The sequence below is a fragment of the Neovison vison genome, chromosome 3, assembly GCF_020171115.1.
Source record: "Neovison vison isolate M4711 chromosome 3, ASM_NN_V1, whole genome shotgun sequence".
Classification (NCBI taxonomy): Eukaryota; Metazoa; Chordata; class Mammalia; order Carnivora; family Mustelidae; genus Neogale; species Neogale vison.
Genome location: NC_058093.1, coordinates 58,452,553 through 58,574,448, shown reverse-complemented (window position 1 = coordinate 58,574,448; position 121,896 = coordinate 58,452,553). Strand labels below are relative to the sequence as shown.

The window sequence follows — 121,896 nt, the reverse complement described above, 5'->3', positions numbered from 1 at the left end:
CCCCTCCCCCGACCCCAAGAGGCTCCCAGGGGTGGGCGCTGGGCGCACTAGCGCCGGGTGGCTCTGGCCCGCGGCGCGCTTAGGCCGGGCCCAGAGGAGGACGCCCGCGGCAAGCTGCGCGGGGGCTCCCGACCAGCGAGGGACGCGATAGCGGTGGCTGAGTTCCACTCGCCAGCGGCGGGAAGGACGCGCGGGAAAGCGAGGGAGCAGGAAGCGGGTGGTGGCGGCGGCGGCGGCGGGCCCGCTGGAAAGGAGGGAGCGCCGCAGGCGGGAGGAGGGAGCGCGGAGGAGGGAGGCCGGGGGGAAGGAGGGAGCGCGGCAGGCAGGCGGAGGGAGGGCTGATTAGCATGCAGCAGCGCTCGCGCGCCCGGCTCCATTGTTTTAACACCTCCCCTCTCCTCCGCGCCAATCTGTCACCGTTCAGCAGGCGAACGCTGCTGCCTCAAATGCTGCTCTTCTCAAATGAGACGGATAATTAGTTGCCCCGCACGAATGCCGCACTCTTCTCACCCCTGATTGCTATCACCTTCTTGCTCCTGGCAGTTTTGACACCTCGTAATCAGCCTGCTGCTTTTCTCTTTTCTTCCCGACTTCTGCTTCCCTCCCCACCCCACCCCCCCCAGTTTATTTATTTATTTATTTACTTATTTACTTCTTTATTTATTATTATTTTAAATGCAAGCCTAGTTCCTATTTGGACGAGGCCTCCGCGAGTTAACCGAACGCGTATACATGCGCGCGTATATGCGTATATGTAAAATAGGGTGTACGCGCGGGAGTCGGGGGCGGCCTGGCAGTTTTGCGGGAAACACTGCTTCCACGCGGAGAGAATTCTCTTCTCTTGAAGATATTTTTGGGAAGGGAGGAGTTGGGGAGCGGGGCGGGAGGGGAGAGTTGGGGAGACCTCAATTAATGCTTTAAAGATCTCTTCGAAATTAACAAACTGGGGAGTCTCGGAATCTGCTGTCAGAAGCGTGTTCTCCCCGCTCTCCTCTAACAAGCACTGACAGTCTAATTACTGTAGCTACAAGCAGCTGTCGAGGCAGCAGCCCGGGAGAGAAGGCGCCACAGGCGGAGCGGCCCCTGCGCCCGGCCCAACCGCCCAAACCAGCCCGACTCCGGGGAGGATGGAGAGAAGGGCGAGGCCCCGCACCCGAGAGCCCCGCGAGCAGAAGGCGGGCTTGGGAGCCAGCGGACACGTTTATCGTTTCATATTTATAAAGTCTTTACCTTGAAGGTTAAAAGATGTGGGAAAAAAAAAAAAAAAAAAAAGGAGGGGACGTGAGGGAGTGGGAAGAACATCTCCTGAGCTTCCATCCACCCCTTTTCTACCTCCCCGAGCTCTCCCTCCCTCGGTGTTGGTAAAATAACCACGCAACCCGGGCTGAGGGGGCGGGGTGAGCCAGGCTGGAGTGTAAGAAAGCAGATGTCCCCGCTGGCAGCAGCCTCAGCCTCCGGGGAAAGCTGCACCGGGGGGGGGGGCCCTCCCGAGGACATTCACCTCCCACTTCTCAGGCATCCCGCTCACAACTGCCTCGTCTCGGCGGGGGTGGTTTTTTCAGACTCAGCGTTTCGCGTGTGCAGCTTTTTTACCTGGGAGCTGTTCTTACCCGGCCACGCTGAGCAGATGCCAAGATGCAGCCCCTGCACGACTCAGTAATGAGAGACAGAGGGAGCGACCTGACGGGTGTCCACTCCACCTCTTAAGCCGCAGCCAGCGCCGCCTCTGCAGTGCGGGACTGGAGGCTGCTCTCGGGGCTGCATTTCCTGTGGCCCAAGAGGGCCTTTGTCCCTCGGAAGTTGGAGCCCTGGAGTCCAAAAGGAAACAAGTTTCCCGCTCTTACTAACAGTGCTGGAGGTGGGAAAGAGTGGACTGGAGAAGAGACCCTCATAACACTTTGAGTCACTTTTTGGGCTATAATTTCCTCTGGTTGTCAGCAGGCTAGTAGATGGCAACTGTGTGAGGGGCTCTTTCTCTTCTAGAAAAGAAGAAAAAAGAATCCCCGTCCATGAGATAGGTACAGTGGTGTATTCTGGCTGGTATAGGCTGAAAAGTTTTTATTTTGAATTTTGTGTGTGTGGTGGTGCTGGGTGGGTGGGAGGTAGGGTGGAGACTTGGATAATTGTCTAGGTATTTCCATTCAGCCCCAGTGGCAATGGAGGAAAGAAGTACATATCTCAGAACCCTTCACAGTGAATGCCTAATCATCGCTATGTCACCTTGGTGAGGAAGACGTCAACATGATGTGCTTGGCAACCTGAGAAGTTGAGGCACCATTCTCATTCTTCCTCTTCCGAGATAAGGCTCTTTACTGAGGCACAGGGGCCTCTCAAATTCCCCTATCCTAAAACCCTCCAATTTTTAAATACATTTACTCCAAAGAAGACTTAAATTCGTGTTTTGAGAGTTGCAAATCAATGTTCACTTTCTAAAATGGAAGCCATGCCTCAAACATTCTTAAAAATTGGAGGGCAAGGGGAAACCTAAAAAACAAGCACCACCGGGTCAAAAAATGAAAGACAAATCTCATATTAAACAAAATTCTGCAGCCCTCTGATTTGGTATCCTCTCTCTCAAATGTCTTCCAGTGGTCATCAGTCAGGCTGCTGACAATGAATAACCAATTTCTGAACAACAATGTAAATATTTCTAATATAAACCACTGTATATGGATAGTCCTTACAGAGCTTTAGATTTGCTCCCAGGTAATACAAAGTTTCTTTAGCAAGTTTGGTTTGAAAAATAATTTTTAAATTCAAAGTGATCTCCTACTCATAATTAAATATCACCAGATCTGATATCATCACCCTTTTATTATTAGAAAACATTAATGTTATGAACTTCCCCAAAATGTGATTTATTCCTTTATTTTTTTCACTCAGGAACAAAGAATACATTTAATGATCACAACACAAGTAATTTTTTAAATATTTAACTCATTTCATCATGTAGCTATAAACACAGTAAAATTTAAACTATGTATATTATTAACAAAACAATCTAAAGTGTTTAAATCTACCAGTGATTTTATCACTTGGCAACACATGTCTTAGGTTTGGTATTTACTTAGACATTTATGTTGTCTGCTGTTCTGTATTATAGGTTTATTTTTTTAAAAAATCACCTATAGCATAAATAATCTAATTTTTAAGTGAAAAACCCTATAAACATTTGACATCACCAAATTCAACAGATCAAACTAGAAATCCAAGCAATAAGCTTAGATATTTGAAACAAACATAAATTAAGGTAAGAAACACTGTAAACATGAATACAATGAATTAGTTTCGTACAGAATGATCTTTTAAAAGATGATAAAAGAAAAGTTACAATGCAAGTTTAGGGAAAAACTCAAATAGCTGTGACCCAGCTATTTTTCAATAAACAATCTTGACCCAGCTATTTTTCAATAAACAATCTTGAACTAAGTTTGCAATCAATTATTTATAGTATTACAAACCCAAAATCATCACACAGAACTTGATGATCACCTAGAATCATCACACAGAGCTGTTTTCAACTGCAACTTAAGTCTCCCCATTAAAATGTGAATTAAGATGCCGGAGGAAATCCCCCCTGGATGTAATGGACGGTGGGAAAACCGCTTGACAGAATTCACACACTCGAGGTATATGCAGTTCTGAGCCTGTGCCACTTAGTACCGATGATAAGTCACTGTCTTGATTAGGAAAGGGCTTCCAAATGGGCTGCAGGAAACAAAAACATCTTCTGTTATTTGTATTTAAAATCAACTTACAATGAATGTCAAATTTAATTTTTTTGTGTAGGTATGTGCATAAACACAAAATTCCCCTATAGGAAAACAAATTACCTTTCCATGGCATTAGCATGAAGACATGACTCAATCCTCTTTTCATTAAAGGCACAGCTAAACTTTGATTAGAAGTCACTTAATATACATGAATGCACTTTATCTTCACATATTTAAAAATTTTTCAGTTTTACTACCAGCAAATTTTAATACCCATTATCAAACAGCAGTAGTTTTGAAACAACAGTCAACAATTAAAGACTCTTTAAAAATTAAATTCTATCTTTTCTATTTTCCAACAGAAATCTTAAGTTATAGGTCTCTTACTAATACTTAGTACACTAGACATGAACTTATACATGTATTTTGATTAAGAGCCATTCAAATTTCACTATTTATAAGCAAATAAACAATGAATAAAACATATAGGAATACGTATAGTTTTGGTTTTCAAATTTTAAAGTACTAAACAAATTCTACTGATGAGTTGTTTTCTGAAACCTCAAATATTTAATCACTCAACAAAATCTAACATGGGATGCATCCTTTTGACTTATTCTGCTCTTGTTATATAGTGCATCGCTTTGCCTTCTTTACTCTTTCTTGTGACGGAACACAGTGAAACTTGTCAATAGCTGCCCAACTGAAGTATGGAAAATCACAATTCAACAGAACTATCTCCACTATAAGCAAGACATAAATACTCTGAAAATACTGCAGTTATTCTTTCTAAAAAAGAATCTAGTAGGGCAAGAAAAAAACAGCATTATTGAGCATTATTGAGTAGGTGCTCAATAAATGTTTGTTGACTAGAGTATCTTATTTTCCTGAAATATTACTCTGGCATACCTTGACATAGGTAAATTACCTTGACACATCTAATTTCTGGTATTTTGAGGAGAATCACCTCAAAAAGTTAATTTTAAGAGATCCCTTTGGGCTCCTATTACTAATATGTTTTTAAAGTGACAGCCTAGTCCAACACCTGATACAGTGTTAATTCTCATTCCCTTAACCAATCTCTTTCATTCTAGTTAACCAATCATTTACAATAAACAGTGTATTACTAATTGAAGCATTTGAGTTTCACGACATCACTGTCTTCTTATAAACATTTTACTGGACAGCTGCGTACAGTTGGTGTAAATATACAAAGTCTGTCTAGGCACCGAGATACATTCAAATATTAGAGCAGAGGCTTATAACAACATTGACTCAATTCCCTTTTTAAGAAGTGACAATTTTATCACAAAAAATAGTAATATTAAAAATATTTATTTTAAAATTTAAAATAATTTTCTTTAGAAAATATGTTTAAAAGCAGCAGTAATAACTGTGAGTATGTAAGCAAAAATAAGTTAGATTTAATCATATTTAAATTTTACTGCTTGCAGTTTAAAGAAAAAGTACAAGTGATTAATATGCATCACTTTAATGGGAAACTGATGACATAAATAAAAAATTGTTCCATTAAAGATAATTCTTACTAAGATTTATACAATAGTAAGAAAAAAGCTTAGAAGCAATTTAGCTTCTAAATTTGGTAAGCCAATCTTCTACTGCCCATGTTTAAAGCCCATGTTTATCCTTCTCTATTAGGAGTTACTGGTTCAGATTTGATCCTTTCACAGAATTCAGTTGGGACCCACTCACTGACTCAGCAAAAGTAGGAAGAAAAGAAAATTACACAGAGCAAAAATAAGCAGATATATTTGAGGCTATGTTATGATAGCTGAATGTATAAAAAAGTAGTGGTGATTGATATAAAATAAAAATCTGAAATACGCAACCCAAATTTTTCACTTTTCTTCATCATTACTAACAATTCAAGAATTTTGTATTTATCATACTAGCTTTATTAATACAAATAAAATGGCCAAGTGTTTTTAAAAATTAAGAAATACTCTCAATCCTAAACTGCAACATGGCCTTCAAAACAAACTAATTTCTTTGCCTTTTCTGCCAAAATATCAATTATCTAACCTTATGCCCCATGTCTTGTGACAGCTCAACACCAATTCTCCTGCATTTTTTAAGCTGAATACTTTTCCATCAAGTTGTAATCACATACCAGCTGTTTCCCTTGCTGTAGCATAGAAAGCAAATGCACAATGCAGGGTGCCATCTACTGAAACATGAATGCACAGACTAACTAGTAAAAGAACAAGCAAGAGATATAATGGGGAAAAAAGTAACAAGCATTAGAACTGATGTACTTCACAGCTCCACAGGAATTCTACTTGTAATAAAAGAAATTGTTTAATTTGTTTCATTTAGTAGTAACTATAATTGAGACTATGATGTGAAATAGGCACAATGTAGAACATTGTGAGTTTATAATTAAAGCTTACTGTCAGAGATGCCTAGTTTTCCTCACTACTAAAATACCACAGAGCTTGACTACTGCCTCTTTTGTATGCTGATTTAAAAGTCTGTAACCTATACCAGTACTTAGAAAGCCAAAGGGTATTCATCAAATTGTTGGATTTTTAAAAATAAATATCTAAAGGCAAAGAGAAATTAAACAAATGTGTGCAAATTATACAGAGATTTGCACCCTTCTGTATTTTCACAAGCTTCTGCTTATTTTAACAATTATATATTTTTCATTTGCTTTCAGGCACTAATTTTCACTTTTTTTTTTTTTTTTTAAACTAAGTGCATCATTCTGTGATAGAACCTGGATAAATGGGAGGGTAGTAGTAGACTGGGGGGCTGTGAGTAGTCTGTGAGCTTTAGAAACATTGAAGTGTTTGATTAAAATCACACATATATAGAGACTATTTAAAAAATATATTAGGCTGCATGTTCATTGCCAGATTAGAAACCAAAACCAAACCCTACAGTTCTACGTACTGTATGACAGAAAATGTAATGGAAATATTAGATAAAGACAGTTCACTTATTCTGATAAACAGGAATACACGATACAATTATTTACTTATGAAAAACATGCATCCTTGTAAAGAGGGAAATGACACACACAAACTTTTTAATAAAAAAATACCATTTGTTTCACAGTATGAAATTTAACAAAGAATCCTATTTTAACACTGATGCTGAGTAAAAAGCTTTGAATAAGGGACTAAGAAAGCAACACACACTAGGTATGGATAAAGCTGACATATATTTTAAAATGTGCCCTACATTTTAAGGTACTTTATAATAGAGCTTTACCATATTCAGCTTCTAATTTCATGTCATTTATTACAGGACCTGTTTTTTTTTTAATTTTTATTTTTTATTTTTTTTATTAGAACCCTTAACTGTAGCTAGTCATTAGTTTAAGAAAGATGACTGATAACCTTAAAAAGATGCATTTCTGTGCATGTATGGCAAAATGTGTGTTCACACATAATATATTTGTTAATGCAAAATGGTTACCTGCTGTGGTCCTCGGATAGCTTTTCCCGGGGAATCAAGTGAAGCAAAAGGTGCATCAGATGGGTCCTGAAGTGGTAATGTATTTACATATAATGCATTATGGTTTCCAGGTGGCAAACACGGAGCTCTATCCAGAGTTGTCCTGATACACGTGTTTACAAGATTGGAGGGTTTTGTTTTGTCAGTTGTTTTAAGGTTTTGTATAGCTGATGCTATGGGGTCAATTCCCTGAATTTCAAATAAAGTTTCTTCTGTTTTAACAAAGTTTCCCGGGTTGTCTCTGAACTCCATATTAAATTTATCCTGGCACACTGCCCCAGATGTGACAGGACCAAGGATATTGGGTCTTTCTGGAGTACTATGTAAAAAAGTAGAGTCATTGTCCGTAGGTGGAAACTTGACATTGAATTTAGAAAGTGATTCGAAAGAGCTATCTTCCTCATCTCGGCCCAGTCCTCTTGGTGTGACAGATGTGACGCATGGTGCACCTCTATTTATATCATCTTTAGCCTGAGGCTTAAACAGCGCTTCTTGTTTATCTGTTTTATCCGTACACTGTATAGGGAGAGAGCACTGTGCTTCTGCAGGGAAAAGAACACAAAAGGAAAACAGTTGCATTCCAATCATTCTTAAAAATCTGAACGTTCAATTAGCTTTGGACAGAGGAGCATTATTTTTTCTATTGGTTTTTACAGCAACTGAAGACAACTGGGATTTTTTACAATTGCTACCAGCTTCCACAGGCATATTAGCAGTCTCCAATGGGTGAACTGGAATGCAGTTTATTAGTCACAGTTAAACTACTTTGTCTTTCCCTAGGTCTTTTGCTATAAGCTTTGCATCTTTTTCACAGTTATCCTGCTCTATGCTTAAAAAAACATTTGCTTGTAGTGTATACATTTAAACATTTTGTCAGTAATGGAAGCTGCAACTGTGAGCCTGCTCAGACAAATAAGTTGTTAAAAAGGAAAATCCTTACTAGGCATATGTAACATTAGACAGGTTAAGAATTTACGCGGATTAGCCATTTATTACCCCTAATATCACTGTGTGACACAGTGTTTCACCAATCAATTTAGCCATTGTGTGTTCTCTCAATAATCCTTATGTGAGGAAGTAGCAGTGGTGGGGGTAGGGGAAAAAGAGCAGAGGCAAAAGAAGGATGAAATTTTGGGATGCATGTTCAGAAAACTGTGTGTGAATACATAATTCTCTCATTTTATATACAGACCTCTGAAGCTAGTAGGTAGGTATCAGGTAGGATACCATGGCCTCTGCAGCTCATTTAACAAGAAGCTGCTTCTTGAACAAATTCAGCTCTCTAGAACAAATCCAGCTCTCTAGGACATAGGCAAGAGCTAGAAAGTAAGTAAATAGAGCTTCTGAGGAGTCAGAATTAGAGCCAAAAGGCCCACAGATACATGCATTTTGCTCTTATTCTCTTTTTAGATTTATTCTAACAAGCTTGGTGATATTTCCCTAGCTCAGAGCTGGTTAGAAGCAGCAAATTAAAAGGTAGGGATAGGAGTTGTTGAAGACAGATATAGCTATCAACAAGAGCTAAAAGCATAAGAGGAGACAAGAAAAACAAAAAGGCAGATATAACAACTCAGAAAACACTATACTCTGGTGTAGGGCCAGTAAGAGCTACATTTCTCGATGCAAAAAAACAATGATCAAAGCACTCTCCATGTTGGTGATCCTGAGACATCAGAAAAAGCTAAACTGTGCTCCATAATTTTACCCAAGAAGACAGTTAAGGCTGGAGATTGGTAATGTGTGATTTTCATTAAATGGACAAAAGGTAGAAATTAAAAAAAAAAAAATCACTTTAAAAAGGCAGTCACTAGAGAAGTTGGACCCTCACAAAAGGAAGCTTTCCCAAGGACACTGACTGAAACAGCGCGCCCCCAGCACAATTCTGTTCAGGTTAGTAGGCACTTAACAAATGTCAGTTCCTTTCCCTAGGTCCTTGCAGTCTCATGCCACCTTTCCATCTTTTGCCACAGCACATTCCAACACGAGGTATTTTCTGCTTGGTCATGATAGCAGTGCAGTGCAACAAACTTCTTTGGTTTATCTTCTTATATAGTTACTACCTCTCTTTAGTACATACCATCTTATTCGTTTACAACAGCCTCTGAACTGCTTCTTTGCCTCTAAATTTAGCTCATATCCAATTCATTCTCTACATTGCTCCCTATTTTTTTTTTTTTTTGAAATATAAATCTGGTCATTAGGAAGGTCATTACCTTCCTAATAAAATCTTTTCATGACTCTCCAAAGCCGCATCCCTCAGAAAAGTCATATAGAACTGTTCATGACCAGCCCCTGGTCGGCTCTCCATGCTCTTACCTTTCACCAAACTCTAATGGTGTGGAACTTTGTACAGTTCTCCAAAACAGCCATGCTTTCCTGCCTTTGGGCCTGTGTACACACTGTGCAGACTGACTGAAGTGTCCTCTCCAACTACTTTTTACCTAACTCTTCTTTGTCTCTCATTTCTTGGTTGTAGACATTAATTTCTCTCACAGCTCTCTCTGGCTCCCCAAGACTGTTTTAGGCATGATTCTTGGGTGGCCCTGAGGGTTAAACACCTTGCATTATGTTTCCAAGTATACTGTTCTTTCTCCCATTAAAGTAGGTTTCTTAAGATCTTCAGCTATATTTTGTCTCCCACTTAACCCCATTACCCTGTCCACAAATGTATTCTAAATGAATTTGTATTCTGTTCCCAACAGAGCATAGTATAACAGTTTACATTCACCAGATAATCTGTCTGTGACTGGGAGTGGTACAGTAACTGAGACCAAGCTCAACTGTGTGGCAGGATTTCTTTGTCCTTGGAGGTGTCTTAAAGTCCATTAACTAGAGTTATTTTTCTTGATAGTAGACATAACAGTAGCAGGAAATTCTAGGAAATAGTACTTTCTTTGTAGGTAACATTTGCTAATTGCAAAAAACAAATCAGGAGGGGTGCCTGGGTGGCTCAGTGGGTTAAAGCCTCTGCCTTCCGCTCAGGTCATGATCCCAGGGTTCTGGGATCGAGCCCCGCGTCGTGCTCTCTGCTCCGCAGGGAGCCTGCTTTCTCCCCTCTCTCTCTCTGCCTACTTGTGATTTCTCTCTGTCAAATAAATAAAATCTTTAAAAAACAAAAACAAACAAACAAAAAAAAACAAATCAGGAAAATCAAATGTTGAGGTAACCAAATTCCCTAACAGTGAGGAGGAAATACTTATCAAAATGATGTTCACAAGAACAGGAAGGATGATGAAGAATCTGCTGCTGATGATAATGACAACTATTAAAATTAATAGCACTTCTATGTGCCATGCACTGTTATAATCATTGTATATGCCCTAATTCATTTCATACTCAAAATAATCACACGGTAGGCACTATAGTATCCCCACTTTACATGTGAAGAAACTGAGACATGAAGAGATTACTTTTAAGGCTTCACAGCTAATGAGTGAGTGGTAGATCTGGCACTGGAACCCAGGCAACCTAATTCTAGAGCCTGTGGTCTGAACCACTAAGCTAAGTCCAACATGTTGCTTTCTGTATGTACAGAAGAGCCTCCAAAATGATAGAAATGTATTCTGAATTTCTCTTCCAGTAGCTGACCTATCCCCTTTGTGAATAAAACCTGGAAAACTCAAAACAGCTAAAATAAAGCAGGTATTTTCTTTTTGTATAGCTAGCAGGCATACTTCAGCCACATTAAAGTAATTTTCTGACCTAATCTGTTTCAGCAATGAGTTACTTAAAAAAAAAAAAAAAAAAAAAAAAAATTAAATGAGGTACAGAAAAGTACTTGTCATCCTGACACTGAGAAACATGATCAGGGGGAGCAAATTGCTTTCCTATTTTGTTTATTTCAAGAATACTTACTTTCGCAAGGAAAGAAAAAAACCAAAATGAGAAACATTTTTAGATTTCCAAATTTTAAGTACAGGCTGTCCATTTAGACTACTTCTTGGTTTAATTACCAAGAATTAAAATACTGACAAAAGAAAAAGATCTGATGGTTGTTTGTAACCTGTAATCCTATATTTTACTCTCACGATCTCTCCTGAAATAGGACCCTCCTTATGGACCAAATAATACTTTTTATGAAGCCACATTTGCTTAAACATACATTTATCTTTATCCCTTCACAAGATTATTGCTGTAAGTGAATGAGAAGAAAAATGGAAAAGGAACTGTACAATTCTACTAACTCAGCAATTTTCATGAATCATATGTTTATTTATCTAGAAGTGAAATTTTCACAAAAAATAACATGGGGACAATAATGCTAATTTCCAGCTGTATTATGCAAATCACATTTGAAGTGGTTTCTTTAAATTTTTATTCAATGTAATGTTCATCCTTATAAAGTCTGAATAGTCATCTTTTCCCAAAATATTTCTTTCTTTCCCTTTTTGACCTACTACTACCAGAATACTACTTAATATTTTGGTCTTTGTTTGGACCCAGCAAAACTTCCTGGAGTCTGTGGGACACAGATCTAGAATATTTCAAGAATAATGTTGTATTTATTATTTGTGACATGTTTAATATAAAACATAAAAATAACATTAGGAAGCAGTTTTAGTGGGGAAGAAATTGAAGTTAAACACTCAGTGTCCTAGTTGACAGATATATACTCAGATTTAGACCTGTGCAATTTAAAAATGGTCAAAGTATTAAGCCATTGATAATGGGGTAGGTTCTCTGTGTAACAATGAATATATCACCATTACAATGTTTTGAAAAGATGCTGATGTTAAAAAAACAATGTTTATGAATTCTATGTACTGCATCTCTATAGCTAGTATATTTTAAATAAAAATAATTCTTCTTACCTTGAGTCTACACAAAAGATCAATTTTTCATGAAAACGACAAAGATTCAGGTGAAAGAATTAGAGTTCTTTTAGGGGAGGTAGAAGGGAAAGGGGAACAAATAAATGATGTCGGTCTACACAGACTGTTTTGCTTCTCTACCACATTGTGTACCTTTTCTGAAAATAAAGTGGTAGTAGTATGCAAAAAGTAAATTTACACTATAAAATGATTTTTAAATAGCCCAGATATAAGAGCTGTTAGAAATGGAAAGTGATCTTTAATTAAAGGGGTAACAGCACTGCTGCAACATCTTTCAGAGTGAAAACTGTAAATCACATCTCCTGGGAATGGTACGGAGAATATCTCAAATCACAAAGGTAAAGGAGAATTTATCATTTTAAATGATCAGTTTACCTTCCTTTTGTTTACAGAAGTGCTTGGTAGCCAGATTCAATCCCTGACATTTTGCTATTCATATGAACGACTGAAGCAAACACCAGGCTGGGGTTTTAGGAAAGGGTAAAGGCTTTAAAACACACACTGTAACACATGTGTAACACAGATGTTCCTTTTAAGTTATATTTTATACTAAATTTGTACTTCATATCTCCAACAGAACTGGCCTCATGAAATGTGAAATGTTTATTTCTGAAACCGAATTATAAAAATCCATAGTGTTCAATCAACTTTCAAGCAGAAGTTAAAAACAAACCTGATGTTATAATTTTACTTAGCTTATATATGGTAGTTCACGGTTGCTTACTAACCTATGAATTAATGTTTAATTAAACCCCCAAATAGCAACTGAAAACCTTGAGAAAGACTTTCTATATTTGTTTTGTACTTCTTCCAAGGTGGGACTTCTCATTCAGATGATTAGTAATTACATCACTCAATTCATTCTATAAAGTCCCACACACAATAAAGAAAAAAAAGCCAATCTTTAGATAATGTAATACAATACAAAACTTAGACAGCACTTACCCATTATAAGTGGTGGGAGGTGCAAATTGCAGATCCTTAGCACTTAATAAGCATTTAGAAATATTTTCACAATCAAAAAGAAATAAATTTAAATCAATCAAATTACTACTACTGTGTGTTAAATCAAACCTTACCAGTTGCAGGGGCAGGTACATTAAGTTTGCTTAAGTGGTCTTTTTGTGCTTTTGCTAGCATGCATAATCTATGAAATTCTTCTTTTAGATCCTGGAAAGTCTTCTCTATAGAAGCCCTAAAAATAAATATTTTAAAATATAAAGCTTTACCTTCAAATATTTTAAAATCATTATTAAACTTAAATAGCATCATTTTATATACCACAAAATATTTAATGAAAGGTTAAAGTTTAAAAAAATTATTTTAACATCCTAGAAAATGTCCCAAAGAATTACTTTAATAATTACTTTAATGTTTCTCCAACCAGGAACAAAGGCACAAAGTAAGCAACAAATTAAAAGTTCTAATACCAAAAAAAAAAAAAAAAGTTCTGATATATACATGTAGCACAGACTAGCATATCTACTTGTTCATAAATCACACTTTTGCTGGTTGTCTCATTCTCACATTAGAAATTTCAATGTATTGATTTTTGTTCTCAGTAAGCATTTTAAATAGAAGAAAATTAAATGTTCCTCATTTTACATTAAATCTGTCCATATAAAATAATGTGGCTTAATACTTTAGTAAATATTAGAGCTTTAATTTAGTTTTTAAATCCATCTCTGCTATTCACTGTATGACTTATATATGTCATTTTAACCTGGAGGAGCCTTGGGTTGGTCTCTTCTAGTTCTAAAGGGCTGTTATTTTGTTATAATTTCAAAGTTTAAAAATATGTAAATAAAAATATATTTCAAAATTCATGATATTTAGAGTTGGCAAAAAAAAGATATAGAACTACCTTTCATGGAATAAAGGAATGCCAAGACTCCTTGGTGAAGTTTCTTTTCTAGGAGAAGAAACCTCTTGTCTTCTTACCTTAAAGATACAAAATAATCACCACTTTAAATTGCTTCTAAACTCAAATGAGAATGGGTTAACAGAAAATACAATGGAAAATTCACCTTCCTCATGGAAAAGTATATTTAGGTAGCTTATAGGTATATATAATTTTTTTTTCTTTAAATGAGATCAGGAAAAAGGAAAATTAAGGTAGAAAAATAGGATGGAGACAAGAAGTATTTCTGGTAACTTCTGTAATTACTATTTCCAGTACTGACAATTCAAGAACTTTCAAATTCAAGTACTGATTGAAATTGTTACTTTGATTATCAAGCACCTGGCATGACCAGCAACTAGGGAAAAAACCTGTAGTATGTGCAATTACTTCTTTCCCATTATTGGCCTAGATGTTTAAATCAATGTTTTTGTATTTTGTTACATATTCTTTGCTGAGGAATGCAGCTATATTTAGAGGTAGAAAGAAAACCAAGCTACAGCACCTTAGTATTTAACAAGCATATTAAAGCTAGCACAACGATGTATTTAAGCTACTTTCTGAAGCTAAGTTCTTGCCTTTCACTCCCACCCTGTGGCTTATTCTGGTATTACATTTATTCTGACACTTAAAAGTCAACATTAAAGAACATGTAATAAATCCACTGCATGGTTTGGATTTTTTTAAAAAATCGTTAATCATACCTAGAAAACTTTGTGTATCTTCTAAAGACACAAACACAAATTCAAAGATTTGAAGATGTCTTTATAAATTATAAGTCTACCAAAACTTTATAGGTCTTATTTAAGTTCAAACTAAAACCATGGACATTTGTATTTAGCGACATTTGTATTTGGTCACTGTAGCCATTATTAAAATTGATGATTTTATCTCACTGTTTCTTATCATCTGAGTATAAATCCTTTTAATTTTGCTTTAAGTTCTTTCAGTTTCTTAGGAGTTTCATTTATTAAGAAAAAGCCTTGATTCTAATTTTTTAAAAAAATTAATATCTTCTCCAATTTATTTCAGTTTTTAAAATTTTTAAAATGATTTATTTATTTTTTTGACAGACAGAGATCACAAGTAGGCAGAGAGGCAGGCAGAGAGAGAGGCCGAAGCAGGCTCCCTGCTGAGCAGAGAACCCGATGCAGGGCTCGATCCCAGGACCCAGAACCCTGAGACCATGACGGGAGTCGAAGGCAGAGGCTTTAACCCACTCAGCCACCCAGGCGTCCCCAATTTACTTCAGTTTATTGCTTTACTATTCTAGTTTTTTCTTAACAGTGTTTGCTTAACATTTCTAAAATACAGTATTCCTTTAATTAGTAAAATAAAATCTCGGCAACCCAAACAGTTAGTGATTTTATATACTTCATGTTGTCACACTAAGGTAAAATAAATACCATTTGCTGCTGCACACTTTCTGTCTGGAAAACATTTAGGCCATGTCTTCTTCTGGATTAAAAGCACTTTACTGAGCTTGCAAAGCAGTCACAGTAGAAGACATTTTTACAGTTTGCTTTTAAAAGCAGTATACAAGGTTTTTCATTACTGTTATGTACAGTTAAACACTCAACGGATTTTAGTGTGGACTAGGAAAAAAGGCAACATTTTAAGACAGCCAACCATTCAGGATGACACAAGTATGAAAGCAAACTATATTATATATGTTATATATATACTTTATTAAGGGGTGCCTGGCTGACTCACACAGCAGAGCGTGTGACTCTTGATCTTGAGGGTCATGAGTTCAAGCTCCATATTGGGTATAGAGCATACTTAAAAAAAAGAAAAGATATTACATTAAATTATATTATATAAATATATAAGATATAAACTATATTTAATATAAACATATTAAATATATTAAAAGATATTATATATAAAACATTATTTGTATATAATTATATAATAAGTTATATATATTATATATTAAATAAATTATATCATATTAAATTATCTATATTATACTATATAGTAAATCATATTATAAATATATTATATATTAAATTTAATACATTAAATTATAATATATTAAATTATATTTAATTATATTAAATTTGTATCAGCAAAATTAGAGAAAAGGTAATATTAAGAGGACAGAAACACTTGACAACTTTATGTTAAATCAAAATAAAATATGATTAAATGAAATGACTAGTCTCCTTAAAAAATTTACTATTAGAAATTCTCATACATTATTTTATTAGGAGCCAGAAAGGACCAAAAAGAAGTATAGTTGACCTCTGAACTATGTGGAGTTAGAACTGTCAACCCCCATATATAAAATCAATGTGTAATTTAAAAAAAGATTTTATTTATTTATTTGACAGAGAGAGAGAGAGAGAGGGAGATAATCTCACAAGTAGGCAGAGCAGTAGGCAGAGAGAGAGGGGGAAGAGCCCAATGCGAGGCTGATCCCAGGTCCTGAGATCTTGACCTGAGGCGAAGGCAGAGCTTAATCCTCTGAGCCACCCAGTCGCCTGTCCATGTGTAATTTTTGACTCCCCCAAAACTTAATTACCAATAGCCTACTATTGACTAGAAGCCTTACACATACCAGAAACAGATATTTTGTATGTTATACACTGTATTCTTGTAACAAAGCTAGAGAAAATGTTATTACAAAAATCAGGAGGAAGAGAAAATACATTTACAGTATTGTATTTGTTAAAAAAGAATCCACATAGAAGCAGACCCACTCAGCTCAAACCTGCGGTGTTCAAGCTGTGCTATGTAATTTTAACCTTTAAATGAAGATATTTACAGAAAGTCATAAAGACTATTTCATTTTCCAAAGGACTCATTTGGGGATCAGTACCTGGAATGATTGCTTCTGATGTTAAAGGAATCTTAAAAACAAACGGGGTGAAAGTGGAGATGAGATGAAGGTGAAGGAAGAGGAAGGAAAAGAATGATAGACTTTTTATGGTTTGGCAAATAACCTGTGTCAACCTACTACTCTGACATTTAGATTTTTTAAAAAAGATTTTATTTATGTATTTATTTGAGAGAAAGTGCAGGTACATGCACGAGTAGGGGTAGGAGCTGGAGGGGAGCAGCAGGGACAGGAAGAAGCAGACTCCCCGCTGAGCAGGGAGCCCTTTACAGGGCTCAATCCCAGGACCCTGGGTCATGACTTGAGCTGAAGGCAGCCGCTTAACAGGCTGAGCCACCCAGGTGGCCCTCTGACATTTAAATTTGATAACTGGTGTGGGTTAATGGTAGGGGGTAAAGGGAGGACTCTCTTACTGAGAAATTTCCATGAATTACGTAAATTTAAGGTCTTCAACTTTTTTGGGATTAGGAACAAGGCCCCTGCATACTATTATTATTATTGTTGTTGAAGAAAAACATTACAATTGTACTAAGCAATACACTGCATCTTCTGTCATTTATAGCAAATAAAACTTTTGATATAGTCTGAATGAAAATTTCTGGTCTCCAGCATCCCCCCCAAAAATTTCAAAAGGAATATTTTAATATGTTCAGCAAATGACAAAAATGGTGAGCAGTTCTGACATTGGGAAGCAGGGTTTATCTAGAATGGGTATAATGCATCAGTGCTATTTTCTACTGTAGCTATTTGACACAACTTTCTGAAAACAATCATTTATTTTTCAAAAGATGTAGAATTAGTGTTGTCAATGACAACTCCAACATTATCCCCAGAAACTCAAGACTTGCTTTTCAATGCTAAATTACTTTACTTAATAAAGACCATGCAGTTCGTGGAGCATCCCAGAGAGTAAGTAAACATTAAAAGAGATAACTTCTTTTCTTTCTATTCTCAAATATTATCCAAGCGGACCCTGCACTGCAGGAAGCTGAAGCTACTGCAACTTCAAATAAGAAAGCAAGGGAACTTTGAACATTATATTTTAGGAGACTTTAAACGTTAAATCATTCAACAAATGAGTTTATTTTGAGGTACTAAAACTTAAAATACTTAACATTATAAAATGTTCCAAGTACTAGTTTGGAAATGCCGAACTTGTGGAATGAATACTGAAATAAGAGCTTTACACGTCGTACTTTTCATTTACACTTCCACTATGGCGCTGGATAAGTCATTCAACTAAATCATTAAGATAAACCCATTTAAAACAGTTGAAAGATGTTGTGAAATGATTCCTTAAATTGCCTCTTATGTGAATTGGGAGAATTTTGTTTTAGTGTAAATCAATTTAAGTTTCTCATAGATGGGTATCATATAAAAAAATATATGTTCCAGGGCCAGTTGAATATGCAATGGTATTTAAGGAGGGAAAAGAAAAAGTGGCTAATATTTTTGTTAGTCCCAAACCAGATTTATTCTTCATGCAAAGATAATGGAAAACTTTGTGTGTGTGTGAGTGTGTGTGTGTGTGTGTGTGTGTGTATGTTGGGAGTCCAGGATCTGTTAGGTAGGGGGCGCCTGGGTGGCTCAGTGGGTTGGGCCGCTGCCTTCGGCTCAGGTCATGATCTCAGGGTCCTGGGATCGAGTCCCGCATCGGGCTCTCTGCTCAGCGGGGAGCCTGCTTCCTCCTCTCTCTCTCTGCCTGCCTCTCTGCCTACTTGTGATCTCTCTCTGTCAAATAAATAAATAAATAAATCTTTAAAAAAAAAAAATCTTAAAAGAAAGAAATGTAGGTTTCCACCAATGCTTGCCTTTTTTTAATATTTAGCACTAAAAGTGAAAGCCTTTTATAAACCAATTTGAAAAATAAAGAAAACTTACAATTACCAAAATATGGATTCAACCTAAGTGTCCACAATCAGATGAATACATATAGAAAATGTACTATGTGTATATATATATATGTATATGTGTGTATATATATATATATATATATATATATAACACACACACATACACAATGGAATACTGTACAGTTGATCCTTGAACAACATTGGTTTGAACTGTGCAGGTCCACTTCTATGCAGATTTCTTTCAGTATACCCAGTATACTTCTGTAAATGTATTTTCCTTATGATTTTCTTAATATTTTATTTTCTATAGCTTATTTTACTCCAAGAATACAGTATATAATACATATATAAAATATGTTAGTCGACCATGTTATCAGTAAGGCTTCTGGTCAACAGTAGGCTACTAGTAGTTATGTTTTTGGGAAGTCAAAAATTATATGTAGATTTTCAACTATGCGAAGGGTCAGTATCCCTAAATTACACACACACACAATGAATATATCAACCTTAAAAAAAAAAAAGGAAATCATGTCATTTAAGACAACATGGATGTGGAGGACATGATCCTAATGAAGCAGGCACAGAAAGACAAATATTGAATGATCTCACTTATATGTGAACTATAAAGAAGCCAAAATCATAGAATTACAGAGTAGAAGAGTAGAATGGTAGTTGCCAGGGTTCGGGGTGGTAGTGGTGGTGGGGGAAATGGTGGAGGGATGTCGGTCAAAGAGTACAAAGTTTCAGTTATGCAGGATGAGTAAGTTCTGAAGATGTATGAAGTCATGTATAGCACAGTGGTTGTAGTTAATACTACCCCACTGTATGTATCATTGTATGACTCTTGATTTTGGCTGAGGTCATGATCTCAGGGTCATGAGATTGAGAATCACCAGGAAGTGTGCTTGAAATTCTCTTTCTCTCTGCCTCTCCCAGCCCTTCTCTCTCTCTCAAATAAATAATAAATTTTTAAAAAGTATATAATATTGTAAACTGAAAATATATACATTTTCTATTTGATAATTATAACTCCATAAAGCAGGGGGAAATGCAATAAAATTTAAGTTCAAAATTATGTTTTTTCTTAAAAATTTTAAGCAACTGAGGTTAGGAAATAAAACTTTGTTATGAAACTTTTAAAGATAATACTACATTCATTAATACAACGTATCACTCCTATATGAATTTAAACTTTAAAAGGCTAACAATAAATAAAGCGGTAAGTCTGCAATGACACATTTTGAACTACAACAATGACTATCATTCTATTTCAGTGTTCATACCAAAGATTCCCTCTAAAATTTAGTTGATGCAAAAGGAATATTTATTTTTAGATGGCTGAGGAAACTGAGTGTAGCCAATACTCGATTTTGTTTCTGAATGAGGCTTGGTAAAATTATGATTTTATTTACTTACTTCTAAAGATTTTATTTGAGAGAGCAAGAGAGAGCAAGAGTGTGGGGGAGGGGCAATGAGAGAAGGAGAAGCCAACTTGCCACTCAGCAGGGAGTCCCATTCAGGACTCCATCCTAGGACCCCGAGATTATGACCTGAGCCCAAGGCAGACGCTTAACCGATTAAGCCACTCAGGCGCCCCTAAAATTATACTTTTAAAACAGAAAAGAAAGCTATGCTCTTACTTAGAATAATGTAATTCAAGAAATAAACCAGGATAAGATAGGATGGATTAGTAAAGAAAATATAAACTGTGCTTGATAAGTCTTCTACAGAAAAATGAGAAATGGGAGCCTGGCTGGCTCAGCCAGGGAGAGAGCTCTGCCTTCCGCTCAAGTCATGATCCCAGGGTCCTGGCATCAATCCTTGCATTCAGCCTCCCTACTCAGCAGGGTGTCTGCCTCTCCCTCTTTCTCTGCCCCTCCCTCCTGCTCCTGCATGTCCTCCACCCTCTTCTTTCCAGAAATAAAATAAAAAGAAAGAAAAAAGAAAAAGGAGAGGGGTGCCTGGGTTGCTCTGGGTTAAGTCTCTGCCTTCAGCTCAGGTAATGATCCCAGGGTCCTGGGATGGAGCCCCGCATCAGGCTCTCTGCTCAGCAGGGAGCCTGCTTCCTCCTTTCTCTCTGCCTGCCTCTCTGCCTACTTGTGATCTCTCTGTCAAATAAATAAATAAAATCTTAAAAAAAAAAAAAGGAGAAATAAATGAGCAGTAGAAAAACAATCTGAAAACAAGAATTCACTTATCACTTAGATTACTGAAACGAAGAATGAAATGTTAAAGGAGAAGCTGAGGTTGAGTATTTTTTAACAGTTTTAGATATATTGAGACAAAGATGTTAGGGTAAAGTCAAGCACTGAATATGGCTAAAACAGGGAGAAAGTGAGAAAAGGGCTGAGACAAGGAAGAGATTAAGGTGGAAAGAATGACCTGGGTGGCTCAGTGGGTTAAAGCCTCTGCCTTCGGCTCAGGTCATGATCCCAGGGTCCTGGGATCGAGCCCCACATCGGGCTCTCTGCTCAGCGGGGAGCCTGCTTCCTCCTCTCTCTCTCTCTGCCTGCCTCTCTGTTTACTTGTGATCTCTGCCTGTCAAATAAATAAATAAAATCTTTAAAAAAAAAAAAAAAAAAGAATGACCAAAAAATTACAAAAAAGAGACTTGATGGGAATATAAAGGCATAGTAAAAAAAGTTTGAGGACAAAGGGCAAATAAAAAAATATAAGAAAACTATATTTATAAGAATTCGTGGCTGTATGAAATCCATGGTTCTCTCACCCTCATTAATATTACTGAAAATCTAGCAAAGCAAGAGGAATACAAATCCTACAAGTCTTGTCTGTTTGGCATGACACAGTGTGCCAGGCAAACTTACTGCCAGTGCAGGAACAATTTCAAGGCAAAATGGGACCCATTCCAGGGTTCTGAAGGAAGCAGCAAGAAAATAAACAATATAAGGATAAAATTAAATATCCCAATTACTTCCAAGTTCTTCACAGGATTCTGGTTTATCAGTGCTACAATAAAACATTCTTTAAAAAAAAAAAAGTTAAAATCCTTTACCAGTACTGTCACAATGACTATAATTTCAATTCTATTAATTTGAAGCTTAAGAGAGATTAATACTTTTCTACAGTCTGTCTTTTGTTGTTGTTGTTGTTTTTTTAAAGTATTTATTTATTTATTTGACAGAGAGAGATATCACCAGTAGACGAAGAGGCAGGCAGAGAGAGAGATAGAGGGAAGCAGGCTCCCTGCTGAGGCGAGAGCCCGACGCGGGACTCGATCCCAGGACCCCGAGATCATGACCTGAGCCGAAGGCAGCGGCTTAACCCACTGAGCCACCCAGGCGCCCCTACAGTCTGTCTTTTGAAACTTAACTGTGCATTAGGTTCCTTTTGCACATCTTTCTGAATTTATTTTCTTAAGAAGAAATATCAAATTGTGAGAATGGCTCTTTATGCAAAATAGAAAATGAATACCTTAAATGACCAATTTATAAAAGTTGGTCCTACCCTTCTCCAAACACTAGATTTAAAATGAACTGACTTGGAAAAATCATCTTCAAATATTAACCACAAATTTTATGTTATACCATTACCAGGTTGAACTGAAAATATCTTTATGAAAATAGCTGTTATTTAAGCAATTTGCATTTATTATTTAACTTAACTCACATAATCTTGTGAATTAGATACTTTGATTTTAAAGTTTGCCATAGTAAATAAGGCTCTGAAGAGGTCCAATAATTTGCCTACAGTCCAGTAGATGGAGTAGCTGCAAGTGGAACCCCAGATACATCAGTCTAGGCTCTTAACTTCTCAAGTATAGGACTTAGCTGCCAAGGCAGCTCAGTAGTAGTTAGCACGGTGAGGTGGATACAGAACGGTAACATTTACACATCACACCAGTACAAACTAATTTTAAGATTCTAAAACCTGTCATACAACAAATACATTTCTCACTGAGAAGCAGTGATAAGCCAAGTTTTGATGTTTAAATTTTGCCTGGGAAAAAACCTTTGGTATGTCCTTTTTTTGTGTGCTCAAGAATGTCCAAGTAGAAATTTACATTTGAAAATAAACTAGATAGATTTACTCGAGTTCTGCCAAACCAGTTCACTTGCTGTTAGAAATAATCTGGTAGTAGTTTCTTAACTGAAATTTCATTGTTTATTTCTCAAACTTACTATTAGAAGTTAACTATAACAATGGAGAGTATCTTATCATTAATTCTATCTTCTCAAAACCTCAATTATCTTCCTACCCCCCTCCCCGAACAATATCCTAATAGAGGACTGGGCATAGTTACGGTTTTAAATCATAGCTGATTCAAATCCCTTGTCTAACAATTTCACTATGTAGATCCACTTAGGGTTGATGTGTTCCGTTGAAATTGGGCAGAACTGACTCTCTATGTATTGAATAACTTTGGGCTGTACTCTGAACATTGTGAATATGTTGTGGCAACATTATGCTACATGGTGCCAAGGGTGGTAATGTTTTTGCAGGCAATTAACCTGATGAAGGACAATTCAGATACCACTTCTGTCTTAGAAGCCTTAGCTGCAAACTGCTTCCTATTTGCCCCTGCACATCCATGACCTCAGGGTACAGCCAGAGACTTGGCCTGAGTCCTTTCTTCTCTGGCTCTCTCCTCTCTGGGGCTCCTTCACTCTCTCTGGTGACCCTGCTTATTCTGAGCTCATTCTCCTTCCTGTTTCTTCCAGGCAGAATGATGGTGGGGCTTTCTATTGCAATTTCAGCCACTGCAACTATGACCACCCTCAGGACAGAACTACAGAAAATCAGTAATTTACTCTGAGGTGACTACTTGCTCCACATTTGACTCCTTTCTAAAATACGCAAAGTTCAGTGTCCAGTTCCTCGGGGAGTTATTCCTGTGTATGTTGCCACAGTTAATACTATTTGTAGAGAGCTGGTTAGGTACTCATTCTTCATACAGAAGCTCCAACTCCCAAACTCAAGGGTATTTTTTGCTTTTTTAAAAAATTCCTTCATTTTTCTGAGCTTTCACCATAATTTTCCAATCTTAATCACCAATCCATTGGCTTTTCCTAAAGCTATCATTCTGTTCACTGCCGATTTGACAGTATTCACACTACTGACCATACCCTCCTCCTTGAAACATTTTTTTTGGGCTACCAGTATAACTATTTAGGTTTCTTCTTAAGCTTTGATATTTGCATTGCCCCCTGACCAAGGCCATACAGGTGGGCATTCTCTAGGGTTCAGACATGGGTACATGTTCTTCTCTCATTATATACTTTTCTACCATTCATTGTCACATCAAATTTACTGAGTTTTCGTTTTCTACAGTCTATATTTGCAGGCCTCCCTTCTCTATCTTTTTTTAATTTAAAAAATTTTTTTTAAAGATTTTATTTATTTATTTGACAGACAGAGATCACAAGTAGGCAGAGAGGCAGGCAGAGAGAGAGGGGAGGAAGCAGGCTCCCTGCTGAGCAGAAAGCCCAATGCGGGGCTTGATCCCAGGACCCTGGGATCATGACCTGAGTCGAAGGCAGAGGCTTTAACCCACTGAGCCACCCAGGCACCCCTTCCTTCTCTCTTTATAATCACTCATCTCTTTTGATCCAATACCTTTTCACTTGTGTTGTCTACTGTAGACCAAGTTTTAAAACATAACCTAATTACTTTTCCTCAAATATGGTTCATACTTCTAACCTTCATTTTCCTTTTTAAATACAAGGATGTTCTCCTTAGCATCAGAATATCTTATGGTAAGATAAAACCTTAAAGAAAGTGAGATTACACTTTCCTGGAATAGTAAAATTCAAAACAAAACTGTAGGTCTGACAAAGGGCAATAAAATGCCAAGATGTATTATCTTCTTCATGTCAAAAAGAAATAGAAAAAAAGTAGGAAGGAGCGAGTTTTAGATTCAGCTTTAGGAAAAAAGTTACCACTTTGTCCTGAAGACGAGAGGAGGAGAGAGTGTTTCATCAGCTGTAGCAAGAAGGAAAGCAAGAGTTACTGCAGCTATCTGGCCATCCAGCAGAAGTAAATTCCAGATGACACACTGTAGGAGTAAGGACAAGTGAGTGAGCCCCTGCAACATTAAGTGGATGCAATGTAGAGGGAGATATACTGTTCCTAATGTTAAATAGTACAGACAATTAGGGGTAGAAATAATGTGCATAAACCCATCTGATAGGGAATTACTAAGATGAAAATTAAGTTGCAATACAAAAATCACAACACCACTACAGGTAAACAAAATGAGAGAGAGAAAACAAAAGATATCCATCTTGGGTAGAAAAAAATCTTTCAGTAAAAAACTTAGGTTTGTAACATGGCAGGACTGCCTAAGTATAACATATTAGGTACAAATGAAAAATTAGGTGAGCATTCCATGCCTCTCCCCGACCAAATTCTGTAAAATATCTTTAAGGACACTACAAGCCCATTAAGAGCTTGTTAAAATACAATACTGAGAAAAATGCTAGCTGGAAATTCTGTGGTTAATGAAGCTAAATGGTTGTCTTACTGTTGATTTCAGATCCCATAATATTCTTATGCCTTTAAAAATTGTCAGAAAGAATACACAGTATGTAGCATTTTATAGGTCTGGAGCTCTGTGGATACCCCAGGAAATGTATCAGACACCACACTATCTTTAACAGATTAGAATAAGAATTCAGGTTGTTCTAGACTTAATACAATAGGTATAGAGAAATAACCAGGAGCAATATATAGGTACTATGATTTCAAGTCTAAGGATATAGCTCTCTAGGCTCAGATCTAGTTTGTGGTGACATGGCTGAACACACCAAGAGGGTTGGAATCACTGGTAAATACAGGTCCTGTTCTGGTGCCCCACCTTGGGAAAATGGTGAAGATTGAAAAAAACCAGCATGCCAAGTATGCTCCTTCTACGGCAAAACTAATGTGAAAAGATGAACTTTGGGGATCTGGCCTTGTGGTTCCTGTAGGAAAATGGTGGTGCCTGGACCTACAACACCACTTCTGCTATCACCGTAAAGTCTGCAGACTGAAATAGTTGAAAGACCAGTAGGAGCTCCACCATTTGAAACAGTGCTAGCCCATAATAAATGGGTTAATTTATGTAACAACAACATAAAGGATAAAGATGTAGAACAATTATTTAATAAATGTGAAAAGGACTGAGGAACAAGCAATACAACTTCTTTGCATAAATAAGGATTCCTCAGGAGATGTTAAAGTATTCTTACAGCATGACATTATTTCAATAGAAAGAAAAGTAAATGGGGCGCCTGGGTGGCTCAGTGGGTTAAAGCCTCTGTCTTCGGCTCAGGTCATGATCCCAGGGTCCTGGATCAGGCGCTCTGCTCAGCAGGGAGCCTGCTTCCTCCTCTCTCTCTGCCTGCTTCTCTGCCTACTTGTGATCTCTGTCAAATGAACAAATAAAATCTTCTTTTAAAAAAACAAAAAGGAGAAGTAACTTACTGAGAAAAAGCCATATTTTTCTAACAGAAAATTATAATCTGGTAAAAGCTGGTTCCCAAAATATGGCTTAGTATCCCTGAGATCTTTTCAGGGTCCTGAGATCTTTTCAGGGGATCTAATTTTGGGAGAGAAATCTACATAGAACCTGAGTGTCCCTGCACATTTTTGCTGCATATGCCAAGAATACAAGGCTCTGTTATTTACATGGGATAGTTCTCGGGATTGTGTTTGCAGGGGGTAAACCTGAAAGATAATGTCTCCCTTGGACAAGGAACAGGCTGTTGACTGTTTGCTATAAAATGATAAATCTCCCGGGCGCCTGGGTGGCTCAGTGGGTTAAACCGCTGCCTTCGGCTCAGGTCATGATCTCAGGGTCCTGGGATCGAGTCCCACATCGGGCTCTCTGCTCAGCGGGAAGCCTGCTTCCTCCTCTCTCTCTCTCTCTGCCTGCCTCTCTGCCTACTTGTGATCTCTCTGTCAAATAAATAAATAAATAAAATCTTTAAAAAAAAAAAAAAAAAAGATAAATCTCCCAACCTCAGGGTTTCTCACCTTTGATGCAACTCGTGCGTATGCAGGCATCCATCTTGGTCTCACTGCATTACCCTTCCCCATCCCCAGGAGGGACCAAAGCAAATAATAATGCTCTTGCTTGTTGTGCTGTGTATAATAAAAATCTTTTTCTCTGATTCAGGAGTCTCGTTTCTTAGAGCACCCCTGAAGCAGTAACCGGCTAACTTATCAGCTAGTAAGTAGGGGAAGATCAAATCCCTGACCCTGAAATCCATGGAGTCAACTCTTATTACAACACTATTAGATGTTATTTGCCTTTTTTACTTTGTTGGCCTTTATACTAACGACGCTCAAACAACAGTGAGTGAAACTGCAGGCACCTGAGTATGATCGAGGCCATGGAACTAAACTGGAGTCACTGTACTCTTCAATGCCACACATTCAGTAAAAAAAAGGATCCCTGGGGGGGGGGTCCGAAGCTTTCTTCTTGATTCGACAGTAAAAATTATTAATTTTACTAAATTTTGATCCCGAGTTATTGGCTTTTAAATACTGTGTGAGATAAAACAGGAAATACAGACAAATTCTGTTCATACCAAAGTACAAAGGTTGTCTTGGGGACTAGCACTGGTTCAACTGTTTGAGTTGCAAGCTGAACTAGTCACTTTTTTAATGGAATGCCATTTTCACTTGAAAAAAATGACTGACATGTAAGCTATGGTTATTCAGACATTCTCAAAAGCAAATGAAGTTAGCCTCTCACTTTCAAAATAACAACTGACAAGATTTGTTGTCCATGAAAAAAATTTAAGTTTTCAGGTGAAAATTAAAAGCTTGGGGAATGTATACCTGTTACAGTAAGCTTGACAACGGCCCAATCCTTAAAATATTTTTATGATGACATCAGTACGATATTAAATATGATTTTTAAGCATTATATCATAGTCAATATTTGTAAGATCTGCATAGCTCAGTGAACCAATATTCTCCAAATAACCAATTCATGATGCTACAAAATCACATAGGTTAAAGATCTAAAGTACAAACAGACCACTGGCTTTTAAAGCAGTAGAAAAGTTCACTGATTTCAGCTTTTATATTGCAATTAACAATTAACAGACTACTACTTACTGAATTTTGGTATGGTATCAAAAGAGAATAGCCACAGGGGCGCCTGGGTGGCTCAGTGGTTTAAGCCTCTGCCTTCAGCTCTGGTCATGATCTCAGGGTCCTGGGATCAAGCCCCACGTCGGGCTCTCTGCTCAGCAGGGAGCCTGCTTCCCCCTTCTCTCTCTCTGCCTGCCTCTCTGCCTACTTGTGATCTCTATCAAATAAATAAATAAAAAATCTATTAAAAATCATTAAAAAAAATAGCCACAATTTCTAAAAAGGTTATTAAAATATTCTTCCCTTTCCCAATTACATATCTGTATGAAACTAGATTCCATATAATTCAACCAAAAAACAACACAACAGATAACAGATCAAATGTAAAGGCATTTCATAACGCTGAAAAACAAATGTTTTCAAAACAAATTTTGAGATTTTTAGGACGACACATTATAATGTAAGAGAAAACTAGACTGTATGGGGAGGCTAGTACTAACTTACTAAGGCTGACAGAACAGACTTTCATGATTGGGTCAAGAAAAATCACGGCTGAGCGGAGTATATGAACTCTGTTTTGTGGTGTCTAGAGAAGAGCAGAAAAAAGAAAAATGGGAAATGTGAGGAAAGGGTTTAAAAGGGGGAAGGGGGAAGGAAGCAGAGAAAAGCCGTCACTAGAAATAATCAAATTTGCTTAAAAGCCCGGGAAGAAAATTTAAAAAGTGATAAGCCATTTCTCAGAGGCCCAGAACAGGAAAGGGCTAAGCTGGATTAACAATTCAGATTTGGAGGGGTACCTGGGTGGCCCAGTCAAATAAGCATCCAACTCTTGATTTTGGCTTGGGTCATGATCTCAGGGTTATGGGATCAAGCTCCACATTCAGGGGGAGTCTGCTTGAGATTCTCTCTTGCCCTCTCCCTCTGCCCCTCCCTGCTGTGCACTCTCTCTAAAATAATAAATGAATAAATCTTAAAAAACATTCAGATTTGGAAACAATAAAAATTTCTGCCACAGAAATTTCAAAGTAAATATTAAAATGCTTTGGATATCAACATATTTTTTTCTTGTTTCTTAAGTTTCTGATATATTTATTATACTTGAGAAAAAACTCTGAACTTTAATGAACGAACTGGCTGAGGATAGTTTTTCTTCCTTCTAATTATTATTCTACCAGAGGGTCTGCAAACAAAGACCAGTCTCCAAAGAAAAGTAATACAGAAGTGTTACACATTAAAAGAAGGTACATTCAATCCAGTCTCTAGTAACAAAACTAGGGGGACTAGGAAATTAGCTCTCACCGAGAAGGCAGAGTAGGGTGCTCACACACATTTTCTCTGATCCTACGTAAGCCCCACCTTAGGCTGCCATGTGCCATTGTATAGATGGTATAATCACTACTTCTATCTAATAAAAGATGATGAAAAGAGAGAACTGATCATCAAAAGAATACAGGAACTCTTTTTTTTAACCAAGGTGAGTAATATGACATAAATGAATTTATTTCAAGCTCCTCTCTTAGAAAAGGTACTCTGTTCAGGTGATGTAAGCCAAATTTGACTTTGCCACAGAAATCATTTGATAATTACTACATATCGTGACTAATGGTCTGATTTATAACTTTTAGTCAAATGATGAAAAACGTATGACAATCTATTTTTTAAATAAACATGTAGATTTATTTTAAATCAGTTCAGTACACGATACAGACTGGTCTTGCAGTTTTTAATGGACTAAAATAGAAATTTCTAAATATAGCAGTGTCTGCCTGAGCAACAAATACACGTAAGGTAAAACAGGTATTGTTGTTTTTAAGTAGGCTCCACACGTAGTGTGGGGTCCAACACGGGGGGTGAACTCATGACCCTGAGATCAAGACCTGAGCTGAGATGAACAGTCAGATGCTTATGCCCCAAAATAAGGTATTTCAACAGAACAATATCTATATGAAGAGAAATCTGAAAAGGTTTCTATATACCTTTTAGCTAAAAAAAAAAAAAGAAATCAAACAACCCAACCAAATTATTAATGGCTGCAGATATTAACCTGCTAAAAGAAGGGGGGAAATGCTGTGAGTTCCATTTTAAGAGCTCTTCTTGCAATACCTAACTGGTTTCATGTTATGGTTTTGTTGTTAGAGCGGTATTTAAAAATTATAGATGGGAGGCTTTATCAGCTGCATTTTCACAAAAATTGCTGTATGTACTGACATTAACATCTATCAAGGTATTCATAATCACAATGGTCTATTATAAAGCTTTTATAATGCATATAAAACCAGGTACTTGGACAATATATCGCCACTTGACAAATATAGTTTAAGAGACTTGCAACAGAAAAGAGAAACTATAGGTGGCCTAAACTCAGAGAGATCCTAAGTGGGCACTGCATCTGAAATCCGGTGTATATAACAAATGAACAGTTCAAGGATGGGGATACTGTCCAAGATGTAGACTTGTGAAGGTAGGATTTTATAAGTTACAGAAGTCCAGAGTGTAAAACAGGGTTAAAGTTCATAACCTGCCTACTGAAACTGTCATACACACAACTAGAGTAAGATAGCAAATGCCTCTCACTGAAGTACCATCTATAGAATAAAGTATCAAAGTGGTGGGGAGCATTCTGTCTTCTGTAGTCATGATTATGTCATTTTAAAAAGGTTATAGTAAATGAAATGCTCTTTCAAAACCCCCAGTTTTAGCTAACTTAGTTAATTATGTCTATATGTATATACATATGTATCTATGTATGTAATTTGGCACCCAAATGGGGCTTGAACTCATGACCCCCAAATCAAGGGTCACATGCTCTACTGACTGAATCAGCCCGGCACCCCAGCTTTCAGTTTACATAATGTTCTTCAAAGTGGCCTGTAATAATTTTGATTCTTGCCTAGAAATTCTTTTTCCATTAAAATCTTGCAGAAAATCTACATATCTCCATATATTACCAAAAATACACATTTAAGAATATGTTTTCTTTTCTCTACTTGAATTAAATGTTGAGTCCCTGCAAGCCTACCTTCAGCTCACCAGGAATTTTTATTTTTAAATTAAGGTCCTAAATGTTTTATCTGTACCATAAAATTATAATGTTTCCTTTTATCATATAATTAAGACTTCACATTGTCTTATAATGTTTGCTATTGCTTAGCGTCTCCAAATTCTTGTTTCTCCAACTAGGTTATATAGTTCCTTAAAGGAGGTGGATCTTGTCTTCCTCTTTTTCTGGCATTCCTGTCTGTGCTAGCAAGACTAGGCAAATAGGAGGAGTTCAAACACTTCTTGCCTAAGTGACTGACAAGTGAATTTTTAGACATCATCTTTCTTCAAACATGACAGAGCCTCTGTATATACTAGAATTGCCAGGTACAGTGCATGCGATTTCCTTACTGTTAGCACTGATGGCAACTCCACAGCTCCATCACTGTTTCACTCTTCAAGACCCACAAAATCTTTGTGCTCCTCAAAGCTACCATATCCACTGGCCTAATCATAATGACAGGTAACATCAGAAATGTGCCAACTAACTGGCATCTTTCAGTAACAACTGCATTCTCTATTTTTATACTTTGGCTTCAAGCATGTAAGTCAGATGAAAAAAGACATGTATAAAGAATAAACTAGATATATATGCAGAAAATCAAAAGTAAAGCAAAAATCAGCTCTTTGGACACATAAACACATGAGCTCTATTTAAATAATTAGTTAGAAGTTCAAATAAACTCACACTATACTTTGTATCCTGGATCCTCAACTCTGAAATGACTTTACAACAATCAGTAATGTCACTTTTTTTTTTTTTTTTTAACTAAATCAAGACTTTAAGCCAGATGGCAGAGACAGTATCTTTGTTCTTCCAGTGGCTTGCAATGTCAGGTACACATGCAGTCCAGTAAATGAATGAGTGAAGAGAATTTACCAGTATTACTGAATTCTTCTATGTATTCTATATTATTACTCTCTACATATTTTCTTGCATCCAAATACTCTAATCCAGACTTTTGTGTAACTTCCACAAAAATAAAAAATAGGATCAAAAGATGAGAGCAAACAATTTTTGTTAAACTCTGGGTAGCTAGAATAGTATTTAGTTTGGCAACTGAAGTGCTTTCCAGAAGCAGAATTACAGAAATCTCGTATTTCCAAGATCTTAAAAGTGACCCAGTGTATTACAATCCTGGCTTTTAAAAAAAGTAAATTAAACAATACCAATTTATATTTACATTAAGAAAGACAATTTGTTATTTAAATAACTGCTCTCATGACATGTTACTATGTTTGACAATAGTGTTCTACAAATAACAGACAGTAGTTTTGTGAAGAATAGTATGTATATTTTTGTGTTATTTGATTTCCTACATATTCTCAAGAAATTTTTAAAATATTTTACTTATTTATTTGACAGACAGAGCTTACAAGCAGGCAGAGAGGCAGGCAGAGAGAGGGGGGAAAGCAGGCTCCCTGCAGAGCAGAGCCCAATGCAGGGCTCGATCCCAGGACCCTGGGATCATGACCTGAGCTGAAGAAAGAGGCTTTAACATACTGAGCCACCCAGGTGCCCCCATATTTTCAATTTTTAAAATTGGCTACGAGAAAAGAGTAACAACAGGCAACAGTTTCTTGGTTCTTTAAAACACCGCTCAGCTATTCTCTGGAAAGTCTACATTCATGTTTAGAATTTTTGAAATTGTTATTAAGAGGAGAAGCTATGGTATTTTTTTTTCTTCTGAGATTAACAGTGATAGGATTCAGGAAGTTGAATTTACTATTAAATTCTGCCAAGGTCCTCTACTTTTTTTCACTAGTTTTTATCTTATCAATTAAATATTACACCCCACACCCGCGCTCTTTGGTACCCTTTTCTGTATACCACAATCTACAATCCCATGATACTTTTAAAATACATCTACAAAATTTCTGGTATTCTTCCTTTCAAGAAGAGGAGCTTATTTCCTTGCCTCTGGAGTATCTCTTAGCTTATTTCTACTGAGCAGAATAAAGTGGAAGTAAAGGTATGTGATTATTAGAGACTAAGTCATAGAAAGCACTGAGGTTTCCTTCTTGCACTCTTGGATCTCTTACTTTTTTACTTTGAAGAAGTTATTGGCCAGGTTGTGAGGAAAGATCCACAGGGAGAAGTCTCCTGCCAACAGTCATGTCAGTGAGCCATCTTGGAAGTGCGTCCTTCAACGACACCAACCCTTTAGATGATTGAACCCCTTGCCTGTGTCCTGACTTTAATCACATGAGATCTTGAACTAGAACCATCTAGCTAAGTGACTCTCAAATTTCTGACCCACAGGCCGTTGAGATAATAATATTTGTTGTTTTAAGCTGGTTAAGTTTGGGGGTAAAATTTGGGGTCCTTTATTGTACGATGGATGATGCAATGACCCTTCACCAAAATAATGTCTCATCAATAAAGACCGTGCAAACTATGGTGGTGTACAAGAAGTGCAACTCAGGGGAACCTGGGTGGCTCAGCTGGATAAGTGTTCAACTCCTGGTGCTGCTTAGGGTTGTGATCTCAGGATGTAGGACTGAGCCCAGTGTCAGGCTCTGCACTGGGCATGGAGCCTGCTTGGGGTTCTCTCTCACCCTCTGCTCCCCTCCCCCAACCCCACCAATAAAAAAAAAAAAAGAAGTGAAACTCAGGTTTTCGTTAAATGGAGTACTCTTCTCCTAACGCTCTGAACATATAAACAGAGTACTAAGGGTCATTCAATTATACAGGCTCTGCTGTCTTGACTTTTTTTCTTTTTTTAAAGATTTATTTTTAGAAAGAGCACGCATGTGTATGTGCATGGCTGGGCACTGGTGGGGTGGAGAGATGATTTCAAGCATACTTCCCACTGAGGATGGAGCCCTATGCAGAGCTTGATCTCACAACCCTGAGATCATGACCTGAGCCAAAATCAAGAGCCGGACGCCTAACTGACTGAACCACCCAGGCACTCCTTGACTTCTTTATGTCCTTTGAGAAGTCAAAGGACCCTTGCATGCTCTGTGTAGGAACACCATGAACAGAGGTTAAACTATAAATTTCATGTTTCCCAAATAAAATTTTCTAAAAGAGCTTCTTTCTCCTCAATATACCCCTTTCCTCCATTCTTTGTCTCATTTGCCAAGGCACTCAAAATTGGTATTCACCATAATGTCAAAGGGTCTTTCCCCTGTGAAATATCCTAACCAAATCCTGAACAAAATATATAGTTTAAAGAAAACAAATCCTCAAACCACTCACAAAACTGAAGGAAATGACTGTGGGTGATTAGTAACTTTGTGTTATTGGTTCAAAGCATATCTATTAACTTAGTAATTCATTACAGAGGCTAGGCCAACTGATTGGGAATGTGATTTCTGGAAATCATTCAGTTTTTAAGAAGACCAATACTATAAAAGTATACTGAAAATAGAAAAAAATGAATTATACCTTTATCTTAGCCATTTCTGCATCATGCCTTGCAGTTTTTTTTTTTTTTTTAATATTTTGTTTAATTATGAGAAAGAGAGAGAGAGCGAGCACAGGCAGGCAGAATGGCAGGCAGTGGTAGAGGGAGAAGCAGGCTCCCTGCCAAGGAAGGAGCCTGATGTGGGGCTCGATCCTAGGACGCTGGGATCATGACCTGAGCCGAAGGCAGCCACTTACCCAAATGAGCCACCCAGGCGTCCCAGTCTTGCAGTCTTTATATGGAGAGGAATACTTTTATAAAATCACAACTGATAACCAATATATTTCCTCATTTTGGAAAAACCCTGATGTATCCCAAATTGAAGTTCTTTAGGAACGGATTTCCCTTGTATTAACTAAAAGTAAATTTAATTATAACTCAGTATGTATAGATCAATATATATGCCAGTTGGAAAGATTTTAATTTCAATTACCTAATTAGGCAGTATTTTTCTAAATGAAGCATAACTTTACAATATACAGCCAGCTCTCAAATATTCAATAAATCCAATTTATTCATTCTTTTAGAATATATTTACTCTTCTTTTTAATTTGTTATATATTTAGTGCTCATGAGCAGTTTGGCTCCGGATATATAAAGATTAAGAAAGCTGAAACACAAGACAGTTAATTTTTATTTTTATTAAATGGTTACCATATAAGAAGACTGAGTTGATGAGTTATTCAAAGTATTAAATATGTGGCTGTCAGATAAATGTTTCTCTCACTAGTAAAGATCATTATGAGAACTCACTGAACTCAGATTTATTTCTTACTTGGAACTTTATTTTTTTTTCCTTCTATTGTCTGTCTACAAATTAAAGTTACAATTGATGCAATATTATTTCTTTAGAAATAAGTCATGTCTGATATAATTTCTGTTACTTATATTTAACGTTAGCCCAGGTGTCTAGACATATATTTTACAAACAAAAGATATCTTATAAAAATAAAGCAAATGTATTTTAAAAAAGAATTCTGTTGAAGTCAATGCTTACTGACTGAAAAATAAACTCTAAAGCTTTCATAAGCAATGACAAATTAACCAAATAGAAAATAAATGAAATTATTAACATATCTAAGAGCCTTTTATATCATCCATTTGTTCTAAGCAAGACTAATCTTTTCAAAAATACCTTCTCTATATTTTGAACTAGAGATGCTAGATAATAATCTTCAAAGAAATGTTATAATTGGAATATAGGAATTTTGAATAAAGATTAATGGTAAATGGTAAATAATATTTAGAAGTCCCTGAAACAGGAAAGTAGAATGATAGTTTACTTAAGCACTAAATTTGTAAGTTGCCATTGTACAGTAGTTCAATTATTTTGTAATATACTATAATAGACCCAATCATAAAACTGCATTTCAAAAGTCAGAATCACTGTTTCTGAATCTTATTTTTGCAAAATAAACCTAAACATATTCCAGTGCCAGGGTTTCTTGTGTTTATCAGCATTTTCAGATAAATGGAAAGTGCAAAGGGGAGGGGGAGAGATGAATGATCCAAATAAAAAAACAAGAATGATTTAAAAAAAAAAAAAGAAACAGGAAATACTTTAGAGAACTTCCCATTCTAAAATTTTTATACAGAGAAATGTATCTAGATTAGATTTCTCATATTTGATGTTAAATGAAAACAAGTTAAGATAGTCTTAGTTATGGGCCTGGTAATTGAATAATCTTGGCACACAAAGCTAAAATCTTCTACCTTACCTAGAAGAAAAGAAATAAACAGAGCATTCTTGACTTACTTGGTCTTGCAGATGTTAAGAATCCTCATTTACTGGGAGGTCTTATTTTATTCAAAAGTGGTTTCATGCTACTAAAACCTAACTCATTAAAAAAATTCCTTTTTAAACATAACATTTCAATGATTCATAAAAAGAGGGAGAAAAATGCATCTGTATATCTACTACCTTGATTTAACAAGTGTTAACATTTTGCTTCAGCTCTTTTCTCAAAAAAAAAAAAAAAAGTTGTAGATAAAACTGAAGCCCACTTTATTCCCTTCCAGAATCACACTCTTCTTTCTCCAATTGTAGAGGTGATCATTTTTCTAAAAAAGTGGTGTAACTTTCCTGTCCATGTTTTTACACTTTGACTACATACTTATGTTTTTATAAATGTCATTTTGTATTTCAAAAAATTTACATAAATTATTCCCATTTTATCATTTTATAATTTCTACTTTTTATTCAGCACTGTTTCTGAAATCTAGGCATACTAATATATATTTAGTTAATTTTAATTTTTCTAAAGTGTTTCTCGTAAAGGTGTTATTCTGCTACTGATGGATGTTTAAGCTGTGTTTCTAAGTAATGTAGCTTGAACATCTTCTATATGTCTCCTTGCAGGTACAGAATGTTCCTTTTTATATTGTTTCAATGAAGCTTGGACGTCCTTCTATATATCTCCTTGCAGATATAGAATGTTCCTTTTATACTGTTTCTTTTTGCTTAAACTGGTTAGGTGGATATTTTAAAAAAATTAAGCATAAGCAATTGAAGAAAAAAACCAGAGTGTTGTTTCTAATCCAGAATCATCTATGCCTTACTATCTACCTTTAGTTAAATGTTTTATTTGTTAAATGCCTGTGATACAGAAAAGAAAGTACCAGGAAACATGAAACAAACCTAAGCCTTTATTTTACTTGGAAATAGTGCTTCTATTTAGAAACATGTAAGTCATTTGTTTGTGTATAAACAGAATTTCTGTTTAAATTCCAATTGTGGGGGTGCCTGGGTGGCTCAGTGGGTTAAGCTGCTGCCTTCGGCTCAGGTCATGATCTCAGGGTCCTGGGATCGAGCCCCACATCAGGCTCTCTGCTCAGCAGGGAGCCTGCTTCCCTCTCTCTCTGTCTGCCTTTCTGCCTGCTTGTGATCTCTCTGTCAAATAAATAAAATCTTAAAAAAATAAATAAATAAAAATAAATTCTAATTGTGGATCTACCTCAGGAAAATAAAACAAGATGCATTATGTATTGGCATCTGAATGTTGCTTTTCGCAGAAGTAATGTTAGGTTTGGAAAGATCTTGTCCACCTTCTCCCCTGTTTCTGCCCACCCAAATTTGACAGAATACTGACTGAATAATTCAGGAAGTCTGTGGAACCTGATTTCTCATTTCTTATATCCTTTAGGGAATAAACCAGCAGTGCAGTCTACCTTTGATTCTTTTTCTCTTGGTATTCCTGATTTTACTTTATCATGTGGCTGCTCAAGAGTCAAATTATTCTTCCTTGCTTCACTGTCTTCAAGCAGGGGAACATTGCCAAAACTGTTATCTGCAAGACAAAAACCTCTTGGATATAAGTAGAGAACCCCTGTTTTTGGTAGCACCTGGAAAAATAAAAACAAACCAGAAACCCTAATTTTAAAGAGATTTTAAACTATGAGCTTCAAAAATCTTTAGAAAATTACTTTGACAATTTAAATATTCCCATTTAGATTTTTTTCATTCCCACTAAATACACAGAACTCCCACTCCCAAAATAAGCGGTGTTAAAAAATACGTAGAATTTAGTTTTTCTAATTCTAAATATGTAGAATTTAGTTTTCTAAACTAAAACTAGATTTAGTTTTCTAAATCTAAATCTTTGCAACTTAGTATCAACAATAGCAATTAAACTTTTAATAGGCCATATTTCCAGGTGTGTATCCCTTGTTTAAGATAATTATTTGCATAACTACCCCATACTTATTCTAGGAAAATTAGAATGGGCAGACATGGCAAAAATAAATAAATAAAAGCTGCCCACCACTTTTATGACCTGTGAATTATTCCTATTAACATTTTGTTCTATATTTTATCCCAGTTTTCCTTTTTCTATACATATAAATTCAAATAAGAATTTTTTGCACACATAAAATTATATATATATTTTTATCCTGCTTTGTTCATTCTTCTATATATTATGAATATGCCTTATTAGTAAGTTAACATCTATTATCATCACTTTTTCATGGCTACATAGCTGTTAGTTATGTGACTAATTTAATTGTTGACCACTTCTTTATTTCTACTTTTCCATTATTAGAAATTTTATTGTTATAAGCATCCTTATATACATGTCTTTGAGTTCTTGAACAAGTATTTTCTATGACATATTTTTAGGACTTGAATTTTTCATTTAAAAGGCACAATCAGGGCTCCTGGGTAGCTTAGTCGTTAAGTGTCTGCCTTTGGCTCAGGTCATGATCCCAAGGTCTGAGATCAAGCCCCATGTTGGGCTCCCTGCTCCATGGGAAGCCTGCTTCTCCCTCTCCCACGCCCCCTGCTTGTGTTCCTGTGCTCTCTGTCAAATAAATTAAAAAAACAAAACAAAACTTAAAAAAGGGTACAGATATCTAAGAAAGTTTTTCCTATTTACTGGTCTTCTAGAAGTTTCATCAACTTACAGTTCTATAATATATTATAGGTGAATGTTCATTTCCCCATAACCTGCAAGTATCCATTTCTTAAATAAAAATATGTAACCGCACCAAAGTTATTAAAATATCAGAATTACTGAGAAACAATGGAGAAATAAAAAAGTAAAACTTGATTTCCACTTTTCTTTTCAAGAGGTTAAAAAAATACATAAAAAATTAAATGAACATACCTTGACTGGAATTCACAAGAAATAACTGTGATTTTAGCTTGTCAATAATAGTTTGTTGAAGTGACAGCTGTTCCTGTTGCTCACGTATTCTCTGCTCATAGTTCTCAGTCTGCTGACATAAAAACCAGTTAGCCTGATATTTACTGACAGATATGTACATACATTTACTGTCCATTAATAATTAATTACATATAGATATGAGTTGCCCTACTGCCATTCCCAGGTATTGAGCACATTATCTGTGAACTAAAAACTGGTTCCAACAGGGTATTAATAGTCATTATAAACATCACTAATTTAAAACCCTTAAAACACTGTAAAATTTTAAAAATCATCTTAATTAAAGAAATTTCGGTTAATAGTTCAATGTATGGTTTCTTGGTTCTTCGGTTACAATAAAAATTGTAATTTAGAATTCAGTCCCTGATGACAACAACAAAAAAGTATAAATGACAAAATGAATGCTATATTATTCTAAAAATACCTATTAACTTAAAAAATGTTAAGGTTTCATTGCTTTTAAATAAACAGTTTTGAATTTGTATGTAGAGTTTAAAACCACAAAGGAAGTAGCATAACTGAGACCCTATGAAAATCAAAGGAGTAAGTACAAATTATGAAATTATATTGATCAGAAACTTCTTTTCTCAGATTAAGTTTTAAGTTAAGAGAATATGTGGTTAATCCTTATTGGATATCTTAAATATCATAGTTTCCCTTATATTTTTAACCCTTTTGTCTTGCTGTATTATTGCAGTGGTTGTGAGAATTAAGCAATGAAAGAAGATAGCAGTTTGCACTGGAGAATAACAGATGTTAACAAACCTTTGAGCAAATATTAAAATGTTGTATTACAATTACCAAATTAGTACAAAGTCTTAAAAATATATTACCAACCAATAATAGAGAATTCTTTATCAATTTTTATCATTTGTGCAACAATGACTAAACTATAAATTCCCTGGATGTAAAATAGGGTCCTAACAATCTCAGAATGTTCTTCAGTAGATACTAAATATTTGATTTTGAGGGGCACCTGAGTGGCTCAGTTGGCTAGGTATCTGCCTTTAGCACAGGTCATGATCCCAGGGTCCTGGGATGGAGGCCTGCATTGGGCTACCTGCTCAGCTCAGCAGGGAGCCCATTTCTCCATCTCCCTCTGCTGTTCTCCTTGCTGTGCTCTCTCTCTTAATAAATAAAATCTTAAAAAAATATTTGATTTTGAATTCAATTTTTATCAAAGTTCAAAATTAGTGAAATTATTATTTTCAGAGACCAATAAGCTTAAAAGTTCTTTATAAATTACACAGCTGTTCCTAGTTTCCCAAAATAAATTAGCTTACGAAATTAAAGCAAAATACCACATTTTCCCAAATAAAGGGTGAAATTTTATAGTAATACACTTCAAACAAGAATAACTGACAGAGCTGCTAAGTAACTCAAGTGGTTTGTTTCTTTGCATGTTGCCCGAGAGTAGTGTTATATAACTTGATACCCCCCCACAGAACTCTGCAAAGTAACTTATACATAGTACATCCTTGTACTATGTATATAGTACATGCTTGATGGAAAAAAAGAAGGAAATAAAGAATCCAAGTTAGAAAGAAAAAGAAGTCTAATTTTATTTTTATAAATAGAAGAATGTATGTTGTGTGTCCATCTGGGCCATATGACCTGTGGTTATGAGTCTCAGAACAAAACCTTAAATACCAGGGCCATGCCTCTTACAACAAGACATCTTATTCCTATATAACTTTATAATCAAAACCCTAGAGTGAGTAGGTTGACTGAAAGGATTTAAAGGTCTATAGCAAATTCTGTAATAGCTTAAATTTACCTGGGCTACACAGAACTACCAGGCTGAGGAATCAGCAAACATGCTGATATTACTTCTTCAGAATCTACTTCTGCGTTTTTACAACTTTCTCCAAAGAACTCAAAGATCTTCATAAACACTGACCAATAATTGCCCATTCTTTAACTACATTTCGATAGGTAAAAATATTTTACCATCCAAACACTAAGTAACCAGTACAGAAAACTTAGCAATCACAGATAGGCCCAGAATAAGTGTGTAAGTTACTCAAACCTCAGCTCATTCTCCTTCTACTATGTGTTTTTTCTCCCACCTTCATGGAAAACCAAAGGACTTGTAATTTCTTTTGGAACCAACTCAAAAGGCTCTACCAGGTAATATTCATCTTTTAGTCTCCGGCTTAGAAACATATTTTAGCACACCTACATATAAAATAGTGTAGTAAATGAATAACGGTGAAAATGTATTCACTGGCTGAGAAAAAAGTTGAAGTTTTGAACTATGTCTTAAACTACTTAATAAAGTACTTTATAAACTCCAGCAAACTCTGTAATAACTTAAACACTGATATTCTGGAAGTTCAGTAGGGGGGAAAGAATAGCAATGGTCTTTGTTTTCTAACGGCTTTTTACACATACTTACATTATAGCAATTATAGTATTCTAGTCTAATTATATTTCTGATTTTGCTTTAGACTATGACCTCTTCAAGGGTAGAGGCTATTTTCTTCTGGTACCTCTAGAATACAGCACAGTGGCTGGCAAATGAGATGCTCAGTAAAATACTAGTGGAATAAATAGACTTTAAGTTGTTAATTAAGTTGTTAAGTATCAGAGAAATAGACATGACTTCAGAAGTTACCTGAAAGAATGGAGAAAAAGCTTTGCTTATATTTTATAAAGTAAACAGGAGAAATGGAGACAGGTCAGTAGGTGAATAAGACGAAAGGAAATTAAGTTTGAAAAATGGGCACAAAAGACAGACAATATCGAAAGTTTTTTAATTTTTTGGTTTTCTTTTTGGAAAAAAGGGAAGCTTACACCATTAGCAAAAAAGTACCAATTCAAGAAAAGAAAATACAGGGGTGCCTGGGTGGCTCAGCGGGTTAAAGCCTCTGCCTTCGGCCCAGGTCATGATCCCAGGACCCTGGGATCGAGCCCCGCATCGGGCTCTCTGCTCAGTGCAGAGCCTGCTTCTCTCTCTCTCTTTCTGCCTGCCTCTCTGCCTACTTGTGTTCTCTGTCAAATAAATAAATAAAGTCTTTAAAAAAAAAAAAAAGAACAGAAAATACATATTTAGAAAATAGTATAAAGATTTTGACCACAAGGTTATGAGAGGGAAAGTTCAAAAGAAGATGTTGTATCAAATTGGGAAAGAGCAGAATTAAATTTGTTTATATATATATATATATATATATATGTTATATATATAAACTGAAACAGTAAGGTTTTTTCTTTTTATTAAATGCTTCAGATCTGAATAAACTTACAACTTGAAAGGTCCTTTTTAAAGGTCAGATAATCGTATTGTCACAGTATTTTTAAAAAAACAATACAATTACAAACCAAGTAGATTGCAGCCCTATCAAAGACCTCACAAAACAGAAAAATCACTAACAACCACATTGAAAATGTACAACAGCAATGTCTTGTCAACACTTCTGTACAGAGCACAGACATGACAGCTAAAACAGACAGAAGAGAAGATGCTTTTGACAGCCAGTGTGTGTGAATGATTCTTTGAGTCAGATGGCAGCAACAAGTTACCAACTAGGAGATCTGCATGACAACTAACCATCCATCTGTATCAAACACCATCTGGCCAAGATGACTCTGGCTTCTGTGTATTTGACATGCCTTCCAATTCCAAAGACTAGCAAAACAAGTGGTCTACCAGCATCTAAAGAGGTAAACAGGTACTTTGGTACTTGTGCCATAATGTACTCTGCAGTCTTTCTTAGTGTTCAAAAGCAAAACTTAAACAGTGCTGATCAATACAGTACTCATTTTAAATTTATTAAAAATGGTTGTCCATACATGTCCTTCCCTGGTCATAAACAAAATAAAGCTTATCTTTAGAACTGTCCCTTTATCCAGGGAAAATTTCAATTCATCTTCAAAACTAAGGCAGCATATTCTCTATAATTTTGGATATACAGCTGCTCAAGTTTTCATGGGTTTCATAAATATTAAAAGAGTTCTATAAATTGAATTTTTTTTTCCCACTGCTGACACTGAAAACTGTCATTTTTTTTGTATTTCTCAAAGCACTTATTTCCTAGATGGAGGAACAAAAGTTCAAGTGCCCTTCAACATCAATGATACTTACAAAAGGTCAAACATCATCTCTTTTCATCCTCAAGAACTAATCTCAATATTCTCAAAAATACCATTGTTTTCCTATTTTCTTCAGGTATAAAGACAACAGGAATTAAACAAATTGAATTGGTTAAAAAAAGAATCTTAATTTAAAACCTTTCAGACTGTTCCAAGATTAACAAAGAGAACAAAAGCTTTATAGAAGGCTATCATAAATGCTCTCAAACAAGGAAACTCCACAGTTCATGAAGTAAGACAATTAAATAACAACTGTCCCAATATGCAACACTTCAATCACAAACTGCCTTATCTTGAAACTCTGGGTAAACTAAATATCGACTTCAATTTTAAGTCAAAAAAAAAAAAGAGAGAGATTGTATAGGATTAACAACTCAGAGATCCTGGTTTACACAGCTTATTCTTCAACCATTCTCTGCTATAGTTTATTATAACCTAGTTATATTCCCCCCACCCCAGGGTCCCCAGTCCCATAAAAAATTACCTAGACTGCAATTTGACAGATCAGATAATCAATCTGATTATCTACTATTTAATGACAGTGCTGCCACCAATTTCTCAGCATGCCAAATGATAAAGAATGAAAAACGTATTTTTATTTTATGATCTTGTGTTCTGGTTCTGATTAATTTACTTAGTTTCTCTGAGCTTTGGCTTCTTTTTTTCTGAAATGAAAATGGTATTTGCCTGAAGAACTGAAGAAAATGTTGTGTATAAATTATCTGGTACATAATAAGCTTTTTGCAAATGTTAGTTCCTTTCCTTTAATAATGAGCAAGATATCTATATAATATCTGTTAGCATAGTATGCAGTGTATGCATCCATTAACTAAAGCTTTGATTACCACTGAACATGGATAATATGTCATATTATATATAATATAATATAAATCTAGATATATATAATATATACATTTTATATATATATATATAATATTATAACCTCCCGATGCTCTAAGCCAGTTTTCTCAGTCTTTCTTCTAGTTCATTGTAACGTAGGACTCTGAAGTTTTTTTCTGAGAAAGCAGTGTGATACCTCCATTGAATCAAAAACATTTTGTCAAGCAAAAAAACCAAGAACCCCGGCTGTCCCCGGTTGTTCAAAGTTTACAAAGAGAAAAAAAATAGTAAAAAATGATTAAGGAACAATTAACGGCTGTTAAAAACTACAAAAGCAGCACATTTGTTGAGAAAATGCGAAACAACAACAAAATGACTACCATCACTTCCACAGCAAAACCCCACATATGTACAAGGTAAAAGAGTCTCCTCCTTAACTGTGACTTCCATTCCTTCTCAGAGTTAATTATTGACACTTTGGTATGTACCCTCTCAGAACTTCTGTGCACATATATATGTATCTTACTTTTCAAAAACTGAACTATTTCGTAACCAAAATTTTCAACAATACATTATCATCATATGGTCATTTCACTGAACATTTACTATGCACCAAAATCAGTGTTCTATTTTATTTTAGTTCTTTAAATCTGAGTAGATTATCTCCCACATTTCATAGGTGAGAAAAAGAAACATAAAGAGGTACAAAGTAACTTGCCCAATGTTTCTCAGTAGGCAGTGGAGCTGGGATTTGAATTTAGGTTTGCCTGACCACCAAAGCCCAAGTCCCTCAATAACCACTATGGCATATGGTGTAAGTATATCCAGTTCTACCAAGATTCTCTTTTTGCTAAATACTCTTTCCTTCATCTCATCTTAAGTGGCAGGTTATATACCAGACTCTCAAATTTCTCCTTCTAACCCAGACCTCTTCTCTGAGGTTTCTAGGTATCTCATCTAGATCTATGTGGCCAAGTGTTGTTGGGAAAGCATTTCAACTTTTACATATTCAGAACTGACGATCTCCTCTCCCCAACTTCTCTTTCTCCCTGCCACCCTAGTTCCCTGCAAAATCAAGTCCTTCGCACTTCCTCTCTGTATATGGCACCATTATTTATCTACCCACATATCTATGATCTATCGAGAAAGCTGGAACAATCCTTCACATCTACTTGTTCTATAGTCAATCCATTACCAAGTATCAATTTTAATCGTGTATCTCTTTCAAATCTACCCACTTTTTTTTTTATCTCCAATGTCGCTATCACCATGCAAGAACTAACTTGCTTTAATTAACTACTTCAATAACCTCACTACATGCCTTAAATGTATCAACCAATCCATTCTCTGAACTGTAGCCATTGTGTTTTGCAAAATGCATAGGTAATCATCACACCCATTCAGTCCTCCCATCCTTCCCCCATAAATATCTTTAACCGTTTTCTACTGCTTTCAAAATACAGAACCAAAAATCCTTAATATAGCCTCTAAAAACCCTACACAGTCTTGCCTAATTCTTCTCATTACACATTTCCCTTATAGTTTAAATTCTTCTAGGCCAATGGGTCTTTATAACACACGTCCTTATACCTGCAAAGGACCCCAACCCTGCCCTTTCAAAAATCAGTTCATAAAGACTATCTTCTCTGACCTCCTAGATTAGGTTAAGTCCCTAACAGATGTTCTAATAGCAGTTCACTTTTCTTCCTAATACTTCAGAGTTTGATAATTTACATTTATGAGATTTCTTGACTAGTCTCGGTTTTACTAGATATACCACCATTCCATGAAGCAGGGAGCATGTATGCTTATCATTATGGACTCAGTACTTAGAACAGTCCCTGATATAATACACTGAGTAACTGCTCAGAATATCTTTGAATGAACATCGTAATTTAAACATTCCCTATTATTAAAGGATCTTCTTGAATTTGTATCTTAGCATACCTGTGTAAAAGTTTTGACAGGACATATTTCTGGAAATAAAAACCTGGAACAAAGGACACAAATACTTTAAATTTTGATAGGAAGAAAATAAGTCTATGGCAAAGTACTGACAATGTACAATAGAAGAAATAAAACTTCAGTCAGAAATGGCCAGAAGCATCTTTATTCTGATACCAGTAGCTTCTGTAGAAAAAAACAAGCAACAACTACTCCATTCCCATGGACACTTTATACAGAAATTTTGGGGACCAAAGAAAGGAAAAAAGAAGAGTGGTAAACAATGAAGCCACTCACATCTTAAGTGAAAGTAAAGGCATTATTAAATAAAATAGTATCTATAATAAAGGAATTTTATGCCTTCATACAATCCTAGAAAACATGTTCTACAAGTTTTTTTAGAGGTAACATAACCCTGCCACTTTACATTTCAGATGGGTCAAGACTTTGGATAAAGCAATCTGACAAAACAATCCTTAATGGCTTAACATTTGTTGTCACACAAATGTTTAGATCTGGGACACCTGGGTGGCTCAGTTGGTTAAGCGACTACCTTTGGCTCAGGCCATGATCACAGGGTCCTGGGATTGAGCCCTGCATTAGGCTCTCTGCTGAGCGGGAGAGTCTACTTCTTCCCTCCCCTCTGCTCCTTACCCCAGTTTATACTCTATATCAAATAAATAAATAAAATCTTTATCTGTAACTTATGACAAAAAATACATGGTGAAATTTAGTCTTGTTCGAGGATTTCATCTTAGACTCATTGGTTAGTCAGTAAGGCTCTTGGTAAATGAGATGGCTCTAAATATTCTGTATCATTCACTTTTCTCAGCAGTACAAAAAAAGGGAATTTTCTTTGTAAGCACCTGAACTATCTTATAATTAAGAGATTTCTACCTCTGTATACAAGACATTGCTGAATTTTCACTTTTAAATAAGAACTGGCAAGAAGAGGCAAGTATGTTATATTCCACATTTCCTTCTAAAAATTTTTTTCAAAAAAGATTTTATTTTGGGGCGCCTGGGTGGCTCAGTGGGTTAAAGCCTCTGCCTTTGGCTCAGGTCATGATCCCAGGGTGCTGGGATTGAGCCCCGCATCGGGCTCTCTGCTCAGCAAGGAGCCTGCTTCCTCCTCTCTCTCTGTCTGCTTCTCTGTGATCTCCGTCTGTCAAATAAATAAATAAAATCTTAAAAAAAAAAAAAAAGATTTTATTTTGAGAAAAAGAAAGTGCATAAGTGGAGGGAGGAACAGAGGGAGGGGGAGAGAGAGAATCGCCAGCAAACTCCATACTGAGTGCAGAGCCTAATGCAGGGCTTGATCCCAGGACCCTGAGATCATGACCTGAGCAAAATCAAGAGTCAACTGCTTAACCAACTAAGCCACCCAGGTATCCCTGTTGGCACCCCATTTTCTTTTTACATAATGCAAAGATCTTGGGAAAAGCAGGAGATTAGCTGTAGGAAGTTTTCTGACACTTAATTCATTTATGAATATGGTAATCTAATTTTAAATGGCAACCAGTTTTAAAATTTCAAAATGTTTTATTTATTTTATTACTGATCTTTCTCATAAAAAGATGGCCAAAGAAACAAGAGAGGATACTTAACTCTTTATTAAATGTATTTGGTTTCTTCCACAGAACAGTGGCAGAAATGGATGAGAAGCAACCTGGTATAAGTAAGAAAACTGATTAAATATTTTAAGCCCACATTATGGACTCCTGTGATATTTGATATTCTCCAGCAACTTTAGCCTCGTCAGTCAAAAGATGTGGCAAAGATTGCTAATTATTCTTCCATATATATTTTTGTTTTTTCTTGGAACACAAGCAGGGGAAATGGGACAGGGAGAAGCAGGCTTCCTGCTGAGCAGGGAGCCCAATGGGGGTTGAATCTCAGAACCCTGGGATCATGACCTGAGCCAAAGGCAAATGCTCAATGACTGAGCCACCTAGGTGCCCTATTTTTGTTTTTTCTTTCAGTAATACAGACTTTTACCTGGACACATGGTCATCCAATTGAGAATATATTTACAGCCATATGACCATATGTCTAAGTTCTGTTCACAGGATGTGAACAGAAGTGACCTATACAAATTTTGAACTGCATATTTAAAAGAAAGCTATCTGCTCTTCCATGCTTCTCTCTATTCTCACTGGCAGGGAAATGTTAACAAAGTAGAATGGCCACTGCAATCCCAGAGAGGGAAACCACAGTTTAAGGATGGTAGAGCTACCTTATCCCTCGCTACTCACCTTTGGACTGCTGCATGAGAGGATAAACGTCTGTCTTATCTAAGCACAGTATTTCTTGGTCTCTTGTTAACAGCTTATTCTGTACAGTAACTAATTCAAGGACCAAGCCAACTCTACCATAGCATTATATAAGAGTTTCTTCTCTTATTCTGTAAGCATTTAAAAGCTGTTCATGTCAGGGGCTACTGTGATTAAAATATCCCTCTACTTTGGAGCAATCAGAAGTCCTCTTAGCATGGGTAACATATGAATGCTTATACTAGGCAACATATAGAATAAGCGATATCAGATTATAAACCTATTAAGTTCATGCTCTATGTTTTATTTATCTTTGAATCCCTAGCATTTATTATATACCTGGGACATCATAAGTTATAGGATGAATGAAAGAAAAATTAGTAACAAGCATTATACTCAAGCCTCCTTTCCTAAGAGGTGTATAAATCACAAAGTAAGAATTCATCCAAGAAAAGAGGAACCTGAAATAGGTTATTCACAGTAATGGGAAGAACAGTTTGAATACCTGGAATGGGCTGTGATTTAGCTAGATTACTAAAATAAATCTGGATTCTGATAAACCTAGTTTCAGTATACATTCTGCCATGTTGACTGAAAAAAATTAGCTTATTTCCGAGTCTCAGTTTCTTCATTTGAAAATGGGCTATATCTACTTGCCAGGCTAGGAGGATTTAAACACGAAGTATGTGAAACTTGTAAAATATATTCATTCAGTGAATGATAATTTTCCTTTCTGTTTTATGATGTAATATAAATTTAAGGATTGAATGAGGAGGAGGATGCAACTGGATCAGCATTATCTGGGGTTACATGACATTTCAATATGGAGTAGAATAAAGGCTATCCTGGAAGGAAAAGGTAGGAACAGTTATGTTCTTAAATGAGAGATTCTAATACAATTTAATGGCACGGTAGGAAGAGTGTCTAGGTACAACAGTGGAAAATTTGGTATTGAACTAAAAAAGAAAAACTACTTAGGGTCCAGGGAAAGTAAATATACTTGATGATCAATAACAGGATGCTAATAATAGAATGAGGAACCATTCTTTGAAATTTAAGTGAGGTAATTAAGGATAAATAAAAGGCAGTATAATTCTCCAGAGCAGTTTGTAAAACTCATTACTCCTCTGAAATGATAGATGAGGAAAAATTAGTGAAGGTCTGGGGATTCCGTTTAATAGCCTTCCAAGTAACAATGTTATATATATATATACGGGTATAGAGCTCAGAGGGCAGATCTGGACTGGAGTAGGGAGATAAATTTAGGAATCATTGTCATAGGTATCTGAAATTACAGAAAAAGATGAGACAGTTCCTATAATAACATAAAATAAGAAGTGAAGAAAGTCTTGAAAAACTAAATGTTCTGGCCCAGTGGTAGGGAACAAATCTAAAAAGGAGATGCAAGGGGCGCCTGGGTGGCTCAGTGGATTAAAGCCTCTGCCTTCAGCTTGGGTCATGGTCTCAGGGTCCCGGATGGAGCCCCGCATTGGGCTCTCTGCTAGACAGGGAGCCAGCTTCCTCCTCTCTCTCTGCCTGCCTCTCTGTCTACTTGTGATCTCTGTCAAATAAATAAATAAAATCTTAAAAAAAAAAAAAAGGGAGATTAAGGAAGTAGGACTCAAGAAATGAGAAAAATCAAACATGCTATCTGGAATGTTAAAAAAATGTTTTAGGGAAGAGGTAGTACAAGAGATATGGTCCGTCATTAAATGGAATGAGGTAGCCCTACTATGTATGAATCTGAAAGACTACTGAAGATTTTTTTTTTTTTTAAAGATTTTATTTATTTATTTGACAGAGAGAGATTACAAGTAGGCAGAGAGGCAGGCAGAGAGAGAGAGGAGGAAGCAGGCTCCCTGCTGAGCAGAGAGCCCGATGTGGGACTCGATCCCAGGACCCTGAGATCATGACCTGAGCCGAAGGCAGCTGCTTAACCCACTGAGCCACCCAGGCGCCCCAAGACTACTGAAGATTTTAGGCAAATAAGTTATAGATACGTATTTACGGTCAGCCAGATTTTTTCAAATCACAGTTCTACTAGCTAGTACTTATTAGATACACGGTTGTGAGCAAGTTATTTCACCTCTCTGCACTTCCTTTTCCTCATCTGAAAAATGAAAATAATACTTCCTCATAAGATTTGTATAATGATTAAATCAGATGACCGTATAAAGCACTTTGGTAAACATAAACTTTGATAAATCTTAGTGATGATGAATGTGAAGATAAAGACATTTTCAAAAAATAAATTTATTTGAGAGGAGAAGAGAGAGAGCACGTGCACCCTTGTACATTCCTGCACGGTGGGGCGGAGCAGAGGGAGAGAGAAAGTCTTAAGCAGACTCCCTGCTAAGTGAGGAGCCCAATGTGGGGCTTAAGATCTCATGATCCTAAGATCATGACCTGAGCTGAAACTGTCAGACCTTTAACTGACTGTGCCACCCAAGTGCCGCAAAGATAAAAGACATTTTTTGAAAAATTTTAATCTTTTTCAGATTAGCACCATCCTATTTTTCAAAAAATATGATTCACAAATTACTAATAATGCTTACTCCTGGTAAGTAAGGGAACAATGACTTTATACTCCGTATATCTTGAATTACTTGTATTTTTTTCAATATGCATGTGCTGCTTTTGTAATTTAAGTCAGTACTATTTTAAAAATCACTTACGTGCCCTTATCTGAATTGTTTCTCTCATTAATTTGTAATACTTGTATGCCTTTGCTTGACAGAGGCTCTTAAGTGGATGTAGCACATTGACTTCTTAAACAGGAGTCTTAAACTGAGTTCTTGAATTGTACTTTTTCATAGAAATACTGAGAGAACTGGCTTGGAGAATGAACAACTAAGTTGTAAAAGGCTGGTGAGTTTCTACAAACAGATGAACAGCAATAAAATAGCTAGTAAGAGAATCCAGGCTACACCCATTCTTTTTTTTTTTTTTTTTTTTTGGTACCAAAAAAAATTTTTTTTTAAAGTTGTGGCAAAATACATACATAAAATTTGCCATTTTAACCAATCTTAAGTGTCCACAGTATTATGTATGTGGCATTAAGTATATCACAATGTTGTGTAATCATCACCACAAACTATCTCCAGAACTTTTTCCTCTTCCTCAACTGAAACTCTGTACCTTTTAAACACTAACTCTCTGTTCCCTTCCCTCAGCCTCTAGAAACCACCCTACTACTTTCTGGCTCTATGATCTGACTACTCTAGGTACCTCTTATAAGTAGAATCATACATCTATATGTCATTTTGTGACTGTCTTATTTCATTTAGCATAATATCTTTAAGGTTCATCCATGCTGTACTATGTGTCAGAATTTCCTTCTTTTAAAGGCTAACTAAATTCCCCTATATGTATATACTGCATTTTTTTTATCCATTTACCTATTAATAGACATGTGGAATGCTTCCATCTTCTGACTATTATAAATGAGCTTGCTATGAACATGGTTATAAAATATTTCTTCAAGTCCCTGCTTTTATTTCTTTGGGGAATATACCCAGAAGTGGAATTGCTGAGTCATATGGTAATTCTATGTTTATTTTTTTGAGGAAATACCATACATTTCCCACAGTGGCAATACCATTTTACAGTTCCATCAGCAATGTACAAGAATTCAAACTTCTCCTTATCTTTGCCAATACAATGGGTATGAACTTGCATCTCACTGTGGTTTTGATTTGCATTTCCCCAATGGCTAATAATGCTGAGGATCACTTCACATATTTACTTAACAGGTCATTTGTACAACTTCTTTGGAGAATGTTCATTTCCACCCTTTGCCTATTTTTTATTCTGGTTTTGTTGTTGCTGTTGAGCTGTAAGAGTTTCTTTATATATTCTAGGTATCTATCCCTTATCAGATATATAATTTGCAAATATTTTCTCACATTCCTTGGCTGCCTTAATTTTGATGATGTCCAGTTATCTAATTTTTCTTTTGTTGCCTAATCTTTTGTTTTCATATATAAGAAATCACCGCTAAATCCAATGTCTAGAAACTTTCTCTCTATGATTTCTTTGAAGAGTTTTATAATATTAGCTCTTACATTAGGTTCTGGTTTGAGTTAATTTTTGTATATGGTGAAAGGAAAATCCAATCCATGAGCAAATAATTTTCTACAATTTGTTGATGTCTTTCTTTTTTCAGCAGTGTTTTGCAATTTTCAGTGTATAAGTCTGTTACCTACTTGGCTAAGTTTATTAAGTATATCAATATATTAAGTATATTAATTATACTATATAAAGTATATTATTTATTTTGATGATACTGCAAATGGAATTTTCTTAATTTCTTTTTCAGATTGTTTAATGTTAATGTATAGAAAATCCTACTAATTTTTGTGTGTTGATTTTGTATCCTACAATTCTGCTGAATTTATTCATTCTAACAGGTTTTGATGGAATCTTTAAGAGGTTTTCTACATAGACATCATTTTATTTATTTATTTATTTATTTAAAGATTTTTTTTATTTATTTGACAGAGAGAAATCACAAGCAGGCAGAGAGGCAGGCAGAGAGAGAGAGAGAGAGGGAAGCAGGCTCCCTGCTGAGCAGAGAGCCCGATGCGGGACTCGATCCCAGGACTCCGAGATCATGACCCCAGCCGAAGGTAGACATCATTTTATATGTAACTTTCCAATCTGGATACTGTCTTTCTTGCCTAATTGCTCTGGGTAGGAATGTTGAAATATTTCCTTCTATTCCTGATTTGTTGAGTGTTTTTAAAAGGTTTTAAAAGGGTCTGAATTTTGTCAACTGCTTCTTCTGTATCAATTAAAATGATCATGTGGTTCCCCTTCCTTCATTCTGTTAAAGTGGTGTACTCCACTGACTAGTTTTTTATGCCAAAACATTTTTGCATTACAGGAATAAATCTCACTTGGTCAAGGTGTATAATCCTTTTAATATGCTGTTGAATTTCCTATCATTTTCCCTATCATTTTGATGAGGATTTTTGCATTGATATTCATAAAAAATAATTGGTCTGCAGTTTTCTTGCAATGTCTGTGTATGGGTTTGGTATGAAGGTCATGACGACCTCAAAGAGTACATTAAGAAATGTTCCATCTTGTTCAATTTTTTGGAAGAGTATGAGAAAGACTACTGGTACTTCCTCTTTGAATGTTTGGCAGAATTTACCATGAAGCCACTGGGTACTAGGCGTTCTTTGTTCAGAACTTTTAAATGACTGCCTGCCGATCAGTTCCCCTGAGTTATCTTACATTTGAATTCAAAATTTCCACATCACGGCACCTGGGTGGCTCAGCTGTTAAGCGTCTGCCTCTGGCTCAAGTCATGATCCCAGGGTTCTCAGAGTCTGAGCCCTGCATCGAGCTTCCTGCTCCACAGGGAGCCTGCTTCACCCTCTCCCACTCCCCTGCTTGTGCTCCCTCTCTTGCTATGTCTCTCTCTGTCAAGTGAATAAATAAAATTTAAAAAAATAAATAAATAGAAGTCTCTTAAAAAAAAAAAAAAAGACTTTCTCTGCCTTTCCCTCTGCCCATCACTCCCAAAATAAATAAGTAAAGTCTTAAAAAAAATTTACAGTGTGTATAAAAGTAATGGAAGACAATGGTATTGGAAGAGAGATAGATACATAGAGATCAGTAAAACAGAATAAAGAATTCAGAAACAGACTCACCCTTAAAAAAAAATTTTCCAAATCAAATCAAGTAATAATTTCCTTTACCAAAATCACCACTCAGAGCCTTTGCTCTAATTTTCATACTATAAGTTTGAGAGCTTGTCTGTATCATTTACTACTAAAGATTTTAGCTTGTTTTACTTTAAAGTTCAATTTCATTTCTGGGAGTAGTTAGATTCGAACAAATTAGTGATTTACACTTGGCATATCTGATTCTATAATTCAAAAAACAATAAATGTTTCATAAAATAAAATCCCAAGAAATATCAAAAGGATATAGGTCTTTCTGGAATAACATTTTAGAAAAAAGTTAATTTTAAAAAACATAATGAATGAGATCAAAGTACAAAACTTTCTGTCACAACTCCTACTTCATTATACTATAGAGAATGTAATGGCTAATAAATCTGAATTTCAAAATGACTGGTATACTGCTTTAAAGTGGGGATGATTACATTCTTCTGAGGATACAGATGACTCTGCAGTCCCCTCATATGAAGTAGTCTACATCAAACCACAGGGTTTGGGCAATGGATGGTATAGAAAGTGGGAGAACAAAAAGATAAGCACTATCTTGCCTCATCATTGCTACTTCTGAACCAGTAGTCCTTTAAATTCAAGCAAAAGGCCATCCACAAGGAATTCACTTACACCAGCCTTTCCTCAGAACTGTTTATCCTACAACATACCAGCATTCTATCACATTCAAAAAGTATGGCTCTTCCCTTTTTTAAAAAAAAAAGCTATTTTATTTACTTATTTGAAAGTACTCACACAAGCGTGCACAAGCAGGGAGGAGGGTCAGAGGGAGAGGTAAAAGTAGACTCTCTGCTGAGCAGGGAGCCGGATGGGCTTGATCCCAGGACTCAGATCATGACCCCAGCCCAAGGCAAATGGCTTAACCATCTGAGCTACGCAGGTGCCCCTTGGCTCTTCCTTTCACACAGTCTCTCCAAATACTCCTAATCTTATCACCACTTTAGATGAAGTGCTCTAATCTGAGTTTCTTGAATTTCTCAATCCCACTCTGGCTATCCACTTTCATGACAACATTATGAATTTCCTAAACATCAATTCAAAAACTCATTAGTGGGGCGCCTGGGTGGCTCAGTGGATTAAGCCGCTGCCTTCGGCTCAGGTCATGATCTCAGTGTCCTGGGATCGAGCCCCGCATCGGGCTCTTTGCTTGGCGGGAGCCTGCTTCTCTCTCTCTCTCTCTCTCTCTGCCTGACTCACCGCCTGCTTGTGATCTCTCTCTCTCTCTGTCAAATAAATAAATAAAATCTTTTAAAAAAAAAAACTCATTAGTAATAGTCTATTACTAATAGACCTCTCACATTATTCTACTCCTTCTGTATCTCTTCTCTCTCTTCATGGAGACCTCAGACATAAACCCTCTTTTTGTTCTTAGCCTATTAGACTCCTAGATTAACTTCTTTCTGATGTTAGTTTGTATTTCAAAGCACACAATTTCAATTGCTTTTGTACCCACTTTCTAGCCACCTAACCATGCTTCTATTCTTAACTCTGCAATCTCCTAATCCTAGATTTGGCTGTCTGCTCATTCTACTTCTATACCAAGAAAACTGCTGAAAAAAATGACCAACAAACATGGATTGATACCACCAAAAATTCATGGTAAATGTTGGATGCAACACTTTTCTTCTGTCATTTGTTAACTGAAATTGTTTCAATTCTTTACTACCACAGAATATCCTAAAATCACTTCACTCAGATGACCCCACCTTGTATCTCATAGAAAATATAAATATAAAGAGTCTCTTACATTACAACCCTTCTTTTTTTTATTGAATAAATTTGACATAAATAAATAAATTTGACATAAAATAAATTTTAACATTGTATACATTTAAGGTATACAGTGGGTACTTTGATAGATTTACATATTGTAATGATTGCCTCTGTAGCAAAATTTATCACATTATATAATTACAGCACAATATTATTGTCTATATTTATTATACTGTGCATTAGATGTCTATGGCTGATTCACAACTTGTTATAAGTTTATACCCTTAAATACCATCAGACTTATCCCCACCTCCTAACACCTGGTAATCACCATTTTACTGTTTTTAATAGGTTTGGCTTCTTTAGATTCCACATATAAATGACAGGTGATAATCCTGCTAATTTCCACCATTTCTAATCTGTAAACCTATCTTTGTGTACATCTATATTTTTTTTCTTGTTCCTTCCAGTTCTCAGAGGAATAGGCATTTCTCCTCTTGTTTCATAGTCAATTCTTTAACCTAGTTTTGACTCTCCAATAACCAACTGGTTGGCCTTATTTTCTTCCTTTCACACTCTTACCCTATAAATACTCCTTTGCCCTATACACTCAAACCTGGAAATGCTATTTTTTTGAAGGCTGTAATAAAGGCTTCTGGATCCGTATTGCAACCATCCATTGGACAATTTCATCTGCATGTTCCACAGGTAACTAAACCTGGTAACTAAAACCCAATTATGCATTTTATTTCCCCATCTATAAATCTCTATCTTCTTCTCTACTGATTCTTTCAGTCATCAGCACCACCATCAATCTAGTTTTCTATTCTAGTTACCTGGGTAACATCCTAGAATCTATGTTATCACACTCAGAAGTGGCCTGCATTCAGGTGTGGCACCTGGTTTCCATTCTATTTCCTAAATAATCTTAGATCTCATGTTAACTGCTTGAAATAAGTGCCATTTATTTTTTTTACACTGATGTATATAATATATATACAGCTGACACTTGAACAGCCTTGGTCCACTTATATGTGGATATCTTTCTAATAAATACAGTACATTACTATATATAAATGTACTTTTCTTCCTTATAATTTTCTTAGTAAAATTTTCTTTTCTGTAGCTTAACTTTATTTTAAGAATATGGTATATAATACATATAACATACAAAATATGTGTTAATGAATTGTTTATGTATTGGTAAGGCTTCCGGTCAACAATAGACTATTAGTAGTTATGTTTTTAGAGAATCAAAAGTTACATGCAGTTCTCTATGTTGGGGGTCAGCACCCCAACCCCCGTGCGTTGTTCAAGGGCTAACTAACATATATATTAATAGATATTTATATATAATTATACATGTTTTATATATATATAAGTATATATATATTTACATATGTCCCAATGCCAGGAAGACTTTTTTAAAGCATATATATTAATCCTTCAGTAAATTTGGACTGAATAAGAACACAGTATGAACTACTTAGTCATATTACTCATGATAGGGCCCTAATCTACCTTCACAGCTGCTTTTCCTGTACTGCTCTACTGTTCTTGTTGGAGCCATAGAATCACCTTATTGTACATGGAATGTCCCATGTATTCCCTTACTTTTGTGTTTTTATTATATATACTGATCCCCCTGCTTTCAGGACTCTTCTTCCTCATCTACCCAACTCCTAATTCTTAGCACAAGCATTGGACTTAAGAGTGAGCTTATGACCTGATTCTCCCAGACTGATTTAGGTACCTCTTCCTTGTGTTTATCTGTTATTCCCCCACAGATCTCCACTCTAACACTAGTATACTGTGGTCATAACTATGAACCTTCCTTTTTATCTTCTTATTGGAACTTATCCTTATTAAGGAAAGTTCCTTAAGGGTGTAAACTATATTTTGTTTCAGCATCCTCAAAACCTCATCAAAGGCCCAGTATACAGCATGCACACATTGATTTTTCTTAAATAAATCAGCATAGTTGGAGTTTAGTATATAAGAAAGAGAGTATACATGTTTTCTTTTATTCCTGAGTACTTGACAAATACTTAAAAAACAAAAAACAAAAAACAAAACCCTTTAACCTCCTTTGGATAATTGCTGATGTGAGCAAAGGCTTCTCCCATGGCAGTTAAAAGGTTAAATCACAAGTTTCTGGTTGCTAACCAGTGAAGGCAGAGGAGCAGTTAGAGAAATTTCTGTTTCTGTTTCAACCTAAGAATATCTCAGTACTCCTCTTCCCTAACTCTGTTTCTTAACTTTCCTATAACAAGTATAAGATTGTTGAAGTTTCTTACCAAACCTAATGGGAAAATAAGAATAAAAGTTGGAATTTTTTATGTTGTTTTTAAAAAAGTGATTATGCCTTATACCTGAGCTAGAAAGGCAAAGAAATCCAAATTCTAAACTTCAAAAATTTTGGAAAACTCCCTGTTACTGTTATGCCCATTTCTCTTACGTACCATTAAGGAAGACCTAGTCCATAAGTCTACCCATATAACTGGAAGTAATCTTTTGTAAATGAACAGAAAAATCACAAATAATAATGATTTTTGAGAAATAAAAGGAAGTATATATAACATCTAGTTTTACAGGTGTGTCAAGTAGAAAGGATGAAGAGAATTGTGCAGTTCCTATATTTATAGAAGAAACTAAGAATTGCATGGCCAGCGTATTTCTTAGACTTCAGAATTTTAAGGCTAATAAAATTGTTTCTTAAAAGAGGTAACCAATTTAAGGTCTCCACTTTCAACTGCCTGGTGAAACTATTGCAAGGTTGGCCCTTCGCTGGCATCTGGAAACTTGACTTGTTTTAAAGCTGATAAAAGTGATAAAGTTGACTGCTGTGCCAGCTTAATTAGACTGTACCATGAGATTTATGGTGAAGACCTACTTTCCTTCTGAGAATCTGAAATTTTGGCTGATACAGGATATCTGAGAGTCTGAAATTTTGGTTGACACAGACTATCTATGTGACCAGCTCTTAATAAAACCCCCAAATTCTTGAGTCTCAAATGGAGTTCCCTATGTAGAAGGACTATATATGTGTGACTAAGTTTTTGAAGCTGGAGGTAGGGTACACTCTGTGTGACCCCTCACAGGAGGGAAAGAGCATAGGAGGCCTGCATGCGGATCCCTCTAGAGTCTGCCTGATGTTGTACATTAATGATCTGGCTCTGTGTCTTATCATGTCACTGTAATACATCTTAGCTATGAGTGTTACTGTATACTAAGTCCTATGAGTCCCTCTAGCCAACACAGGATATGTTTTATGGTATTGGGGGACCCCCAAAACACTCCTAAATAGTGGCGTTAAACAAGCAAACAAAAACACTTTCATTATCATCTCACAATAGTGTTTGTTAATAAAATTCTGCCCTACAATCTGATCGTATGGAAGTATAGTATGAGAATAAAGAACAGAATTTTAGCATTACAAGAAGTTCACTACATTATTTTTCTCATTTTGCTGCAGATCAGTGATGACCTAATCATGGATCAGTAACAGACATCTGCCTGGGAACTACTAAACTACATTTATGCATAAATAACTTTCTTCTAATTAACCCTCTTTTGAAACTGAAAATTAAAAAATTTTCAGGCACTGGGTGTGGTAAAAAAATAATGAATACTGTTTTTCTGAAAATAAATAAATTGGAAAAAAAATTATTGGAGGATGGAGGAAAATTAAAAAATTATTGGAGGATAATGCTCTTTATGAACTCTTTCCTTGGGTCACAATTTAAAAAAAAAACAACAAATAAGAATCTTAAATTCCATCAATATATATCTCTGTGTTTTAGTTATTATAGTTCAAGAAAGTTTCTAATAAATACAGTATTTTCCACTTGCAAAAGATTCTCAAATTTCCATTTACCAAGACAAATAAGAACCTTCAAAATCAAAACCATATACCTTTTGTTGTAGTTCTTTCACTGCAGAATCTCTATCCATACATGCCTGTCGAAAGGCTTCGTAAGCTTTATTGAGTTGCTCACCAATATTTTTATCCATTCCTCTCTGTTCTGTAGCATCACTATAAAGGATGGAGTAAATGACAGGTCTGGAAAATAATAAGAACAATTTAGTTAGCTATTAAATTATACAAATCTCATTTCTAAAATGCATCTTATAGACAGCTCGATACAGTTAATCATGAAGATTATAGCCCCAAGTACTATAAAAGTTTATAAAGGCAAGTAAGTCTCATCTAAAATCCTGATTAGAAATCTTTTTTAAAAAATATTTTTATTTATTTATATGACAGACAGGAGATCACAAGTAGACAGAGAGGCAGGCAGAGAGAGACAGAGAAGCAGGCTCCCTGCTGAGCAGAGAGCCCGATGCAGGGCTCGATCCCAGGACCCTGGGATCATGACCTGAGACGAAGGCAGAGGCTTTAACCCACTGAGCCACTCAGGCACCCCTGATTAGAAATCTTAAGAAACATTAACTTCTTCAATTTTTAATATTCTTTACTGATGTTCAAGATGCAAGTGGGGTTTCAGTTCAAGACGCTACTTTGAAAATAGTAATCTAAAAATGCAACCTTAAAATGGAGAAATATGAAAGGCCATTTGTTATTAATATTTTATTATAGAAATGCACAACAGGATTAGCAATGTGGGAAGGGATTTCTTTTTACTAAACGGACAGTTATTTCCACTTACAAGGTGAATTCTTGCTACACTGAAATTAGAGCGAAATTAAATAGATAATAAATGTTTGTGGATGGAGTTCACACTGTTGTTATCGCAGAGCAATTAAAATGTGTGAAAATGCTCTTATTTTAGCACAAAATCTAGGGAGAGTTGCTGTTGGATTGTATATTAAAAAAGAAAAATCACATCCCTTCAGTCCTACCCACACTCCCTATTAGTTTTCCAAACTCCCTGCTGTTTCTGAACTACAGGTGCTTTACAGAGTGGAGGTAATTTGATTTTATCATCTCAATTTGCATAACATTTCTAACCACATTCCTTGGCTCTGAGCAGAGGGCCATCTAAGGATTCTGATTTTTCCTGTCCAGCTGTAAAAACCACACCACAGGACCTTTCTCTTAATCTTCCGAAAGCCCCAGAATAGATAAAGTTCTCTATCAGTCATGTGGGGTTTGGGGGAACCAAATTATTTCACTTCTTTATGATTGGAAATCCTTCATAATCACAGTCTCTAATCTTTCATCTGTCCTTTCATTTTGGGTACACAATGCTTTTTAAAAAACTGTAGTGTTTTACATTAAAATACAATTCATGTGACATAAAATTCACTATATTAAAGTGTACATTTCTGTACCTTTTTGTATATTCACTATGCTGTAAATCATCATTACCTAATTCCATACTTGTGTATGCACACAAATAGTATAACTTTCTATCATTCAAAGGATTTAAGGCAGCTTATAAAAATATAAGCAAGATTAAAAATAGGTATACAAGCAGGCAAAGAAATTAAGGACAGGCAGCTATCAGGACAGTAATACAGTATAAAATGCTAATGCAGAAATGAGAGGTTTAAGTAACTATGTGGCTAACTTACCTATCACTGTCTTAAAAAGCTGCACAAAATGACAACTGTCAACATAAAACACACCTATATTTTAAAATCAGAGACAAGTAAGACCTTGAGTTGGAAACCCATCTAACTTCTTCTTTTGTTCTATCACTGAATCACTCTGTGACCTTGATACAGGGCCACTAAATCTTTCTGACCCCCAGTTTCTTTCTCTCCAATACAAAAAAGATGTTTGGACTTGATTTCGAAGAAACTTCTTTGTTCAACAGTTCTTGAGTCTGAGAGTCTAAAAAATGCATGTCTGTTCCATCAAAAAGGTGCATTCTTGTTTTTAAAAATGTAAATGCAGTACTAAAAATAGCTGCATCATATGCAAGTAAATAATGTGGATGCTTCACTTCAAGTCCTTGAATTAGATCACACAAATGTCACTAAGAAGAGTTACTGAATAAATTCCACATGGATGCATCCTATTTCCTGAAATAAGAATGTAAGCTGGAGAGATATGATTCAGGTCAATACAACTAAATAAATGATACATTTAACTTCTATCTCACATCCAATAAGAAGAGAATCGGGTGTTAGATCAGTGACACTGACCAGAGAAAAAGGAAACAGTCGCTGGGACCCAACTAATTAAATTGGACAGATTTCAAATATTAACACTCTGAACTTTAAAGCCACTTGTTCCCTCTATTTTTTTTTAAGGATTTGTTAAGTGTAAAATTAATTTCATAATTTAAGAGGCAGTCACATTTCAATTACATTTTGGTATGCCTGCTGCAAAACTTGCCAGGCTCCAGGGAAATGGTTTTATTTATAGTAAACATGCTCAAACCCAAATCTCATTGCCTAAACCCAGGAGATCCAAGCTAAGGCAACCTCTGCCTTGGAAACACTCTTCTAAGTACATTTTCAGGAAAGCCTCCCATGGTAGTATCTTTATTCTCTGCTGGCTTCCTTCCACCACTGGAGAAGATTAAGTCACTGATACCCCAGAAGGTATCTGGGCAAGCAGAATGCAAAGCACTCCCACCTACCCAGGGCAATCCCCCTGAAGCCAGGATAATCCCTACCCACCCACATCTGACCCTCTCGCAGTAGTTCCTCCCCCATCACCCCACCCCAGTGTGTTTCCTGTGAGAAGGAAAATGAAGGACAAGTTCCTGTTCTGCCTCCTCCCAGGGTCTACAGTGTGTGTGCCCAACCCAGGAGGAAGCACCAAAAAAAAAAAAAAAAAAAAAAAAAAAAAAAAAAAAAAAAAAAATCCCTGGGCAGCAGGCTGCTTCCTCTTTCATTAGTTCTTTGGTTCAGTAATTAAACTGTTCTAAGGTAGGAGAGTAGCCTATGCAAGGGAGATAACTTTATCTTCCCTTTGTAAAGTTTCCCAGCTCCAACAAAGGTTTGCCAACTGCTAGGACCAAACTTAGATGTTAATAAAACAGATCCCATTACTATTCAAATCAATTAGCAAAAATAAAGTTTATGTTTACTTGTTACATGTAAGGCACTTTTGTGGGGTATGGCAAGGAGCTTCAGAGAGTACCACCTCAGAGTTATGTTCCTTTTACAAAGTTCTTTCACCAATTCTTTGTTTTTAAATTCACATCCCATTTGACTGATAAGGGCTCAGGGGCATTAAATGACTTGCCTAGAGCTACAAAGCAATAAGCAAGGGAACTGGGACTATCGCTTTGAAATTCTTCTTTCAAAAACAGTTTATTAAAGACAACTGCAGGGACGCCTGAGTGGCTCAGTTGTTAAGTGTTTGCCTTTGGCTCTGGTCATGATCATAGAATCCTGGGATCGAGCCTGCTTCTTCCCCTCCCACTGTCGCCCCCACCCCCTCATTGTGTTCTCTCTCTTGCTGTCAAATAAATAAATCTTGAAATAAAATAAAATAAAGGCAACTGCAAAGTATTCTCCCAGGATGCCACAGTGGATATGTTCATTTGATAAAACACTGCCAAGTACAAACAAAGCCTGTACTGGGCACCACTGACAATGAGAACGAAACTAATACGAAACCTATCCTCACAAAAGCACCATTAGCTATAATTTAAAATACACACACACACACACACACACACACATCCTGAGGTATCCAAAGGCTACAGAATTGGGAAAGTGGTCACATCTATTTTTGAGGTTTAGGAAAGGCTTTGAGAAGTAGGTAACATTTGCACTAAATTTTGAATTATGGATAGGAATGATTTCACCCATTCCTTTTATTTATCAAATAGCAGTCATCCTTTCTACAGCAGGTTCCCAATGGCTACAAAGATGTTTTTAGTGTTAGATAATATCCATTCTTCATGAAAAAAAGGCTAGGATAATAAGCATTTCTTTATGCATTGTTCAGCTTGATTCTTCTTCTTTCTTTTTTTAAATATTTACTTGAGAGAGACCAAGAGCATGCACATGGATGGGGGTGGGCACAGAGAGAGAATCTCAAGCAGACTCTGTGCCTCAGTGAGAAGCCCCCACATGGGGCTTGATCTCAGAATCCCAAGATCATGACCTAAGCCACCAACCTGAGCAGAAATCAAGAGTCAGGCACTTCACCAACTGAGCCACCCAGGCTCCACTTCATTTTTCTGATCACGCTACTCTTAAACCTAAGACAATTCTTCAGCGTAACAGTGATGGTTATTTACAGAAATGACTGATTACGCTAGTGCTCTTCCCATGATACTTGAAAAGCAGCAACAGTGAGAATGAAATAAAGGATAAATCTTTTACCTTCAATAGACCTCAATTTCCCTTTCTTTTAAAATGAAGGGGCTAAATGATATAATCTCCCTCAACTTTATGATTATATAGCATTTCCAAACAAGTACAGAGGACTGAAGCTATTTCTTGGGAAATACAGCAATATACTTTTCCTCATAGGATACCAGCTTTAAAAGTAGTAGTCATTTTGTTCAACTGTACTATAAACTAGGCCTTGGTTACAAACCAGCTGATACGGCATTTAATTTCAAGATGGTGAGAAGCATGGAGTAAAAGTTACATAGGGTGTCCTGGAATTAATTAAAGAGATGATATGACTCTGTGAAAATGTGTGATATAAAAATATGTGCAATAACACTGTGAAGATGACTCTATTTATTTAATAACATTTATGTATGTCTTCCTAACACAATTACATAGAATGAACAAAGTAAGGGCTTTGGACTCAGATCCCATATCTGCAATTTTCTAGCCATTTACTTGGCTTCTCTGAGTATTCGTTTTCTTTTGATAAACAGTTTACAATGTTATTATGAAGATTAAATGAAACCATATATGAAGTATATATGTTATCGGTTCCTCAGTTCTTATCCTCTTCTCTTCTGTTATTTCTAACTTTTAACTGTTATCATCAGATGACTATATTCTGGTCATTGGCAAGTAACTTCAACTTCCAAGAGGAGCTCATCACTTTTTTCCCTTCCCCAAATGGATGGGATGCTGTGGTGAGTCACCTGAAACACCATAGTGAGGACAACATTTCAGGGATGGTGGAAGGACAAGGGGATGAGGAGACAAGAATGATACCTGGGTCCTTGACACGATGGTGCTGCCAGATCAGCTTTGGACATCTTACACTTTATAGTATGTGAAAGAAATAAAATTTGTCTAATTTAAGCCACTGTCTTTGAGAATCTCTTAAGAGAGGAGCTGAGTTGTTTACTAATCAGTACACCAGTCAACACTGGTTTAGTTCTGAATGCATTGTACGTGCCCCTTTTTTCCATGGGAAAGAGAAAGTCATACTCTTTGCCTTTTTCTCTAATCAGAACTTATAATTTAGTAAGGCAGACAAGCAAGAAAATGATTAACCATACTAGCAGGCCAATTACAAATGTGTAAAAAGGTATGATCATATCTTTTGTTTTTTTTAAGACTTTATTTATTTATTTGACAGAGAGAGAGAGAGAGATCATAAGCAGGCAGAGAGGCATGAAGAGAGAAGGGGAAGCAGGCTCACTGCTGAGCAGAGAGCCCGACGTGGGGCTTGATCCCAGGACCCTGAGATCATGACCTAAGCAGAAGGCAGAGGCTTATCCCACTGAGCCACCCAGGCGCCCCGGTATGATCATATCTTAATACGGATCTGGGAAGCACAGGTAGAAGCATTTGTAGAAATTTGTCCAATGGTTCACTGAAGATTTACTGCATATAAGTTTTATCTCAAAAGAAAAAAGAAAAAAAAAACCTGTTAAATAAAAGGTATAAGCAGGATAACAGCTCAACAGGAAGAACAATTAAAATGAGGAATTGTGGAAGGCTTCACAGAAGATCTTACACTTAAACTAGGCCCTGAAACATGAGGATTTCTTTCTTTCTTTCTTTCTTTTTGTTTTTTTTTTTAAGGATTTATTTATTTGAGAGCGAGAAAGAGGGAGAAAGAATGAGAGGGAAGGGGTCAGAGGGAGAAGCAGACTCCCCGCTGAGCAGGGAGCCTGATTTGGGACTCGATCCCCCGACTCCAGGATCATGACCTGAGCCAAAGGCAGTTGCTTAACCAACTGAGCCACTGAGGCACCCAACATGAGGATTTCAAGAAGCAGAGAATGAGAGGGAATAAAGAATATTCACTCTGAAAGAGCAAAGGAATTGAGAAGTCACTAGTACAGCGCATTTAGGGACTGGAGGTATTCTATTTATGGAAGTCTAACACGTGAATATAAAATGGAGAGTGAGGGTGTTAAGACAGAATGGTCAGGTCCTCCATGTGTGCTTGAACGGAACTACAAAAGCCCTAGTGGCACCATTCAGGCGGACCATAACTGGAATGGAACCCCCTAGAGTTACAGAGTATATACTAAGTGCATAAACAATATGCAGCAGAGTCAGTTTGGCCAGATTGTAATGGACCCTGACTGTTACTCTATTAAATTTATAGAGTTTAACCTGTCACTAAGAAGTAATGCAGGATTTTCAGGGTGCCTGGGTGGCTCCCAGTTAAGCATCTCACTCTTTACTTTTACTCAGGTCATGATCTCAGGGTCCAGGGACTGAGCTCACTACTGGGCTTGCACTCAGTAGGGTCTGCTTCAGGATTCTCCCTCTCTGTCTGCCCCTCCCTCCGCTTATGTGAACGCATCTCTTTCCTTCTAAAGTAAATAAACGAATCTTTAAAAAAAGGGGGGGGATGAGGGATTTTTAAGCAGGAGATAAACATGTTTCAGAAAGGTAAACTGGATACCCACTGTAGAACAGAAACTAATGAGGGAGACAAAGTAAGGATATCCATAAGAAACTACTGCTGTAGGTGGGTCAAAGACAGGCTTAAACAAGAACAGGGGAAGTGAAAGATGAATACATTCAAGAGACATTTTTAAGTCAGAACAAACAGGATTTGTTGGCCAAGTGGATCTAGACGGGAAGGCAGCATTCAGGTCCCTGCAATTCTGAATCAGCTGGCCTGGAATGGAGTCCTGGAATCTTCCTTTTAATAAATAACCCAGGTGACTTTGTTGAAGATGGTTCACCGGCCATATTTTTCAGAATACTAGGCAGACAGTGATGATAGTCAGATAGAAAAACAGGAAGAAAAATGTTTTGGGAAAAAAAGATATAGAATACAATTTTGGATAGAAGTGCTGAAACAGACATAATTAACAGTAGGCAGGAAAATGTACCAACTGAGTAATAACCAAATCTAGAGGAACAAATAAATATTAAGCATGGCTTCCCTCCTGTTTATATTCTTATTCCTAAAAACCTGTTTTGAATGTCCTCTGATGCTGGTAAGTCCTGGGACAGTCAACCAAGTCCAAATCTTTTTACAAAAAACAACATTTTTGAAAAGAAAAGTGGAGAAAGAAGCAATGCTCATTACTGCATCACTTCATGTCACAAGATGTACACTCTTTTCCTTTCAGATAGTAAGCAAAAGAGAGGATGGGCCACTTATTATCTGGACAATGTCTGAAGGTAAATAATAAACTAGCGAATGCATAAAATGAACCTTTTAGCAGAAGTCTGTTATCTTATGGAAAGACACTGTTAGGCAAAAAACTAGGAACATTATCTAATGCTGTGTTCTGCAAATGCTTACATGCTGCTAAATAACAGGAAAAATAACTCCTGGTAAAGTGTCTGAATGCGTGATCTTTTTGAAATCTCCCTTCTACTCTGCCAAATTTATGACAAGTAGGATTACTAATTATCTTTCACAGGAGTAGGATAGTTTGTACCCTTTTTTGGTCTTAACCAAAAGAGACTGAAAAAAAATATTTTCAGTAATCTTAAAAAAGTCCCCCTAAACAGAACACAATAATGTATGAGATGTCACAGGCTGCGAAAGATTCATAAAAGGAAAAGTTGCTTTTGATGAAGTAGTTAAATCACGAGTTAGGGCACCTGGGTGGCTCAGTTGGTTAAGCACCTGCCTTCAGTTGAGATCATGATCCCGGGACCCAAGCATTGAGGCCCAAGTCAGGCTCCCCACTGAGCAGCGAGCCTGCTTCTTCCTCTCCCTCTGCCACTCCATTCTGCTAATACACTCTCTGCTTCTGTGCTGTCTCTCATGTTCTCTCTTTCAAATAAAAAATAGAATCTTAAAAAATAAAAAATCACGAGTTAATGATTAGGGACCCCTCCAGCATCTCTGAGTCATTTACTTTCTCAGAACAAAACCAAACCACTATGAAAGGAAAGAGCTCTTCTATGAAGATATACAACTTCAGGAGACAGATAGGTAACCTTTTCATAATAAGGCCTATTTTCTCTTAAATCACCATTTATATTGCTGAGCGGTCATTTAGTTTTGAGAATATTACCAATGATAAATGGGAATAGGCAAAAGCTTACATAATTATAAAGCTGTACTCTGTGCTCTTAACCATTGGCACGGGACTCCCCGGCTCTTCATACCCCCGCTTTTAATTTCCCTGAGGACACCTCGAGGCTGTTGGGCAAATGTTTGCAAGTCACAACTTGCTTTATTAGAAGTAATTGTGAGAACTCCAATGAGAAAATAAATAAGGTTTCAGAGATTTCCAAATCTCTATTTCCAGTCATTCCCAAGATGTTTAGGGTGTGATTTTAAATATTTAGTATGATAAAAGTTTAAAACCAGATATAATTCCATTAAACACAATCTTACTCCAGTTGTTGAATACCCCTAAAGCCAGGACTCCCAAATCCCTGGGTACCCTGACAAACCAATCTCTCAAACCTGCATCTGTGCCCAAATTGACTGAATTTCCACTCTTTTCAAAGCCAGTTTTTCTTAAATGTGAATATGCAGACCTTAGTAAATCTTTAGCACCTACTGTGCTATCCTACTGTGGGGAATCAAGAGTTTATTAAAAATTTTCACTTTTTTCACTCTTCACTTCTTTTTGTATCTGGAAAAAAATAAGAAGATGCTATAAAATAAAGACCCCAAACTTAAATTTTAACTGAGACCACATCCTGTATAAAATATATTAATTTATTCTTTATTAAGACAACTTGAACATTAGAAATCAAATTAAAAAGCCTAGTCAGCTGAAGATAAATGGGAGTATAGAATACATGCTTGTTGACAGGTGAGATTGAAGTCATTTAACCTTTCTGTAGACCTCAGTTCTCTCATCTGCCCCAGTTTAGGATGTTTGGGTTAGAACATACTGTCCTACATGGGTCAACAGAATCATCCAGGTTTCAAAAAACAGATCAGCAAACCCTGTCTAAGACTTTCTGGATAATTTGGGAGGGCAGGCGGTAAAGGGGAAAAGAGGGAAAAGCAGATGTGAGACAAATTTAGAATCACTGCCATAGGGTGTCAATTCATAACTGGAAAAGCACTGTACTCTGTATAACACTATAGAAATACGCACCAAGGCAGGGAAACAGACTTTTTATCGTGTCTTTTTTGTTCCACAGTGATCTGCTTTTTGAATCGTCCCAGAAGAAGTAAATAGAATTTGGAAACAAAAACAGCAGTTGCTAAGGTAGATGTTCTTAAAGAAAGAAAAAAGGAGATATTTTGATACTTTGGCAGACCGCCCAGAGCAATAGCACTCTAATGGTCTTGGTTCCCGAAATTTCCACAACTCATGAGTCTATATGAGTGTTTCCTCTATTAATGGAATGGAAGAGATTCCATTAATGGCATTTGCACTGAAGTTCATTTTGAGAAAGATTTAAGTGTGACCACAGCTCTTCTCCTACCAAGCAGCAATGGTCCTTTTCACTTGCTGCTCCCCCCACCGATACTCTAATCATCTCAGTTCTATCTACAATACTCTAATCATCTCAGTTCTATTTAAATTCTCAAACTATGTATAGATAGTTGAGAAAGGGCATAAAACTCAATGACATGCCTTCAATTCAGAAAGCAGAAAGGCACAGAACCCCAGACCTTAGGGACAATTTCAGTTTTGTGTCTGAATGACAAGCATTCCAACAATGAAAGAGAGGCATTTCCCTATTTCCTAATGGGAAACATTAGGGATGGGGGAGGGATTGATACCTACTGAGTTAATATTACTTACCAGGTGCTTTATAAAGTACCTTATTTTAATTTTTCTTCTGCAGGAGTATAGATTATCTTCCCTTTCCACATAAAGAAAATGAGCTTCAAAAGGTTATATAAATTGACTAAAGTCAAAGAATTAGACAATAAAAGAAGCAGAAAAATCCGGGTCTGTGATATGAAAGTCCAATCTCTAGCTCTTTTCACTCCAATTTAGTTTTTATTTTATTTTTAAACAAAGGTATACTTATCTATATTTTAAAGAGTCAAGGAGTTTGACAAGGCTTAAGAAAAACTATCAATCCCTTGCTCTCTTCCTTCCCCTCATTTCCCACTTCACCTTGGCAATAATTCTTAGTTCTTTTGGTTCTTTCTGGTATTAATCTTGGTATCTCTATTAACATGCTAATATTGCCATTATTGATTTTTCAGTTTTACTTGTCTTTCCACAATGCAAAGTAAGGATTTAGCTCATAGCTTTGCTATACTGTCTTCTAGCTTCCATTTGTTTTTGTGGAAGCCCAGAGCCATTTTGATTTCTGATCTTGTACTTAACTCACCTGGAATTTCATCCTTCACTTCTAGGAAATGTTCTTCAGTTATTTTTTGGGGCAATTTCATTTCTTCTGTATTCCTTTGTGCAACTCCTCTACCTGGATGCTGAATCTTCTGAAGGGATATTCTAATTCCTCCCAGCCTCCTTCCTCTTGAATGAACTTATTTTTCTTATTTCATATATAAAATATCTTAAGCCTGCTGTCTTTAGTAACCAGTATTATTCTGCCAAGCGATAGTTAACCAATCCTGAATAAATAACACAATAATCAAAGTAAGTAGTGGTGCTTCCAGAGCTCTACTGAGGCTGGGTGTGTGTGTGAACCAAAACAATGTTCCACCAATTGCCCAGCTCAACCAGAACAACTCAACTTTGATTAGATATGTATTTTGGGATTTCAATTTTGAAAAGAATCACAGGCTTAAAGGTATCAGACCCCCACCACCTCCACCCATAATGATTTATAATGCTTTAGTAAGGCCAATTTTTTGTGGGGTGGTAGAAATAAGTACTGGTGATCTGGGAGGTGGAAAACGCCCCTCTGTTGGGTTTCCCCCACTGCTGAGACTATTCTGTGTCTGGGTAAGTGTTCTGCCAGGTTCACACCTGAGGTGAGAGGCCACTTGAAATCTAAAGCAGTTTCAAGATGGGGGGAGGAAATCACTCCATCCTAGAAAAGTCATCTGCTTTTTTCCAACCCCCTGGGCTATGAATAATAATAAGCATTCACATTCTATTTCAGCAAAGCTGCCACCTTAGCAAAAGAAGAGGTAAATAAGTAATGGAAGACACAACCTTCCTTTTTTGTATTTTAGCTCTTTGTTCACCTTTTCACCCACGGAAAACATCAGAAGCAAAAAGCAAAAGTCAATAACACAGTAAATACTTAAATAAAAGGACATCCTCTGTCTCAGTTACAGTAAAATTTTAACGACACCAATAGTATGTGTGTTTTCCCCACTTAAAGAAAGGAAATGGAAAAGAACTGTCACTCCTAACACTTAGTTATAATCATTTCCCACTTTTAAGAGAGTTCCCTAACATAAGCAGCCAATTCCCCAAAATGACAGTTTGTATTTCCAGTCTCACTTTCCGATATACCCATAGCATGCTGCACTACAACTGTGACTGTGTTGCAGTCAGGCAGCTGAAATAATAGAAACTTAAATACCATTGATGCAGCAGTGTCAGAATTTAGATTTTGTATTTTTTCTGTAAGTTGATAGTAGGCTAAATGTATCAGGATAAACAAGGTGAGATGACTCCCCAGTGATCAACCCAAAAGCTCCCCAGATCAGGTTCTCCATTTTGCTGGATGTTCAAACTTGGAGAAACTTTCTGCGTTGTCTTCTAAGAGTTAAAAGATTTCACAGCCAAAGACCACACCCATGTGTCTCAGCTTTGCCTTACTTCCCTTTTTTAGTCCAGTATTACTTCTTTCTCTCAGACTGTTTATCAAATTCTAGTAGTTGAAGCACACAACCAAACTGTGTAACACCAAAAGAGAAACTGGGCATGGCACGTGATGTAATACCCCAACGTAAACAGAAACATGGCAATGCTCAGTTAGCTTGCTCAGCATGCTAAGGGGTATCCTCACTTGAGTAAAGGTCATGTTAAAATCTAGAGATGGGGGGGTAGAATGGGGTTTATGCAGTTTAAAATGGCTATTTAATATTAAAAATGTTTTCATAAATCATATAAAGTAGTGCTCTATAGAATATTCTTGGATGGGGGAACTATAAGAGCAAGTTATATTCAGTATGGGGAAGTGTAAAAGAAGACTCTGTGGGAAGGAGAAGCAAACATTAAATCTCCATGGATGTGTGAGATTTTATGTTTATGAAAAAAGGGATAAGGATTTTTTAAAAAACGAAGAACCATCAATATCAAAGAAAAGGCATTTCTAGTTTAGAAATAGCAAATATATGAAATTATATTATAGGAAACACCACATAACAAGTGGCTATGAATAATACAAGCATTTAAATATCCCATAAGAGCAGGTGATTTTATTCAAATGATCTGAGATCATAGATTTTCTAGAAAAGACCTAAGTCCCTGATTTCTGTCCTCCCTAGCATCTCACTAGCAAAATTACCTGGTTGTGTTTGTTCTGCTGCTCCCGAGAACAATTCTCTATCCTTCACTCCATGCGACTATTTCAAAGATTCTTAAAACTTCAACTTCTTAAGTACCATCAAAATGGAACTCATGTTATTTTTCTTCATCTATCAATTCCCAGTAATTCCTTACTAAAATGACTTGAAAGACAGACCTTGTTTTCACAACCTGTTTGTAAGAGGCACTTTTTTTCAAAGCAAAATTACTGGTAATAAGTGAAAGCTAATGCACAGCATCAGTGCTCAGTTTACTCTCATAATTTAATATTGAAAATTACTATCACAGAAAGTAGATCTCTGGATAGAAGGAAGAAAACTCAGGTTACTATATAGAACATTTTCCCTGTGAGATAAATATTATTCACTTCCAACTCTTACTCTTTAAAAAAAAAAGTCCCTTAAGAAATGTTTTTGTTTCACAACAATATAAATATACTCAACACTACAAAACTGTACACTTAAAAATGGTTACTATGATAAATTTCACATTTTATGTATTTCCCCATAATTTCAAAAAGTTTTTATAGACTAGGGATTGAAAAACTATGACATATGTATTACATAGGTCCCAAAGGCTTGTTTTCAGTTGCAAAAACCTGGTACCCCTGACTGTTCTGGTCCTCCTCAACTTTTCTGAAGAGTGTCAAATATTGTGTATAGTTCAAAAGCCTCTGTACACTTATTAGCTATCTATCCACAACGCAGTTCATTTAATAGTCTCTGCTCTTCTTTTTTAAAGATGACTTGGCATCTTGGTCCCAGACTATAAAGAGATTTTTGTTACCTACTCTAGATAACAGCCTCTTCTTTCCTTCTACCCATGACTGAGAACCACAGAAGCAACGAGATGGGGGAAGGGGAAGGGCAGCCACAACATAAATCCTAGAGGAACTAGAACCCAAAATTTGGCCTGACATAATGAAATGCAAACTACGTGAAATTAAACAGTAATATACATGCTTATAAGGGGTCAGAAAACAAACAAAATACTAAAAGCTAATCAGTTAATCCATCATATCAGAATAGTTAGAATAGTTAAGTTTTACATCACAGGCTACTTACTTTTATTTACCATTTCCTTTTGAATAATGAGTAGGACTTTAAAAAAAACATGCAACGTCTTTGTTTTTATAAGGCACACTCCTAAATCATGTCAATAATTATTTTATCTAGATTGATACATGATCAATTAAAATACTCAAATATGCAAGCATTCACATAATGTCTGCATCCCTCTGTATGTAACACTTCAGAGTGTCTTGAAGCCTTCCACAGTTCGCTGATGTATACTGCTAAATTACATTACCCGCTTAAGGTCATATTCTTGAGTGATCAAAAATGCCTGAAATAATCATCTATAAGAGGTAACAACTCAACCAAAGAGTGCACAATACATATGTCACATGCATATCTGGACCATGCTAATAATTTTCACTTCATATTGACTAAGTACAGGCATGCTGAGCTTGTGTATTTTTTTTTTTCACCTACTCATTCTGAAACTCTCCTATGGGATTTGGCTACAGTAGAATGTTAGCGTGGTTAGTACCTCTAAAGAAAGAAATTTCCCAACAAAATTGGGAAGCTAATGACAACAAAGTGAAACTGATGCTTTCCCACTTAAGTGTCATTGCTGGTTTCCTTCAGGGCCCATGTAGACGCAGCAACACCATTTACTTTATAGTATAACTGGAGCAGAGTAAAGAAGGAACAGCAATACATTTTATCATTAGCCTCAACCTACCTATAGCATCTTCTCTGACCATGAAAAAAAAGAGGTAGGGGAGGGGAGAGAAATGAGGAGGATCAACACAGAAGTTCTTTGTTTTTAATATACTGGTATTTTAGACTCTTCCATTTATTTGGATTTACTGAGGAGTTTTTGCTTGTTTGCTTTTTTAAGGTTCTGAGGCTTTTTGCTGAATATTATTGCTATTTTAAGAACAATGTACTTTCAGGCCAACATAGTTTCATGAGTGAATTCTTTCAAACCTTCTAAGAATAGAAAGCTCTTACACTGTTTAAACTAACTTCAGTGCAGAGTAAGCAGGGATTCAGTTGTTTTTAGGAAACCATTATAAATAACCCTGCTATCAAACTGTGGCAAAGATAACACAGAAAATGATGCTACAGAAGATACCAAATTACTGATTTTAAGTAAAAATGTTACCAAAAAGAAACCTGTATTTTTAAGTATTACGCCATGACCAAGCCTAAGGTTGTTTCACAAACTATAATTCAACTAAAATAACCCATAATCCTAACAGGTCAAAAAAAAAAAAAAAAAGCACATAATAGGTCATGAGAGATGCCAAAAGCCATACGACAAAATTCAACTTCCACTCTTGATAAAAATAGTTAAGTCGTAATGAAAAGACATCATCTTAACAGCCAGAAATATATAGACCAAATAAACACTCAACATCTATTATTCAAAACTGCTTTCAATGTGCCAATGTAAACACACAACCCTAGTCTAAAATCCACTCTCTGTGGGGTGCATGGGTGGCTCAGTAGTTAAGCATTTGAATGTTGATCTCTGCTCAGGTCATGATCTCAGAGTTCTGAGACTGAGCACTGCTTCAGGGTCTGAGATGAGCATGAAGCCTGCTTAAGATCCTTTCTCTCTCTCCCTCCTCTACCCCCTCCTCTCTTGCTCCCTCTCTAAAATAAAATTCAACTTGCAAAAATCCTAGTAAACTAGAAATATTACAGACACTTCCTTGATAAACAAAATTTATTGTAAGTTAATATTAAACCCCTTATTTAATGATGACATAGTAATAACAGCCACAAACTAAGAAATAATATATGGATGACCAGAATCACTGTTATTACATATCACTGTGCTGGAGAAGCTAACAATTCACTAAATCAAAGAGAAAAAGTAAAGATAAGATTATATTAAGATGATTTTTCCTAGAAAATTCAAGGGAAACAATTGATTAAGACTACTAAGTTCAGAAAGTTGGCCAGATGTAGAATCACTTATCTACATACCAGCCACAAAATAGTAGTTAATATAATAGCTAAAACCTCCAAAAGGATTATTTTAATGAAACATGAACAGTTTATACTTTAAATTTTACCCCCAAAGAATGCAATAATATTCAAGAAAATTTTGAAAAAGACAAATGAAGGACTTGCTTTATGAATTACTAAAAAATGGTACAATCAGAAGGTTTTGTTTTTGTTTTTTAAGATTTTATTTATTTATTTGACAGACGGAGATCACAGAGAAGCAGGCAGAAAGAGAAGGAAGCAGGGTCCCTGCTGAGCAGAAAGCCCAAAGCGGGGCTCTATCCCAGAACCCTGAGATCATGACTTGAGCCGAAGGCAGAGGCTTTAACCCACTGAGCCACCCAGGCGCCTGGAGGAGATTGGTATTTGTATAGGAAGAGACAAACAGAAAAAAGCAACATAATAATAATAACAAAAGACCCATGTATACACGGAAGTTTATTATACTGAGGTAGTACTCTAGTCAGGAAGAAATGATTCTAACAAATGATTTCAGGAAAAATGGCTAAATCCCTACCTTATATAATGTACAAAAATAATTTTCAGATATTTTAATGAGTAAAGCATAAAAAAACTATAAAAGAATTAACAGACAATATAGGAAAAACAGTTTAATCATTTTTGAGTGGGAGCTGTCTTCTTAAGCGATTAAAAATCTGGGCATTTTAAACCAAAAGACTGACAGTTCTTGAAAATATCTGCCATATATTTCACAAAGGATTACTATACCTGGACCCTAATAAAATACAGATAAATAATTCTGAAGCATAATGGGCAAAATATATTGAAAGGTCATGTCAAGAAATAGTTAACTACATTATGGTACATCTTGACAAAGAATACCACGCTGACGTTAAGATAAAGCAGAGCTTTGTATGGGAAAACTTTCACCTTATATTTTTGTCTGAAAATGCAGATAACAGAACAGTATGCATATATACTCTCACTTTCACAAGAAAATGAAATAACATATTTATGCACATGTAAGAGTGACGCGGAAGGCCTTATGAAATACTACGACTGGGGAAAGAGCGGAGAAAAAAAGTTTCATTTTCTCTATAAATTGCTGGCTTCATACATGGTCGTATCATTTTAGGGTTTCCCTCTCCTCCCAATGATGCAAAAATAATTTTTCAATGGATTACACTGCTTGCTTCTCCGCTCCCCCTCGTCTGAAATGCGTATTCCACCACGTTAAGGAGGCAGATCTTTTCATTTTCCCTCATTTTCACGTCACCTGACTTGCATTACTACCATTTCTCCGTTTGGACAACTTGTCAAAAGCATCAGAAAGATAAGGATCCTCGTCATAGCAAGGCTGTTCAATTTTTGCTTGTTACACTGTAACAAGGGAGACACACCTACTCTTTGTCTTTGGTTTGAGTGTCTTCCCCTTCCTTTCTTCACTTCTTGACAGGCAGAGATTTTTACACCTTAACTCGTTGCTACTCAGTTTACATCCGAGTTGAGACCCTACCTGACGCCCGGGTTCCCAGTTGCTTTTTCCACTCGCCCACCCATTCTTTCCGTGACCCTCGGGGAAGTTACCCCACTTCTCATTGACACGGCTATGATGACACCCCACAGGGAAGCTGAGAGCGGAACTGAGCAACCACGTTGGGAAGAACAGAAAGACCAACTTGAAAGTTTTCGAAAGAACCACCACGATAGTACTAGCTCCCGGAAGACAACCCTTGCGCCGAAGGGAGTCTGGGACACTCGTGACGGGGCCCACTGCTCACCCTGACATCGCAAGCCCTGCCTCCCCTCTTCCCCGGCGTGGAAGTCAAGTCACCGCGAGCCGTGGACGCGGAGTTGGGCTGGATCCCTCCCCAGAGAGCGTCGCGGCGGGGAGAACGTTGTTGCGCTGACGTCGCGGGCTCGGAAAGCCCCTCCCGGGTCCGCTCCGGGACGCACACCCGGGTAGTTTTTCGGACTCAACGTTCCTCTCCACTCTGAGAACAGGTCGTCTCCGCGGCTCGTCGGCTTCTTTCCCTGCGGCACCCGTAATGCCAGCGTACCGCCCTCGCTCACACACACCACTTCCCCGCCGCTGTGCTCGACGGGTTCCGACAAACCAACTCGTTCGCGAAGTTTCTTACTCACAGTTCAGGGTTTCCACGCCTGTCTCTCACACCCCGGAGCGGCGGCACCCGGCCGAATGAGTCGGCCGGAAGTTGTTTTCCGTTCCAGTTCAGAGGGCAGCGCCTGCGCGCGGAGCTTTTAACCCTTCACCCTCCACCCCGCCAGGCCAGGCCGGACCCCTCCCGTCCCACCCAAGCACCGCCCCGCCCACCCAAGCACGGTCCCGCCCCGCCCCTCCCCGCCCGGCCCCGCCCCGCCTCACTCCGCCTGGCCTCGCCTAGCTGAAGTACAGCGGCGGAGAGTCAACAATGTCAAGGTTAAAGGCCACCTGAGGGACTTAGGAAGACTTTTTACCTAAACAGAAAATAGCCAGGTCTAATATCACCCTGTATGTGGGTTAGCATACACAAGAATCGTCTGAGACGCTTGTTAAAGATGTACATTTACTAGTTCACCCCTAGAGATGGTAGAGTTAGGGCAACTGGGGTGAAGCCTGGAACCTGCATTTTTATAGGATTCTCATGTGAATGTGATTAAGGTGATTAAAGTCCACACTGAGAAACACAACACACATGCACATACACACGCACACCCATTTGGTTTCTCCCCAGTTGTAGTACCTTTCAGTAAATGTGCTTGCTAAAGTTGAATTGGTTGCCAAATACAAGTAGACCTTTACAGAAAATTCTCATGAATTAAGACTTCTCCATTATTCCATTTCCTAGCTCGACTTGAACACTCTCGAAGATAGAAATTTTAGACAGATACCCCTAGAAGTGCGTGAACTCTCAGTTTTAGCTCTGATACCTCCGGGCTTAGGCAAGTTGCTTAACCTAATGAATCTTAATATTTTATTGAACAAATAGAGACAGTGATAACCTACTTCACTGAATGGGTGGTTGTGAGGGTCAATCCAATAACGTGAGCAAAACCACATGGTAAATTTTAGAATGTTCTTCAAATGAAAGATATCGTCCAGAGTCACTCATGTCAGGCTGGATCCTTGCCACCAAAAAGGTTTTCCCTCAGATTCCTTGCACTAAAAGAGAACATTCAGATCCACAGCACTTGCGGAAGCCTCCTGAGAGCCCTGAAGTCTAGGACTTTCCACGTTGACTGGAGCTTGATTGCACCTGGCTGAATGCATGTAGCATTCAGAAGCGTCTCTGAAGCTTCCATAGTAATGACCTGTTATTTATTTAACTTAAAAATATTTTTTAAGGGGCGCCTGTGTGGCTCAGTGGGTTAAGGCCTCTGCCTTCGGCTCAGGTCGTGATCCCAGGGTCCTGGAATCGAGCCCCGTATTGGGCTCTCCACTCGGCAGGGAGCCTGCTTCCTCCTCTATCTCTGCCTGCTTCTCTGCCTACTTGTGATCTCTGTCTGTCAAATGAATAAATAAAATCTTTAAAAAAAAATTTTTTTTTAAAAATCTCACCACTTTGGCACATATCTATCTGACATGGGTTGGGAGGGTTTGAAAAAGACCCCATCACCAAGCACAAGCATCCTCAGGACATTGAAGTAAAATTTGATAGCTTGGATTAAAATGACCATGAATACTACATGTTGTTATCAGGCACAGCCTACTCTAGAACATAGCTTTACATCCATAAGCTTCACAGAATTTCTGAAGTTGAGAACTTTCTTGTCCTGGAGATTTTGGCCAACCCATGCTTGATTAAGTCTTTAGCCAATGATTCTTTCTTTCTTCATCCTGAAAGATTCAAGCCCAGTCTGGAATTCTTGAGCTCTCTTTTTTCTGATCATACAGTCCTACGTAACTTCGAAGCTGCTATCTTCTCGGGGAGCTTAGCATCTTGCTCTTCCTGGGATTGTATTTTTTGTTAGAGCAGGAGACTCGGGTTATGATTGCCACACTTTCTCCTTACACGTCTGAACCATGGATGTTTGTACTTCTTTCCTTAGGCTTGTAAATCCAAGGATTTAAAACTTACCAAGTTACAGTGCTCTTTTTAATATTGGGCTTAGTCTTAAAAGTCAAAGCCAAAATGTATTGTAAAAAACGTTTAAACAAATAGAAACTTCTCATATATAACATTGTGATCAGTTGAACAGTTTCTTATAATAAGCAATCAAGTTAAATATGACAGTCAATCACTTTTTTAAAAAATAATTTTCATAGTGGTTTTAGTTTTATAGCAAAGTTGAGTGGGAGATACAGAGATTTCCTATATACTCTCTATCCCAACTTATGCAGAAAACTCTTTCATTATCAACATCTCCCACCAGAGCAGAATGTTTGTCACAACTGATGAATCTACATAAAGATAATATTGTCTTCCAAAGTTTATAGTTTCCTTTAAGGTTCATCCTGGACAGATATATAATAACATGTATCCATCATTTTAGTATCATACTATACTAGAGTAGTTTCACTGTCCTGAAAACCCTCTGAGCTCCACCTATTCATCCCTCGCACCCCCAATCCCTGTCAACCACTCATCTTTGTATGGTCTCCATAGTTTTGCCTTTTCCAGAATGTCATATGATTGGTATCAAAAAGTATGTAACCTTTTCAGATTGACTTCTTTCACTTAATAATGTACATTCCAGCTTCCTCCATGTCTTTTCATAGCTTGTCTTTTAGCACTGAATAGTATTGAATTTAGCATTGAATAGTATTCCATCGTCTGGATGTATCACAGTTTATTTATCCATTTATTTATCACCTATTGAGGGACATCTTGGTTGCTTCCAATTTTTGGCGATTATAAATAGAGCTGCTATAACAGTAGTGTGCAGGTCTTTGTGTGGACATAAGTTTTCAACTCCTTTGGGTGAATACCAAGGAGTGGGATTGTTGGATCATATATATAATTAGTATGTTTAGCTTTGAAAGAAGCTGTCAAACTGTCTTCCAAAGTGACTGCACCATTTTGTATGCCTACTAGCAATGAATGAGAGTTCCTGTTGCTCCACATCCCTGCCAGCATTTGGTGTTGTCAGTGTTTAGATCTTGGTCATTCTAATAGGCATGGAGTATATCTCATTGTTTTAATTTTCAATTCCCTGATGACATGATGTGGAGCATCTTTTCATATGGTTATTAGCCATCTATCTGTATATTTTCTCTGGTGAGATATTTGTTAAGGTCTTTGGCCCATTTAAATTTGTGTTCTTTGATTTCTTGTTGTTGAACTTTAAAAGTTCTTTGTGTATTTTGGCTAATAGTCCATTATCAGATGTATCTTTTGCAAATATTCTCTCCCAGTCTGTGGCTTGTCTTTTCATTCTCTTGACAGTGTCTTTTGCAGAGCAGAAATTTTTTTTTAAAGATTTTATTTATTTATTTGATAGAGAGAGATCACAAGTAGGCAGAGAGGCAGGCAGAGAGAGAGGGGGAAGCAGGCTCCCCGCCGAGCAGAGAGCCCAATGTGGGGCTCGATCCCAGGACCCCGAGATCACGACCTGAGCTGAAGGCAGAGGCTTAAACCACTGAGCCACCCAGGCGCGCCAGAAATTTTTTTATTTTAATGAAGTCCATCTCACCCAACTTTTGAGCAAATTGAAGGAGCTGCTTTGATAATTTCTAATTGAAATAATGGGGGTGTTAATAATATATCTAGAATCTAAAACTAAATGATAAGCATTTTGAACGTGGAGTGTTAAGAGCTTTGAAAAAGGAATAAAAAAATTAAACATACACATTTCTTAAATATATATTTTTCTCTCTTTTCATTCTCATGATGTTGTAGTCATAAACAGAAATGGCTGCATACTTCTCTAGTGTGTGAAACATGCATGAATGTTGGGGTAAATAGACAAAATTTAGGTTAAGATAACATCAAACATTTTCCTTTGTCTATAATGATGATGAATTTTTTAGAACTGGCATACAGTATATTTTATAAGATTAGGAATCAAATGGAGACATTTATTTGAGGTTTAGTCCTTTAGAAGAATGACATAATTTCACTTCAATTTTCCCCTACTTACATTGTATTTATATATACCTTAGGCTAGCAGGGGTAGAATGGGATGCAAATGAGAACTGCAGACTCATTAAAAATATTTTAAGTGCTATTTTCAAAACTGCTTAATATTTTACTGAGTGTTCTGAATATAAATCTAGGGACAAGGAAAGCTGCCAGTATAAACACTTACTACAACTTGGAATGTCAGGTATGCATCAATGATCTCTGTCAAATCTTTGATATGAAGTATCACTATTAATAGAATCTGGTTGACTTCTGATTTAGGATGACATCTGGACTAGCTGTTTGTGTCTCAGACTCTAAATTAAATGCCTAATAAAAAATCAGAAAAATATGAGAACTCATAATAGCACTGGAAGAAAGAATTGATGACCAGATCCAGCACATATGGCTGAGCAGACTTTGCCATATACAGAGCACCTGGCTGACACGGCTGGTCACTTGCCAAGCTTTGCTCTCTTGGGCTTGAGTCTTTCCCAAAGGATGCCTTTTTCTGAGTAAGAAAACAAACAAACAAACAACAACAAAAAAAACAACTAACATCAAAAGAATAGCTGTAAGCTTACCCACAGGCGTCCTAGTGACAAAATTTGGCAGGATTTCCAGTCATTTCCAAGAACTGTGGGGCTGAAATGGACATAACCTTTGTTGCTTGAGAATGAGGAAATCTGCTGGCCTAAACAACAGTGGTAAAATGATCTGCCTCATGGCACCTGCTAGTGAATTGGGTAGAAACCCCACTACTATGTGTGACCCGCACATAGTATTTGACCTCTCTTTGCCTCAGTGTGCCCATGAGTACTTCTCTTTATTATTATCTTTGGAGCTATGATTTGGAGTATACTAACACAAGCCCAATGGAGGTGGATAAATGTGATGCTTTATGTGAGGCCAATAATGAAAGCAATGAGCAAACCCAGAGCTCTGTGTTTGACTATCCCTGAGACTTTGATTTTTCCTATAGAGTTCCTAACAAGGAAAAGACCAATGATTGCTTCTGATTAATCAAGAATCCTCCTCTTCATACTAAAATAACTAGGCAATAATGGTAAGGGATCTCACCTCAGGTCAATACCTATAGTGAAAAATTAATAAATGTCAGGTTCAGGCCAAAAAAGTCCCTGTGACCTGTGCATGTCTACATGTCTCTCAGCTTCATATCTGTGCTGAGGAACTAAGAGAAAGCAGGCAGAAAAGAGCCAAGGAAAATCCATACATCTGGTTAGTAAGGGCCACAGAATGATTGGAATGAGAAAATAAAAGAGAAAGCATCCCTTTGAAAAGGTTATGCTGCATAAAGGAAGGAAAAAAAAAGAGTTTTCAAAATGCAGAGAAAATGAACACTTTGGAAAATGGCTTACCAGAAGCATAAGTAAATGGGAAAAATGTGCTTTGCATTTTCTGTGAAAAAAAAAAGAGATGTCATATTAGACAAAATATTACACTAAGGAAAAGATGGACCTAGTTAAGAGACAGGGAGAAATAAAAACAGAGTTGGATAAGTTAAGACTGTAAGGACATAAAACACACAATGGCAAAATTAAAATAATTATTTGGTCATAATCAAGAATGGAATCAATACTGCAGAATACTAAATCAATGATTAGAGTAAAAGCCTGAAAAACTCTCTCAAATGTCAATGGAAAGGACAAACAGAAGAAAACCATGAAATGGGACAGTGGAAAGAAAGTGCTCTAACATCTTCCTGAAGAAGAGAGAGAGTAAATAGAATAGAAATAGCAACCAAAGATATATCAGAAGATATATCCAAAGCAATTGGAGATGCAAAGGACTCAATAAGTTTTGAAATGTATTAATGAAAAGAGACAAAACACTTTGACATATCCCGATAAAAATTTTGATATGAAAGTATTTATCAATTTATTTATATATTCAGCAAATATTTTGTGAGTACTTGCTATATGCTAAAAGTTAGAGATACAAAGATGACCAAAACACAGTCCTACTTTAAAAGAACTTAGTGTCAGTGGTGGGTAACATATGTAGAAAAAGAAGGTAATTGCTGCACAATGGTTATTACAGTATTATAATAAGGGTCAGAATAGGGTACTTTGAAAGCACGCTGGAGTCCAGGCTTGAGAGGGTTAAGGGAAGTTTTTCTATATCTAAGGTATGGAAAGAATTCAATAAGAATACAGGCAGGGGGAAAAAAAAGGAAGAAGAATACAGGTAGAAAAGAATAAATTATTTGCAATGTAGGAAAAATAGACTATTTTCAATATTAAACTTCAGAAGCTGATTAGAATAACATCTACAGTTGTGTGGGAAAGTTTTAACCGACAAAGTCTATAGCCACCCAAGTTATCATTCACATAGGAAATGAAAACAAAGATATTCTTTGATATATCAAGGTTCAGAAATATACTACCCATTTCCTGAAATAGTTGAAGAAACACTTTAGGTAGTCAAGAAAGGAATCACATTTTTTAAAAAAGGAAAGGTAAAATTTGAGATAAAAGAAATATTTGTAAATATTAGAAATAACTACTGGATTAAGTGAAAATTTGCAGCAAATATAATGAGGCTATTAAAAGTAATTTTGAAGATATAGGGTACAAGTATAAATAAACAATTTAATAATAATGTATTCTAAAATTCCTGTTTATAGCAACAAAAACTCAAGTGGGTGGAAGAGAGGTGGCAGGGAGTGAAAAGTTCTAATTTACCTTTTTTTAAATCTTCTTCTTATAGAAATAAGCCAATGACAGATAGGATGTCATTCTATTATAATTGGACATATATTATTTTAGGGTTCTTTTTTTAATATGAAGGTAAGTAGCTATACATAGAATTCAAAACTGTATGTTTATTTTCACATTAATAGAGGAAGAAAGAAAAAAAATTGCCCCATAGAACAAAGATATAAAACTCTTACTTTCTGACATTTAATCAGTCACCCAATAAGGTAATTCACATGAGTTCTCCTCTGCAACATTTCTTGCATGCATATACTTTGTCTTCGTTGTTACACACTGTCTTCATTTCCATTCTCTGTCCTTACTGCCAACCCCTTGTTCAAGGCACCATCAATTCTTATGTACTATACTAGCCTCCTAATGGTTCTTCTCATTCTTCATTTTCTCTCCTGTCAATTTCTAAATGTTATACTCAGTGAACTCCACTAAGATAAACTCAGAAAGACCTATACTGAAGCACATTATAATTAAACTGTTGAGAGCCGCAGATGAAAGAATCTTGAAAGTACTGAGAGCAAAGTGACTCATTATGCATAAGGGATCCTCAGTGAGATTAACATCCAATTTCACATTGAAATCATTGAGTCTAGGAGGCAGTGGGATGACAAATTTAAAGTGCTAAAAAAAAATATGTCAACCAAGGATTCTTTATATGGCAAAATTATTCTTCAAAAATGAAGGAAAAATTAAGATGCTCTGGGATAATAAAAAACTGAGGGAGTTCAGTGTTAGTAGATTTACTTACTCTATGAGAAATGATAAAGGGAATCCTTTAGGGTCAGATAAAAGGCTACTAGACAATAATTCAAAGCATTACAAAGAAAAAATTTGACATTGACAGTTACATTGATGGACATGAAAACAAAAATAATTGTATTTTTGGTTTTTAACTCCTCTTTTATTTCCTATGATTTAAAAGACAAATGCTTTAAAAATTATAAATCTATGTTAATGGGTACATAATATATAAAGTCTGTGATTACAACAACATAAGGGAGGAACTAAGCTGTATAGGAGTAAAGCTTTTGTATATTATTAAAGCTATGTTGGTATTAATTAAAATTGAATAGTTATAAATTTAAGTTCCTATTTATAATCTCCACAGTAAGCACTAAGACACCATCTTAAAAAATATATATGTATATATATATATATATATATATATATAAAGTAAGATGAGAAGGGAATGAGAACTAAGACACCATCTTTAAAAAAAGTATACATATATATATATAAAATAAAATGATAAGGGAATAAAAGGGTACAAAGCAAAGGATCAATTAAACACAGAAGAAGGCACTTATGTGAGAAGTGAGGAACAGAAAAATGGTATAAGGCATACAGAAATCAAATAGCAAAATGGCAGAAGTAAGTCCTTCCTTATCAGTAATTTCTTGAAATATAAATGAATTAACCTCTCTAATCAAAAGGCAAAACTTAGCAGAATGGATAATATAACACGATCAAACTATATGCTTACTACAAGATACTTACTTTAGATCCAAAGACACAACTAATTTGAAAGTAAAATGATGGAAAAAAGATTTTCCATGCAGACAGTAACCAAAAGAAACATGTGGCAGATATATATATATATATATATATATATATTTTAAAGATTTTATTTATTTATTTGACAGACATATCACAAGTAGGCAGAGAGGCAGGCAGAGAGACGAAGGGAAGCAGGCTCCCTGCTAAGCAGCGAGCTCGATGTGGGGCTTGATCCCAGGACCCTGGGATCATGACCTGAGCTGAAGGCACAGGCTTTAACCCACTGAGCCACTCAGGCGCCCCCCTGGCAGTTATATTAACACAAAATACCTTTCAAGTCAAAAACTGCTACAAGAGACAAAGAAGGACATTATATATTGATGAAAGGGTCACTAATCAAAAAGATCTAACAATTATACACATTTACACATCAAGCAATAGATCCTCCAAATATATGAAACAAATATTGATAGAATCGAAGGGAGAAATAGACAGTACTATGATAACAGTTGGAGAATTTACTACACCACTTTTATTTTATTTTATTTTTTTAAAAAGATTTTATTTATTTATTTGACAGAGAGAGATCACAAGCAGGCAGAGAGAGAGGAGGAAGCAGGCTCCCCGCTGAGCAGAGAGCCCGATGTGGGGCTTGATCCCAGAACCCTGAGATCATGACCCGAGCTGAAGGCAGCGGCTTAACCATTGAGCCACGCAGGCGCCCCTACTACACCACTTTTAATAATGGGTAGAAAAACAGAAAATCAAGATAGAGAGAGGACTTGAATGATGTTGTAAATCAACAAGCTCCTAGAGACATATATAGACCATTCTACACAGCTCTCTACAAGAGCAGAATATACATTCTTCTCAAGTAGATATGGAAACTTCTCCAGGATAAACAAATGGTAAGCCACAAAAAAAGACTCAATATATTTAAAAAGACTGAAGTCATACAAAGTATCTTTCCCAACCAAAATGAAATGAAGCTAGACAGCAATAACAGAAGGAAAACTAGAAAATTCAAATATGTGCAAATTAAGCAACACATTCTTAAACAACTGATCAAAAGAGGAAATCACAAAGGAAATTAGATTTACTTAGAGATTAATGAAAACAAAATTGTACCATACCAAACCTTATGAGATGACTGAAAGCAGTGCTTAGAAAGAAATTAATAGTAGTTAACATCTACATTAGAAAAGGAGAGAGCTCTGAAATCAATAACGCAAATTACCCTTCAAGGACCAGAAAAAGAAGAGCAAGCTAAACCCAAAGCTAATAGAAGGAAAAAAATAATAAAGATTAGAGCAGAGATAAATGAAATAGACCAACCCCCCCAAAAACAAAAACACCCAACCCAATAGAATCAATGAAGTCTAACTTGGTTTTTTGAGAAGATGTGTAAATTTGACAAAACTTTTCTAGACTTAGAAGAAAAAAGGAAAGAGGATAATAAATAACTAAAACCAGAAATGCAAGTGGGGACATTGCCACCAGCCAAATAGAAATAATATGGATTATAAGAGACTACTATGAATCACAGACCAACACATAAGATGATCTAGTTGAGATATAGAAATTCCTAGAAACACACAATGAAAACTAAATCAGAAGAAACAGAAAATCTGAACAGTCTTATAACAAATTAAGAGATTGAATCAATAATCAGAAACTTCCCAACAAAGTCCAGAACAGGATGACTTCACTGGAGAATTCTAACAAACCCTTAAAAAAGAATTAGCATCAATCCTTCTCAAACTCAAAAAAACAGAGGGGGAGGGAATACTCCTAACTCATTTTATGAAGCCAGCATTACTGTGATATCAAAGCCAGATAAAAACAACAGAAAAAATAAAACTAAAAACTAATGATTTTCTTTATGAATAAAAATTAAAATTCCCAAAATGTTAGCAAACAGAGTCCAATAGCATATTAAAGAGATTATGCATCATGACCAAGTGTGATTTATCCCTGGACTGCAAGGGTGGTTAAAGAAGAAAATAATTATTCAGTGCAACACACCACATTATGGAATAAAGGAAAAACACCCCACATGATGATCTCCATTGATGCAGAAAAGGCATTTGACAAAATCCAATACCATTTCATGAATATTAAAAAAATAAAAGAAAAGAAAAGACTAAGCAACCTGGACTAGAAGGGAACTTCCTCAACATGATAAAGAGTATTTATGAAAAACCTCCAGTTAACATTGTACTCAACAGTGAAGGACTGGAACATTTCCCACTAATTTCAGGAACAGACAAGGATGCACCCTTTCACCACTACTATGCAACATTGTTCTGAAAGTTTTAGCCAGAGTTATTAAACAAGAAAACAAAATACAAAGCATATAAATTAGAGAGAAGTAAAAATAAGGGGGCCTGAGTGCATCAGACTCCTGGTTTCAGCTCTGGTTGTGATCTTAGTGTCCTGAGATGGAGCCCTGTATGGGGTTCCACACTCAGCACAGAATCTTCTTGAATTCTCTCTCTCTCACCCTTTGCCTCTTCCCTCTATGTTCATTCTTTTTCTCTCTTTCAAGTAAATAAATAAGTAAATATTTTTTAAAAAGAAGAAAGAAAAAAATAAAAAAAAATTTCTCTCTCTGTTTTTTAAAGATTTAAGTCATCTCTACATCCAACATGGGTCCCAAACTCACAATTCCAAGTTGCATGCAAGCTCTATCGACTGAGCCACCAGGCATGCCAGGAGTAAAAATATTTCTATTTGCTGATGAAATTATCTTATGTATAGAAAGTCCCAAAGAATCCACAAGAAATCTAGTAGAGCTAGTAAATGAGTTTAGCAACAGTGCAGGATACAAGAGCAATGCTCAAAAATCAGTTGTTTCTATACATCATCAATGAACAATCCAAAAAGGAAATTAAGAAAATAATTCCATTTTTAATAGCATCTCCAAAATAAGATATCTAGGAATAAATATAATCAAAGAGGTAAAACACTCGTATATTGAAAACTACAAAACATTGCTGAAAGAAATGAAGATCTAAATAAATGGGACGGCATTCCCATGGATTAAAAGAACTTATATTGTTAAGATGACAATGCTTCTCAAAATGATCTATGGATTTAATGCAATCTATAACAAAATTCCAATGGCCTTTTTTGTGTCAGAAATGTAAAAGCTGATCCTTAAATTCAGATGGAACTACAAGGGGCCTTGAATAGCCAAGAGAATACTGAAAAAGAAAAATAAAGTTGAAGGACTCATACTTTCCAATTTAAAAACTTACTACAAAGCTGCAGTAACTAAAACAGTGATGTATCAGTATAAGGATAGATATATGATCAATGGACTATAAATGAGAGTGAAGAATAAACCCATACGTATTTGATGAATTGATATTTGATATGGACACAAAGACTATTCAATGGAGAAAGAGTAGCCTCTTTAACAAATGATATTAGGACAACTCACAGTCATAATCAAAAGAATGAGTTGGACCCCTTTCCTTACACTATTTACAAAAATTAACTAAAAATGGATCTAAATTTAACAAGTAAAACTATAAAACTTTTGGATAAAAACATAGTGGTAAATTGTTATGATCTTGAAGTTGGCACTAGATTCTTAGATATGATACCAAACTCATGAACAAGAAAAGAAAAAAAATTTGACCTCATAAAAAATTAATAGAAAAATTGGGCATTGAAGGGCCCTATCAAAGACATTATTAAAAGACAATCTACAGAATGGGAGAGAATATTTACAAGTCACATATTTGATGAAACTCTAAGAATCCAGAATACATAAAGAACACTAAAGGCTCAAAAGCAAAATGACAAACAACTCAATTTAAAAATGGCTAAAGGACTTACAGACATTTCTCCAGGGAGATTATACTCATAGCCAGTAGGCACATGAAAGATTCTCCATATCATTAGTCATCAGGGAAATGTAAATCAAAACCACAATGAGGTACCACTTTGCCTGCACTAAGATAACAATAATAATGGTAACACAACAAAGGAAAATAACAAGAGTTGGTAAGAATGTGGAGAAATCAGAGCTCTCATATATTTCTGGTGGGCATTTTAAAATGGCTTGACAATTGTGGAAAACTATTTGGTTCTTCCTTAAAAAGTCAAACAGAACAACCCACTATTCTACCACTTGGTATATTCCTAAGAATTGAAAACAGGTACTCAAACAAATACATGGTCATAGCAAAACTATTTACAATATCCATAAAATAAAAATAGCCCAACTACCCGACCCAACAATTGATAAATGGATAAACAAATTGTGGTACTTACATACAATAGAATATTGCTTGGCCATAAAAGGAATAAAGTACGGATATATCCTACAACATGGATGAATCTTGAAAACATTACGTTCAGTGAAAGAAGCCAATCAGAAAAACACACATATGATATGATTTCGTTTATATGAAACACCAAGAACAGACATATCAATAAAGACAGAGGACAGATTGGCAGTTGCCAGGCATTGAGGGGAATAAGAAATGCAGAGCACCTGCTTAACTAATTCAATAAAGGGTTTCCTTTTGGGGTAATAACAGTGTTTTGACACTTGATAGAGGTGTTGGTTGCAAGACACTGTGAATGCAATAAATGCTACCAAATTATTTAATTTACCATGTTTAATTTTATGTTATGTGAATTTTACCTCAATTTTTTAAAATAGGAAAGAAATATGAAAATTTGAATGAACTGTAGACTGAGTTAATAAAAGCATATCAATACTTGTTCCTTAATTGTAACACATACACATGTACATCCTAATGTAAAATGTTAGTAATAGGGGAAATTATGTGATGAGACAAGGCAGGGTGATAATATGGAAACTCTCTGTTGTGTTGACGCAATTTTTCCCTAAATCTAAAACTGTTCGAAACAAACAAAGACCATTAACTGAAAACAACTTGGTTGTCCTAAATAGCTCTTGGATCAAAGAGGAAATAAAGCTACAATTAAAAACAAAATAACAATGATGTGAAAGTGACCTATCAAAAGTTGTAAGACATAGTTAAAATGGTGCTCAGAAAATTCTTAGCTTTAAGTACTTTCATTAAGAACAGGAAATAATAAAAATAAATGAACTAAGCATTTAACTCAAAAACTGAAAAGAGAAAAAGTAAAATATTGTAGTCTCATAAGAGACATTAAGAAAATAAAGAGGGGTGTCTGGGTGGCTCAGTTGGTTAAGCTTCCAACTCTTCATTTTGGCTCAAGCCGTGATCTCCGGGTCCAGAGATCAAGCCCCACATCAGGCTCCCTGCTCAGTGGGGAGTCTGCTTGAGATTCTCTCTCCCTCTCCTTTAGCTCCCCTCCCCCCTTAAACAGATGAATCTCAAAAGAGAAAATGCAGTTAAAGATAAAAGCAAAAACTACTAAAAAAAGAGCTGATCATAAAATGATAAATCCAAGGGATAAATTCTCTGACATGTTCAATCAGGAAAAAAGAGAGAGAGAGAGAAAACATTAATGAACAAAATTATTGGAGAAAGAGTTTATCCACATAGTTATGGAGATGATAAAAAAAGTACAAGAGAATGCTGTGTATGCTAATACCTTTGAAAAATTTGATGAAAAAGATCATTTATAAACCACCTTAACTAGGTGGAAAAAACAGCATTAAACCCAACTAGATCAATAACAATAGAAAATATTGGAAAGCTTTTAAAGAATTACTTCCAAAAGTGGGTGCCAAGGATAAACAGTGTGAAGATTTGCTCTTTAAACATTTCAAGGAGCGGATAACTCTCATTAAACTTTTTAGAACATGGAAAACTTTGGTGTTTTTAATCAAAAAATAAAAATACAAAGTAATTTCACTTGTGAAAATGAAAGCAAAAGATCTCAACAATTTACAGATTTCTTTTAACGTACATTTTCTTAATATAAATTGGTGTAAGATTAATTAATTTGGACACACATTTTGCATACTGCTGTTGGTTATAACACAATTGTGGCTTGCAACTAGCACAGTCATCATAGGGGGAAAGCTTTTTTGCACAAAGCATAGGAACAGCTGCTTTGTTTGAGTATCTGGTTGCACTGCCTGGATAGGGTTCCTTGGCTATGCCACATTATTTTCATTCTTTTCTGCTAATTTGAGTTGTGAACTGAATTGTGAAGCCAAAATAATAGAGAAGAGACATCTAAGCATGTGGATTAAAGAGAGAATGAGGAAATGTGTAGGTTTGGCTTGGTTCATTTTGATCAACCGATTTATTATTTTAACAAGAGCAATAACTAAATATATTTTATAATTATAAACCTACCTTTATTATGGAGGAATGATTTTTGATAACATTGAATTTTTTTTTAAGATTTTATTCATTTATTCGACAGAGAGAGAAATCTCAAGTAGGCAGAGAGGCAGGCAGACAGAGAGGGAGAAGCAGGCTCCCCGCTGAGCAGAGAACCTGATGCAGGCCTTGATACCAGCACCCTGAGATCATAACCTGAGCTGAGGACAGAGGCTTAACCAACTGAGCCACCCAGGCGCCCCCTATAACATTGAATTTTTTTTAAATAAGGCAATTACTGCATTGTGTAATAGCAGAGCACTATATTCCTTAAAGTACAAAAACCTTACAGTTATCTCTAATAACACCAAAAAGACATTGAATATAGGTTAACATGAAGTCTTAATATACCTTTTGTAAAACAGTATGAGAAGTGGATTTTGTAGTTATTTGTATTTTATGATAAATATGTTTATCTCAAACCAACAGCCATCATCATTCTTAATGTTAACCACTAGGGAAATTCCCACTGAGATCAGAACAAGACAAGGTTAACTTCTGTCTCCTCTGTTATTAAACACTGTTTTAGGAGTTTTGGTGAGAAGAAAAAAAAGAGGAGAAAAATTGCATTTTTCTTAACTAGGCATCATATGTGGATTACCTAAAGTAATTTGGAACAAATAGAGGATCAACATAATAGCTGGATACAAGATAAAAATATAAAATAAAGAACTTTTCTAAATGCTAGCAGTAATTGGTTAGAAAATACAGTGGAAAGAACGTCCCTATCCAAAAAAACATCCCCAGCTCTATACACAAAGAAGATAAAATATATTGAGATATATTTTATAATAAATATAAATAAAATACATTGAAATATATTTTATAATAAGTGAATAACTTATGGTATTTCCCGGGGTTTTAATACGTGGAGAGAAAAAAAATTTGTGCAGATAGGAAGGTTCTTTACTGTAAGGATGATTATTTCCCTCTAATTAGTGTGTAAGTTCCATGGAATTCCAACTAGAACTTTCTGGGCAGAATTTAACAAATTGATTTAAAATTTTCCACTTGGCCATCTCTTTCATTGTCACAAGTGTTCAAAAGAAATAAACACTTCTTTATGTGTTTATGTGTGCTTTGGGGCCCAAAGTAGCTGCTTGGAGGAACCTCCATCAGGTTGGACCTAGTCTACAGCCCCATGTCCCCTGCTGCATGGAAGTAGACAAATGTGTGCATGGGTGGACGTGCATCCTGGAAGGAAGGAGGGGAATGGGGTGGGAGAGTGAGGAAAGGGAGATCTTGGAATGGCTTCTAAGCTTCTATGAATGACTTTGCTGGTCTGTGACCTTGGCCAAGTCATCTTCCTTTTTTCCCCATCACTCTGCACTTCGGCAAAGACATCTCAAAATGTTATTTCAATATTGTACGAAGGCAGAGCAGCAGTCACAGAGAGTCAGAAAAGAAAAAAAAAAGAAGAAGCAGTATGAACTCAAGTTTGAGTCCTGGCTTCGCCACTTACTAGCTGGAAGATCCTGTTACTGTCTTTCTCCAACAGACATTCAATAAACAGCAGCTATGTTGATAAGGGTTTTTGCTGTTTAGTCTTTTCAAACTATCAACTTTTCTTAGGATTATTGATTTTTTTTTAAAGATTTTATTTATTTACTTGACAGAGAAAGACACACACACAGTGAGAGAGAGAACACAAGCAGGAGGAGTGGGAGAGGGATAAGCAAGCTCCCGCTGAGTAGGGAACCATGTCCTAGTACCCTGGGATCATGACTTGAGCTGAAGGCAGAGGCATGATGACTGAGCCACCCCTCTTAGGATTATTCTTGAGAAAATACTACATAATCTTTAGCATTCATTTTTTTTTTAAAGATTTTATTTATTCATTTGACAGACAGAGATCACAAGTGGGCAGAGAAGCAGTCAGAGAGAGGAAGCAGGGTTCCAATGCGGGGCTCGATTCCAGGACCCTGGGATCATGATCTGAGCTGAAAGCAGAGGCTTTAATCCACTGAGCCACCCAGGCACCCCAGCATTCATTTTTGATTGTAAAAATAAAGGCCAATTTGTGCAAATAAGACTGGATTTCTATAATGGGCAAAGTTTAAATGTTCTAAGATAGGAAATACAATGTTGTCTGTAAGGTTAATATTTTACTCTAAAAAATATTCATTTACGTGTGTTTCTTAGGAGATGAAAAAATACTAACCTTGAGTTAATTTTTGAAGGGACACACTGGATCAGGCCAGAATTGATCTTTAAAAATTTAGTACCCCCGAAGTATAAATATATATAGTATTAGTTTACTGTTCAACCTAGTAAGCTACATACAACTTAATTATGCCAAATACATATCTTTTTAAGTCTTACATTATGTTATAAAAACCACTTATTGGAGAAGGCTCATATATTCCAGATATAAACTTAAAAAATTATTTCAAGTAGAGACATAAATTTGATCTTAAAAGTTGGGAAGAATGTAAAAAGATCACAGTATTTAAAAATTTTCTTTAGTCTTGGTTAGGGACTCCACCTTTTAAGGGCCAAATTTCCAATTATGACAACAAATACAAAGACATTATCAAATCATGTCATAAATTACTCACTTTGTAATTAATGCAAAGAGTAGAACAAATCTGCAACGCTTTAGTCTAAGACATGCCTGCCACCTTGCTAGGTTGAGAATTAAATTGATAGGAACAACTAAAACTTTGGTTACCTCTTCTCCAGGTTATCAGTCTTCCTTCATAGACTAGTGCTCTTGAAAGAAGTGGTCAGTTAGGAAGTCTAGAAGCTTTATCTGCAGGCTCTAGCAATGTTGCCCAAACCGTCCTGAGCTCTCCCTTGTGTTGCACTGGGAACTTCCACTGAGAAATCCCCTAAATTGAAGACTTCCTTATTTGTAGCTCTCAACAGCCAATTGTGGCAAGATATTGAAATGAAGCAAAGACTACCAGAAAATGTTCTGTAAACCACCCGTGCCTGTAGCTCTGACTTCCTTTTGAATCAAAGATTCTTTTCATGAAGAGTTAAGACATCAGAAATTGTAAACACAAAAATATTTTTGGATTAAGCACATTTTCATGTAAGAAAATGTTAAAGTCTGTTTGAAAAATTTCTTTTTTTAGCTTTAAAGAAGGCACTTTTTTTTTTTTTTTTTAAACCTGAGCAGTATATTTATAAACAGCAGGCAAAGACTAGATTTGAGTGAGTTTGCCTTTGCTTTAAGGCCTACATAGGTCACTAGGAAGAAGCCTAGTAGTGATGAAGCCCGTACTGGATTCCAGAGCATGGTCCCGGAGACTAAGAAGAAAAATGAAGCCAGAAAGGCTCCTAAGACAGCTTTCTCCTTGGGAAATAAGGTGCCCTGTTTGTATGGCTGAGGGCATGTGTGTTCCAGCACACAGGGGAAATGTTTCACAAATGCATCCATTCTTCTCAGGCTACTTGGAGCAAAACATCAAGTTTTACATGCAAATGGAAGGCAGCATATGCACCGCAGACACGTTTCTTTGTTATAAAATTTTAGAGCTGGAAATGTCCTGAGACCCCATATGTTCCATTTCCTTTTTATTACAGATGAGGAAACAGGAGAGGGGAGACGTTCAAAGTCATTAAGTTAGAGGCAGCTGAGTCTTTTGAATCCAAGTGCATTTCTTTTTCTTTTCTTTCTTTTTTTTTTTTACTGTACCACACTCTTAGCACACCAAGTTGCTGGACAGGAAAATGACTGTACAACAACAACAACAAAAGATGGAAAGTCTGTTCAGTTCCTGCGTTTTACAGATGAGGACTTTGAGACTTTACCCGAAGTTCCACGGTTAGAAGGACTAGAATTTCAAGCTTCTGATTCTCAGTCTGGTTTTCTACTTTCACGTACCGCTCTCTATTAAATTAGATGTTAAGTAAGCCTGAGATATTTCTACTCATGATGAAATTGTTCTGTGAAAAGGAAATACGTTTTAGGGCATCTAAAAAGATGAAATAAGCATGTAATGAAAAACATTCCATTTACTCATCTAACATAGAGTGGAGTATTAATTTCTTTCAACACTTGTGTTTTACAACTCTCTTACTGAGAGCAAACTTTAAACTTTCTTGTATGCAATGGATAAGTAAAACCTATCTAATACTGTAAATAGAGCAAAATAAAACAAAAAGTGGAAGGAAAATTTTCTTCTCCAGAATTTATATTTTGGGGGCACCTGGGTGGCTCAGTCATTAAGTGTCTGCCTTCAGCCCAGGTCACTATCCCAGGATCCTGGGATTGAGCCCCACATCGGACTCCTTCCTCTGCGGGAAGCCTACTTCTCGCTCTCCCACTCCCTCTGCTTGTGCTCCCTCTCTTGCTGTGTCTCTTTCTGTCAAATAAAAAGAACAAAATCTTAAAAAAAATTTTTAAATTAAAAAAAAGAATTTATATTTTTGCATGAGTGGAATTTTATAAACACAGCTTTTTTTTTTTTTTTTAAAGCAGTGTGTTGGCTTAACTGGGAAATGCCCCTTCGGTCTCTCCATTCTATGCCCTTTCCCTCTTCTATTTGCTTTGGCATGTGTGTTTGGCTGATGCCCAAGCTCCAGCAGATCTGGCTAGTCCTGGGAATTTGGTCTCAACCTGGTAGGGTGCTGGTGGCAGGACGGTCTTGAGGCAAGATGGAGAAGCTATAGTTAGAGATGCTTTTTGAGGGAATTCTGTCCGAGTGCATGGAATTTAAAACTTGTGCCATGGAGCAGTTCTGGCTCTAGACAAAACATGTGAGACAGATGGAAGTTTTTATCTTTGTTGTCTCTGGCAGTTCCTTTTCCTATTCCCTCCCCCTCCTTTTTTCCTCTCAGAGTCATAAACCACGTGACGAGGCAGATTGAAATACGGTGATTACTGTGGGGGAGGAAGGAGCAAAATCGCACCAAGCCAGGATGGCAAAGGTTAGGGTACAATGACCAAGGCAGGAGGAGATGGGAGGGTGATCCAAATCCAAACTAGAGAATGAGAGGCAAAAGTCAGGTTCCCATTTAGGCAGAGGTGAAAGGCCAAGGAGTTCCTAATCAAGTAAGGAAGCTATCATCACCACCTTGGGGCAGCAGGGTCCTCATGGGCAGATCCCCAAGGCCCCCCCCTAAGAAGAATCCCGGGAAAGCAGAGTCTCCTCTGGGGACAGTACCTGGTGAAGAAGATCAGGGCTCAGGATGCCTGAGTGGCTCAGTTGGTTAAGCAACTGCCTTCGGCTCAGGTCATGATCCCAGGGTCCTGGGATCGAGTCCCGCATCCGGCTCCTTGCTCGGCAGGGAGCCTGCTTCTCCCTCTGCCTCTGCCTGCCATTCTGTCTGCCTGTGCTTGCTCTCTCTCCCTCTCTCTCTCTGACAAATATATAAAATCTTTAAAAAAAAAAAAAAGAAGAAGAAGGTCAGGGCTCTTCATTGCTAACTGGGATTCAGGGATAGGCTCTCTCCTCCATGAGAGGCCGCAGATACTTGCAACTCTGAAGCTAGAAGCTCGCTCAGCAGCTGGGCTGCCAGGGATAGGCGTCCCATCGAGGAACTTGGTTCAGATGATCACATGGGAAACTTCAGGGTGGATCCTTGGTCCAGGCATAATATGTGTGGAAGCAGCAGAATTTTCTAGCCTCTACTTGCTGGCGGGCTAAAGCTCTACAGTTTTATTAGCCCATGGCCAAAGCAGGGCTGGACTCTGCAGGGATAATGGATATTCTTTTTCTGCTAACACAGAAATCTCTGTAAACTGCACTGGAGGGAGTAGTTAGTATCACTAATTTGCAACTTAATATAAATTTATGTCAAAGTACTGCTTCTCTGGTGGGGATATTTGCATTTTATATCTTAGAGATATAAACAACGTTTTCCTGTTCCCAATACCAAAGGTAAGACCGGAGATACAAGGTGCTTGTAGGCCGAGAGGCAGTCCCCAGAGCCAGAGCAACTCAGGAAGAGCTGCCTAGATATCCAGGGATTGAACAAGCAAAAGGACCAAGTGTTAAAAACATACTTTATGCCTTTCTACTTTGATTTCTTTTGGGCTAAACTTGTGACTTTTAGCTTTATAAGTAAAATTTCTCAGAAAATCTTAATTTGCTTTTTAATGCTGTAGAGGATTATTTATAGTCTTGATGATAGACACGGTTTTAGTGTTCCTGGTATTTTTCCTTAAAAAATAAATGTGTGAGGTACATAGATAGACTGTGCAGTTAATAAGTACCTCAGACCTGTTATTTTTGAGAATAGGAATAAAAGTAGAGCTGTGGTTTCCCAGTATTCTGTCCTGCTCATCTTACGATGTCTATATATTTTTGATTATCAAAATAAAGAGGACACTTAGTGATGTATAATAAAAAGATTGATAGAACTAAAATCCAAAAATATTTGGAAACTCAAGTAACAGGCCAGTGCCAACATGTACTTTAATAGTAGTGGGCGCCTGGGTGGCTCAGTTGGTTAAGCATCTACCTTCAGCTCAGATCATGATCCTGGAGTCCCAGGATGGAGTCTCATGTCAGGGTCCCTGCTGAGCAGGGAGTCTCCTTTTCCCACTGACCTTTCCCCTCTCATGCTCTCTCTCAAATAAATAAACAAAATCTAAAAAAAAAGTAGTAGTTATAAAGTTGTTTAATTACTAATGCCATTCCTACCACCATCCTAGAAACAAACAAACAAACAAACAAACAACTGTAAAAACAGGAAAAGTGTCCTGAGCCCAGAAAGGAGATAATGAGATGCAGCTTAGTAGAAGTCATACAAACACAGCTTAAGAGGTGGGGTGCCTGGGTGGCTCAGTGGGTTAAAGCCTCTGCCTTCGGCTCAGGTCATGATCCCAGCGGCCCAGCGTCCTGGGATCGAGTACCGCATCGGGCTCTCTGCTCTGTGGGGAGCCTGCTTCCTCCTCTCTCTCTGCCTGCCTCTCTGCCTACTTGTGATCTCTGTCTGTCAAATTAAAAAAAAAAAAAAAATCTTTAAAAAAAAAAAAAGAGTTTTATTTGAGGTAGTAATCTGGGGGTGCTAAAAAGCTCCAAAATGAATAGGACTTTGGGATGTTCTTGAGAATAAAGGGAATGCTAGTCTTGCTTTCATTTCTAACTTTCTAGGTACCACTCTTTAAGATGATCATAGACAAACTAGTTGCAAAATACTCATCCATATTACATGTATATGATTGCAGGAATGGAGGATGTTTAGCTTAAAGAAAATGAGAACAAAATGACAGTGTTCAAATATCAATTAAATTCTTCCTTGTAGCTCCAAGGTAGACCTGAGACTAGTTAAGTAAGAAGTAGGAGAAAAAAAATGTTGACTCACTATAGAAACATCAATACTCCAATAGTGAGAAGATGAGATAGATCACCTTGGGAGGTAATGAGTTCCCAATTACTGGGAAAAATCAAGCATAAGATGAATGACCACTGCTTGGGAATCCTGCAAGGGCATTAAAGTCTCAGATTAGATAATAATGGCTAATAACTACGTAATATTTACTGTGGGTCTGGCACAATTCTAAGTACTTTACATGTATTATTTCACTTAATTCTGGTAAGTACCCTATGAGGAGAGTGCTCTCTTATAGAAAAAAGATAAAGACATAAAGGAATTAACTAATTTAATCAAGTGCATATAGCTTAATAAATGGAAATAGGCATCTGTCTCCAAAGACCATGCTTTTAACAAATTTACTATAGCACAGCCGGGATGCCCATTATAGGACCCTTCATTTAATACAGATCCTCTCATTCGCTGATAATATGGAATTTTAGAGGCGGTAAAAAGAAGTTCAGATGTTTTCCCTACCAAGTCTTATCTCTTCTTATGCCCAATTTTGCAAGCTTCCAGACTGACAAGAAGTTAATGAACTGGGAATATACCATCTCCAATCCCTGCTCCACATGGCCTAATTTGGCTTTAGGATAGGGTTGTGGGAGTGATGTAATCAGAGACAACACGATGATGGGAAAGGAAAAGAAGGTCAATGTAGAAGGTGGGTTCTTGCTGAGAAGTGGAGGAGCAAATTAGACTTGATGCCTTTTCTTCAGTGATAATTTTGAAAAATAGGGCAGACTTAGAGAAGACGGAATATCATTAGTTAAGATAGATGACAATGCACATTTTGTTTTTGAAGATTTACTTATCCTTCAGTTTTTTCCCTTTCTAATCTGTTATGTATAGTTGAGTGAGTTGCACACAAACAAACCTCATGGTACTTTCTACAGGGTACATGGTGAACTATAATTCTCCACTGAAAATCTCTGTAAGTTGACAAAATTTCATCAGGGAATAAAGTCACCTCACCAAAGAAAGGTCTGTTTCAGGTATTATGTATTCAACTTTCTCTTTTAGTGGCCAAGGTAGCAATACATATAGTTTATTGCCAAATGGCCCTTTTATTTTGATCTATGTACTGGGAGTCCTCCTGTCTAAGTTAATGAGAACCACTAACCAAAAGAATGAGTCTCACAGGCATTTCTTGCTCTAAACTGAGAAACTCAGACAAATGGTTTAGATATCAGAATAAAGAAAATAAAAATTACTTGACTCCTTCACAGAGATCCAGAATTTATAAATGGTAGAAAACAAATTTGCATTATCAGAAACATATTTCTTCTGGATTTATGAATTCATGAAATTAAAATTTCTGTCAGATGCTGAAGGTCATCAATACTTTTCTATGCAAACACACAGAGTATAGTAATTTAGTCCCAATATAGTTTCTAATATTAGCAGGATTAATAGTTCATACTCCTAATTCTCTTGAGGAGATTAAAAAACCACGTTAGCCCATCTATAAAATCTAAGACACAGTGACAACAAGATAGAAATTAGAGAGAAAAGAGGGAAAGACAAAAAGAATAATCTGTAAACTCCGCATTTTTCTGTGGCTTTAATAATATAAGTCAGACTTTCAAAGATATTTGCCCTTTGGAGATATTTAGCTTGACTCAAGGGGGATACTGAGAGGCTTAACTAGTTAAAGCTCACAGAAAGATTTCAAGGTCCTTGTGTATTATTTATTCTTTGGTTTACCAATTACCTTTTAATTTATCATATTTGGAGGGATGCCAGAGCTGTGATGAAAGAGTCAATAAACATGGTTCTAAGGAAAAGCACAAGATATTGAGTGGGAAAGACTGAAGTAGTGTCAGCAGTGTAGAAGTAACTGTGTGTGTGTGTGTGTACATGCTATTCTTTAGATAATCTGGTTGAATCCCTTCACTTCAAAGAGTAAGGAACTGAGACTCAAATAGGTTGATATTTTCAATATCAAGCAGCTGATTGACGCTGTTAGCAGATTTCCACGGGCATTGGAGAACCTAGCTCCAAAGTACTTCATCATCTCTGACCGTAATTTGAGGATGCCATAAAGGTTAGAAAGTGGAGTGAGGTGAGTAGAGAACTTTTTCTAATCACTCCATTTGTATGTGCTTTGTTTCTTTTGTCATTGGGATTCAGGTTTTAAAATAGTGTTTGAATGGGGGAAAAAATCTTCTTAGAACACTTCTTTCCCATGTCATTTATTTATTATTCATTATTATTATCATTCATTTATTCATTAATCCTTTATTCATCCATTGCTCTATGCTGATCACTACTGGGGAGAGGGTACCACAGAATCAAGTTCTTTGTTTAGCACATCAGAGGAATTGAAAATCACCTCTTTGTTGAGAGGCAATGTGCCAGAAGGGTTAGCATATACTTATCTGAACCATATTACCTAGGTTTTTTTTTTTTTTTTTTAAAGATTTTTTATTTATTTATTTGAGAGAGAGACAGTGAGAGAGAGCATGAGTGAGGAGAAGGTCAGAGAGCAAAGCAGACTCCCCATGGAGCTGGGAGCCTGATGTGGGACTCGATCCCGGGACTCCAGGATCACGCCCTGAGCCGAAGGCAGTCGTCCAACCAACTGAGCCACCCAGGCGTCCCGATATTACCTAGGTTTTAAACCCTGATTCCATTCTTGAATAGCTTCTTGTCTTAATCTTATGGTAGTTTTGAGGATCCAATGGGTGAGTATATGTAAAGCATTTAAAACACTGAGCACATGGTAAGGCTATGTAAGATGTTTTTTTGTCATATTCTTTACTCCTTGCCATATTTTTATTCACTGTCTCTGTAAAATCATAATGTGAATATATTCAAGGATTACAGGAAGATTTGACAGAGGGAAATTAAATTATTTAAGCAAGATATTTTGGTTCATTTATGCAACATCCATATTGCTTTTTCCTATTCCCCCTTACAACTTATGTGCTATTTGGGAAGCTAACTCCATTACTGATACGTGGGTAAGCTAAAATCGGGGTGAATCCCAGTACTCTTGTTTGGAAGACAGAGCTCACTTTTTCACCAAGAGTAAACAAGGATGCACTATACTTACTATGGCTGGCAGCCACCTGACTCTACAAAAAGCTTCAGCCTTAGGAAAACAAGCACCAGTGGGTAGCCAGAAAGAGTGATAGACAAAAATGAGTCTTTAATGATATTGCTGAGTCACCAGATCAATCAATTTTGAAGCACCCTTTACCTTCTGACTTTGCTATTATGTAATCCCCGAAGTCCTTTTTTATTAAGCTAGTTTGAGGTGGATTATCTGTTACTAGCAAGTGAAATCTTCTTGCCATACTAATCAATATAGTAAAAAAGAAGTTATGAATGGTAGTAATAACCACAAAAAAATAGCCTTTTGGAGAAGTTACTACTTGACCAACATTGTCCTAGGTACTGACCTTTATAACAAATTCCTGCCACAGATGACCCAGCAATTGCACTACCGGGAATTTACCCTAAAGATACAAACGTAGTGATCCAAAGGGGCACGTGCACCCGAATGTTTATAGCAGCAATGTCCACAATAGCCAAACTATGGAAAGAACCTAGATGTCCATCAACAGATGAATGGATCAAGAAGATGTGGTATATATACACAATGGAATACTATGCAGCCATCAAAAGAAATGAAATCTTGCCATTTGCGACAACATGAATGGAACTAGAGCGTATCATGCTTAGCGAAATAAGTCAAGCGGAGAAAGACAACTATCATATGATCTCCCTGATATGAGGAAGTGGTGATGCAACATGGGGGCTTAAGTGGGTAGGAGAAGAATCCATGAAACAAGATGGGATAGGGAGGGAGACAAACCATAAGTGACTCTTTATCTCACGAAACAAACTGTGGGTTGCTTGGGGGAAGGGGGTTGGGAGACGGGGGGTAGGGTTATGGACATTGGGGAGGGTATGTGCTTTTGGGTAAATTGGAAGGGGAGGTGAACCATGAGAGACTATGGACTCTGAAAAACAATCTGAGGGGTTTGAAGTGGCGGGGGGGTGGGAGGTTGAGGTACCAGGTGGTGGGTATTATAGAGGGCACGGCTTGCATGGAGCACTGGGTGTGGTGAAAAAATAATGAATACTGTTTTTCTGAAAATAAATAAATTGGAAAAAAAATTGGTTTAAAAAAAACACAAATTCCTGCCACAGGTATTATGATTCTTTTTCTCTGTCATTCAAAATTTGGAATTCTGAATACCGTGTGCAAAATAACATGACTGTGAATCTTATATTTCCAACATGGCCTGTGGCCTATTTTCTGCTAATATTTTTGCAGAAACTAATGTGTAAAACCTAATTTAATCACAAAACTCCCAGAAGAAAACATAAGTGGTAAGTTCATTGATAAAGGAAACAAAAGCAAAAATAAACAAGTGAAACTACATTAAACTAAAAGGTCTCTGCACAGCAAAGGAAACCATCAACAAAATGAAAAGGCAACTTACTGAATAGGAGAAAATATTTGCACATACAATATCTGAGAAGAGGTTAATATCCAAAATACATTAAAAATACATAAACTTCAATGACACAAACAAAAAACAGTCTGATTAAAAAAAAAAAAAAGTGGGCAGAACATCTGAATAGTTGTTTTTCATGTCCAAATTGCCAACAGGACATGAAAAAGCTGCTCAACACTACTCATCATCAGGGAAATGCAAATCAAAACCACCAAATCCCTTCATATCTGTTAGCATGGCTATTTTCAAAAGACAAAAAATAACAAGTGTTGGGGAGGATGTGGAGTAAAGGGAACCCTCATGCACAGATAGTGGGGATTTAAATTGGTGGAGCCCCTGTGGAAAAGTTTCCCCAAAAAGTTAAAAATAAAACTACCATGTGATCTTCAATTCCACTTCTGGGTACTTATTTAAAAGAAAGAAAGGAAGAAAGGAAGAAAGAAAGAAAGAAACTCGAAAAGATATCTGTGCCTTTATATTCATTGCGGTATTATTTACAATAGCTGAGATATGGAAACAATCTAAGTATCCATCAATAGATAAATGGATAAAGAAGATGTGGTGCATAGAATAGTTTTGAGCCATAAAAATGAATGGAGTGGCTCAGTTGGTTAAGCATCTGCTTTCAGCTTGGGTCATGATCCCAGGATCCTGGATGGAGCCCTGTGTTTTGCTCCCTCCTCAGTGGCGAGTCTGCTTCTCCCTCTCCCTTTGTGGATCTCCCTGCTTGTGCTGTCTCTCTCTGTCAAATAAATAAATAAAATAAATAAATAAATAAAATCTTAAAAAAAAAAAAAAGAAGAAGAATGAAAGCTTGCCATTTGCAATAACATGGATGGACCTCAAGGGCATTATACTAATGAAATAAGTCAGACAGAGGCAAATTCTGTATGATCTCACTTATATGTGGAACCTAAAAAACAAACAATCAAACAAAACCCCAAAACCAAAACCCCAAAGAAACAAACAAACAAAAACGAGTTTGTTGATATAGATAACAGATTGGTGGATGCCAACTGGAGGTCAGGGTTGGGTGAAGTGGGTGATCAGAAAATACAAACTTTTAGTTATAAAATAAGTAAATCATGGAGAAGTAGTATACAACACAGGGACTATAGTTAATAATACTGTATTGCATATTTGAAAGTTGCTGAGAAAGTAGATCCTAAAAGTTCTCATTACAAGAAAAAAATTGTAAGTATGTATGGTGATGAATATTTACTACACTTATTATGGTGATCATTTTGCAATATGTACAAATATTGAATCATTATGTTGTACACCTGAATCTAATATAATGTTACATGTAAATTATGCCTCAAGTTAGAAAGCCTCCTCTTCCCTATTCCCCTAGATAATTTTCCCCCCAGATGATTTTTTAAACTAAATACAGATGACATTAATTTTTTAAAAAATATTTTATTTATTTATTTGACAGAGAGAGAGAGAGTGAGAGAGAGAGCGAGCGATCACAAGTAGGCAGAGAGGCAGGCAGAGAGAGAGAGGGGGAAGCAGGCTCCCAGCTGAGCAGAGACCCCGATGTGGGGCTTGATCCCAGGACCCTGGGATCATGACCTGAGCCGAAGGCAGAGGCTTAACCCATTGAGCCACCCAGGCGCCCCAGATGACATTCATTTAAGCACAATACTGAAACTTGACAGTTGATTAAGATTCTTATATATCGGGGCACCGGTATATGATCTCAGGACCCTCAGGTCATGATCTCAGGGTCCTGGGATCGAGTCCCACATCGGGCTCTCTGCTCAGCAGGGGCCTGCTTCCCTTCCCCTCTCTCTGCCTGCCTCTCTGCCTACTGTGATTTCTTTCTGTCAAATAAATAAATAAAATCTTTAAAAAAAAAAAAGATTCTTATATATCTAGGTTTGAATTTTTATTTTATTTTATTTTATTTGTAGGTTTAATATGAGAATCTATTGTTCTTGGATTTAAATGTTTACTGATTTCCCCCCCATCTTATTTATTATAACCGAGATATAAGCCTCATTTGCAATAGATTACTCTGGCAGAAAGCCAAACTATCTCTCTGGTTGTTTGCATTTTTGGGGTTCTTAAACAAATGCTTTGAAGATTTATTCTTTAGAGATGAAGATCTCTTATCTCTCATATCTGTCAGGTCCAATCAGGAAATAGACACCATATAGTAATTTGATTAGGGAAAGTTAAATATAAAGAATTATTAAGTATAACAGCTGGTAATCTATAAAGGGGGAAAAAACAACAAAAAATAACAACAACCAAAAAATTCTCCAGGTACTCAGAGAGGGTACCTAAGGAAGGAGCAATGTGAAAAAGAACCCTTCTCTCCAAGGCTGGAAATCAGGCCATTTTGGGAAAGATGTGGTTTCACAACACTGGATTGCAAGAATTTTGCTGGATTGCCAGGCCAGAACTAATCCACAGATGCTGGAGCAAATAGGAAACACTTCTCCTAAATGCAGGTGGGCCAAGGCTGTAATGGTGACATCTGGGACACTGGTGAGACCCACTGGAAAACTGTCAATAGGGATGCCTGAAACTTGAACCCATTCAAACCCATCAAACTGAAACTTGATGGGAAGCCATCTATATGTGTGTCACTGAAACTCAGTGGGGGTGTGTGCCACTGGATGAACCCTACATATGAAGCCAGCAACAGTGAGATAGAAAACAGAAGCAAATGGAAAACACCAGACCCAGAAAGAGAAGCCCTCTTTCTCTTTCTCTTTCTCTTTCTCTCTCCTTCTCTCTCCAGGTCCTTAAACTGACAAAGGTTAACATCATTCTCACTGACCAAGGAGATATATTTTAATATTCTAGCTCCAGTTTTCAGTGTAGACATTAAAGAGTACCTTTGGAACTGGGAGTTAATATATTTTTAGCTGGCATACTTTTGAATGTAGGGGATCTGTTTTCATATATTCTGTTAAGTCAATATTCAACAGTAGCTTTTATGTAAGCCTATTTATATACTACTCAAAGGTAGGTCAAACAGTATTAACTATAAAACTAAAAAACTTCAGATGTGGTCCCCACCAAAATCTTGGGGCTCCCTAAATCCTCCTTGACTGATGTCTGAAATAGGTGTGACCTTTATTTGTAACAGAAGAATTTGAATCCAATTAAATCTATCTAGTTAAGGAGAACCATTATACTATTGTGGACCATTAAACCTCAAGGTGGCTGAGACTCTAATGCTAACAGTTGATAAAGGAAATGAGGAATTTTTGAGGAATTAGGTTGGAGGTGGTCGCTGAAGAGGAACATGGGCGAAGAATGAAAACTCTACAAGTGCAAAAGGCAGTTTTGCCCATTTCTCAATTCTGTCTAAACTGCTTACATGGAAAGAGGCAGGGGATGAAATTCTTAAGAATCTGGGAAATTTGGCAGAAATAACAGTCACTGAGAACTTTGTATATGATAGGGTGGCTCACATCCTCTTCAGTGAATAAAAAAGAGTGAAAAATGACTGAGTGATACCAGAAGGTGGAAAGTCCTTGACTGCAAACAGCAGATGAAGGGAAGAGTAAGTAACTCTATGAGGTGTCAAATGTCCACCAGCTCTAACATACCAATGTTTTCTGATTCTATTCTCCAAGCACTCCTGAATTTCTCACACGGAGCTTGTTTGTGAGGATGGGAGAGGACACAGGAGAAACTTGAGAAGAAAAGCAGAGGAAGTAGAGGTAAAGGTGGGCAAAGGAAAAATGTGAAAAATGATGGGTGCATTCAGGTTAGCTGCACAGAGAAAGCTCCTGCCCTGTGTGCAAGGGTGAGGTTGGGGTTTTTGAGAAGAAAAAATGAAGCTATCCAAACACAGATGAATGCAGTGTGTTTAGTGTTTAATTTGTTTTCGATGTTTTGCTCCCTCCCTGTCACCCCAAGTAGGCCCCACCCCCAGCATGGAGCCCAACTCAGGGCTTGAACTCACAACCCTATGATCAAGAGTCAGATTTAACCAACTGAGCAACCCAGACACCAATGGACATCTATTTCTTGAATTAGATGTCCTTTTACCCTAAGCTGAAGCTTTTCGCTACTGTGAGTTAGAAGACTTTCCCATCTCTTCTGAGCTTTCCCAGCACTGAGACTCAGACATGCAGTTTACTTTATCTTACACATTCCTCCATTGTTCTGTAATTGTATTTTGAGAGCAGAGGCCATGACCTGAATGTAGTTTGTACCTCAAGAATGGCTAGAAGTACTGTGCCTCTGCTAGGGACTTAATAGTTCACAATATATCTGGTGTATAAAGAAGTACAGGATTGGGTTTGAGACCTGACATTCTCTATTATTGCTCAATAGGTGGCCACACAGGATGAGTTTACATTACTGAAGGGAGAATTTCCTTTTTGGTACTATATATTAAGAAAACCTTCTCATGGTAGCAAGACTCTTCTTCAAAGAAATAAGAGGCTAAAGGATTTCATTCACTCTTCTTTTGAGTTGATTTTCACCCAGAAACTTGAGGAAACTACCCAACTGAATACTTTGTCCCTACACACTTAAAAGAATTATAGTACAAGACAGTAAATAAAGAAATTTATAACAATACATAGTGTAAACTGAAGTCATTGCTAGGAGGACTCCAGTCTTTATTCCAAGATCTTCAAGGTAATTTAAAATGCAAGATGAAAGAGCCAAAAATAAATTACTAAAGGAGATAAATAAACTATGTTTATTAACTTCACTGGGCCAGCTATCACATTAGTGGCTATATAAAAAATATTATCTTCCTGAATCATCTCAAGCACATCATGAAATAAATTTTATTCTTATTCTACAGATAAGAAAAAAAGGTGGAAGAGTCACATAGCTACCAGTATGGAACCAGGATTTGAATCAAGGTCGGTCTTCCTCTGGAGCTTATGCTGTTACCACCATATAATTCTCTCTAAAAGATTTTTTAAAAAAATTTATTTAACAGACAGAGATCACAAGTAGGCAGAGAAGCAGGCAGAGAGAGAGGAGGAAGCCAGGCTCCTCACTGAGCAGAGAGCCCGATGCGGGGCTGGATCCCAGGACCCTGGGATCATGACTTGAGCCAAAGGCAGAGGCTTTAACCCACTGAGCCACCCAGGTGCCCCCATATAACTCTCTTAAGAAGAGAATCTATAATAATCAGAATCAGTAGAAAATTCATTCATTTGGTTTAGACCCATGACATGGATATTCTCTAAAAACAGATAACACCTCCACGGGGACTGGCTGGAAGGGAGTCGGGGCTTGTCAGGGAAGCTGCCTAAATAAGAAACCCAGTTTTAGTCCAGTTGGTGGCCCAGCAGCGTGGTGGGTGAGCTGGTAAAGACTCTCCAGTGGGGTGCTCCTTGCTAGAGGGAGGGAATATGGTCTGGAAACAGGTGGGGCCAGCTGGTCTAGCTTTGGTGCCTTGTAAAGTTTGAAGATAAAAGTAACTTAAATATTTATTTCTTGGAATTTCCCATTACATTTTTACATTTGACTTCTGGCAACTACAGGAGGCACCTTTTCTATACAATGGTCTTTCTCAGGGTTTGGAGGAAATGATTATTTAATAGCTGAAAGCTCTGATTGAATAGAATAAATCATGTCATACTATTATGTTGGCTACAGAGAATCACATGTTATAATTTAATCTAAAATTGGCAGGGTATGGGGACTGCCTAGTGTAGGAAGCCACAGAAAGGGAGTTGTTGATGAGGCTGCCGGGTTTCTTACTGGGTGACACTGAGTGTAGCTGCTGTGCCCGGCACCATACTAGGGGCTACACACAAATATGTCATCTCGCAGAATCTTCTCACTCACACTAGAACCAAGATGAAAGGAGGTAGAAAGAAGAGCAAGACCATGATGGCAAAGATGTTCAGCTTTCTAGATGTTGCCATCCTACAGAGTGTAGGGCATTTGTGTGGAGATACCGAGTAAGTACTTGGACATGGATTCCATCAAGATTTCCTTTTACCCATAGAGTATTAAGGTGGCTGAGGAGGAGACTTCAGCTGAGGCTCTGTATCTTTGTCATTCTTTTTTGCAGCTTTTCTACAAATGGTATGCAACTGAGCTCTCAATATTCTCTACAGAGCTACAGAAACATAACTAAAGCCTTGGAGATAGTGTTCCTGTCTAAATATACGTTTATGTTAATGAGAAAAGATAATTTACTTTATGTAGAGGGAATTTCTTTATTTTTCTGACACATGATAAGAAGCAGTATGAGACTGCAAGTTTCAGACATTATGGAATATGAAGATTTGAAGATGCAGAGTTTTATTTCCCTTTTCTAGTATGATGGTAAAATTTCTGAAAAGATACTGAACTGAATTTTAACTTGAATGTTTAGGTTAATTTAGTTTAATTTTATTATTTATTTTTTAATTAACATATAATGTATTATTTGCTTTAGGGGTACAGGTCAGTGAATCATCAGGCTTACACATTTCACAGCGCTCACCAGAGCACATACTCTCCCCAATGCCCATCACCCAGGCTCCCTATCCCTCTCCTCCCACCCGCCAGCAACTCTCAGTTTACTTCGTGAGATTAAGAGTGTCTTATGGTTTGTCTCCCTCCCAATCGCATCTTGTTTCATTTTTCCCCTCCCTATCTCCCATGAACCCCGCCCTGCCTCTCAAATTCCTCATATCAGAGAGATATTATGATAATTATCTTTCTCTGATTGACTTCTTTCACTTACCATAATACCCTGTAGTTCCATCCACCTCATTGCAATTGGCAAGATTTCAGTTTTTTAATGGCTGCACAGTATCCCATTGTATGTGGGTATATATTTATATACACACACATTCATATATTTATATACACACATACAATGGAATGTATGTATATATACATATATTATGTATATATACATAATATATATGTATATGTATATATACATAATATATGTATATTTATGTACACACACACACACACACACACACCACATCCTCTTTATCCATTCATCTGTTGTTGGACATCTAGGTTCTTTCCATAGTTTGGCTATTGTGGGCTTTGCTGCTATAAATATTCGGGTGTATGTGCCCCTTCGGATCACTACATTTGTATCTTTAGGGTAAGTACCCAGTAGTACAATTGTACAATTTCTGGGTTATAGGGTAGCTCTGTTTTCAACTATTTGAGGAACCTTCATACTGTTTTCCAGAGTGGCTGCACCAGTGTGCATTCCTACCAACAGAGTAGGAGGGTTCCCCTTTCTCTGCATCCTCGCCAACATCTGTCATCCCCTGACTTGTTAATTTTAACCATTTTGACTGGTGTGAGGTGGTATCTCACTGTGGTTTTGATTTGTATTTCCCTGATGCTGAGTGACGTGGAGCACTTTTTCATGTGTCTGTTGGCCATTTGAATGTCTTCTTGGCAGAAATATCTGTTCATGTCTTCTGTCCATTTTATAATTGGATTATTTGTTCTTTGGGTGTTGGGTTTGATTAAGTTCTTTATAGATTTTGGATACTAGCCCTTTATCTGATATGTCATTTGCAAATATCTTTTCCTTTCTGTCAGTTGTCTTTTGGTTTTATTGACTATTTCCTTCGTTGTGTAAAAGCTTTTCCTCTTGATGAAGTCCCAATAGTTCATTTTTGCCCTTGCTTCCCTTGCCTCTGGCGATGTTCCTAGGAAGACGTTGCTGCAGCTGAGGTTGAAGAGGTTGCTGCCTGTGTTCTCCTCAAGGATTTTGATGGAGTCCTGTCTCACATTAAGGTCCTTCATCTATTTTGAGTCTATTTTCATGTGTGGTATAAGGAAATGGCCCAATTTCATTTTTCTGCATGTGGCTGTCCAATTTTCCCAACACCGTTTGTTAAAGAGACTGTCTGTTTTCCATTGGCTATTCTTTCCTGCTTTGTCGAAGATTAGTTGACCATAGAGTTGAGGGTCCATTTTTGGGGTCTCTTTTCTGTTCCATTGATCTATGTGTCTGTTTTTGTGCCAGTACCATACTGTCTTGATGATTACAGCTTTGTTATAGAACCCGAAGTCAGGAATTGTGAGGCCACCAACTTTGGTTTCCTTTTTCAACATTCCTCTGGCTCTTTGGGGTCTTTTCTGGTTCCAAATAAATTTTAGAATTATTTTTTCCACTTTTTTGAAGAAAATTGATGGTGTTTTAAGAGGGATTGCATTAAATGTGTAGATTGCTTTAGGTGTCATAGACATTTTCACAATATTTGTTCTTCCAATCCATGAGAATGGAACATTTTTCCATTTCTTTCTGTCTTCCTCAGTTTCTTTCATGAGTATTTTATAGTTTTCTGAGTACAGATTCTTTGCCTCTTTTGTTAGGTTTATTCCTGGGTATCTTGTGTTCTGGGGTGCAATTGTAAATGGGATCGACTCAATTTCTCTTTTCTGTCTAATTTCTGTCTTGCTGTTGGTGTATAGGAATGCAAACTTGATTTTATATCCTGCCACTTTACTGAATTCCTATATGCATTCTAACAGTTTTGGAGTGGAGTCTTTTGGGTTTTCCACATAAAGTATCATACCATCTGTAAAGAGTGAAAGTTTGACTTCTTTGCCGATTCAGATGCCTTTGATTTCTTTTTGTTGTCTGATTGCTGAGGCTAGGACTTCTAGTATTATGTTGAATAGCAGTGGTGATGGTGGATATCCCTGCTGTGTTTCTGACCTTAGGGGGAAAGCTGTCAGTTTTTCCCCATTGAGAATGGTATTTGCTGTGGGTGTTTTATAGATGGCTTTGATGATATTGAGTATGTATCCTCTAAGCCTACACTGTGAAGAGTTTTGATCAAGAAAGTGTGGTCTACTTTGTCAAATGCTTTTTCAGCATCTATTGAGAGTATCATAGGACTCCTGTTCTTTCTTTTGTTAATGTATTTTATCACATTGATTGATTTGCAGAAGTTGAACCAACCTTGCAGCACAGGAATAAATCTCACTTGGTTGTGGTGAATAATCCTTTTAATGTACTGTTGGATCCTACTGGCTAGTATTTTGTTGAGAATTTTTGCATCTGTTTATCAAGGATATTGGTCTGTAATTCTCCTTTTTGATTGGGTCTTTGTCTGGTTTTGGGATCAAGGTAATGCTTATCAAGGATATTGGTCTGTAATTCTCCTTTTTGATTGGGTCTTTGTCTGGATTTGGGATCAAGGTAATGCTGGCCTCATAAAATGAGTTTGGAGGTTTTCATTCTATTTCTATTTTTTGGAACAGTTTCAGGAGAATAGGTTCTAATTCTTCTTTAAATGTTTTGTAGAATTCCCCTGGGAAGCCATCTGCCCCTGTGCTCTTGTTTGTTGGGAGAGTTTTTGATGACTGCTTCAATCTCCTTACTGATTATGAGTCTGTTCAGGTTTTCTATTTCTTCCTGGTTCAGTTTTGATAGTTTATATGTCTCTAGGATTGCATCCATTTCTTCTGGATTGTCAAATTTGCTAGCGTATAGTTGCTCATAATATGTTCTTATAATTGTTTGTATTTCTGTGGTGTTGGTTGTGATCTCACCTCTTTCATTCATGATTTTATTAATTTGGGTCCTTTCTCTTTTCTTTTTGAAAAGTCTGGCCAGGGGAGTATCAATCTTATTAATTCTTTCAAAGAACCAGATCCTCGTTTCATTGATTTGTTCTACTGTACTTTTGGTTTCTATTTCATTGATTTCTGTCTGATCTTTATTCTTTCTGTTCTCCTGCTAGGTTTAGGCTTTCTTTGTTATTCTTTCTCCAGCTCCTTTAGGTGTAGGGTTAGGTTGTGTATTGAGATCTTTCTTGTTTCTTGAGAAAGGCTTGTATTGCTATATACTTTCCTCTCAGGACCACGTTTGCTGCATCCTGAAGATTTTGAACAGTTGTGTTTTCATTTTCATTTGTTCCATGATTGTTTTTAATTCTCCTTTAATTTCCTGGTTGACCCATTTATTCTTTAGTAGGATGCTCTTTAACCTCAATGTATTTGAGTTCTTTCCAGCTTTCCTCTTGTGGTTGAGTTCCAGTTTCAGAGCATTGTGGTCTGAAGCTATGCAGGGAATGATCTCAATCTTTTGGTACTGGTTGAGACCTGATTTGTGACCCAGGATGTGATCTATTCTAGAGAATGTTCCATGTGCACTAGAGAAGAATGTGTATTCTGTTGCTTTGGGATGGGATGTTCTAAATATATCTGTGATGTCCATCTGGTCTAGTGTGTCATTTAAGGCCTTTATTTCCTTGTTGATCTTTTGCTTGATGATCTGTCCATTTCAGTGAGGGGAGTGTTAAAGTCCCCTACTATTATTGTATTATTGTCGATATGTTTCTTTGATTTTGTTATTAATTGGTTTATATAATTGGCTGCTCCAATGTTAGGGGACTAGATATTTAAAATTGTTAGATCATCTTGTTGGACAGACCCTTTAAGTATGATATAGTATCCTTCCTCATCTCTTATTATAGTCTTCGGCTTAAAAATCTAATTTATCTGATGTAAGGATTGCCACTCCATCTTTCTTTTGATGTCCATTAGCATCAAATTGTTTCCCACACCCTCACTTTAAATTATGTATATACATACACATACACATATACATATACATATACATATACACATGTACGGCTATTGAATAGAACAGAGCCACACACTTGATTTTGGGTGTATTTTGGTCTGTTAGAATAAACTACCTCCCAAAATTTTAAAGAAAGAAAATCTTATATATATACAAAAATAAGGGTAAATATGATGACAGGATGGAATATGACTGTAGAGATGAAAATTTAAAAAGACTCTAAAAAAAATTGAAAAGATAAGAAGTTGGTTGAAAAAAGAAAAAGAAAAGAGGAAAGAATGTGATCAGGCTGGAGACTAGAACAAAGCCATGCACTAGATTTAGGGCATATTTTGGTCTATTAGAAGAAACTGTATCCCAATGTTTTAAAAGAAATAAAACCCCTATATGTGTAAAATAATAAGATTAGATACAATGAAGGGGTAGAATACGCTATAACAATGAAAATTAAAATAGATTTTTAAAAAGGTATTAAGAAGATAAAATAGTTTAAAAAATTAAAATAGGAAAGAGGAAAATATAAAAAATAGAATAAGAAAAAATTTTTTAAAAATTTAACTTTGAAAGACTCAAGAATCATGGGGGAAAAAGCCATGAATTTTACACGTTGCTTTTCCCTAGCTTTGGAGTTCCACAGTTCTCATTGATAAATGAGCTTGGTCTTGTTGAATGCTCTTGTTAAGCATCTGGGGGAGGGGCCTGTTGCCATGATTCTCAAAGGCCTTTGCCCAAGGAGGAACTGCACCACCCTTGCCAGGGACCAGGCTAAAGTAATCTGCTTGGAGCAGGAGCTTTTGTTCTCTGAATGCTTTCTGTACAGCTTTGGAGGATGGGAATGAAAATGGCAGCCTCCCAATCTCTGGCCCCATAGGAGCCAATAACTCAGGGCCACACTCCTCAGTGTACCCTGGAAAAAAGCCATCAATGACTTCCATCTCCCTGGCTTGCGGCTGCACTCTGAGCTAACCCAGCCTGTGACCCAGCATTTTGATATCTGGTGCACAGCCCCGTTTGAAGTCTCCAAACCCAGCAGGTTCCTGCAGTGTGTTCCCGTGCTGCTCCTCCAGAGTTAGGAAGGAGGGGGTGTCCCTGGTTCTGCCATGCACAGGGTCTCTGCCTGAAGAGCAGTGGTCCAACTCTGCCTCGGATCACGTTTTAAGGTAACCCTGAGCTGAGAGCCCACTCCTTGGCTCTGTCTCTGCAGCCGGCTTCTCCACTCTGATACCTGGGATCCCTGCCACACTCAGACAGCCCTGGTCTTTCTGTGACCCTGGGAGAACTGAGACCACGCTGTGCCTGTGAGGATCCATCACCCACTTAGCCTCTGGAGTGATGTCCCTCACTGGAGCAGACTTCTAAAATTCCTATTTTGTGCTCCACTGCTCTACCATTTGCCAGGAGCCAGCCCCTTCCTCCGCTGTCTATCTTCCTGTATATCACCTCGATTACTTCTTCTCATGTCCTACCTTCCAGAAGGTGGTTGATTTTTTGTTCCTAGAATGCTGCTCCTGTTGAGTTTTTAGCTGTTCAGAATGGTAACTATCTAGCTTAACTCCTGGGATCTGATGATATTTAGGTCCCCTACTTCTCTGCCAACTTGCTCCTCCCTTAGGTTAATTTTAAATTAGGTTAATTTTAAAAGAGGTATGGTTCAGAAGTTTTGTATAGCTATAAGACATATAGCATTTAAATTAATATGCAGAAGAATTTTTGGGGTGCCTGGCTGGCACAGTTGGGAAAGCATGCAATTCTTTGTCTTAGGACCATGAGTTCAAGCCCCACATTGGGCATAAAGCTTACATTAAGAACAAATAAAAAATAAGCAGAAGATTTTTTCCCCCTCTACTGGTTGGTTTTTTAGATATATTGGTTTGTTAGGACTGCCAAAAGAAAATATCAGAGGCTAGGTGGCTTAATGACAAAGTTATATTCTCATTATTCTGAAGAAAACCTGGAAGATGGAGACAACTGGTCATCAGCCATGCAAAGGGCCCTGAAAGTCTGGTTATCACTTCAGCAAACCAGTAGTACATCGTCTGTCCACACCTCATTCCTCACATATCTGGAGGACTCAGAGGCAACACACTGAGATAGGGGATTGGGAAATGAAAGAGTAAGACAGAAAAAGAGGACTATAAAGGAGGAAACTGTTCTAGATTTCTCTCCTTGGGTTGCAGATGGCTGCCCTCTTGCTGCCTCTTCCCATGGTGGTTTCTTTGTGTAGGCATGCCTCTGGTGTCTCCTTGTGGGTCCAAATGTCCTCTTTTTATAAGGACACCAATCAGGTTGGATTAGGGCTTACCTAAAGGCCTCATTTTAACTTACTCACCTCTTTAAAGGTCCTGTCTCCATAGTTAAATTCTGAGATACAGGGATTTAGGGCTTTAATATTCATATTCATATATGAATTTTGTGGAACACAGTGTAGCCCATAACATTATATGAACTGAACTTAATTTTTTTCCCTCACCACTGCCTTTCATCTATTTGAGTTTTTCCCTGACCCTAAAAATGTCTAAGCAAATTCCAAAATGTCTCCAGTCTCCTTGCTGTTTTTATTTTTTTTTAAATTTTTATTATGTTTTAAAAAGATTTATTTATTTGAGAGAGAGACTGTGCACACATGAGCAGGGGAAGAGGCAGAGGAAAAGGGAGAAAAAGAGTGAGCATGAGCAGGGGTGAAGGGGAGGGGGTAAAAGGAGGGGGTCAAACAGAATCCCTGCTGAGCAGAGATTTCCCCAAATGGGGTTGGATCCCAGGGCCCTGATATCATGACTTGAGCCAAAGGCAGATGCTTGACTGACTGAGTCATCCAGGTGCCCCACCCCCCTTGTTGTTTTTATTGTGCGGTATTCTTTCAGGTTTGAAAATGTCTTGTTCTATATAAACAAAAAATAACTTTTCTCCCAGTTTTAGTTCAGGACCTATAATAAGGAAAGAGGCAAAAGAGCGCATGGTAGAGCTCTTCATTCTGTCATACTCTTTCATTCCCCAATTCCCTGGGTCTTCCAGGGGTTGTTCCAAGGGAGGAGAGGTATGGGTCAGAAGAGGCACTACCCGTTGGTTGGAGTGATAACCTGACTTTGGGGGTCTCTTGCAGGGCAGATGCCCAGTAGTTTTGAGACATTCATCATGTCCCTGTTGTGAACAATACAATCTCTGTCTGGTTTCTTACTATTGCTCCTCAGTCCCTGCTTCAACAGTACATCCTACAGAGATTCTTTGTTTTGAGAACTTGACTTAGACCTCGTTACCTCCCACTAGGGTCACCAGAAAACCTGTGTCATTGCTCAGCTCTTAGAAGTGTGGACCATTTCTATGATGACCCTGTCTCATTGTTCCATTTTGAACACCAGGTCCAGGTTGGCCTCTTGCCTGGAAATTTTTCCGAGGAAGAGTCTCTATACCCACCAACCTTGGTGGCTGCAAGCCAGGCTCCTTGAGAGATTCTCTGGAAGCTCTCCCATCATCTGGCTTGAAGGGTTGTGTGTTTGTAAATACTCTTCAGAATTCTATCATGGGATGCGTAGAGAAAATGACTACATATTGACTGCTCTCTGAACAACTCCTCCACTCCTCATCACCTTGCTTCCTTTTATTTTTCAGGTTTAGTTTCTAGATTAACTCTTTGGGTGATCCTGGAACAAATATATAGGTAATGTGACTCTTAAAAATTATTTATTTATGAGAGAGAGAAGAAAGAAAGAGAGAGAGAGAGGGAGCCCATAAGCAAGGGAAGCGGCAGGCAGAGGGAGAGGAAGAAGCAGGCTCCCCGCTGAGCAAGGCACCGATGCAGGGCTCCATTCCAGGACCCTGGGACAATGACCTGAGCCAAAGACAGATGCCCAACTGACTGAGCCACCTAGGTGCCCCAAAGTAATATGATTCTTAACACTGTTCTCTGCTCTGGGGCTTCAGATGAGAATCAAAGGCAACAGGAACAAATCTACTTATATTGTTGTATACATCAGTAATTTTACTCTTGAGATAATTTAAACACAAAGTTTCAGTGCAGGGTATATCTAAAAATAAAACAAGATGGCTTAATCTACAGACTCGTTTTCTCAAAGTATTACTTTAGTCAATACAGTTGGACCAGTTTGGTGTGTAGAATCAGTCTCAGAGACTTTCCTCATTCTTTCGGGTGGTTCCCTACAGACAGGCAAATGGATAGTCTGAGCAAACGGGAGTTATTTTGTAGACTACAGCCCATAGAGGAGAACATTTCTGGAAACTCTGTGTAGGATCTCTTAGGCCTTCTTTCCCAGAAAGCCAGAACGAAGTGGCTTCACATTGTATCCATCTGTGTCTGGTCTTTTGTATTTCTGATCCTCAAATAATGACCTAATTCTCATCTACTGTATTCTTAATTTTGGCATAATCACCAGACTCAAAACAGCTCAAGTTTCTGTGCTATTTCTGCTTTGCTCTTGATTACAGTCTGGGATGATTCCTCTCCTTCTTTGCTTGGGTTCTGGGGTCTTTGGCCTTGAATTTTCTTCGCTATGATTTATCCCATTGTCATGATTCAGAAGGAAGGATCCTACCAATTTCACAATTGGCTAACTAATAAAGATTTCAAAATTTAATATATCTAATTTAATATTAGATATATTATAATAAATTTAATATATCTAATTCCTAAAGTCCTTGCTTTGATTTCACCTTTACTATTATGAAGTCATTTTAAAAACTTGGGAGGGGTGCCTGGGTGGTGCAGTTGATTGAGTGTTGATTTTTGGTTTGGGTGGGTTGTAGTCTTAGGGTTGTGTGATAGAGCCCTGATTCTGGCTTCAGCTCTTTGTGGGGTTTGCTTGAGATTCTCCCCTTGCCTTCCCCACCCCCCACATGCTCTCTTTATCTAAAATAAATACATCAATCTTTTATAAAAAAAGGAGAAAATGTAGTTTTTGCCTTCTCTTCAAAGCTAACACAAGTTCTTAAAAATGATGGCAGAATTAAATCCTGACAGAGACTCAGAATGTTGCTCCTCTTCTAGGTATTTACACTGCGTAGGCTGCCCATAAATGGGCTCACGAATGCAACCCACACAGTGTAAAACAGTCTGTGGCAACTTGATGGAATTCAGAGATTCTACTTCTGGAAAAACTGAAAAAAGGAAAAAGCCCTTTTTTCTCCCCCATAACCTGGCATTTCATGCCAGATTATCATAACTTGAACATGCTAGAACCTATCAGTATGGACAAGCAAGTGGGAGAAGGGAGCTGAGATGGGACAAACAGATACAGAAACTGGTTTTCCAGGACCAGCTGGATGTCCACTACTCAGAGCACTAAAAGCACGATATGCACAAGATTAAGTGAGGCAGGTGATGAAGCCTGGCTCAAAAAGAGCCAATTCATTCCTTGAACAAAGTCCCTGGTCCTTGCTACTGATGAGAAAAACATTACCTGATTTCAAAAGCTCCAGTTGCTTAAGCCTGTAGTACCCAAAGGACACTGATCAATAAAATTTTGATTAGACCATGTGAAATGAGAAGGATAAGGTAGTGCTTTTTCCTGTAAAGCCAAATTTATTCATTTTAAGGAAGTGCTTTTCATTCTGAGGTTTTTTTCCTTCCTACATTATTTTTTGGTATCAATATGTGGTTTTTAAAAATAAAACAAAAGAGTTAGTGGATAGCAGTTATTTGTTTTTATATCTTTGTCGAGCAAATTAAAGATTAACAACCTTATGTTGGTCCCCAAAATGTTTTGGAAAATATTATTAAAATCCAAACATTTTGGAAGTGTTGAGTTAAGCCACAATAATATCCAGTGAAATACCATTGACAAACAAACAAGAAACAGAGTCAAGAAGAGACCATGTTCTTTGGATGGTGGCAGAGTGTGGGACAAAAATGACTTCAAATTCCAAACCCAATTTCCTGTCATCAGCAAGAGCTGAGCCCATCATAAATGTCACCCAGGGGTTTTCTATCAATGCCACTTCTGAGTACCATTTGAAATTGTTGTTTTCCTTTTATTAATAGCAAATCAGGAAGACAACAAAGATTTCAGGAGAAGTATCAATAAAGCACAAATTATGATTATGTAGTTACAGATAAAATGAATATTTAATGTTATCCTCAGTGTATGAACACTTAAATACACTGGTTTATTATCACTGGAGGTTGGTGTCTCAAAGAAAGAGGTCCTATTGAATTGTCTGTCTGGTCTGAACAAAACCAACTCCCTTTGGGAATGCCCCTAGTTGGAGCAGATTCTATCTTCCTCTGAACTCCCATTATATCCCTACCAGAGACGACAGTATTGGATACTGAGTAGCTCCCTGTGCTAAGAAGGATTCTAAGGTGAAATATGGGTTCAAAGACAAATAATGTTATGAATGGTCATTGATATTTGCCAAGGGCTCTGGAAGAGAAGTCGTGGGACCAAGAAAATTGGTCTTGAAACAATAGAATTGTGCTCTGCCCTAGAATTTAGAGATGAAAAAGACCATCTATGCCTTTGCTACCTTAGTGTGGTTGATTGATCATCATCAGCAGCATTAGATTTTTCAAAATGCAGAATTGCGGGCCCTGCCTCTACATTTCTCAACCAGAATCTGCATTTTGACAACATGCCTGGTGATTCTTGCTCTGCTGAGGAAACCAGGACCCGGAGGACTAGCAGACAGAACCAAGTCAGTTATGACCAAAAGATGGGGGCATTCTTAGCACCAGGTTAGGAGAGGAGCCCGGGTCAGCCGGGACACCGGTCAGGCCAAGTCATAAGGAGGCTGGAAAGGAACAGCTGCGTCATAGGAAATGCTGCCAGGCTGTGCCTGGAAAGTCATTGCAGACTCAAAGGGCTCCTTCCTGGGAAGAGATGAGTGGCTCTTCCAAGTTCCCAGCCAGTGTTTTGGCTCCAGTTGGGACTCAAAGATTAATCAGTAGGGAGCGGGGCTCTGAAGTGTAATAAGCAAAAGGGGAGAGAAGGAATCATGTCTCTCCATCCCCCTTCCCACAGGCAGCTCAATAAAATTATTTGGGGTCCTCAGACACCCTCCTGTGCCTGGACACCATCTCCAGAGATTCTGATTTAAGTGGTTTGAGGTCTGTCCCATGCATCAGAATTTTAAAAACGTCCTCAGTTTATTGTGATGTACAAGTAGCACTGCACAGTCTCTAATATTTTATTTCTTTAAAGACTTTTAAAATAAAGACCTGCAGGGGAAAAACCAATAAGTATTTATACTCTATAAAAAAGCAGCTGTACCACAGCATAAACGTATGCTGTATAAATTAATATGAAAACCAGAGTAAATAATTGATTAGAAATATCTTTTTAACACGTTAGAACCAAGAAGGTGAGGTGGGGAAGGGCACAAGTTTGAAGATCTACTTCTTCTTCTTTTTTTTTTTAACTACAAATAAAGTAGTGTGTTTTCATTTCATTTAAATTGACTGTCACAAGCGGATATCCAAAGTTTACATTGGGATGAAGAATTCGGAGGCCTGGAAGTGCTCCATGACCTCATGCTAGTGATTAAGTTGATGAATGCGGGGTGAAGTGGAGAATGGGTGTTAATTAGACTGCCTTGAAGAGGAGCGCTCCACAAAAGGCTAATCTTAGAAATGCGGAAATTCTTTTCATTAACACCTAGTTTGCAAATTCCTAGGAAGGCAAGCAGCAAAACACTAACTTCTATTGGGTACCCATTCTGTGCTGGGCTGGACTCTCTCATTTTGTTTTCACAAATACCTTGTATTGAATAAGATACTTTTCCCTAGGTAAAGGAGGCTCAGAGAGACTCAGAAACTTGGACATGGGTAATAAAGGGCAGATTGGGATTTGAAGTCAGGTATGTCTGTCTCTGGAGCCTATGGTCTCTCTGTGGCACACATGCTGTGTTCCCCACTGTGAGATCATATTTCTTTATGTCCATCACCATGTTTCCTACACACACCATATTGCTGACAATTGTTTCTTTAAGAATCAACTCTTTTCTTCTGGTAAATCTTTGGCTATAACCATCCTATGATATGCTCCTTTTCTCCTTGAGGAGCAGAAGAGTCAAATGTCGGTTTCCCTCCCAGACTCTCTCTAAATCCTGTAGCCACTGATTCTGGACTGGCAAT

At 36.9% G+C, this 121,896-nt stretch overlaps 1 protein-coding gene and 1 pseudogene across 5 annotated transcripts; one reads left to right on the top strand and one right to left on the bottom strand.

Annotated features, from left to right (window-relative positions):
- Positions 1-2,779: 2,779 nt before the first annotated feature.
- On the bottom strand, positions 2,780-94,345 carry TANK (TRAF family member associated NFKB activator). 5 transcript variants are annotated; one of them, XM_044242195.1, is made up of 8 exons: positions 94,243-94,345; positions 59,261-59,408; positions 38,722-38,833; positions 37,286-37,404; positions 13,893-13,969; positions 13,108-13,223; positions 7,158-7,738; positions 2,780-3,708 (listed from the first exon to the last, which is right to left on the bottom strand). In XM_044242195.1, exons 2-8 carry the CDS (start codon positions 59,357-59,359, stop codon positions 3,529-3,531), a joined length of 1,284 nt encoding a protein of 427 aa, XP_044098130.1. In that variant the 5' UTR covers positions 59,360-59,408; positions 94,243-94,345; the 3' UTR covers positions 2,780-3,528. The 5 variants fall into 5 exon arrangements, with proteins under 5 accessions (XP_044098130.1, XP_044098132.1, XP_044098131.1 ...); XM_044242197.1 differs by lacking the exon at positions 94,243-94,345 and adding an exon at positions 77,121-77,234; XM_044242196.1 differs by lacking the exon at positions 94,243-94,345 and adding an exon at positions 76,810-77,089.
- Positions 25,374-25,756, top strand: LOC122902531 (annotated as a pseudogene).
- Positions 94,346-121,896: the final 27,551 nt, after the last annotated feature.

Coding starts and splice junctions, on each gene's coding strand:
- TANK (XM_044242193.1), bottom strand. Junction 37,405..38,721: donor TCTTGTGAATTCCAGTCAAG/GTATGTTCATTT, acceptor TTTGTCTTGCAG/ATAACAGTTTTGGCAATGTT. Junction 3,709..7,157: donor CTATCCGAGGACCACAGCAG/GTAACCATTTTG, acceptor TGTTTCCTGCAG/CCCATTTGGAAGCCCTTTCC.